The sequence below is a fragment of the Diaporthe citri genome (assembly GCF_014595645.1).
Source record: "Diaporthe citri strain NFHF-8-4 chromosome Unknown scaffold_2, whole genome shotgun sequence".
Lineage (NCBI taxonomy): Eukaryota > Fungi > Ascomycota > Sordariomycetes > Diaporthales > Diaporthaceae > Diaporthe > Diaporthe citri.
This window is the reverse complement of record NW_025064847.1, coordinates 5,099,879-5,228,256: the sequence shown is the minus strand read 5'-3', so window position 1 is coordinate 5,228,256 and position 128,378 is coordinate 5,099,879. Positions and strand designations below refer to the sequence as shown.

Below are 128,378 nucleotides of genomic sequence, written 5' to 3'. Positions count from 1 at the left end.
CACTCATTGCGGATTGGCTGGAAATGGGCTTCTTTGCGGCCACTTGCTTGTTTTTCTTACACAGAGGCATGTCGTTGTTGTGTCTCTCTCCCAATCCGAGGGTCTCATAGATTATTTTGCTAGGACCCCAGGAAACGAGATTTGACAGCAGCAGCCGCCGCCGCCGCCGCCGCCGCCGCCGCCTTACGAGACCATGATGGCTTTCTGACGAACCTGCACTACGGTGCAGGACCCTTTTCTTTTTGCACGACAGCAACGCATACACACACGCACACCCTAATGTTGTACTCTGTTTCTTTCCCCCCCTCCACCCAGGACTCTGCGAATACCCTGTTTCTGTGTATTGGGGCCATAGCGCAGCACAGCATATTATAGCATTAGGTTAGTGAATTAACGCTACTACTTACTACTGTGCCTAGAGACATGAGGCAACGCCGCAGGCACATACGGACATATAGCAAGCACAATACAGCTTTTTCCCTGCACGTTATTTCCTAGGTTGTCGTGCGCGTACATAAACACGATGACTGCCCCCGGCTTTCCCTTGTTCTTTGCCATAACATTGTTCGTGTAGCAGTTTGCCAGGCGGCAACTTACCTGGTACCGGATACCTAGGTGCTAACCAACTACCGGCCCTGCTGCGCGAGCGGGCAACGTGCGTACTCGGGAGAGGGAGGGAAGGAAGGGCAGTGGGGATCTGTGTCTCCGTTCCCTGGTCTGCTTGCTGCTGACTGAGGTAACAACGCCCGTGCCGTGGCCGTGTGTGTCAGAGAGAGGCAGATAGATAGACACGGCCGCCTCTTCGTGGTGGATATAAGCTCTCCGATGCGTTGGAGGAGAATGCATCTATTCGCCGGTCTCCTTGAACTGTGATTGATACCTTGGAGTTTCAAGTAACTGGGTTGGGTGTTTGTGTGCTCCCCCCCCCCTCCTTTTCGTCAAGGGGAACATCGTCCACGTTTGTTCTAGAACTAAACTTCTTACAAATATAAGTGAAGCCGAACATATGATTTCCTTCCCGGTGGGGGGCCGGCGCATGTGATGGAAGTGGAGGGCGGCGTAGATACCTAGTGCGTTTGCGACCGCGCGCTCATGAGGGCGGAACACCCACCACCCGCTGCAAGGCCGCAGGGAGACAGGGACGCAGAGAGAAGTGAAAAAAAAAAAAAAAAGGGGGGGGGGTGTCGCAGGAATTCTCCGCGAGGAAGGTTTAAGTTGTGATTAAACTCGATATGCTAAACCGGCAAGCATACATACATGTATACATACATGCATGCATACATGCGCAGGCACACAAACGCGCCCTTTTCTCTGTCTCACACACGGATACACCATAGAAGTCAAATGAAGAAGAACAAGGCCCCCGGGGGCTATTACTGGGGGAGGAGCGTGATGGCATCACCGTCCCCCTCCCCCTTTCTCTTCCTTTCCCGTTGCTCGTTACCGCGTTGCACCCATGACCGGGTTCCGTGGCATAAAATTCTGGGAGCCTCAATCGAGAGCCAGATGTTTCCGGGCCACGATTAGATCGCCCACTCATTAACCAACACATGTCCTTGCTTCCCCCTCACTCCAGGATCGGCGAAGAGGCCTCGCTCTTACCGATGTGTACCGTGGCCTCTCCCATGAGGCCCGCACGGCTGATGCGAATGCTGTAGCGACGGTAGATGAACAAAACCAAAAAAAAAGCGAATGAATGCCCATGCCTCCCTCCCTGAGCCCCAGTCAGGGGAAAGCGAACGCCGTTACACCACCGCAATGCTTGGTTTGTGGGTCTTTCATATATATCCTTGTCGTCATATTGTTGATTTTCTCTTTTCGTCGTCGCAGTCCTGACCGACCGACCGCCCGACAAATCTCCCGACCATCATTCAACGATGTTCTATGAAGTTCGTGGTAAGCCCACGTTCTCTTCCCTGTGGGCCAGCACCACATACCAACCAAACGCCAGTCCCGTGCGGAAAAGTACAACACATATTTCGTGGGCTGAGCCCAATGAAGGCCGTATAGCGAAGGTATGAGATTAAAAGGCTGGCGGGATTATTAATGCAGGATGGGGATTGAAGTGAAGCAAGGCGGCGAATATGAAGGTGGAAACCAGCCTTCTCATTTCTTCACGGGGGAGCCGTTCGCCTTGACGGTACCCTCAGCATTGCCGTTCAGGGCGTGGCCGTTGGATTCACCGTTGGCCAGTAGGGGCGCCTTCTCGTTCTCTTCCAGCGTCTTTGGCTCATCTTCCTCGTCTTCGCTGCGATCGTCGGCAATAATATCGAGAAAGACGACTCGATAGGCGATACGGATGATGAAGAAGAGCCAGAAAAGGTTGAGGGCCTGGAGTGCCGCGAGCAGGCTGAAGCTGATGTACTGGCTGATCCAGCACTTGTACTGTTCGTCGGCCCAGTCCAGTTCGAAGGGGCCAACGGTTTGGAACTCGGTAAATATGGACCACAGAATGCGCAGGTTGAGGTAGTGCCGCAGATAGATCCACGCGACCATGAAGAGCCCAAAGTATGGCGCCACGAGGGGGTGGTCAATGTAGTTCAGGGACTTGGAGGTCTACAGCGGAACATGTCCGAGTCAGCATGTCTTTGGACGGAAGCTGCAGGGTTGTCGGGGACGCGGATCAACTTACCGCCAGGAAAAAGTCGCTGATATCATGGGTGATGTACACCGCCAGTCCCATGTAGGTGAAGTGGAAGCGGTAGCTGAGGCCGATGAGCGCCAGGCTGACAATGTGGTGGCCCACGAGCTCCTTGAAGTCCTTGCGCGGCTTCTCCATGCCCAGCATGAGGACAATGGCCTGCTGGGCCCAGTAGGCGGCCTGGAACAGGTAGTAGAACTTGAAGATGGCCTCGTGTGTCTTGTGCGGGAAGTTGGCGTACATGCCAGCAGTGTTGAAATACCACACGGGGGTGCGGCTCATGACATACATGCCCCACGGGCCGGTGAAGGCGAAGTAGACGGCGGTGTACATCTGCTCCATGAAGCGTGCCTGCTTTCCCTTGTTCTTGATGCCCCCGTACCGGGCCAGGGGCCGCAGGAGCTCCTGCATGATAAACTCGCGGGTGAAGGACAGGACGATGGTGTAGAAGGAGACAAAGGCAAAATCCCAAGGCCCCTTGCCATACTGCGCGACGGTGTCCGGGTCGGCGTCGGGCGCAACGGGCAGCTTGTAGCTGAGGAAGATGAAGTGGTGGATAGGGTTGGACTCGGAGGGATTGATGGCGTAGAGGCTGAGGAAGATGGCGATAAGCACGGCAGGCAGGACGCAGGTGTGCTTGATGGCATAGTTGGTCGCCCTCTGCGCCAAGCTACGTGCCTTGCGTCGCTTGGACTGGCGTTTCGAGGTGCCGCCCATGCCGTCTCTAGAGTCGGATTTCTGTACAGCGGAGGAGGCCGAGTTAGCGAGCTGCGAAGCATACTTTTCCAAGCAGGATTGTCCGGAGCAGTCGTGCTCGCCGAGCCCTGCTCTGAAGGCGCTTGCTTACCCTGATCTGCTGCCCACTGGCAGCGTTCATGTGAGCGAAGGAGGTGCCCAGGGACGGAGCGCCGTTGTCGCCGCGAAGTTCGCCCCCAAGCCCACTAGACTTTCTCCGGCGGCGTGCGGCACTTCCATTGGCGTCTCGTGAAGACGAGTGCTGGTCGTTGGCGGTATTGAGAAGAGGGAATGGTTCGGAGCCCGCCATGTTGGGCAGGTGGGATAGATGCGCCAGTGGTGTTTCGACGTCGTGTGCGGCGCCTGAGGCAGTCAAGGCAGTGTTGGAGTGATGGGGGTGACGGAAAGCTTGTCGTCTGGAGACACAGCAGTTGTGTGTGTGTGTGTGTGTGTTTGTGTGTCGTGTGGTCAACCAGGAAGGCGATCTTGTCGGGGACAGACTGGCGGTAGAAAAAGAGTTGGGGGTAGGAGTCGAGAATCGGGAATCGTGGGTCGAGTAGCCAGCCGATGGTCGATGGCCCAGGGCCGACAGGGACGGCGGGATGGGTGGATTAAAATTTGCGGGTGGTAATTTGGGAGGTGACCAGGGCCCTGCTCCCTGCGCGGGAGACCGGGCTGCTGGCAGTAGACTGCTTTATGCTGGCGGGTGCTGAGGAATCGGGATCGACTACTCAAATTGGGGCCCAAGAGACTGTCGCCTACTCTGTCACGCTGGTGTTGTTGTGCGGCCTGGCATGGAATTCATGCGCCCCTTTCCGTGCGCCGTCTGCCTCTTTTTTTTTTTTTTTTTTTTTTTTTTTTTTTTTTTTGCTGCCATCTCTTACGGTAGATATGCAGCAGGAACGGCCACTTCAGGTAATATGCCGGCCGTCTCGGGCCTTTTGGGCCTCTCAAATTCTGGTGCGTGCAAGCTCACGTCACACATATGCTCGCTTGCTGGTAGTCTGCACCGGTAGGTGGTATACACCAGAGAAGGTGCATCGTCTTCACATGCTTGCCTGCCAGCCTGCCTGCTTGCTTACATGCCTCTATTGCTGAGCAAACATGGGCACCCAGGAGTGACCAGTCATTCCTCCCTATCGATCGATCGCATCGCAACGGCAGCCGATTCATGTGCTGACATGCTGCAGCCTCATCTTGTCCTTCATGTACACATGTAGACCACCGTACCTATTGCACGTCAAGTGAATCCATCTCCATCAGAATCAACCGAAGGAAGTGCCCCTGGAAATGGTGGGAATCCACAAAACCTGTCCCAAGGGTGCCGCGGCTCGCGCATGTGGGGCTCTTTGTTGTTGTTGTTGACTTGCTGTCCATTTTTCTTGATTTTCTTGTTGACTTGATAGGGGTCCAACGAAATAGTCGGACGCATAAGTGAGGCGGCTCGCAAGACATCGTCAGATCCACGCTCAACCACGTCTCCCCTCCCACTATTGCCAGCATCAATAATACAGAATCGAGAAGGAAAGCCGTCCTCAGTGACCCAAGGTCAACAATGTGCTTGACTCAAAGTGCCAATTGTCAACTGTCCGCGCCGGCGGTGACGTCGACGGGCACCCACTCGGACGGCCCGGAGCTCGCCAACGCATCTCGCGCCCCGACGCCGTCAATGGATTGCCCCTGATGATCCGGCTCTGCTGGCCGTGCCCAGATTTTCGCCCATGTCACCTAGTGCGCCCTACCACACACGTATTGGGACGACTGACTACCTAGTTGCAACCAACTCCCACCACCAGGTCCAGGCATTGCTGCACCATCCAATAACGACGGGTCATGTGCGTCTCGTGCCCAGGGACGTGTTCGCGAACCTGTCTCGGGTGCTCTTGGACAGTAGCTGTGCAACCACATCACTCGCTTCTTGTGACCGCAGCCCATCGGCTCCGTGCCCTCACCACAAGCTGCAGCCTTTTTTGGGCGTTGCAGATGGCGACCGGCAGCCATGGTGTGCAAATATTCCAGCCGTGGCACAACCCGTCGTCAAGCAGGCGCATATGTATGGTTATGCAATCCAAAGCAGGGCGACGCTAAAGAACAAGCACGCATTGCCATGCGGTCTGCCCATGAATCCCACTAGCCAGAGCTTATAATGCTCCTGCGCGGAATGATCAGCACCAACACGCTGCTGTCTCGAGGTGATCCCGGCCAGTATGGTAAGCGTTGGCTCAAGATTGACGACACGGCACATGGGAAACCATTCTAAGGATACCGAGACAGGACGGACCATTGCCACCTGAAACAGCGCCCTTCCATCATCACCAACAGCCTTCTTTGCGTGCATCCTACTCAGGCGAGCTGATTGATTGGCTGTGGGCATCGCGGCTATGTGAGCATCTATTCCAAAGAGCTAGCCTCGTCACGGGGTTTCCCTTACCTTTTCTCTCTGCCCCCCGAGCATGGCAATATCTCCACCGTCAGTCCTGGGTCCTGGGCCACTACAGCAAGCCTCGCTAGCCGATATATCGACGACACAGCACCGACACGTTCGGCATCCAAATCATCGATGACAACACGGCCGAGAAGCCAGTGGCCGGAATGTGGTTGTTGCCTGCAGTGTACGCTACAGTCGAGAAGCACAACAACGGTCGTCCCACATAATACTCCAAGTGCAGTAAATCTGTCGAAGGGGCTTGAGAGCAGTCATGGAAACGGGTAATCCAGTCCAGATGGCCTTCAGAAGCAGGCGCAGAATTGGCCTCTCCGCTCAATGCAATGACAGCAGCGTCCGGCAATTGTTGAGGCTCTGGCTCAGAAGGAGGCAGGATTCCAACGCGCCCCTCCACGCTCGTCTGTCGTTGAATTATTCTACTCATTCGCAAAATAGCGGATTCGTGCTTGGCGCCCCTTCCATATCCTCATGGGTCTGCTGAGTAGCTGTAGCAGCATGGGGGTGATCCGTGGTTGAGCCGGGGAGGGTGCGAACATGTTCCCCATGGTGCCGCACGCTTCTCGATCAGCATCGTTGGTGCGCTGCTCTGGTCTCACGGAGATGTCACGCCGAAAGGGAAACCAGCAGTGCCCAGGCTGTGTCTTGATCGTTTGTAGGATGTGTGATGCCATGTGGCCGGGAATCTCCAGCTAAGTACTGAGTTCCCTAAGCCATTAGTGCTCTCACCACGTGGACACTTTGTAGGTAGCGTCCTCAAGGTACTACCTACGTGTGCTGTCATCGACACCACCCAGCTAACGAATACAACACAGTCTCATGCCATCTACACAATACATAGCAGGGACACACCGGAACCGTGGGTCGTGACATTGCCTTGATCGGGGCGACTGTACAAACAATTCGCTGGCATCCATCGATTTGCCTGGTGGTCACAAGGTTACAAGAGAACCCATCTAGGCGTGAGATTTATCTCATAATGCCTTACGGAGCTATTCTATATTATGCCCAAGGTTATCTCCAGAAACAGCATGTCGGTCAAGTCGCATATCTGGATCCCTGCGAACTATATTCAAACGCTTAACCTAGGAGCGAGCTATTCTCTCGTTGCCCAGTTCCACGATATGAAGTCGGATGCTGCTTTGTCGCTCCCGAGGGCTAGGGTGTGCTATGTGCACGCAAACATGCATGGTTTACATACCGTACTGCATGGGTTTAAATAGAGACACAATATACATTGAACTGGCGAGCGTCTCAAGACATCCCAACAATAAACCGCTCGAAACTCAGGGCAGGTCAAGAAACAAAAAGAGAGACCCCAAGGCTGAAGATGGCGCCATGTTCCCAAGCAGTTCCTGAGCACCTGACGAACAAGACCCAACTTTATCCCAAACCACCGGGCCAAGATCGAGATGTGAGCACTATCAATAGACACACCGACGGGCCAGACTGGATGAGAAAGACGCTCAGGCCAGGCCAGTGTTGCCCGTCTGACCAAGGGCGGTCTAGGACGCCCCGTCAGGCGTATCCCGGCCAGGAAAACCGTCTCGTGCCTGGCGCAGCCTTCGGCCGTCAATGCGCGGGTCTGGGTGTCGACGAGCCGGAGGGGGAAGGCGGGTACTGTCGTGACTAGTTCAACAAGGAGCAAGCAACCACAGCTAACGTGTGGATCGTTCCAGGAAGCTGGGGGCCGGATTTTGCTTGCGTACGTGCTGGAGGGGCGGGAGTGAGATGCAGACTGCAGGTACGCCAACCACGATGTGTGGTTGACAGATTTGTGTGTGTTGCTTTCTACACAGTTTGTGCCATACGATGCGGGCGCTGTGGTGTCGCGTGACTATAGGTACGGCTAGAAGGGCAGGAATTACCACTGCGAAGGAGTGTAGAAGAAAGAAGCAAGTGACTATATATATTGTTTCGGAACGGCAGACCGTGGTGTAAAGACGACAGGCGAAGCCCGACGTGCAGGCTTCGGGAGGGAGTCGCGGTGACCTAGACAACCACCGTAATCAGAGTACACAGACATGCGTGCCATGGGCTTGCTCAATGAGGGGAACTGCTTTTATCACAGCGTCCAAATATGAGGATATTTTGAGCAGAAGTGCCATGAAGTGCACAAACCGGTCACGTTCGAAATAGTGTACTTCAAGTCACGGGATGATAACATCACGAAAGGATAGCAGAGTCATGTGTTTCTTTAGCGACAAGATGGCGCAAACGTATCACTTCGTAATCATTCATCTATATACACAGCTAGATCACCACTAGGCTGATTGATCCTCAGGCACCTGTAGTATGAACAGACCTTTTCCCCCGCCCCACTAGATATTTACCATTCCCAACCATGTGCGCCTCAGTTTGTCCTCAGTTATGTTAAAAACAAACATCAGCTTACCGCCTCGGCATCCAGAGTGTCCGGTATGCCGCCCAACCATTTTGTTTTGGTGGAATCCAAAAAAATAAAAACCAAAGATGCCCCATGCCCATTGATCGCTTGCGGAAATGCACGTTCCCCAACACCATGCGCTAACAATTCCAGAACCGATGTTCAAAACCCTAAAAAGAACCCGCTCCAGATGACGTGAGCTCGCTCATGGGTGATTCGGACCAGCAGCAGGTCTCTTGCCCGCGGCTATTGGAGACAGTGGCTCGCTCGGTGGTGGCCCACTTGCCTCATCCGCTGTCAGAGGCGACACCACAGCAGCAGACGCGCCGCTGTTGCTCCTCCACAGCCGCGGTGATACTGGTCCCGAGTCCGGCGGCGACGTCCTCTGGGTGACGTTGCTGCTCGACGTCTGGATCTGCAGCGCAGGCGGTGCTAATCGTGGTTGGCTTTCATGTGATTGCTCCTCCCTCAACTGCTGCAGTCCGGTGCCTCGCCGTGGCGGTGCCGGAATGACCGTCACGGGCAAGCTCTCCGTGTCCATATTGGGCCGGATGCGGTCCCGCAGCCTGTCCGCTTGGGAAACAGCGAAGTCCTCAAAGCGCGACCTAAAATCCCAGCGACTGCTGTTGCTAGCCTCCTGCGGACTCGGCTGGCTGACTTTGTGGGACCCTTCGGTCGACATGTTCGACTTCGACGGCTTTCGGAAGAGCTGACTAGCCTGGCTAAGAGCCCGCACGCGGTAGTTGTTCGAGCTGCTGGGAGCTTGACTGGTAGGAGGGTTCGAAGCCTGATTCGCACGTCCGGCGACTTGGCTGGCAGATTGGCTGGGCGTCACCGAAGGCTCAGGTGTAGCGGCTGATATCCTGTCAACGTCTGCTCCGCGATGTTCAGGCCGACTCTCTGGATCCTCCGTACGAATGCTAGGCTCGTGAATCTCGGGCACGACTGGTGGCAAAGGCGTTGAGTAGGTTTCGGGAAATGGTTCGGTATTCGTTCCAGATGTCTCAGACATAGGGTGGTAGCGGACAGCGTATACGGTGCTGTCCGCGCTTGCTGTATCGGTCCGGGAAATTGGAGTGACAGCAGGCGGCGGTCGGGACGGCCACAAGGGTGGCTGCAGGAAGCGGATGTTCGGAGCACGTGTGCTGTTTCCGTTTTCGCGCGAATCCTCACCGGATTTTGACCTCGACTTCTGTCGGTATCGACTCGCAAGCGACGTCACTATCGGCCACGGGTTACTACTCGAGGCGGCAGTTGGCTGGTTATCGCGTGCCTGCATTTGCCCACTCTCGCCACCGTCGGGGGCATCGTCGTCGTCGTCATCGCGTTTCGTATTCCTCCTCTTTCGGGGCCATCCGAATTCCGAGGCTGACAGTCCCACCATCTCGTCTCCATCGAAGACCTCTCGTCCCAATATTCCGTCCTTCTTCTCTTCTCTCTCCAATGCCTCTATCCGCTCCACCCATTCCCACACAATTACACTGGCTGCGGCAGCGCCAACCCAGCGGACATAGTCACCCCAGCCAGTGAAGTCTGGTTTCCTAATGTCGAGAATGAAAAAGACGACGGGAACAAGGACAGCCAGCACTGAAAGCAGAGCTACCAGGCACATGTTGCGCATCTGTGGGTGATAATACGCATAGTGCTTCTTCATGATGGAATAATAAATCACCCAAGCAGCATACAGAACTCCAAGAGACAGCTGGAATAGATAGCTGAGGGCGGGAATGGCATCGGTGAAGGACCGAGGTCGGAGAGATCCTTGGTTGGTGTACAGGAAGCTGTTGAGCGAGTCGAAGATGACGCCCAGGGCGATCAGTGCGAAGGCGGTCCACTTAATGATGATCTTTTCTCGCCGGCGAGGGAAGAGCCTGATGAGCGTCTGGGCCTGGGCAAGCCAAAGGAAGGCCTCAGATATTATCCGGATGACCTTGAGTTCTGTGCCTCCCAAGACTTCCTGCTGCAGAACTTCGGCATTCTGGATCCCTTGCGAGTACTGTTGTTCGGCAACGCGAAACGTGTCGACGGTGGCGATGGTCAAGGAGATGGCGACGAACAAGGCTGCCACCTTCTGGAGCCAGGGACGACCTCCGATGTTGGTGCCTCCAGTGCCACCGTCCGTGAAGCTCCTCCTCCCCAGCACGACCACACCGCCATCGAGGAACGACCTTGGTGTGATGAACAGCATAATGACCAACGTATATGCGATGACGGTCGTCGCGGCGAGGGCATAACATTGCGGGAAGGTGGAGGCGTAGAAGGGATCCCGGAAGTCTGAATATGCTATATTAGTGATGTCGGAAGACCCGGCAGTCTCTTCCATCGTGACGCCTGGGTTGGCGATGATGATGGGCGATGTGGTTTGGTCACACATTGGCCGGTACGCGGCGTCCGCGGTGAGTGTGATAGGGTCCTGGCCCGGAATGTTGATGACGCCTCCTTCGGGCAGGTTGAAGGAAGTGCATCCTGAGTTCAGGGAGCCGGAGCCCGCCTTGGAAGGCGAGCTGGGTGCGATAAGTTGTCGCACCTCCATGATGGCTGGCTACGAAACCTGGTCGAGTCGCGGCCAGCCGCTGGCAGTGTTGCTGTGGGTAGGAACACCTCCTCAATTGAGTCCTACCGGCCACACGCCATTCGATCAACAAAGGACGGATTCCACGCGTCACCAGAGGCGTCGGTATTCGGTTTCCAATTCTATCTCGATGTTCCCGCCCGAGTGTCGAGGGCTTTCGTCGGTTGACGTCGTCGTCAGCGTCGTCGGGGTCGCTGAAATCAGGACCCGGTGGTTTTCCTTTTGACGGCACAGCGAGCGCGTTGTTTTTACCGCCACGGCGTGGGTGGAACTTTGTGATTTGTAGCACGGAACACAGATGTCTTCTCTTGATGATCCACACAATTGGGTCAAGTGGTTGGCAAAACGAAGTCAGGTTGTTGGATATGTCAAAAGTGGTCAAACGTGGGGGAGGAACGGCGAAGTCTGGGCGCCGAGAGAGCTTGAGCATGAGGCGAGAGATGTAAGACGCAGGAAGGCGAAGAGTTCCGGGGGCCTCGAGATAGCACAACAGTACAGTAGCAGCAGCGGCTGGACTGGGCTGCTGGGCGCCCGGGGGGTGGGAGACAGAAGCCGAGACGGGAGGAACAGGGGGACGATGTTTGGGCTCTCGCTAGCCGCAACTGAGCAGGCGGCTCGATTGGAGGAAGACCAGGGCCAGTTGCCGTTGATCCCGGAGCAAGTGACACTTCTGTGGTGGTCGGGCGGGAGAATGCTTGACTCGAGGGGAGATTATTTGAGAGAGTCTGGCGTCCTTTGCCCGGATCTGTCTCGAAAGTGTTTGAACTTTGACGCATTGGGGACAACAGGCGGGGGTGGCACGACGGGACGACGAGGGAGTGAGGGATATGCAGTCGACAGGATTCGAAAATGGACTGGGACTGGGGACTGGGAACTGCAGGACTGCAACCAAATCAGACAGGGACCAGGACTGGGGCAGGAGCGAGTCTGGGACTGGGACTGGGACTGGGACTGGGACTGGGGTAGGGGCGGCAGACGGGTAGAGGTGAACGGTAACGGTGGACTCGGAGGGGACAGAATCAAGATGTGGGCGATCCCGACCACAAGACAAGAAAAGTGACAGAACTAACAAGAGACAGGAGACACAACAGACACAAGACCAGCGACAGACTCGACAGACAGCCCACAGTGATGTAGCCCCTGGTAGCCCATGTGCTGCGGTGGACTGTCATTCCAGGTCATACTGGGCAGATATGGGAAACCCTATGTTGTGCGATGTGTACATACGTCTGCACAGCTCTCTGACGAAACGCCCCTTGTTTAGACCGTATTGTCAGGAGCGAGGACTGTGCAATGTGTTCCCCCAGCCATTCAGCCGTCCACCAGCCCCTCCCTCCCGCTATGCGAGGGCGCCCGTCTTGCTCTCTTCCGGAAGGTCAGCCGAAACCAGCCAGAGGCCAGCCCACAGCTACGCTCGTCCAGGATTACCCTCCACCGTCCTGTGTGCTTACATATGCTTGTTCTCTGGCTAGACATCGTGTGCCAGGCTAAGGAAGCGGCGGGCAGCGAATCAGGAAGGGCCTGGGGGGGGGCCCATCGTCTTCCTGGATCTGCATGGTGTCGGCTAAGGACTGGGGTTCTCTGTCTCTTGACGCCAGCCAGCTGACCGGGTCGGGGAACGCAAGACGGGGACGGAGACACTCAAACTCGATGGGCCGGTTCGCCAGTGCGCCCACTTCGGTGACGCTTGCTTGGCTTGCTAGATGCTAACTGGGCCCATTCCGAGGCACGAGCACAACTAACGCCAAAATGACGGCGTCCGTTGTGGGTTACCACGCTCCTGGGATGGGCGACGGGGCGACGGAAAGACCAGGAGGGGAACAAGTGGGAGCCCGATAAGCGAGCAGAATTGAGGTACTCCAACACAACGGGCGCTCATGACCACCGACGCTGGACTGCAGCGGCGCACAGTTAGTCCTGGGTCGGTTCACACGGACGCTGCATTCCTTCTCGGAACGACGGATATTGCACCGGGGCACTCGACAAATGATGAGAAAGGAAGGTCCTCCTCATCCTCCTCTTGTCATCCACCGGTCGTTTGCACCCAAGATGGAACAATTGGAAATTCGAGCACAGCCATGGTCACAGAGCTGATGCTGACTCGAGGCAGAAACCCTTCGAGGCGTTCTTTTTTCAGGGGCCGCCGGCGATACGGGCTACCAGATTGATTCATCTCGGGGACGGGCACCAAAACAACCGCGTGTGAGCCGGCGAGCAGAAACACGTACGCTACGACGCGGGTTGTGGGTGAGTAGGCAAGACTTGAAAACCCCCTAAAATGGCCAGAGTCTAGAACCCCCCAACGTTCTATTTCCAACTGAGGGACAGCGCTATTTGAGCCATCCGTCGTTTGGGTAATGACTCTATTCCTGCTGACACGACGGAACAAAGTAATGAAACCAGCGCCTCCAGCCGCCTGACCTGGATGGCCTTGCGCTATGGCAACACTCTGGCAATGCGCCTCATTAGTTTTTTTTCGCGCGTCTCCTGTTCTCCTCTCCGCTACCCTCACGTCGCCTGCTGACCTGGGAACACTCGCACTGGAAATCAGACCAGCTGGGACAGAGGTCGGTGCGGGGAACAACCTGTTCGTGAGCGAGAGAAGGTGGGTGGTGGCAATCTGAATCTGGACGGAAGTTCAGGAACCAGTCAGCATCCTGACTGCTTGCTGCGCCTCACACACCTCCGTGGCCTCCATATTCAGAACCTGCCAGTCAGCCAGTCGGCGATTTCTGGGAAAGACTGCACTGTACTGCGTCCCCTTCCATCATCCTCCGTCGGTCCGCGTGCTGTACAGTGCGCGTGTGTGCGTGCTGGGGAAAATCCTGGAGTTGGCCCTGTGTGTGGTGCTGGTATGGGTGTGATGCAACAGCACTTTGCACTCACAAACACTATTTTTCCCTTCTCGCTCCGGCATCGACACCCCCCTCCCTTTCCTGGACTGCCTGCGATCCGGTGGTCCCCTTTTAACTTTGCGTTGGTGTGCGTGCGCTGCTATGCTGCTGCATGACACCTTCGATTGTTCTTCACGGCTCGATGCGCACTGTTAGCGATTCCAAGCCTTATCAATCCCATCGCCCAACTGCTGAAGAAAGGCACTTGTGCACGCCAGCAGACACGAGCCCCTTGGTCGCTTGGTCGGTCCCTGCAGCACGCCCGAGCGGGCACATCACCCGCGCTGATGGGCAGGTGTGAGCTTGGGACACACTCGTCCCCATCGTTTGGTCCCTCGTGGGTAGCCCTGTGTCTGGGCGCTTGGCAAAGCTTAGGGGCCTGCGGTCCGTCTGCTGCCCTGGGGAAACGTTCTTGGCGGCGTTTCTTGTGTCTCCGTCAAGCTTCACTCGGCAAGAAAAAGGTTCTATGCTTTCGAGGTGCTTCTCTAGGATCAATCCTCGAGTGGATTGCGCAATGGCTGGCTGATCGTTCTTCTCGCTGTCCTGCAAGCCAGTGATGGTTCCACGGTGAGAGTGCCATGCTCTCAATCAAGCCTCAGACATGATGGTACGTCGGCAATAGACTTTGTCGGGTCTCAAGTGAGACATCAAGATGCGGCCTTGGCCCTGGAAAGCGACTGGTTTTACGTGGCCGGCAGAAGGGCGGGTTGAATGCGGATTGATTGGTACTATGAGGCCGTTGGCTCCGCTCAAGTGAGCAGTGCCGGTTGCGACGCTGTGGATTGAATTATTCCAGGTTCGGAATATACAATTCATATGAGGACGCACTGCGTGCTGTTCCAAGTGGTCAAGATGGTGATTCTGAGCGCAAATGAGCCAGCTGGCGTACGAGGACATCTAGAACCCCGCTACGACTACGGCATTGGTGTGCTCTCATGGCAGGTATTGGCACCGCGCTTTTGTGCGCGGCGTGCAGCTGCGTCTGGCAGGTCTACTGGGCACGGCGCACGTATGCCCACTGGGCGACTGCAGGATCTAGAAACGGTCCCCGAAAACTCGCAGCTGAAGCCACAGAATCTTGCTGCATCGCGACCCGGGTTGCAATGGGCTTGCAGCGGGTGTGGTATTGGACACATCCGGCTGCCGATCAGGAATATCGAGACTTCTCGAAGCCTCCACGACAACGAACCCCCGAGTTCTTCATCGCGGCCGCTGCTGCCAGCGTCACACAGCCGGCAGAGTCGTGCAGGAGACCTCCGGCGGCAGTGGTCACGCCTCCCACTGCCGTGCAGGGCCCGGGGACAGATCTGCCTCCGCGACAACCACCCACGCTGGTTCACGACTCCAGCGCCGTTCAAGTCGTCTGCTAATCGACATATTCCCAAAATATCAAAATTGCGCTATAATTGGCATGCGCATGATAGCTAACGTTGCATGCTCGGTGAGAGGCAGAGCGGCCTGAAGCCACCCAATAACTCCCTATACTGGGCGATGCCCAACGGCACACGGGCCTGCGTGCTGGAAGTTGAAAAAGCTTACACAGGACAGTCACTCAGACTTGTTACGCGTCAAGCAGACGTCGCTTTCGCTTTTACCGTACGGAATCGAGATCGTCCTCAGCGGTGCTCAGATCGATCTGCCGCATGCGTCGCCCAGGAAAGTCTATCTTGGACGATAACCCCCGAGGGCCGTCTGGTTAGGCCCGCACGGCGAGTCGATCATCACTTGGTAGGTTGGTCATGGGCTTGTGTGCCCCAAAGCTGCCACACGGATGCTTGGAGCCTTTGATCCTCATCATTCAGCCTCACACATTCGAATACGGCGTCTATCTATAGCTCGATTTCCGTTCGAGACGGACCGTTGAGGCTGGCGACTTGATCTGCGTGGCTTTACGGTGCGAGCTGAGTCTTGTCGAGAGGCTTCGCGGCCTTGGGATGGCTGTGCTGGTCTAGTCCCGAGGCAAAAACGAGAGCGGCGGCGCTTCGCTTGCACGATAGTTCGTGAGCGGCAGTGCCGGCCCTGATGGCTCGGAGGTGCTTGCGCAGAGAGGCTTCGTGGTCACGGTATAGCGTTTGCTTCCCCCTCATCGACGTTCGCGCACCCATTTTCCCCGTGGGCAGGAGAACGGGGCATGGTGCTTCTCGTCACGCCTGCCAGCCCCTGAGTCGTATCCAGTCCTCCTTGCCGCCGACGAAGTGCCGATGATATCTGGTTCGAATCGTGTTTGTGCAGCTATGCGTTTGTGTATTGCATGATTCGCGGCGTGGAAGCGGCCGGAGAGTCATCCGTGGCCACCAGGGGCAGTGGTCATGAGGATACTCGTGGTACTTCATCGAGTCTGACCAACGCTGCGCGATACATGGTGTGGAATACCGCACACCCGGGGAACAGCAGACCCATCAAGGATTGAGGCCATCTCCAGCGGAGAAGCCACTGTTCACGGATAGTCACCCGACTGGCTGCTCTTCTTTACTGAGGCCCTTACGATGCAGGAGCCGCAAAGCACATTCCCTGTGACGGGAGTGTGCAGTGGGAGCTGCAGGAGATAACTGATCGTAGTAGCCATAATCAAGTTGCCATATACGGATGACCTTGAGGGCTTGTCATCAACTCGACCCTTTTTGAGATAATCACCGTTTGTCTCTGTCGCCAGGTCGCATGTGTGCTTCCTTAGTATACCACGTATGTTCTTCTGGATGTCTGTCCGATACCAGCGTAGAGTAATCTCGACTGCGATCCTACCATCATGTCCGACGCCCTGATGAGACTTCAAGGAGAATGGACCACACACTCTTGCTGTACTGTATATGTATGTCCGCATTTGATGTCTTATTCCATTATTACCTATGATTGACCCCCTTACCCTGGTGGTGAATGATCGTGTCGTTCATCGAGGTCAGATGGACCATGATCAGTACGATCACAGTACCACTTATCGTTCACTTTCTGTCTATACTCCGGTCTCACGAGCTCACAGAGAATTCGATGGGCACTGGCAATACTGAATACAAATCGTATAAGCTTGGGAAGTCATCTCAACTGGGTTGGCAAAGGGCGTCGATTGTCCCAACTGACTCACTCCAGTGGCCTCCCGAATGAGAACTCGACAGCATCAACAACAGAAGCCCAGGATGGAGTCTACGCAAGTGTGATGATACTGAGCCTTCGGGTAAGCAGACATGATCTTTGAGTTTGCCCTTATCTTCCCTTGTCCTCCTCCTGCTGTACTGAATGGAAACATGAATGAAATGCCACCCTGGGAGCATCATATCTACACGAACCTTGCACACCGCAGAATCCGAAGCCAACGAGTCCCATATAGGAGATGTCAAGGTGAAAGAATCCATGGCTGATTTTTCGATATGTCTCACGAGTGAGAATGACCCACATACAATCCGTGGAGGCTCTGCCACGGACCTTGATCCGCAATTACCAGAGGTCTGATTCTGCCTCGGTATATTCCAACGGTCGTGTAATCGCCAGACAGGGACAACACTTTGAGGCCCACAACCACGACCACGACCGCGATCCCCCCCCCTTTTTCGGTTGGATGACAAGGCCATAAGGCCACCAATGTGGCGGGAGACGCTGTCCTCCGCCAGCATCACCCACCAAGTCTCCCGCTCTGTGCGTCTATATGTCCTCCGCTCGAGCACGGCACTTTCCAAATCGGCTCAACGAAGTCATTCCTGGAAGGAGCTTCGCGTTGTGGAGGGAGAACAGGCCTGAGCTGGTGATGTAAGAAGCAGTCGTCCCCGTACAAGGCCGTGAAACCGTGTCGGGAGTGCGGACCTGCCAGGGGCGGCAGCTGGGTTATTTGTGTACACCAAGTATCCGACCCATGCCGGCCCCAGATGCCTTCTAGGCTCGCCGTTATATGGTGTTAGCGTACTTGCTCCTGGAAGAGAGGGTGTCTTCGACAGACTGTCCTGCAGGGAAGTATGCCAGCGGCTGGATTGACAGCCAGCTCCTTGAACATAACACTAGCATCTTGGGGCCATGGCAGCGAAGGCGATGTCCTCATTTGTGAACAGATGGAAACCCCCCCGCCTCCCAATCCACCTGGCTGGCGTGACAGCTGCCTAGACACTCACAGCTCCGGGTGGCAAGTCGCCCCGGCTACCATTGAAGATGTGCGTGTGCTGTGAGAGCAGAGTATTCAGACGCGAGCACTCTGAGAAGGTAAATTGGGCCGTCCGCACGTATTGCTTGAGCACGCTTTCCAGGAACACAATTAACTGTGAAGGAAGAGAGGACACAACGGAGGCTGCGGACGCATGAGAGAGTCTAATATCGGCTCGATCCCAGCTGGGCATTGGTAGGCCGGTTTTCGTTCCATTCGGGAAAGACGATAAAGGCATGCTTACGGTTTACATGAAGTATCCGTATGCTCAGACTTTCCAAAGTCTCGCCGAGTCTGTTGCTCGTATGGACAGATTCCTGGGTTCCGCACGGGTCATTGACGCCTTAGTAAGAGAACCAGGTAGACCGTAATACTTGAAAGACTGTCTTACTGTCTACACGATGTTATCAAAAGAGCTCATCTCAAGGCAGAGTATACCACTGTTCAGAATACACCCGGATATCTAGGAATTATATGAGCCATACTGCAGATTCTCATGGAGGACTGGACAGGAGAGGTCAGGCGGCTTGAAGCCATGGCCTGGTCATCCACACCTCCTCCATCGTGTCCAGTGAGCCTCTTGGATCGCGATACGATCAGTACGCAAGCGGTGGTAACGTCTTGTCACCCCTTCGATGGTCACAACAGCCTTCACGCCTGCAGTCGTGCAGGAACAAGCGCACAGCGCAGTCTACGCGAGTGACGTGCCACCGTTCGGCACAAATTCCCTATGCCCCGCCGGCGAGAGTGCACCTCATCGCCCCTGCCCCATTTCGAGAAGAGGCCAATCCAGACCACGTAGCGGGCGCCCTGGAGAGCCGCCAGTGACGGCGTGATGGGAACCCGGAGCCAACGGGGGCGGACAGACCGTGTGTCGGAGTGTCCCACAGCACCGGGATCAGAAATCTACGGAAGGCTAAGGAATTCCCTAGCGCTGATGCCATTTTAGGGCGACCAAGACCCCGGGAGGCGGGAGGCGGGAGGGCGAGAAGCCCAGGGGTTTGGCTTCGAGAAAGAAAGTGTGCCGCATCCAGTTACCGGCAGATGGCTGGCTGATTTGAGGCCATGATCGTCCCTTTGCCAAGCCAAGTTGGGAAGGTCAGCCACATTGCCCGCCGGCCGGACCAGTGGTCTTTGTTCGACCCCTCTACCCCTTTGACGTCTGTCGCCCGTGGATGGTGCGCTGGCGCAGGCGCCGACGTTCAACAAGATTCACGTGCCCCGTGCTGATCCCGCGATGGTGGTCCCGGACCGCGGGGCTTGAAAGGGGAGGGTGCCTATGGCCGGAAGTGGTTTTAGTCGTCGATGGCGGGCACAGAACAGTGTCAGTGGGCATGCGGGCAACGGCAATCGAAGCAAGGGAAGCCTCGTGCGCCGTGGCCGCCGTGGCTCCCTGGGCTCTCAGGCGAAGATCCTGCAGCTTGGGCCAGACATTTGTCATTGCTGTCATCAAGTGTCCCGGCTTGCGAAAGGCCGTGCCAGCGCTGTACGTACGCTGTATGCACGCTGTGCTGCATGTAGCACTGCTGTTTTGATGGCAAAAGGGGGGTGCAGTATATTGCTGCTTGCTTGTTCATATCACCGGCGTTAATGCGAGCGCGACGGCAATCTGCGCGCGGGACCAGGGCGCGCGACAGGACGGCAAGAAAAAAAGTTGGATGGATTATGTCTGGGGTTTTATTGCTCTGGCGTGCTACCAGAGGACGCAATTGGGACACAGGCGGCAGGGGTGGAAAGATTGGGTGGGTAAGGGCTTCATGCGAGGCCCCACCTGCTGCCACATGTGTACCGAGAAACAACATTTGATTGTTTCAAGTCTGGGAAGACCCCCAGAGAAAAGAGGAGCCGCGGAAGGGGACAAAAGCATACCGGCTCCCTCCGCGAGGACGAGGCCCCGTTGCCAAATTGGCCCGCTTTGGCATTTGCGGGCGGGAACGTCAATCTTTCGCGCCCAAAAGGAATGACCCTTCGACCCTCGGCGCTCGAAAAAGAATGGTCCTCGCCCTCGTAATCAGGCATGCACGTGCCGTTTCCTTGGTGGGCTCGGAGATACAGGGAGCCAAGGGTCCAGGTGAGCCAGATTCAGCAGTGGGCGATCGTCGAGGGCACAGACGAGGACTCGGAAGCAGGTTGCAGCAGGTCTGAGACCAGATCAACAGTAACACCAAGCAGCGGGCCACTCACTGGCACTCACTCACTGCCTGAAGGGTTGCTTGCAGAGCCCTGTGTGTCACAGCCGTACAGCCCGTAATATGACCGAGGCCGGTCGGTTTGTGCCTCTGCCAGACACTTCTTCAGCTCCAGCTCAGCTCCAGCTCAGACCTGTGGCCCTGAGCAGCTGTTGTTGAAGCAGATACCTGGTAGTTAGCAGAGTATCTAGATGCTGTGTGTTCTTTGTTTGCCTACTCCTGCTCGCATCGTGACGCACGTGCCCCGAGTGGCCCTCTTCCAAGCTCCCACACATGCCTAGGTAACTCTCGTACCTGCGTGTCTATGTACCTGCACTCACACAGGATGGATAGTGGGCCTTGCTGCAGGTCGAATTGGCCCTGACCCACGGCCACGGGCATCCCCATCCACATCCACATCGCCCCCGATCAGCTGCAAGCAGGGCTCCAGCGGCCCTCCGTCGTCATCATAGTTGCGCGACCGAGTCCCAGTCCTGGTGCAGAAATCCCAGCCTTAGGTAGCCCGGTCCCGCGTCACTCGCTGTGAGGGTCGAGATCAGACCCTTGGGGGAGACGGTCGAGGAACAATAACCCGTGGTCGAGACCACACTTCGTTCGCTCTTCTGTCTTTTTGTTTTTGTCCTGTCAATCGAGGCTATAGTCGACGGCCGGCGCTGCGACGGCCAAATTCTAGCCTGGAGCCGAGAACGTTGGATCTCCAGCCCCAAACCCGCCAATCGACCACTCCTGGCCTCCGTCCCGTCTCTGTCACGCAAGCCTGGCTTTCCAGCCCAGTCTCAGCGCTCCGCAGCCCGCCCAACATAAACCCCTGAGCCTTGTTCCATGTCCTCCCGCCCCTTGTCCAGCCAGCGCCCGCCAGCACCAGCAGCAGCAATACCACCACCACCAACACAAGCATCAGGATCCAGGATCAGCATCAGCAGCCCACGCTGAGAAGCACTACCAACCAAGTGAACTAGGCTGAAATCTGGGACGTCTGGCTGTCTGGTCTTGTCTCTGCCTTGCTGTCGGCCCGCACATCAGTCACATCAATTAACTGATCCTTCTCCCAATCCATCCATCAACTCGTCAATCCGTCAATCAATCAGTTACAATCTCTTGGTTGATTCAGCCACCCCCGGCAATCATAACAATACGATCGTCGGACGCATTGCAGTCTCCATACCGCCTGCGCTGTTAATGCTGTCGCTGTCGCTGTCGCGGCAGATCCTACCCGTTCAATATGACAAGACCCGAAATTATTCGTGCTGGTATGTGGCATGTGCTTTGCGCGAGCATGACTCTCTCAGCCTCCCAAGCCTCCCCATCCCTCCCATCGCCTCTGCCACACTGCCGCTGCTTGGGCCATCTGGGGAGTTTGCCCGTCTCAAGGAGCCCACACCCTGTCAACAACAGTGCCCACGCCCCCTGCGCACCTCCCGACCAAAACAATGCTGACTCTCTCGCTTCAACCTCCCTTCAGACTCGATTGATCTCCAAGATCGCGAAGCACCCTCCGCAAAGAACCATACTGCCCGACCCAGTCCCCTCAACACCTCCCAGTCTGCCTCCAGCGGAACTGGCACCGCGCCGCACCAGGCCGAGACCCTGCGAGAGGTCGCAGCAGGACAAGCAGAGGAGGAACTTCGAAGCCCCCGAGTCTCCTGGACCAACGGCGGCGAAGCTGGCGACCTACAACAATACGCCGAAGACTTGGCCGCCGGAGTCACCAGTTCCCTCACCGGCCAGAACGCCGCCAACATGGCCGCACGCCAGCAAGATGACCTCGCTGTCGCACAAAACGGTGGCTTGGAAACAGAGGACGCCGACTTGGACGGCGACGATGGCGACCTGGATGACGACGACATGATGGACAAGATCTCGAGTTCGCCCTCTATCGATGATGGTGGGTCTCCAACCTGTCACCTTCCACCTCTCCAATCTTTACACCATTGCGCGTCGCCGTGTAGTTCTCCGGCTTCGGCATGCTTCAGCGAGGCGAGGCCTTCCTCCCCATACCTCGACCAACCTGACTACTTACCTCTCCAGCTTGCGCATCCGGAGGCAGACAAGTCGTCTGCTGCGCTTCCCCGCCGTCGTCATCATCATCTTCCTGGTTCATCCCCTGGGCACCCTGACGCACAGGCTGGCGATGCGGATACAGCGCCAGAGGACAATGGACAAGAGAGCCTCAGGAGCAGTGGTCTCCCAGTTGGCCCACATGGAATCGGCCGCAGTCTACCAGATACAGACGATGGTATCCGAAATGCCCTGGACGACCTGCTCGACGGAATACAAGCATTGCAGAAAGACTTTGAGGCCGAGCAGGCGGGTGTTGACGAGGCCATTGGAATGGAAGATGAGGTCTCCAGCACCGACGATTTGATTGTCACATACGAGGGCTCCACCGACGAAGATGATGATGACGACAATTTCCTTGAGTCCAATGATCCCCGGTTCATCGATTCTGGTTGGGGCGGTGAGTGCTTACACGATACAGAGGACATCGATTTCGAGCTCGTCTATGCCCTACACACATTCATAGCGACCGTCGAAGGACAAGCGAACGCGACCAAGGGAGATGCCATGGTTTTGTTAGACGACAGCAACAGTTATTGGTGGCTGGTTCGCGTGGTCAAGGATAGCAGTATTGGTATGCTAAGCCCCGGAGGCGTTTTGCTCACTCGCCGGGGCTGAACATGGCTGACGCGCTCAATCAAGGTTACCTACCGGCTGAGCATATCGAGACACCGACCGAGAGGCTTGCACGTTTGAATAAGCACCGGAACATCGATGTAGGTTGGAAAAGCACAGCACCCCTGAAATCCGAACTAACGTGTGTAGTTGTCGGCAACCATGCTGGGTGATCAATCCGACAAGACCAAAAATCCAATCAAGACGGCGATGCGCCGGAGGAAGAAGAACGTTTCTTTCGCTGCTCCGACATACGTAGACTACTCCGACTTCGATTACGACACAGAAGAGGAGGAGGAAGCCGAGGCCGAATTCTATGCCCAACAGCAGCAGCAGCAACAACAGGCACAGCAGCAGTCCCAACAACAAACGGCTGCTACCAAGCAGACTACTGCGGACGAAACCGCCGCCAGTCAAGAGGCGGCACAAGTAGCGCCGCTTAGGCCGCGGGCGCAAAAGTCTGTACAGATCGTGGACCCTGCCAACTCAGACTCGAAAGAGGAATCACCCACTTCGGGCAAGGGCAATCGAACCAGCGAGGAGATATTCGAGACGAATGGCGTGGAAGGTCCGAAGAGGAAGGCCGACGGCACGGTCAGGGATTCTTTCTTCAAGGACGACACGGTGGAGACTAAGAAGATCACACTCACGCCTAATTTACTGCGAGACGACGGAACTGTCAGAGCATCAACGGACTCAGACAAGGGTGTAAATAAGCGCCCGAGCTTCGACAAACTTGACAAGGAGATCAGGGAAGAGAAGAAGGGCAAAGACAAGAAAGAGAAGGAGAAGAAGGGCGGTTTCCGGAGCTTATTCTCGCGTAAGGATAAGAAGCAGAAGGGTGGTGACGATGACGATTCTCTCGGGAAACGATCCATGGACGCGGTTTCGGAGGCGCCGGAGAGAGAATCTGAGGACTTCAATGACGACCAGGACAAGGCAGGTGCCTCACCACAGCGCAACCCGAGCAAATTGCACAAGCAACAACCGCGGGTGGAACCTTCGCTAGCGAACAAGTCCGGTACTGTTCAGAGGGACGCTAATGGTATGGATCTTTCAACGTTCCTGAATGAAGGGAAGTTGAAGAATGTCGCCAACGTGCCACCCGCGTCCATGCGACTGGTCGAGCCAGAAACCCAGGACGCGCAGGACAATGCGCAGGATCAGCGGGGATCCGAAGCTGTGCGGTCGAGCCAGGTGGACGACTCCAAGCCGGCCGCGTCTAGATCAGCGGCTAGCCGGTCGGAGAGTGTTGATGACAGTCCACCTCAGGCTACGACAGCGAAGTCACGCATGCAGATCGAGGACTCGGATTCGGGCGAAGATGATTACAACGAGACACTCAGGCAGATGTCAGCCTCGGGCAAGAAGACTCAAGAAAAGCCGCAGCAAGAGTCCCCCCAGCAGGACAGGACCCAGCAGGAGAAGCCGCAGCAGGAGAGCACACAGCAGGAAGAGCCCCAGCAGCAGAAGCCGTTCCGGCCCACGCTGCCGGGGGCCTTCCCAGACAGCTACATGAGTACGCAGTCTGCTCAGTCCAACTCGACCATCACGCCAGAACGAGCCGCGGAGGCTACTCAGCGACAGGACCGGTTGTCAGAATCGCCAATCGAGGTGTCACCGATCACTCCGAGTGGGGACAAGCCCCCAGCCCTGGTCGGCGACACGTCAAGCCAAGAAGATCACTCGTCACCGGTGTCGTCGCCGTCACCCGAACTGATCGACAGAGAAGAGGCGGGTGGGACACACCGGAACCAGGATTCTATTACCACGTCCACCTCGACAACGACTGTATCAAACTGGAATGACACGAGCCTGCGGGAATTCTTCGACTCAGGCACTGACATCCGGGATCTCCTTGTTGTGGTCTATGACAAGACCGACGTTGAGCCAGTGGGGCCCGAACACCCAGTCGCCGGCACGCTGTTCAAAGAACAGAACGCCAAGCTGGCGGAGATCACAACTGTAAGTCTAGGCTCAAAATGTTTGGAGCAAGCGAACCTTTCCACTGACCATGGGTGAACAGCAACTTGACCACATGCTTGGCGACTGGCTTGCGCGAAAGCAGCGGCTGCGAGGAACCGTGTAGTGGTCCAGATACCCCTTCTTTTCAGCATTTAACGAACCACTACCATCCTGACCATCTGAACTGCGTTGACGAATTACCCCTCCGCCTGTACAATTTTTTTTGTTCACTCTATGATGCATCTATGACTGTCTCAAAAAGCTTCAGGTTGCAGGGGCCCCTGCTTCCAATGGCCTTTGCTACATAATTCAAAGGTCCGGCGTTCTTGGTGAGGGCTCGAAAGAAGAGCAGGAAGGCTTCACGAAAACTGTAATACCAACGGAGACTGGGCATATACCTCTATTGTTTTCTTTTCATTTGTACAACGTTGCACGGCAGATGGAGGACGACGAAAGGCAGCCTGACAGTACTGTACGTTCCTCACTCGAAGCCTGCGCGTCAATTTGGAAGTTAGGACTCGCATTCCCTGTGGAGTGAGCTGGGGGAGGGGGAGAAGAGGAGGTTTTGTGATGTGGCGCGCCGATGACAGGCCCTTATGGCCGGAAATCGAAGGCCCATTGACTGTTAATTCTTTATGACTGAATGACCCATGACGGCCCTGGTTCTTGATCTGACTTGATTGCCGCCGTGTACAAAATTCCTTGTGGCTCTCTGGGGAAACCCTGCAGCGTCGAAAGAAACCCATCAAAAGGGAAGGAAAAACCGGCCGGGCACAGAGGCTGTGGAGACGTTGCCCGAAGCCGAGCTCCAGGCTTCCAGAATTCCAGAATTGCATCCAGCCTTGCGTTGTTGCTGAGGCGCGTTTTGACTCTGCTCCCTTCATGACGACATTCCGCATTCACTCCCTCGTCGACTTACTCGCCAATCTCTTTGAAGACTGTCTCTCCTGACACCAAGTGCGCCTGTACCAATTCATCCAATCAAGGAAGCGACAGCTCTCGTATGCTTTGTCTCGCCCTTTCCCGACTACTGCATCTTCTCAGGGAGCAGCAGGACCAGCCGCAACAGCAGCAGGACAAGCCTCTGTCTGGCAACCGGTTAACGAGCAAGCCAGCTTGCAGGCGGTGGGCCGCGCCTGAGCGACAGGTATAACACCGGCCAGAGTGCAGCACGGCACACACGGGGTACCAGGCAGAACGGAGCAAACGGAACAAAACACCATCCATTGCTGCAAGAGCACAGCAGTCCTGACGAGCGGCGCGCAACCTGGAGACGAGTTGGAGAAAGCTCCTGCCTGTCTGCATCTCCAGCACCTGCTGCCCTTGGACGCGCTAGCCACGAGCTACCCTGGAGCTTTGTGCCCGCCGCCGTCGCACCCATTCTCACCCGCGCGGGCGTCCGTCTGTTGCGGCAGGAACCACCTCCCCTCGCACACCTTAAAAAAGGCCAGCCCAGCGCCGTGCTCCCCTCCCTGCACACCCATCACGGCTGCCCAGCTCGCCTACTATGTCACAAAACTCCCTGCGACCACCACCCACTAAACTCAAGATACCGAGGGCGGCAGCTACATACACACCAGCCACAATGGATCCCGATCTGCGCTCCCAGCTCAACATGCTGCTGATCAATGGCGGCCACGACAAGAAGTGAGTGTGCGCCTCCTTGCCCATCTGCCTGTCTATCAGGGCCTGCGTCTTGGCCGGCCGGACCAGACCAGCAACTAGACCAGACCACCCATCCCACAAGGCACTCACTAACCACTCCGGCTCTTCCCCCGCGACCAGGCTCCAAGAACAACTCCTCTACACCCTCAACGCACACTCGAACAACTGGCCAACACAAGTACAAAATCGCGCCCTCGCCCTCCTCCGCAGCGGCGAGGTGACCACGTTCCCCGTCCTCCTGAAACAGATCCTCGACGAGGTGCGCAAGGAAACAGCCGCAGGACCCGCCCCCAAGACATCTTCGTCATCATCAGCAAACGGCAACGGCCCAGCAGAGTCAGGCGCAGGCGGCAGCAGCACCAACAACGGCGCGGGGGCCACGGTGCAGGTGAACGGCTCCAAGAAGCACGCAGGGCCCGGGCCCGGCGAGGCGTCGAACCTCAACAGGGAGACGACAACATCACTAGCCGTGCCTGCCACCGTCGTCGAGGAGGCCCTCAAGGTCACGAGAGACGTGCTGAAGGAGGTCGCCGAGTTCGAGGAGGAGTCCAACGGTGCCACCTGAAGGCGCACGGCTGGCTGGCCGGGGCCGGTTTCCTCAGCGTCGTCTTTTGGTTGCGAGCTCGCTCTTCCGCTACGGCGAGCTTTAAAGAAGAGAAGAAAGAGAGGGGAAGAGAGAGAAAAGAAGACACACACTACACACATGCGCAAAAACCCCGTGCTGCTTGCGGTGCCGTTGCCCCGGAGTTCTGCGGTTATGTGCTCCTGCAGAGTGGCCACGAGGGGCAGAAGTCGAGGGGCTTTGGGGAATATAGGACTTAGGGCGTGCTGAGCGCCTGCCTTGTCGAGAGCAGCCACGCACGAGATGACGAGCCCGACCGGCGAGCTGGGCCTCGACAAGCAGTCGCCAAATTGCTGATTGCTACAAATAATGCTGCCCACGGTGGTGCGGTTTCGAGCAGGGGCTGGCTGGACGACGCGGCCAGATCCCATTCCTGAGCAATTCTCATCCACCATGTCGTCCCTCCACAACGGGCAACGAGGTGTGTTCTGGTACCGTACATACTGGGCCATCGCTGCATAAACCATACGTACATACATGGCCGATGTCAGGACAGGCCCAGGGGCGCATCATCATGATTATCATCGTCACCACCACCATCATCATCCAAGAAAAGGGCCGGGCAAGAGGCGTTGCTAGATGTTAAAAGAACTTTAATGCACTTGACCCTGTTTCTGGGCTCCAAGCAGGACCACCACCACACTTTCTTCCGTCCCTCCTTTTTTCCCCCTCGTGATCGCTCGCGAGTACTTCCAGGGGATGAGCGGCAGCCCAAAGAGCTTCTTTTGGTGCCCATCCCCCCAAAGGTAGACACGGCCGCTCGTCCACCCACCCACCTACCTACTAGCCCGCCCGATTCCTTGTCGTCACCCGCAAGACCAACAAGCTTTGGACCCGGCGCCACCAGAGGCCGTCCAGTCCATCTGGTATCTCTGCCCTAGAATCCCTCTCTGCTCCTAGCACCTGTGTGAAAGGGCCTTCCCGTGACCTTTCCTAACCGCCGTTCCGACTGAGTTCTCTATTTCAATCTCGGGGTAGACATCGCCCTCGTTTCCGTCTAATCTCGCCAAATGCCTCACAGCTAAACGCAGGGGCGGTAACAGGACTCAGTTGTCCTCGCTTGTTGGTCCGTCTTCGTGGCAGCGCCCACCACCCATGTACCCACTCAACAGCCACAAACTCAGGACTGGCATTCATCTGCATGCAGTCCGGTCCCTGACTCTACGTAGAACGGAGTTCTTCAGGGAACGGGAAAGAGGAAGGTGTGCCCTCCGGCGCAGCCAGCAGCGTTCCGCATGCATGAAGTCGTGCCTGCACTGATGATGGCCCGTGTCCCAGCCGTGGAGATACTTCACGAGGCTGTTGATGAGATGCCTTGTCTGCTCACCTTCCTTGTCATAAAAGTTTTCTAGCGAGCGCCCGTGAAGAGAGAAGCTGCCGGAACAAGAGCAGGGAGGCGTGCAGGGACACTCACCAAGTTCACCGTGCGGCAGACCGTTGCGGATGATGTACGAGAGATGGACCGCGACAGGGGTGTTGAGGCAATCACGGGTCAGAAGGCGTGTCTAGAGTCCAAATTCATTCATAAAAGCTAGTTTCTCATTAAGGAAATCTATCATAATCCAGATCGCCTGTGCCAAGGCAGCCAGAAAACTCCAAGATCGCAGTCTATGTGTGGAGCCATCGGCTTCACAGCAGTGGCCGCTATCAACGAAGATGTCGTGTCCACCCCCATGTAGCTTGCCTGACCCAGATGATCCTGCAAAGAGGATGATTCTCCATCTAACCGCTTGTATCGACCTGCCAGACGGACGACTCGTCTTGAGTGCCTTGAACCAAGCAGTAGCCCCAAAGCTCATCTGCGACTGCACCAACCAAAGAAACTAAAGTACAGACGGTGAAGATGCCATACTCTGCATTTAGTCATACAGACCATCATCGTTGCCAGCATCGCCGAAGGAATCCGCCGCGTTGTTGGCGGCGGAGTCGGCCTCAGGGAACTTGAAGTACGCACCAGGGCCGGCGTTCTTCATCTGCTGAGCAAAAGCCTCGTACCGGCGGATCTCGACGTCTGTGACGGAACGGCGGGCCATCTGCATAGCCTCCTCGAAGTGACGCTTCTCGAGCTCAGGGACGGGATCCTCGGCATCATCCTCCATCTCAACATCCTCGCCAGCAGCCTCACGGGCCTTGGTGCGCTCGATATCGAGAGCGATGGACTCCTTGATGGCCAACTTGACGGCACGCTGCGTGATGAAGCCCAGATCGGCACCGGAGAAGCCGTGAGTCTTGGAGGCGATGAAAGCAATGTCGATGTTGGATGACACTGGTGTCTTCCGGAGCTGAGCCTGAAGAATACCAAGACGACCGGCCTCATCGGGGAGAGGCACGTAGATGAGGGAGTCCAGACGGCCAGGACGGCACAGGGCAGGGTCGAGCTGCTCTGGTCGGTTGGTGGCACCAATGACGAAAACGTTCTTCTTTGAAGTCATGCCATCCATCTCAGTCAGAAGTTGGTTGACAACTCGGTCCGAGGCACCACCGGCGTCACCCACTGACCCACCACGAGCCTTGGCGATGGAGTCCAGCTCATCCAAGAAGACAATGCACGGCGCGGCGGCACGAGCCTTGTCAAAGATGTCTCGGATGTTGCTCTCGGACTCACCGAACCACATACTTAGCAGCTCGGGGCCCTTGACGGAAATAAAGTTGGCCGAGCACTCGTTGGCGACGGCCTTGGCCAACATAGTCTTACCCGTACCTGGGGGACCATAGAAGAGCACACCGCGAGAAGGAGACATGCCAAACTTGAGGAATTTCTCGGGGTGGTCCACAGGGTATTGCACCTGCTCCTTGAGCTCCTGCTTGACGCCCTCCAAGCCACCAATGTCTTCCCAGCGGACGTTGGGCACCTCGACAACGGCGACCTCGCGCAGGGCAGATGGGTTGGATACACCAAGAGCAAATCGGAAGTTCTCCATGGTGACTCCAAGAGAGTCAAGAACTTCAGCATCGATGGTGTCCTCGTCGAGGTCAATCAGATCCATCTTCTCACGGATCTGCTGCATAGCGGCTTCCGAGCAGAGGGCAGCAACATCAGACCCGACGTAACCGTGGGTCTCAGCAGCGATTTGCTCCAAGTCCACGTCGTCTCCGAGCTTCATGTTCTTGGTGTGGATCTGCAGGATCTCGAGACGGCCAGTTGGGTCGGGGATACCGATGTCGACCTCACGGTCGAAACGACCGAAACGACGGAGAGCTGGGTCGATGGAGTTGGGTCGGTTGGTGGCCGCCATGACAACGACGTTGGACCGAGCCTTCATGCCGTCCATGAGGGTCAAAAGCTGGGAAACAACACGACGCTCGACTTCGCCGTTTGTCTTCTCACGCTTGGGAGCGATCGAGTCGATCTCGTCGATAAAGATGATAGCCGGCGAGTTCTTCTCAGCCTCCTCGAAGGCCTTTCGCAGGTTCGACTCTGATTCACCGGCCATCTTTGACATGATTTCAGGGCCGTTGATCAGGAAGAAGAAAGCTCCAGTTTCGTTGGCGACAGCTCGAGCCATCAGTGTCTTACCGGTACCCGGGGGGCCGAATAAAAGCACACCACGAGGGGGCTTGATGCCGATGGACTTGAACAGCTGTGGGTGTCGCAAGGGAAGCTCAACCATCTCACGAATCTGTGCCATCTGCTTTCGGCATCCACCGATGTCATCGTAGCCCACTTCGTTGAGGTTGTTCTCCTCCTCATCCCGCTGGATGGGCTCGCCCTCACAGTGAATAACTGTGTCCTGGGCAACAATACCGTACTCTGGGGGATCGACCTCGACGACCTTGAACTCGACCTGTCTCATGCCTCCACGGGCAATGAAAAGATCACCTTGACGGACTGGCCGGTAAGCCTCTCGGAAATATGGGGCAAGGAAAACGTCGAACAGAGAACCGGTGAGACCCTCGACGGTGTCGGCGATCGGCAGGACGGCGATTCTCTTGGCCTAATTTGAGGTGTAGATACCAACCTAGTATGGATGCTGGACCATAGACTCACGTATTTGATGTCGGGGCAGGCGTGGATGGTGATAATGTCACCGTGCTTCACACGCAGGTTGTGTCGCACCACACGGTTCAGACGACAGCTGCCATCATCGAGGTCATCATCACCAAGGACAACAAGTACGGTGTCCTTTCTCTTCTTGCCCCGGACGAGGACGGTGTCGCCACGGAACAGCTGGAGAGTGTCCATGGTGTTGTTCGAGAGGGCGATGATGGAGTTGTCATCGTTGACGGCATCAGTAACCCTGTATGTTGTCAGAATGTCCTTCTACAAAGAAGAAACTCATTGGGAGGTCATACATCAGCTGGTTGGGCTTCTTCTTCTTCTTGAGGATGGCGGTCGCCGTGTCATCCTCGTCCTTGCGCTCCGCGCCAGAAGCGTCCCTGCGAGAGTTAGTCAGTTGGCAGTCACGGAAGCGGGGACGGCCGGGACGGTGGGGTGTCTTGTGCCTACATCAGATGGGTCTTCTTCTCTGTGTGATCTGGGTTAGGTTCGGGAGCCATTTTGACTGTTTGCTTCGCAGAGAGATGCAGGTGTGCAAACGAGAGTGCGGTTTGTTAGGTGCTCGGAGGATGTGCTGGCCCTTTGCTGGAAGACGTCGGGAGCTGAAGGTCAAACGACAGTCCTGGAGGAGATGGAGATGTGTTGAGGAGATCAAAGATGCAAGATCTCGTTGATCTGGGAGGATGGAATATGGGAGAGGGTAGATGGAGATGAAAGGAAACCTGAGGGCCGTGTTGCAGTCCAGAGGTTTGGAGTTGTGTGTAGGTGTGTTGTCTTGACGTTAAGGCGATGGCTGCGAAAGCTAGGTTGGACAGGCCCCGGCCGCCCTGCCCACTAGGCAGCTTCATGACGACAATTGCCAGCCGGGGTGGCTAGACCCACCTGAGCACAGAGAGGCCCGAGCTTGAGTCTCAATAGACCCTGAGCAGTTGGAACCTTCTAGTTTTGAGCCCTTGCTGACTGTAACAGGATGGCAATCTGCACTCACAGCCAGAAAAGCCTTTTGCCTTTAGGCCTACCGTAGCATTGTAGCTCACCATGCTCTGGAGGCGAATTTGTCCATGTCGATTTCTCAGCAGGCACAGTTTGCTAGCCAGGGGCGAACCGAACAATGCTGCCTTGGCAATTCCAAACACCACTGGCGACTTCTACAACCGACCCGACGTCCACGCAAAAGGGACATGAGAAACGGATGATCTTCTGCGACTCCCCTCAGGTTCTCCTGGTGGATTGCAGCTCCTAGAGATCCCAAACGCCACGGGTGTAACTGGGATCGCCTCCAGCTGGATAGGTAGCTAACCGCAGGATGCTCACCTGGACAGGATTAGCTTCATCGCCTCGTAGGATAATCCGCCCGTGCCTGGTCTACTCTTGGGATCCCTGCGAGTTACAGCACCGAAAGCTGCAAGGCAATGGGCTATCTTTTGAACAGTTTCCTGCATCTGCAGAGATGATTCACCGGTCTTGTGCCTATGCCGAAGCGGTCAGGTTCCGGAACGAGCTCTTGCTCAGTGCTAAACACTCAAACGCTGGGTTCAAACTCGCATGGCCTGGCAAGGTCATAATCGAATGCACACGGTGGCACGAATATTGATTCTTTCCCGGTTTACTTGAGCGCATCTCACAAGTCCCATATCTCCGAATGCCAGCCATATCCAATTGCGAGTCCCCTGGTCCAGTCTGCCGAGTTACCGATTCCAGCTGTCTCCATGCAACGCTAGCGATTCCGTCGAAAGCCTCAATTATCCGCCGATCACGCATTGAAGTCCTTGACCTTCAGCGCATCCTTCTTTGACAACGGCCACGTCGCGACCTTGACCCTGTATCCGAGGTGGTGGCCGGCCCCGTCACGGACAGGCGCGAAGTCTGCGACGCCAGTGACGTTCGGGGAAAGGTTGATATGGTGGTCTAGGAGGCTCTGCCCGATCACCCCGACACCCAACCTGGGACTCGCCGTCGCGATGCGCTCGTAGGGAACAGACTTGGACAGCCAGTGCTGTGTCAGCCAGGTAATCGGTGGGAAACGCTTCCCTGGAGGTTCGCGGCAGACACGTTTCGGGGGTGGGCCTCTGGGTGAATCATCAGCACAAGCTTTGTCTTTTTCAAGATTGCTGACTTACTGGTCGTGAGACACAGAAGAGCTCGCTTCGGAGGAGGATACGTCAGGAGCCAATGATGAAGAGGTATTGACCATATTGCCCTTGTAGATGAGCTGCTTGTGTACTGGAGGCGGCTTTCGACGAGATCCAAGTGTTTGTGTTCGCTGTGCGTTCTTGAGCTACTTCGCGGTTGGTATCGCAAAGTCCGCCTGAGATGCGCGCTGCATGATTAGCCTCGCCAGAAGCTACGGGACCTATATACTTTTCGTCTGTTGCGAAACCCCGCGGCTGCCTCTTCCTTCGAAGCGCGGCAGTCACAACTCGAGCAGCATGATCTCATAGCTGTTGAAGCAAAATGAACATTATCGGGTCCGCAGCATCGACAAGCCATAATCACGTCGAGAGTTGGGGTCGAACTTGACACCTTGGGTGGCTATGGGGTTGGGTGTAAGCAATAGCGCAGCTGCTCCGCCCCTCGCTTGACGAGAGTGGTGGTCTGCGTTTGGTCATGACAGGTCGGTCTGGACGACGACTTTTGGCATGACTTCCGTATAACCAACCCACCGCGTCAATGACGAGATAATCCATTTGCTGGGCTTCAGCAAAGCTCGGTCGGAATGGTGGGCCTCTCGACCTCATTGGCTTCTGACACGCCTGGTTGCTTGATGCGGACAGTCAAGTGTGACACCGAGCATTGGCACATGGTTGTACAAGCCCTGGGGAGACAGTGCTACCCGGCATCCAACTTCATGGCCATTCCTTTGTTGAGGTTGCCCTCACAGGCGAGCCTGTGGGCGCTTCATGGTCCTGTGGGTTTGACCAAAAGAAATCGGACACACGAGAACGCAACGCAGGTCAATTTAGAAACCGTCCGCGTTGACAGGCACGGTAACACAAGCGACTTATTTCCACGTGTGTAGGCAATGCTGTGCGCAGCACTTGACCTGCTCATCGCGCTCGATAGGCCTTGCATGTTGTCCGCTCTGCTTTCGCGCATCTTGGAATCTGCCAGTATTCCCGGGTCGACCACGGGTCGACGGCAGCTGGTGCACATCCACCTTCCTGGCCTCATCCGAGATTCTGTGTGTGCCTCGGGGGCCCGCTCGGGGGCCGCTCGCTGCATAGCCAACGTCGACCTGCAGTGTAATTCATGCACGCCTGGGGCCGACGGCTGATCTCACACGGCATCTGTGGCCCGACGACGTTATAGCTGCCTTGTGTGCAAAGCTGTGGAACTGCATCAAGGTGACTGCGTAGCATTGACAGCCGTGGACCAGAACCTATCTCTGCGGTGCTACGCCGTGGGTTTGCCGATGATTTAGCTCCGGCGTCATTCATGTCCGGATTGTCTCTGGACAAATTGCAGATACGAAAGCCGATCAAGCCTCGTGCTGTCGACCGCGTCTTGGACCCTCAAGTTTGGCCAGGACAAGAATCACACCCTCGTCGTCGATCCTGTGCAAGCCCTCCACACAAGCTGGCCCATCCTGCGAGCTTGACAAGCGACCCGGGCCCCATGTCACCACAAGTTCAGAGGTGCCAGCTCTGAAGATGCCGAAACGTTCCAACCCAATGGCGACGAGCAGACCGACCACGACAGTGACCAAGACGTGCATGGTCGTGAGACACGCAAGAAGACAAGCGACGACCGAGGATTCCCCTCAGGCATGTGGCAGGCCAGCAGCACGCATGGCGGTGATCCTCCAGTTGAGCCGTTGGTGAGCCCGGCCTGCTTCCGCCGCCTGCCACGGCGTACGAGGAACAGCTGCGCGGGGCAGCTACAGTACTGTTCGTACCGGAGTACTTGGTACAACTGGGGAAGATCCACGCTCGAGATCAACGGCATTGGGGGTCCTCTTCACGGGCAGCCCCACGATCCGGCAACGCTTGATCCACTCTGGCGCACATGGCAAGCCGCCTGAAGGAGCGACTGCATGGCAGCCTGTCTGCTCGGACACCCGTGGTACGTCAACGTCTCATCCAACCCGTCCCACGATGGGGTATAGGATGGTTGGCTGGCTTGGGTGGGTGACATATGACGAGGCTGCGCTCGTTTCCCTGGGCGGGCGAGAGGGAAAACTTGCTTTGGGCCTCACTGGCCGTCACCGCAGCCGATTGGAGGCCGCGGAGGTGACCTCGCAGATGCTAAAAATGGAGCATGCGGGAAGGCACCCATTGGCAGACCGGAGATCTGGGACAACCATCAAGCATGGCCAGTGGCCGACCACGCATTAACTCACCTGGCGCTGCGAATGGCTGACCCAGCATTCCCAAAGACATGCCCAGCAGGGTGAGACGATGAGGGGGGGCACGAGAGTTCGCGTAGGATCTCACGAGCCCTGTTCGCGTCTCTCCCAGCGAAACGCTCTGGGCCGCACAACCCTCACTAATCAGCCCAGTCCCTTTGCTTGGGCCGCCAGAGCGGCAGCCTGTCTGCCTTGCTTAGATGGGATGCTGCCCAGACGATGCAAGATCCAGACGGATGGGCCCTCGCGAGAAGGGGGCCGCTGACGGCTGGTTTGGGGCTGCCGCCTTTGGCTTTGACAGGAGACTCGTCTTTTGCCGGATGCAGCATTGTGCGTCATTGGCGGTCTCGACTTTCCTCTGGGCCCGTGGATGGATCCATATCCACAAGTCAATCAATTGACATGGACGGGCTAGCGAGCGAACAAACCCTTGGGACAGAATGTGACTGCACAGTAACGGTACCCAAGACAGCAAAGCTTGGAATAGTTCCCGGGACGATCCCACGTTATTGGGCTTTGTGGCGCGGCACTGCGGCAAGCTATCCCAGGTATCGTCGCCTACCAAGATGCCTCAATTTCCCCATCTGCCCACTAGTAGATAAAGGGATCTGGGACCACTGCAAAAAGCAATCACGATTCGTGGTCAGCATGTCCCCGCGGGGTCATGGAAGCGCTCACGATCGTATGATTCCGGGCTGGTCGGGCTGGCTGGCAGGCAGGGCTGGGCCATGGCACAATGCGCTTCATTCAGCAGCAGTGCGCTTCGACGGTTTCGACGGCATCGGCCGCTGTCGTCATGCCGTAATGGCAACAAATGCGGAGGGTTTTGGCCGGGGGCTTCATGCTGGAGCGCACGAGGCTCGGCCTTGCACCCTGCTCGAGTATCACTGCATCGACATGTCCCAGGGGTGAGATGGAATCTGGACCTCTTCCAACGTTCTAGGGCTAGGAGAGAAGTGGAAATAAAAACCGTCGATCTCCCCTACTGTTGGCGTGTTGTTGCTGAGGTTTTCCATCTCATCTCGCAAATCGCCATTTCATATAGCTAGCTACCCTTGGGCTCCGAGGGACGCGTCGGCCGTCGCTTGGCAACGGAATGAGGAAAGAGTCTTCCTGTTGGATGGCACGCCACAAGGTCTCGAGATACACGCTGCGCTCTGTGGTAGAATCACAAGCTCACACGCAGATTACACTGCAATGTTAGAAGAGGTGATATCCCACAGGAGGCCATCATACAGAATGTATGCTGGCTGTCAAGTCACACAATTAAATACTATGATTTGCCAGAACCCTTGTGAACTATACGGGCAGCAATTTTCAAGAGCGGTGGCTGACGAGTTTGTTCTGACGATGGACCTGTACGTAGATGGGCCTAGCTATTTAACCTAATTTTTAAGCAGCGATCCCTTGGGGACAAATGCTGGGGATCGGCAACAACGCCGTCACTGCATGCTGACAGACACTTGTAGGGGGAGAAATTAACGATGCGACAGCGCCTCGTCAGCCAGTAGTCGAGCTGGACCTCGAGCTCGAGTGAAGATTCGAGAGCCTCGAGAGCCTGGAGAACCTCGATGCTTTGCTCTCCTTTCGCCTGACAGTTACAGCCACCGCGATTCCTAAACGCTAGTGCAGGTACCTGGACGTCAAAGAAAGAACGGAAGGCCGGCAGAGGTTGTCTGTTGTTCCCTAGGACCCGTCCGGCAGGACGAGGGAGCTGCACTCGTCCTGCGAACAGAAACTCACCCTAGCAGAGGCTGGCTGTCTTTTGACCGGCCCGGGCAGAGGAGAGGCCATCGTCTCATGGGAGGTTGCAAGAGGATCCCAAGGTGGTCAAGTTGTGTGCTAACTTTCGAGGTCCCTGCGTCGTGCATGTGCATGTGTGTGTGTGTGTGTGCGCGCACACGATGCAGTGCGAGAGACTGAAGAGGCTTAGCCGGGGTGGCATTCTAATAAAAGAGAAAGCAGGGAACAGACCTCTCCAGGGCAATCCTTGGCCGGGCAGAGTCCAGACAGAGAGGATGTGCCCCATCTCGGAGTTGTACTGTATGTGTGTGTATGTGCGTATGTGTGGAAGGCTGTGCTGTCCTGTGCTGTGCTGTATTATCCTGCTTGAGTCAACTGCAGGTACATAGCTGCTGTCGTTGTTTGGGTTTGCAAACTTGCTTTCAGAGCCCTCCCCCGTCGGAAAAGGCCAGGGCCAAGCTGTGATTTCATACCTGCAGTACCAACCTCACTGCTTGAGGACGTCAAGTGTAGGTGCCAACTCGGGCAGGTAGGGGACCGGATCACCCTGTGCAGTATGCACAATGTACCTTTCTAGGCATACTGCCGAATGTACTATGGTACCCGGTAGCCACGGTACAGCACCTGTGGAGCCCCTGTGGGCCCCATCCACCAGCCCTCTGGCCTTGGTGCTTGGTGCTTGGTGCTTGGTGCTTGGTGCTTGGTGCTTGCTGGTCATCCGGACAGTCCCAGTCTCCCAGTCTGCCAGCCAGCCAGCCCGCTCCTCCCCTTCAGCGCCGGCCTGGTCTGGTCTGGTCTGGTCTGCGCCTAGCCCACCTGGCAGTTGGGCGGCCCAGAAAAACACAGGGGTATCCAAGTACCCCAGGCCCAGAGCACCCATGGACGTCACTCATCACTGCTCCAGCCTCCAGCCTGCCTGGGTCCTCCCAAGCCCAGCAAGCAGCACCAGCAAGCAACGGCGAAGCGAAGCGCAGCAGAGCACAGCAAAGCCCAGCCCAGCCCGGCAGTCTCCCAGTCCAACTGAACTAAACGTCGTTTCGCCCATTTCCCTCCACAACACGACTTGCACTTGCACTCGGTCGCTCATCTTTCGTGACCACAATCCACTCCTTTCAGCCCAGCCCGCTGCTTGCACCCCACGCTACCAGATCCAAAGCTTTCGTCCTGACTGCACACACCACATCGAGAACCTGCCTCTGATTCAATCCTGGCTTCAACGCTGCGACCGGCTTGCCTGTGTCCCTGTGCTGATCTACAGCGCTGTCAGCACGGTCGTCCTTGCGCGCCGTCACCTTCACGATGACGTCCGCCGCAAACCCTCCAAACCCCCCCAATATTCACCCTCCGACCGCTGCAGCTACTGCAAACCACGGCGGAGGGCCAACAACCCAGCCCCCCACAACTGCCTCTCACGCGTCGCCTCCCAGCAAACGAGATCTCAAGTCGTGGTGGAAAAATTTCAAGCTCTCCAAGCATGACGAGTCACATGGTGAAGATCCCTCCACTCCTTGCGCTGCTCTTCTAGAACAATGGGTTTCTCTTCCGGGGGCCTGGCACAGCGACGGCTCTGATCAAGTGCTGTCCCTGGAACATGTCTCGCAGCAACGCGCTCATCCAGGCGGCCCTGTCGCACCTCTGCTGCTCAGGCCCGCCCGCAGCTTCATCTCCAGCCCTGGCTGGCTGGGCAGGGCCTCCCAGAGGCGCAAGACGCGAGCGCGCACCTCCCTCAGCGCCTGCTCGGACGAGAGCTTACGGGCTTGCCCTTCTCTTGATCTTTGCACCATTGCTCCTCCGGATACGGCCCCGCTGACTTATGCAGAAACGAAAGCACCCGGTATCTTCGGCGTGCCGTTGCGACAGAGCATCGTCTACGCGAACGTCGCCATATCGCTAGTCGACGACCATGGCAAAAGTTACATCTACGGATACGTCCCGATCGTGGTCGCGAAGTGTGGGGTTTTCCTGAAAGAGAAGGGTACGTACATGTGAAGTCGCCTTCCAAAACTACGGGACACCGTACTGATGCGGAATTACAGCAACAAACGTCGAGGGAATTTTCCGGCTGAATGGGTCCGAGAAGCGCATCAAGGAGCTCAAACAGGTCTTTGACTCCCCGGACCGCTACGGTAAGGGCCTCAGTTGGGATGGTTACACGGTCCACGACGCAGCAAACGTGCTTCGGCGGTACCTCAACGATCTCCCAGAGCCGGTCGTGCCACTTGAGCTGTATGAGAACTTCCGGGGCCCGCTAAAAGGCGCGACCAAGTCGGCTGTTGGCGATGCCGACGGGCCCCAGTTCATCGACGAGTTCGACGTCGAGGCCGCCATTATCAAGTACCAGCGTCTCATCACACAGCTCCCTCCTCTGAACCGACAGCTTCTGCTCTACATCCTCGATCTCCTGGCGGTCTTTGCAGCCAAGGCAGACGAGAACCGCATGAACTCGCAGAACCTAGCAGCCATCTTCCAGCCTGGCATGCTCTCGCACCCCAGGCACGCCATGGCCCCGGAGGAGTATCGCCTTAATCAATGTGTCCTCATATTCCTGATCGAGAACCAGGACCATTTCCTGATCGGGATGCAAGGCACTGCTGCAGATGAGAAGACGGTCCAGGAGGTCCAGAAAGGCACCCCGGTCATCAACGCACCTGCGACGCCCAGCTCATCTCGCAAGTCCGGTGTCCATAGATCTGCGTCAAACGCCAGCGCGGCTGCAGAAAGCATATCTCGGGAAGGCATGATTCGACGTAACAAATCAACCAGCTCGAGACACTCGCGCGCCTCCAACGGCGCCCCAAGCCCTGGCAGTCCTGCCCTTGCATCAACACCGTCTAGCGGGCTCGGCAGGAGCAACACGGTTCCGTCCAAGAGATCACCGGCAATACAGTCTGGGAGGTTTGCGCACATGAGGAACGAGGGTGCCGCAGCGCCTGTGTCACCATTGACGCCTGTGGTTCCATCGTCCGGGAACATACCAGCTCCTCCCACAGTCGAAGAGGTGGCAACGCCAGAAGCCAGCGAGCACGCAGATCCACTAGCCGGCAGGAAAGGTGGCTTGACACCTGGATACGCGCCGGAACGAAGCCAGGAGCGCCTGCTGGAGCCCAAGCCAGCTCCCGAGGCCGCGACCACCCCGACCAAGGAGCGGAACCTGAGCAGCCTGTTCCAGCGCTCACCGACGGAAAACAGCGAGAAGAAGCCACCCAACAAGCTTCGGAAAAAGCGCGTGCCGAGCACAAACCCCAGTGCAGCAAGCTCTGCCGCCTCTCTTGCTCATTCCAGCGCGGTGTCGCCAACTGCCGAGACGTTCAATCCGATCGAGAAAATGACAGAGTACCCGCGCCAAGAAGCCGAAGAGGCAGCGCAGGACTTGTCGAGGCCGGAGGCTATAGATACGCCCTCTGAACCGACACCACGAGCCTCGCAGATGCCGTCAAGCGGGAACCTACCCACCGAAAATGCAGAACACGGGCTGAGAACCCATCAGTCGCCACCAACATCACTGCACAGCTCGTTTAATGAGGGTTCTGATGTCGATCGCGTGGAAGAGCCAATACCGTCCATCGAGCAGGTCGAGCATGGCGAACAGCAGGACAGGAAGCGACGATGGCGACTGTCTCGCAAGAAGGAAGACTTGGCCGAGGCCCATGAGCCTTCCGTGACATCACCTCGCAGGATTGGGTTTAACAGGACAGCCGAGACCAGCAATAGCTCAGTTGGTACCGATCTGAACAAGCCTCGGCACAGTTTTACGGGTGAGTCCTCCGAGCCGACCTTGGAGGCTCACTCCAGCCTCGACTCGGGCAGCCGAGACGCGAGGGATAACAGGGAGGAACCGAGAGGCTTCTCGGGGTGGATCAAGAACAAGATGCGGGAGGCCAAAGAGAACGCCGGACGGACCAAGTCGCCACCTGGTGATCGCGGATCCATCAGCTCGGCCCTTCCCGTGCGTGGAAAGAGCCTCGACATCAAGCGGCCGACCGAGGCAGAAAAGGATGCCCCTCAGAAGGCGCAAGAAGCCAATGCATCTCAGCACTGACGCTCGGGCTCCTTGTCACACACACCAATCTGGCCATGAACAGGATATGAGCGTCAGCTGTGGATGTACAACTACGATGTACGATTTTAATGCCCCTCTTTGGTTCCCAACTACACCCGGAATTACAATCATGGACCCGATTTTATTAATGTTTTCAATCTTCACTTTACGGCGGTTGGTTCGGGAATCGCCAGGCCAAGGCAGGGAATTATGCAAGAGATCAAGACAGCCATTTTGAAAGAGCAAAAGACCACAGCAAGAGGTACCAGGAAAAGGGCGGCTAGCTTATCGCTGGAGTGACGGAACACGCAGAGATGAGGAGAGGGATCAACTTTTGTTCGAACCATTTGGCCCAAGCTTTCACAATGTCATCCGGTCAGGAAGGCTTTTTGAGAGAAAGCGAGGGTGTTGCCACTATGCTGGCGACGGCACATGTTGATATTACCTGTTACTACTGCTGCTGCTGCTGCTGTTTGAGGATACCCTGGTTTAGTTACCTGCCCCATACGCAGTTTGGGAATGAGAAGGACGAGTTTTACGGACCACAACCGCCGGGTGATGCTTTTTTTCCCACTGCTCCCATTTTTACTGAACCTCAACTTGCTGCTGCTGCTGCTGCTGCTGATGATGATGATGACTGACTGGCTGGCTGGCTGGTCCGAATCGCCCAGCTGCAGCCATTCTCGGACAGCCACGTGTGCATCCATTCCCTGCGAGAGACGGGGTGCCACGCGAGTTCCTGGCCATCAGCAGCCGCGTGGCCGGGTCGGGGCATGATGGGACGCAATCTCGCCCGCGTCGCACAGAATCCTGGAACCGGGAAGAGGAGAAAAAGAAACGTCTCAGAGATTAATTGTTCCTGCGGCCTTGATTACGGTGGCCGTGTGACGGCCGGAACTTCTGCTGGCGTTTTTTTCCTCTCTTATTATTTTTCTTCGTGTTCTTGACCTCTTGGGATTCCCGGCCATTGTCGACGATGACAGCTATTACCATCTCCAATGCGGTTGTAAGTAAAGTCACGCGTGGCCACGTGTGAATGCTCATCTGTCACATCTGGAGGATGTGATGATCTCCCGTTGACGACGGCCAGATGGGGCAGAGATTTGCTGTCTCGATCGATGCTGCCACAGACATCACATCTATATGATGACCCAGGCAATTGTTGCCCCGTGGGCGAAGTACCGGGCTCGCCTCGGACCACTAGGAGCCTGGGGGGGTCTCTGGGGTTCAAGGTGCAGTAGCGCGGCCGCTTCCCCACAGGGGCTAAGGCTGTTTAAGGTTGAACCTATGGGGAATTTCCCCAGGTCCCTGGCATATCTGGGAGCGAACTCGGCGTGTTCTTCTCCCTGTGTTTTTTCAATCTTGTTACAAATGTGGGAGGGCATGCCGGTCCTGACTGTGCCTCGGTTATGAGGGCGAAAGGAGTCCTTCCAGAATGAGTCAAAGTGTCTCTCCCTTCTCAAATATGGAATCAGAACCAATGGGCGAGAGGGGGCCCACGGACATGGAATCATAGCGTGGCGGCCGCCCCAGGGCAACGTTGACATCACCCATCATAGTACAAGCACAGATAACTAGGACAAAACGAGCCCCTCCCAGCAGTGGCTGCTGAACCCCGCCGGCAACCATCATCCAGCCAGATTACTGTGTAGAACTAACCCCTCGGGGGACGCAAGTGAGATTTTAGACCGCCATGCCCAGGCGAGTCGCCGGCCCACGGCAACACGAAGCAGTGGCCCGGGATGATCTGGACGAGTGGGTAGGAAGGTATGTCTTCTTCTATCACCGACGGGCAGGGCAGGGCAGGGCAGGGCAGGGCAGGGCAGGGCAGGGCAGGGCAGGGCAGGGCAGGGACGGCAGCCGCTGCTGTCTCACTTTGAGAAATATGTGTGCCACGGAATCCCGATGTTCTAGCGGTGTTCCCTCGTCCCGCCCACCACACGGTGGCACAGCGGCGCACGAGGCGGAGACATACCACGAGATGGAGCTGCACCCGCCCGTCTTGGCTCGGACGGGGGACGGGATGGGCGGAATTTTTTTCTTCTTTTTTTGCCTGGTGGGCGAGGTCATTAACTCGACTGGTGCCAGCGGGACGGCCGAGGAAACCCTGGGAAATGTGCGCGTTCCTTGGTGATGTTAAGAGCGCAAATACCAGGGAAACTGCAATTCAATGTTGAGAGTATTCATCGTGAACGCTTCTGAAATATTTCACCAGATATTACAACATACCCAGAGGTAAGTGACATCGTAGCTGTGGGGAGGGCCAAACTCGATTTGGCATGGCGCTGGGGTAAGTAGGAGCGCGGGCTGGGCGAGTGACTCCGAGGACGGGGTCGCCTCTCACTGCGTGTGGACCAGGCTGACCAGGAAGTGAAGCAAGGTAGGTCGATTCGAAGGGACCTACATGCAAGGTACCTCTTCTAAGCTACCTAACCTAGGTATTTATTTGCTTCTGCCATCCTCCCCGTCGCACACCTCTTCCTCCATCATCTCTCCCGCCCCTTCCGTAGCAGCGAGTATTGTGAGCCTCGCCTGAGCCTTCTTGACCTCGACGTCGCACCTGAAGCCAAGGCCCTGCGACCATGTTCACCAAGAAGTCCCGTAAGTGCCGAGCTCACCTTCTCTGGTTTTGGTGCGATCATGACGATGCGGGATGGGGAAAGCTGCGAATGGCCCAACACTGCCTGGCGATATATTTCGATTTGTCGACTTACACTCGTTCTGAGGGATAACCTCCTGGGATACATAGCCCAACGCAGACAAACCTGCATTGAACACGGCTGACCAAGAGTCACAGCTCCAGCCCCGGCCGAGGACGGCGGCATCGACGTCCGCAGCGATGGGGTCGGGGCCAAGGAGGGCGGATCCCCCACCGGCCTCTACGCCGGGGACAGGGAGGCCGGCTACTCGGACGACTACGACGAGCTGGGCGTCGCCTGCCCGCCTCACACGACCGAGAGGAAGCTCATGGCCCGCATCGACCTGCGCCTCCTCCCCTTCATCAGCATCCTGTACCTGCTCGCCTTCCTGGACCGCGTCAACATCGCCAACGCCCGCTCCTTCCACCTGGCCGAGGACCTGCACCTCGGCGGCACAGAGTACAACACCGTCCTCGTCATCTTCTTCGTCCCCTATGTCTTCTTTGAGATCCCCTCCAACATCCTGCTCAAGAAGCTCTCCCCGAGGGTCTGGCTTTCGTTTTGCGGGATAGCGTTTGGCTTGGTCACCGTATTCCAGGGCCTGACGCAGAACTACTCCGGAATTCTCGCCACGAGGTTCTTCTTGGGCATCTTTGAATGCGGCATGTTCCCGTGAGCAAAATCCCATGTCCCTTCTGACCGTACTGAAATTTGATCTCACATTTTACCAGCGGCTGCTTTTATCTGCTGGGGATGTGGTATAAGAGAAGCGAAGCACAGAAGCGCTTCACCTTTTTCTTTGCCTCGACCAGCCTCGCTGGTGCGTTCGGCGGGTTGTTGGCCTCCGCGATTGGCAAGAGTGAGTTGACCCGATCCATGAAGTACGTCCTTATTTAGCAAAACTACTAAACACATGTCCTCGCTTCAGTGGACGGCCTCAGAGGCTACCATGGCTGGCGCTGGATCTTCATCATCGAGGGCGCCATCACAGTGCTCGTGTGCATAGTCTTCCTCTTCACCTTCCCGGCCTTCCCGGAGCAGGCCAAGTGGCTCACCGAGCCGGAGCGCGACTACGTCAAGGCTCGCCTGCAGGCTGATCTGGGCCACAACGCCGCCGAGCGCAAGGTCACCCTCAGCGACGTGCTCACCGTACTGCGGGACCCCAAGGTCATCGTCGGCGGTTTCATGTACTTCGGTCTGATCGTCCCGGCGTACGGATATGCCTACTTCGCGCCGTCAATCATTCAGGCCTACGGCTACAGCCCCATCCAGACGCAGCTGCACAGTGTTCCGCCCTGGGCTGTCGCCTTCGGCTTCAGCATGCTCGTCGCCTTCGCCTCGGACCTCGCCCGCCACCGGTTCCTCTTCACCGTCATACCCATCCTCATCGCCATCAGTGGCTTCGCCATCCTGCTGACAGTCCACGACCGCACCAGCGTCAAGTACGGCGCGCTGTTTCTCGTCGTCATGGGTACCTATTCGGCCATGCCGGTCATCGTGTGCTGGTTCAACATGAACCTCGGCGGCCACCACCGCCGCGCCATCGGTTCCGCGTGGCAGATCGGGTTCGGCAACATCGGCGGCATCATCTCCACGTACGCCTTCCTCGCCAAGGACGCGCCCTTCTACAAACCGGGTTACAGCATCTGCATCGGCTTCATCTGCCTGAGCTTCGTGAGCTGCTGCGTCTACGCCGCGCTCATCACGTGGGAGAACCGCAAGAGGGAGAGGACGGTGCGCGCGAACCTGACTGACTATGAGAAGACGGAGCTGGGCGATTTGAACCCCGAGTTCAGATATATGCTCTGATTCAGCGGGTGGAGGGGATGTGTTCTCGACTTGCCGCCATTTCGTCCTTGGTATACTAGATTTGCGTTTATAGTATGCAGACAAATGCTCTCAGTATATGAGATGTATGCCGTTTGAAAGGAGGCAAATGCTCGGCTGACTGAGAGCTATATAAACATACTGTCCTTACACAACTTGATTACTCACAAGTGAATGTTAGACTATTGACTAGCACATTAGGATGACTCTCATTGATCTCATACATGATGAGTCTGCGGCATCACGATAGAATCGCTCCACGAAAGACCTAGACTAGTCTCTATATACTCCGGTATCCCAGACAGCCAGATACCCTTCTTTTCTGTCATCATCGCTGAATAGTCCGTTCCATCCTCGCCAGACCCGCTTCAAATTCACCCCCATGTCTGCGCTGTCGAAAAAGCCCGTCAAGGCCATCTCCATGCTCTCAAACCCAACGATGTACCGCGGCACCTCGCCAACGCGATTTACAACTCCAGCTTGGGCCTCGCTACGTTCCAGCGGCCACATCTCCCCCGCCAGGAAGTCGACACCCCATAGATCGCTGGAATCGAACCCGTGAAAGAACCTCTTGGTCTCGTCCATGTAGGTCTCACGCTCCACGCTGCCTGGCGCAGTGTGCAGAGGAGGCTCACACGTCAACGCGCGCGCGCGGAGAGACGGGTACACGAGGTGTGAGCGCCAGGGCGTGGCGTGGCACGGGGTCAGGAACAGAGCGAAGAGTTCGTCGGTCTCGTTGCCGAAGTTTGGTGCTGCTGATTGCGCAAGGCTATGATAGTGGCTGAGGACGGGTTGCTCAGGGTGAAGGCCGAGACGGTCGGGATGAACCCGTTCGTACTCGTGTCGAAGGAAGTGCATGACGGATATGGGCGCTGCGACGTGGAAGAGGGAGAGGTACGTTGCTATGACCAGATTGACGGAGATGAGGCCGGCGAGGAGGGCGGTCCTGCTCTGGGAAGGCTGCTGGCCTGGAGCGGCCGAGAAGAAGGAGGCGAAGGACGGGGCTGCGAGAATATGCAGAGTTGGCAGAAGGGGAAAAATGAAGCGGACCTCCTTATGCGAGACCACAGAAAGCACCGCAATGGTGCTGATGACCGTGTAGGCCAGCGTTCTGAGGGTATTCGATTGCGTCGCCGTGGCACCCGGAGTCGACGATACCGCAAACGTATACAAGCCCACGAGCGCAAACGGCAGGAAGGTCATGGTGAGCTGGGTGATGCCCTGAGATAGGTAATAATGCCATACCATCTCTCCATAGAAGACAGCGAGGTCTTGTGTCAGGTTGAAGTGAAGCCAATGGTACGGTGGGAACGTCCATTCGCCAAAGTAAAGACGGTCAGACACAGCGGACAAGGCCAGGCCAGCACTCCCACACAGGACAGCCTCCCTGAAGAGGACTAGGGCGACCCTCAAAGTGATGGGGCTTTTCCCACGGAGCGTCAAGCGTGTGAACGCTACCATGACTACAGTGCCCCAGATGAAGACGTTGGTCGGCCTTAGGAGAACCGCAATCGCGGCAAGAAAAAGAGACGCCCGGAGGCTGGCAAGACGCTCCCTTCTCGCTGGGGAGCCACCATGAGTCTCTGAGGCGTCGCCCAGTAAGTCCCAGGGCCAGTAGTTCAAGGCTGCTATGGTAAGAGTCATCTCGAGGGAATTCGAGAAGGTCCTCGCGGAGCAGTACCATTGCCACGGGTTGAGCACGGTCACGCACAAGGCGGACCAGGCGGACCTGCTGCCCTGGCCATAGACCTTCTCGGCGAGCTTCCAGGTGTACAGGTCAGCCAGCACAGCGAGGCACGCCTGAACCAGCTTGGGCAATACGACCAGCACTGAGGCCTTGAAGGCAGGCAGGCATGGCAGCACGTGCATGGCCTTGTCTGCGGCCGCATACGCAAGAGCGAACAGGGCTGGGTGGAGTGAGGACCGCAGGTGATATTCCCATTCCTACAACTATCATCAGTCACGGAGTTCAAATACGGCCTTAAGCCCTGAGCAATACGTATGAGTAGACGCACCCACGTCAACCAGGCGCCGCTATGGGGCCCAAAGGCGAGGTTCCATGCCGGCTCGAGGGCTTGGAAGTATTCATCTGGTTGGAAAAAGGTGCGCCCAGTACACAATGCGTTCAGGGTGCGCAACAGGGTCAGGCCTGTCACGACGAAGAGTGGCGGTATGGAAAGCCCATGGTGAGAATGAAGCTGGCGGGCCTCATGAGTGGACATCATCAAGGGGCTTGGTAGATCATGGACGCTTACTCCTGGCTGTGTGCACTCAGATAGTCTAGTTCAATGTTGAGGAAGACATGCAGCCCCTTTCCTAACCCTGAATCCGAGGGTTTGAGGGGGGTGCTGCCGGTTGTTGTCAAATTGACCGACGTTGATTGGCAGCGACATGTTCAGTCGCACTTGCACCTGTCCCTGCAGCCGGAGCCGCAGCCCAGCGTGGGGGAGATTGCGACCCCTCCATCCCGCTATCGGGCCCAGCAGCGCCGTCCAGATTAGCCTGCTGCATCATTTGCCCGGGGTCTGTCCATCTATACTGTGCAGGCTGGCCAAAAAAAAAAGGGCATCAATTGGGAGGACGAAGGGCATTTCTGGACGAGGCTGGTGGTCAATTGATCAATTGAGAAACGCAGACGTCTGACCCGGCTTGAATCATTTGGCAGCACATGCAAGCGCATCTCATTATTCATAGCGGCGGCTTGTCTCGGCTCCTCCGCAGTGCGCTGCCTATCTTGTGACCGCAGAATGACAAGTCGTGTGTAATACCAAAACCAACCTCGCGGTTATACTTGCACTTAGGGGTCTAGTGTGCCACTCTTCAACAATCCTGTCACCGCACAGTCAACAGGATCTGGGACGGGGCTGCCAGGCCTGCTGGGAAACCTGGCCTCATCAGTCTTGCGACTATTTTAGTCCTGCCGCCCCCTCGGCCCCCTTCCTCGACCATCTCGTCTGCTTTGTTCTTCTCTTCTCAACTTACACTTCTTAGCACCACCACGATAACCCCCGAGATCGAAGGGGACAAACAGCCTTACTGACACTGCACACCGCCCGGTCACACACACGTTCGATCCCAATCTCTCGTCGTGCCGTCCCAAAACCCACGGCAGGAACACACAAACCTCGAACCCAAGTCAATATGGCGCCCCACGCAGACAAGGACGTCTCTGCCACCAACGGCGCAAGCAACGGCGCCTCGGGCTACCATGCCACCTCCACCAAGTCCGCCATTGCTGCCGAGAACCAGTTCGCCGCGCACAACTACCACCCCCTGCCCGTCGTCTTTGCGAAGGCCCAGGGCGTCAACGTCTGGGACCCCGAGGGCAAGCACTACCTCGACTTCCTGTCGGCCTACAGCGCCGTCAACCAGGGTCACTGCCACCCAGAGCTGATCAAGGCGCTGACTGAGCAGGCCGGCCGGCTCACCCTGAGCTCTCGCGCCTTCCACAACGACGTCTTCCCCGTCTGGGCCGAGAAGGTGCGCTCCGTCTTCGGCTATGACATGGTGCTGCCCATGAACACGGGCGCCGAGGCTGTGGAGACGGCCATCAAGATCGCGAGGAAGTGGGCGTACAAGGTCAAGGGAGTTCCTGAGAACAAGGCCCTGGTGTTTTCCGCCACCGAGAACTTTCACGGACGGACGGTGAGTGCTGCTTGCGGCTGGGCAGCGTGGCTACAGTCTTATGTATATGAAAATGGAGGCACCGGGATCTAATCACACCACCTATAGATGACGGCAATCTCGCTGTCTGTTGACCCAGAGTCACGGGACAACTACGGCCCCTTCGTGCCCAACATTGGAGCTTTCTGTCCTACCACCGGCGACCCCATCCGCTTCAACAATGTGGCGGACCTGGAGGCCGTCCTCGAGCGACACGGCAAGGAGACCGCAGCCTTCATCGTCGAGCCCATCCAGGGTGAGGCTGGTGTCGTGGTGCCGGACGACGACTACCTCAGCAACGTTTCCGCCCTGTGCAAGAAGCACAACGTCCTCTTCATCTGCGACGAGATCCAGACGGGCATCGGCCGCACCGGCAAGATGCTCTGCCACCAGTGGGCCGACATCAAGCCCGACCTGGTCACCCTCGGCAAGGCCATCTCCGGCGGCATGTACCCGGTGTCGTGTGTTCTTGGAGACAAGGACGTCATGCTCGTGGTCGAGCCGGGTACCCACGGCTCCACTTACGGTGGAAACCCGCTGGGCTGCGCCGTCTCCGTGCGCGCTCTGGAGCTCATCGAGGAGGAGGACATGGTCGGCAAGGCCGAGAAGCTTGGCAACATCTTCCGTGAGGGTGTGGCCGCCTTCAAGTCGCCGCTTGTCTCCAAGGTGCGCGGCAAGGGTCTGCTCAACGCCGTTGTCATCGACGAGTCTGCCACCAATGGACGATCTGCGTAAGTTGAACCCCTAGATCCACAGGAGAGGAGTATTTGCCGGGTATTGGACCCTCCAGAGTTTCAAGATGCGCGCATCTGGTTCTCCCTACGTTCCCATCTCTGTAAGGAGACGGCTAACGGTGAACAGCTGGGATCTTTGCATTCTCCTGAAATCCAAGGGTGTTCTGGTAAGTCATTTCCCAATGTCCACCGATGGTCCAGCTGTCGTGTGCTCTCATGACCGCCTGTCTCCCTCACCGCCTATCCCGCATGGGCCGCTGCAACGTACAAAGCAGACTGCAAAAAGCAGCAGAGGGCTAACGCGACGCAGGCCAAACCGACTCACGGTAACATTATCCGGTTCGCTCCTCCGCTCGTAATTAGCGAAGCGGAGCTGCGCAAGGCCCTTGACATAATTGGCGAGGCCCTGAAGGAGCTCCCTAACGCACAGAAGGCCGAGCATTGAGTGGAGACAGCTGGAATCCGGGGGATGCGATGGAGCCTTGGTCCGTGTGACACTGGACCCCGGCTCAGTTGGCCAGACGACGGACGTCATCCAGCCAACACACAAGACATCAATCCCTACGGGCACCGTTTACCGCCCTGCTAGCTGATGGGAAGGACTTGTTAAGAGGAGGGAATTTACCGGGCGAAAAGAACGTCTTTCTCAGCGGTGGGGTTCAGGAAACGGTATGGCGTCGTCAGCACCTGCGGCTCTGCCTGGGGTTCTCCACAGACCCCCTGGTACAGCTCAGCAGGCAGCCGGCGGCTCCCTTGAGCATGATGACGCGGGTTCGATCGGACTCGTGGTTGTTATAGGCAACTGGAACAGGGAGGCTGGTGCGTGGTACACCAGGACGGTTTTGGAACGGACCAGAGTGTAGCATGCGCCGTCTTCGTTACTAGTGGTGGTGAGCCCCTAGGGCAGGACAGATAGACTTCGGAAGAATTCTAGATGACCATCTCACCGAAGCATATGGTTCAGCATGGTGACATCGTAACTGAATGAGCAGCCACGCTTGGGTCTCTCCCCAACTCAATAGGAGTGAGAGATCCGCTCTGATTGGTGTGAGACTCAGATACACGACGATGCGATTCCCATAAGGTTGATCTGAGCGCCTGGGTCGCTTGAAAGGCCTCTCACAGAGCCATGGATTTTTTTCACGAAGTGAAAGGCGGCTCATCTGATTGCCCTTCAGTATGCGGCGCCCAATAGTCGAATTTCAACAAGTGTCGATAGGGACTTGCTTAAGTCGAATCACCCCTGCTGGACAATCCCTGGCGCACGACTTCAATTATGGAGGTGTGGTACCTAGAGAATGACTGCGACTGCGTTCGGGGAATTTGCTATTCTTTTATGGAGCAATACCTATTTATGCATTCCCCCTGCCTCGCGCATAACGTCAACAAGATACTGCTCCCAGGATTCTGTTGCACGCACATCCCTAACCCTGGTTTATAACTACTTTCTAGAATGCTTAAATAGCCAGATTTCTTTTATTTCCTCCTTTTAAACTACTTTTAAGAAATAAACGCTTTTATAATTATGCTTTTAAACCCCTTACAATACTTATAGCCTTTTATAATTATAAGCTTAGTTTACATAAAATAATCTTTCCTTTTTATAAGCTATAAATAAGTTATATAAAGCATATCTTAATTACATTTATTTTATATTATTTATTTCCTTTTATTTTTAAGTATGTATTTATATAATAGTTATAAATGCTTTTTTAAACCTTATTAATTAAGTAATTTATTTAAATACCTATTCCTTTCTTACTTAGTTTGCTATATTATAATTTTATTATTAAATTAAGAGGTGCTAAAAATTTATAAACCCTAATCCATTAAACGCAGCCCTTATTAAGCTATTAAATATAATCTTAAAATTAAATTCTTAATTTATATAGTATAAAAAGAAAAGAAAAGATATTTAAAAGGCTTTATATAATAAGTATTAAGAGCGTTTAAGCAATAATAAGCTTTTAAAAAACGAAATAATACTTACTTTATTTTCTCCCTTATTCTTTAGCAAATTAAAAAAGGAATATAATTAATATCTTTAATAATAAGTTGCTTTAGCTCTTAATAAGGCAATTAAATTTAGCAAAAGATAAAAAATTTAAAAATAAATATAAAAAACGGTATTAGCTTAATTCTTTCCCTATATTTAATTAAAATAATAAATATAAAATAATTCTCCATTTAATAAGTAATTTAAAATATTAAAAATAATCTTATACTTTTTAAGTTAAGCATAATAAATACCTTTTAAACTTAATATTAATAATACTTAAAAAAAGCAAAGAAATTAAGTATTAAACCATAATAATAATACTAAAACTTTATAAACTTATATTTATAGGCTTGCATTTATAAATTACCTAAAATTAAGGAATTTACTAATTTAAATAACTTCTTATAAGTAATTACAATATATATTACCCTTAATTAAGTAATTCCTAAGCGTTAAAAACTTATTAAATAAAATGCATTAAGAAAACCCATTTATTTCTTAAAAATCTTATTTAAAGAATTAGCGGCATTTTTATATTATAATAAGCTTATATTAGCCTTTAAAAATATCATAATATTTATTATATTAAAATTAAAAGTACCTTTTAAAATAAAAAGTAATTAAATAAGGACGCAATTAAGGAATGAAAATACGTTATTTTAATTGCATTAATAAAATAAAATATATAAGTACTTTTACCGGAAAACTAATTAATAAAAGGAATATACTTAACCTTTTGCTAATTACCGCTGCTTTTATTTCACGCTTTTAAGGAAATAAATCTTAAAGTTAAAAATATTTTTAAAGAAACCTAAATATAATAAGATTAAAATATAATTATAAGAAAATCATTATAAAAACTTAATTTAAAAGCTTACTTAAAAAAACTTTTTACTTAAAGATTAAACATAAAGCTTATTAAGAATATTAAAAACCCTCTTAAGTGCATTTTTAGGAGCTATTAAGGGATAATATCTTAATTTCTTCCTTTTATTTTATTTTTCCTTATAAAGCAAACTTATGCTTTTTTAAACCTTAATTTTAAAAAATTAATTAATTAATAATACCTTTATTATATTTTTATTAATTCTTTATTAATTTATTTATATTTTAATTAATTTATTATAACTATTAATTATAATTAATTCCCTAAGAATATATATAACCTTAAATTCTATATTATATCCTTTATTTTTAAGCATAATCTTAAATAATTACAGCGCTATTTACCTTATTAACTTTATTAATTATTTAATTTTAAGCATTTTTAAAAAAGCTATTAAGATGAATATTATTAAAGCAAGGACTTTATTTTTAAAGGTTTTAGGCTATAGGATAAGGCGCTTTAAAAATATATTATATAAAGTTAATAGAAAAAGGATTAAGGATTTAATCTTGGAAAATATAATAATTATAAATAAATTTTATATTAATATAATATTAAAAGCACTTTTATAAAAATTAGGCATTTAGTATTATAGAATTAATTTAATATTATGCTTTAAATTACTTAAATAAAGCATTATTCTTCTTAAATTTATTTAATAATATAATTTAATCTTTTTTAAATATATATTATTATAATTTCCTTATTTTTATTTTTTATTATAAATACTTATAAGCGTTATAGGTATATATAAGCTTGCAATTTTTTAATAAACTTAATAAAACCTTTTAAACTTTTTTAGCACTTAAATAAGGATTAAGAGGACTTAATAACCCTTTGGCATTTTTAATTTAAATACTTAAGGGCTAACGCTCTTAAATTGCTAGTTTAATATACCTAAAGCGTAAAATTTAAGGAAATTAAATAAATTAATTATAAGAATTATTTTAAAGCCTTTGCTAAAAAGATAGTTTAATATAGGCTATTAAAAAGCAAGAACTTAAGACCCTTTTTCTAAATTTTATAAAACCTCTTTTATTATTTATAAGCATTAAATAAGTTAAATTATAAGCTTATAATAATAAATAAGTTCTTAAGATTTATTTATATCTTCCCTTTTATATTAAAGACTTAAAAATAAGTATTTAGCATTTTTTAAGCTTATAAGAGCTAAATAAAATAATAATATAATTTAAATATTTATAAAATTAAATAAGATGCTAAGGCTATAATAATTAACTAATTTATAAATATTAAATATATTAAATAAGCAAAATAAAAGGGTATTAATTTAAAACTTACTCCCCTTTAAACCTTAAAAGCAAACGGCGCTGTAAAAAGGGCTGGCAAAGCAATAATTAAATATGCTTTAGCTATATTATTAAGGGCTAATTTACTTTTTAACCTTTAGCTAGAGGCAATATAAGCTATAGCTTAATTGCATAATATATTACTTGCTTTAAGGAAAAAGAAACGCATTCTAAATACTCTTTTATATGCATAGTTTTCTTATTATTTTTAATGATTTAAACCGGCATAAATTTACTATTTTATAGCTTATTTATTGCCCTATTGAAGTAGTATTTATGCTTATAAATATAAAGCATATATGCTTAAAAAGGAACGCAAAAATAATATAAAGAAATGCTTTATAAAGGGGGAATTAAGGGCTTATATTAAGTATTTAATTAATTATATAGCGTTTAATATCTTTTAAATTTAAATTCCTTTACTTAAGTAAATAATTTTTATAAGGAATGTATAATTTAATAAGGATATGTTTTATAAATTAGTAATAAATAAAGTAAAAAACGGCCTTTTAACTTTTAAAGTAAAATTGCTAAATATTAAGATTATTAATGCTAAGGAGATTTAAGACTGCATTTATATTAAACCCTTAATACCCTATGCAAAAGATAACTTAATTAATTTAAATAATAAATTTAACACCTATTTTATATTAAGAAAGAATAAAACTAATACTTTTAATTAAAATTTAAGGGTAAGGACTTTTAAATTTAAAAGGTAAAGTTTGCTATATACTACTTTTTTAAAAAACTTAGAAAATTAAAAATAAAAACTTTTAATCCTTAAGAAAACCCTAAATATATTAAAATAAGGCTTTTATAAAAGGAAATATACTTTTATTAATAAAGCAAGGGTTAATAAACCTAAACCTTCCTTTTAAGAATTATATATACTTAAAGCTATAAGAAATTAAGAATCCTTTTAATTAATATAAATAAGGAAAATATAAGAATAAATTTAAGGGTTTAAACTTATAAAAAGATCTTTTTAAATATATAATTAAGATAAATGCCCTTAGGAATCTTTTAATTAACCATTATATTTAATAAACGTAATTATGTTTTACCTTAATATAACCTTTTAAAATAACTTTATAATTATTTTTTTACTTAATTAGCTTAAAAGATAAAAATAAAAAATACTTAAGAACTTATATTTTTTAACCTTAAATAATGTAATAATAGCTATTATTTAAGCCTTTAAGATTAAGTTTAAGCCTTACTTATAATAGCGATATTATAAAAATCTCCCTTTAAAATTAATTATATAGAGAAAAGCTTAAAAAAGCTCTTTTTAGGATAAATGGCTTAAGGTAATGCATTAAGAAATGCAAAGCCTTATTAAGCTTAGTATTTAAAGAATTATTAAGTGCTAAAAAACAGAATTAATGCTGCTATCTTTAAAATAAGTATATAAATATAAGCTTAATAAAGATAAAATGATTAAATCTTTTAAGGTATGAATTTATATTTAAGGAAACTTATAACTTTATTTTATTATAAAAAGCATATATGCTATAACCCTAACCATAAAATTATTTTACATAATAATAATAATTACTATACACTTTAATTTAAAAATTTAATAATTTAATATTATAATTATATTCTTAAATGCTAATTAAGAAGGGTTAAATTAAATTTATTATAAACTACTTAATAAATTTAAGGAATTAAGGAAATATAAAGTGCTTTTAAGAGTACTTTATAAACTTAAAAACTCTTTATTTCTTTAATATAAGGATTTTAGCTATATATTATAAAATTTAAGCTTAAAACCCTTATTAAAAAAGCTATGCCTTTTTATTAGCTTAACTTATAAAATAATAATCCTTTTTTATATAAATAATATTTTAATTATATATCTTAAGAATAAATGCAAATCCTTTATAAGAATTAAAAATAGGATTAAGTTTGCATATAAAATAAAAAATTAAGGAAAGGCTTAGTAATTCTTAAATATATAAATTCTTAAAGATTAAGAAAAGCATATTATAATGCTTTTTTATAACTTATATATTGAAAAAATAGTAAATAAATATAACTTATTAAGGAGTAAAAACTTTTTATTATTTATTTTAATGCTTAAAGAAGAGTTTAAGCTTTTTTTTAAATAAGCCTTAAAATAAGAGATTTAAAAGTTCTAGGAAAAAGTTAGTTTTATTCTTTATATAATAATTATAATATGCCTAAATATAGCATTCCCTTGCTTTATATTATTAAGATTCCTTATAAATTTAAGTTTAAGTTATCTTAAGGTAGTAAATTACGTAATTTAATATTTATACGCCATTTAATTTCTTAAATTATAATTTAAAGAAAATTAAAAAGCTTAAGCGCTTTTAATAGCTGGAGATGCTTTATTTACTAATAATAAGGAGGATTAAAGATCTTCCTAAGAGTATATAATAACCCTTTTTAAGGGCCTTATATATTGAAAAGCATGTAAATAAGCAATTATTTTTACTTTAACTATTAAGGCTAAATTATTAGCTTTAAAGCTTATAATTAAAGAAATAATAGCTTTAAAATACTTATTTAAAGATATAACCTTAAATTTAAGCAAACCTTAAATTATTTATTATAATAATTAAATAATAATATACTTAATTATTAATAAGCATAAATAGCTAAAAATAAGGCTTAAATATATAAATATTTAATAAATATAATTAAAATAAGAATTTAAAAGAAGTACCTTTAATATTATATACTTAGAAATTAAGAAAATACCTATAAATAAACTTACTAAAGTTTTATTATATGCTTAGTTTAAATATTTTAAAGCTTTCTTAAATCTTTAAAATATAAGGGAAGTAATAAAAGGAAATTAATTTATTTATTAATTATTTTTATTATTAAGTTTTTATTAAAAATCTTAAAAACTATACTTTTTAAAAATTATAATACAACCTTTATATAAAAACTATTTTGCAATTAAAAACTACCTTTTAATCTTTATAATAATATATTAATTAATTTAAAACCCTCTTTTAATTATTATAATAACCTTTTAACTTTTTTAAAAAACTTTTTTAACTTTTAATTAAATTCTTAATTATAATTTTAAACCAAGATTTAATAATATTTATTCCTTAATATTACCCTTAAAATTAAAATGCTTAATTACAATAATAATGCAATCCTTATACTTTTTTATAATTTTTATATTATTAATAACCTAATTTTAAAGCTTTTAAGCCTTTATATTAACCTTATTATATTATTTTAAAGCAATTATAATTTAAGCTTTAAGGCGCTTTATTATATCTTTATGCCTACTCTTTATAACCTTTATAAGCTATTACTATAAGGTAAAGATCTTTTAAGTATTAAAAGGGATTATGGAAATGCAATTAATGCAAGTAAGATTAAACTCCTTATGCTTATATATATTTAAGGCCTTTTTTTAAACATGCTAAGACTTCTTAAATGCTAAGAAATCGCTAAATTAAGCATAATAAAAATAAAATATAAATAGTAAAAGGGCTATTAAAAGCAGCTTATAAGAATTGCCTTAAGTATAATAATAATAATAATTACCTTTATTATTATAATTTATATAAAAATTATTATTATAATTATATGCAAGACTTTTAATATAGGAAAGATAAGAAATGTAATGCTTATTAATTTTCTTAAGCTCCTTTATATCCTCCTTTTTTTCCTTATACTTTATTTTAGCTTTTTCCTTAAAAAGGAATTTTATCTTAAGCTTTAGGCTATTTATATATACTTAAAGGTTCTTTAAAACTATATTAGGAATTAATATGCGCTTTAAAATTAATTTTTAAATTAATTAAAAAACTTACTTTTAAATATATTATTTAACAGCATTTTAATAAGAGTATTAAAGCTTTTATTATTCTTATTAATAAGCTTTTTATTAATTTAAGCGCGCTTATATTTCTTTTTTTAAACCTTAAGAATATAAAAAAATAAAATAACTTAAGGCTTAAAAGCTTATTTTCTATTATTTTTAGCTATTTTTAATATAATTAAAAAAATGCTTAAAATTAATAAAAGTAAATATTTTTAAATGTAAATTTAATTAAAAAGTTTAAAAAAGAGGTTTAATTATTAATTATAAGCTATGTTATAAGGCTATAAGCGGTTAAAGTTTAAGTAATAAAGTATATATATTATAGGAAAAGTTAAATAATTAACTACTTAGCGAGCTATAGCTAATGTTTTTAAGTGTAAATTAGCTGCTTAAAAAAGTAAGGTAATTAATAAGGTAAAAATCGCCTTTTAACTAAGAGATATATTATATGCATATTCCTAACTCTAGTTTATAACCACTTTTTAAAATGCTTAAATAGCCAAATTTCTTTTATTTCCTTCTTTTAAACTACTCTTAGGAAATAAACGTTTTTACAATCATGCTTTTAAACCCCTTACGACACTTTTAGCCTTCCACAGATTCCTCAAGCAAGAACATATGCAAGTAGACACCACCGCAGAGTAGAATATATAGTCTTGCCTGCCAAAAGAATTCACGCATAGCTTGAGGGATGACCATCCGTTTGAAGCCTAGAAAAATACAATTACTATCACCAAGACCGCTTCGCAATGTCAACTATCCCCAGCGCGTCATGACCCCACACTTCCTTTGTGTTTGGACAGACGTTGCTAGTCATGGATTGGTGGAAAGTCACTTTTGCAAGTGGTAGAAAAATCCGTGAGGTCAATTCTACGGCTAGTCACTACGTGATTGCGGGCCATAACATGGGAATACCGGCTCCTTAGGATCCCGTACGTATGTCGTGGTAGTCCGACACTGACCAGCATCGTTGTCTGTGACAAGGCCAACGTCTTGATCATGGAAGAACTGGAATAGGAGAAAACCACTCACACAATCACCAACTAACTGAGTAGATACGCTTCTTCATCGTTTTGAACTTGCTGAGCTAGATTGCCTCAAAGTGATTCATGCTCTTCATCCGGGTATATCAATCGTCCACGTCTACACCCTCTTGCCCTCGAATAGTTCTTCTCTATCAAAATCAACGAGGAAGACCGCCCAAAAAGCCCAATCGAACAACAGTTAAATTTTCAAGAACGCACGAGATACCAAGCCAGGGCCTGCTGAGCACATCAGAAGCTCGTGAAGTCAGCAGAAGCAAACCGCACAAGGACAGTTACGAAGCGTTACAACTTTCAGCACACCGGAACTACACTCCAAACGGGCCATTTTCTGTAAACATCACCAGTAGCCTCGCCACTGAGATGTCTCAGCCTCATGGCACCCCGACGTGCGGCAATTGTGGAGAGCCACACATGACAAGAGGCTGCGCCGCCCCTCCGAAATTGTAATGGCCGAGCAACTAAGTCCAAGTGACCGACCTGAAGTACGCTCCCCAGCCCCTGGACCTTTTACCTAGGTTGCCGGCTGAGCTTGTTGGGTAAGGAAAGCTGACGTGGCTGGGCGGGTAGGCCGCCTCCTGGCACTTTCGCGAATGGTCTCTGTTGCACGGCCCACTCCTGCAGGAGAGAACAACAGGCTGCATCTATGCTATCAAGGGTTGGTGTTGTGAAGGGTGAATGGACTGCTCTGGTCAGGAAGCTTACAAAAGGATGTGCTTCAGGAGAAACTCCTTGAAGAAGATTTGATAATACTCACAGGGAAATCGAGGTCTCTCTGTCGAGCACCTTACATTGTGAGAACCTCGTGCCGTGGCGTTTTGAGGATGACCAATATCCCTTCATGTGATTTGCCAGTGATACAAATCGAAGGGCAAACAAATAGTCACGAAATATCTCGTGAAGCCCTCGACATATGGAAAGACCAATTGGCCAATTGAATTGTTGCCGTACCCAACTAGGCTTCGAACTAAAGACGGTAATGGGTCCTAAAAAGGCCGGGCAAGCTGACAGTCTCCAGGAATTGATCATCTTGTCTTTTCCCAAGGATCCTTCGGGCCCTCCGTCTCCGGTCTTCTAGCCCTACGGGCAAGTATTCTAAAGTGAAGAGAAAGAAAGGCGCTCCTATCCACTTGCAGCTTACCTAAGAACGATAGGCATTCATTATCGAGCTTTCAAAAAGGTTGGTATTTCGCCCAACGAGTAGTCTGATTGGAAAGTCCATCCGTGTGAGGCTCTGGCCTCAAACAAATACAGAGCGAAATATTGAAAATTATCAACAATGCATACAATCCTCTTGTACGTTGACAGATGCCTGCGGGTAACGAACTCTCGTTGCAACCATTCTGGTGCTGCGGCACCATCTATTAGCAGGCTAGAAAGAGTTAGGAGGATCCCGATAAGCAAGGTTACACCAGAGCACAAGTCAGCACACCATCGCCGTAATTGTCCCTTGGTGCAACACGTCCAACTGTGACCAGCAGCCGTGAACAGTAAAGAGCGATGCCCCAAGGCAGAGCCGGTCCTTCACCGGAATACCCATTCGGGCACACTCCCGGTCGCCGCTTTCACAAGCCAGGCAGGCAGGTAGGCAGCAGGCGGGCCCAAGCTCCACCCTGGAAGTGGAATAAATCCCCTCTGCCTGTTAGAACCGATCTTCAAGGGTTCTCTTTCTGAATATGGGCAAACACGGTGGTGTGTGAAACGACTCGTCACATTAGTCTAGCTGCATATCACAGGTACTGCATGTACAAGCCCGCACACACACATGTGTGCGGCAGGCGGCAGGCTGCTGCTCAGCCTGTTAACGTTAACGTTGACGACGGGATGGCTGGGGGCTGGCTGGGTGGCCGAACCTCTGTGGGCCCCCCATCCACCGGCGTTTGACATTGCTGCAATGCATTTCGTGCATGCAGATACGTGCTGTGCTCCTTCAGACCAGTAACGGAGTCCGGGGAACGGTAGCTCGCCTCGCTAACAACGACAGCGCTGGGGGGAGGGTGTGCGTACATGTGCCCTTGTGGTGCGCTTGTGTGTGCTATGGAATGGTTTCGGTGGGATGGCTCGCATTAGGACAATAATAAGACTTCCACACACGGCGGAAGCTGGGAGCAGGAACCTCGAACACAGTAAGCCATTCCTTGTTTACACCACGTTGGCTTCCAGGTCTTGCAGGCTAGGTGGCTCCTGGTTGGCCGTGCTTGTTGCCGTGAGTCTTGCTAGGCGGCTTGACAGTTCGCCAAGCTGGCCAGTACCTGTATGGCCCGTCGTAAAAGTATGGCACGTCGACGGTCTGCACGCCTAGGTGCCTGCACGGAGGGGCCGTGGAGGGTGCGCCGTCGAGCAATGGAGAACGAACACATATTCAGGGTGCAATGGGGTGCAATAAATATATGCGGCATGGGCATGTAGCGAACCTGACGCTCTGCCAGCGGCAGCAAACTCTCGTACTAGCGGAGCTCTTTCACCTGATGTTGGGGACCCACCAATGTCAACCCGTCGATCATCACAGCAACCCGGCCTGTTCTTCAGGAGGCGAGAACTTCAGAGCACATCAGAATTCGGGAATGACTCGCAAGTTGTGTAAGCTGGCTGGTCTTGTAGGTTCCTGATGTGAAAACCTTGATGCACTGGCCGCATTCAACTCTGACTCGAAGGCGGAACAGAACTTGGCTAGTCCTGCCGAAATGTTCTCGAAGCTTAGATAAACTTGGTGGCCGTGGCTTACTCCTTGCTTGCGTGCCTGAGAGTGTCCGCGCTCAACTGGAATCTCTAAGGGTGGCTGTCTCAATACGCTTGGTGGACTTGGGGGCGCTTCAATAAAATACAAGAAGATTAGGAGTGATTATGGCGTCTGAGGGATGCTGTTGCAATATTCACTGAAGGATGCTGGCACGGGGGACTTTAACCCTCCGACGGTCGATTCTGGCCGTTTTGGTGTCAAGGATGGGGTTGGACCTGATGCTGGTTGACTGCGGATCGGTGCAGAAGACCAGCAGGAACCACAAAAGCAACTGAGACATTGAAACACCCACTTCTGCAGGACCCCAGGGGCACCCGTGCCGGTGAGGCGAGGTGGGCCTCGACCTGGAAAGAAGTAGAGACAGTTGTCTTAAGAATCTAGGGCAGCTCAGGCCAATAGCGCGAGAGACGTCCCGGGATCCCATCAGGTGGTCAGGCCCACAGTAGGTATGACGACAGGAAGCAACAACACTTGAGGCCAAACTTGTAGGTGATGCTGGACGCTGGCCGTGCTCGCTCGTGGATCAGGCCTCTGCTGATATGATGAGAGAGCACACTCTCCATCGGGCATGCTTGCTTCTTGGGCGGTCAGCTAGGGAGAGTCATGATGTGCCCGTTGTTATCATAGATGATTAGACCGTTGACGCTTGGCAGAGCTACTGGAAAGATGCGCGGCGCCTAAATGCCGGATCGCCGTGGTGGTGGTGTACTATGCAGTACAAAGCGGTAATGCTAGTGCTCTGTGTCATCGAAAGGGATCTGCAGATGTTGTGGGTTGTCAGGTTGTACTGCAGCCTGCCTAGTCTGCTACCAACAAGCATGTAGACATTGAATAAGCGATCCACGACACTAGGCATCCGTTGAAGCGATGCTTGCTTGATAGGCACCTCGGCACCTCTGTGGACACGACGGGGTCTGCTGCTCGCGCTGGCAGCTAGCTGCTGGCTGCATGAGAGAGGCGCGACAACATCAACAGCCCAGCCCGGCCAGACATGGCAGGGACGGCAGTCTCCTTGACAGTCGATCCTGGGGCCGGCGTTGCGGTGAAGACAGCTTCGCTTCGTATACGGCGGCTCCCGGTCTGGCACAGTTGACTGAGCCGGTGCGCCCGACATCAGAAAACCGGGGGTTGAGGTGATACGGGTGGTGGAAGCTGGACACAACAGGTGCGATCTCGCTACCCCAGGTGCTGCCAGTGACTGCGGTGGCCGTGTCACCGGGCGCAGGACATGGTGCTCTGGCCTGGTAGGAGGACAGCCCGCGGAGTGCAGCAACGCTGTGTCCCCCTGTACAGCACTGTGGCATATGACAAGGCTTCGGAGGATTCATGGGCGAGGACATCAAGGTGACTGAGGTTGCATGGGAGCCAAGGGGAGGAAGAGCTCCGTTATCGCTGCAACCGTGTTGCGCCTGTTGCTTTGCTGGGCATCCAGGGTCCCGGGCTGTAGTGTGGGGCTACCGTTTGCCTGGTTGCCCCCAGATCACCCAAGGCGTGACGGAATCAGCCCAGCCGGCCTCATTACATCCAAGTTCTAGCGTGGTGAGCGTCGGCCGTGGGCCGAAAGCATAATAGAACAACCGTGGGATTAATGGGAATGACTTTGAACAATGGATGTGTAGCCTCGACCGGAAGAATGGCACAGTACAGTCAGTTGGTCGAGCGGAGGAGGAGAGGCCAGGCCCACCGTCTGGAACAGCCAGGAGCAGACCCTTGGGCAGAAGCCGTCAAGGTTTGAGAGCATTAATGAAATGAATGGTGTGTGAGAAACACTCGAGTCGAAACCGAGCTGAGAGGGCTGATACTGGTGCTTGTTGATGAACAAGCTCGAGAGTTGTCGGCCGGCAGTGGCACTGTGTGTTGCTGTTGCTACAGTGGTTGCAGGACGCGCCAGCTTATCGTGACATGCAGGGTGGGGGAGCTGGCTTATCGGCCCCAGCTGCCCAGCCGATGACTCCCCCCGTCCGTCGTGGGCCCCTGCAACTTGGAGGCTCCTCGATCTGGACTGGTCCGCCTGCCCGCCTGTCTGTCTGTCTAGCCGTCTGGACTGTTTGAACTGTCTGACTGTCTGACTTTCTGGAGGAGGCATCCTCTGATCAGGCCAAGTTAGGCCGGGTCGCCTGAGACCAGGCGGCTTAGCGCCCGTCTCATGTTTGATCAGCCAACAGAACCACATGTGTCTGTTATCTCCATCTCCTTGACTGCAACAGCACAGATTATCACTCTGCCCGTAGTCTACTGCCAACGGTACTTCTGAACTCTACAAGGGGAGGCACGGGAGCAAAGGTGCAGCAGAGACCCCCCTCCCCCCTGCCCACGCCCCCCTGCCCACTTGCGCCCACCCCCCGGCCAGTGCCAAACCAGGGAGTCAGTCACCTCTGCGCAGGTGGATGCAAGGATGGCATTGGCCACCGTCTCCCATCGTTCGCATCACGAGGTTCCGGGTCACCTTCACCTGCCTCGCTCACCCGCCGCAGAGCTCAGCGCGGTTGTTTCTAATGAGTCCTGGGGCGGGATGGGGCATCTATCTAAGCTTCTTCAGGTGCTGTTGCGCCGCTGGGCTAATTTCTGATTAATGCCTTGATTAGATAGATTATCATGCCCTCAAACTAGATCTGGGCAAACACCTGGTACCCTCACCCGAGGCTATTGTGTGCTGTGTACTGCGCGTGTAGATAGATAGATGTATGACTCCTCAAGGCACGCCTTTCCAGCCCAGCCAGCACAGTACATACTTAGACCTATAGTATTCCATTTGTGCGACCTAGTCTACCTACGACATCCTCAGGACTCACTCCCTAACAGTTCCACCCACCCATCATCCATCAATCAGTCATTCCGCCAGCCAGCCGGTCGGTCAGTTGATCAATCGAGCCTCTCCCGTCTAGCTCCCTCCTGCTTCTTCTCCTCAACCCGCCGCGATTCTTCCTCCCATCAACTCACCAGCTGCACGTCCTTCACTGCTGGCCGCCCAGCGTGTCATCTGTTTCGCATCATTCCTCCAGGGCAATCGCCTCTCTCTCTCTGAGTCATTCGTTTGTATTCGGAGATCTGCCTAGCACCAAACGTCTGTTTCCCAATTGATTTGCAGGTAGGATGTGCCATCTCTGCGCCATGTCGCGACATCCTGACGTCTTCCCCCAGCACTGTTCCGTTTATTGCCGTCCACACCGTCGCTAACTGTAGACCCCCCTCCCACCTCTGCAGGCCTACAGACAGTCACAGGACGCTGTCACAGCTTCGACCGGATTCCCTTTGTCGAGGCCCCGTTTTCGACTCTCAACTCCCGCCACTTGATCCCCACGCTCTCGTCTCGACCGGCTGTGTCTCGAGGACACAAAAGACAGACCGCGTGCCTTGGCAATCGCCTTCACCGTCTCGCGCGCCTACCAGCCTGGCCAGCCTACCCAGGCTGCCTTATCCGGCAAGGCCCTGACGCTTCAGCCCAAGGGCCCCTAGGCCCCCTGTCTGCTAGTCTGCACCTCTCAACTCCACATAGGACTTAGGTACCTGCTGTTGTCTCGCTGCACGCACGTCCTGCCCTGCCCTGCGCCAACAAGACAGCTCCACCTCACCCCCAGTGCGTGCCCACCCCCATCGCCTCTCCGTCGGAAGCATTGCATTGCATCGCATCGAATCGGATCCTTGCCTGCCGCCGTCGCTCTACCCATCGACCTCGCAGCAGCATCATCCAAACGCTCTGCTTTGCCTCGCCTTGCCTTGCCCTGCCTCGCCTTTCCTTTCTCTTTTCTTTTTCGTCTTTTTCTCATCCATCCTTTTTCTTCGAACTAACGCCCGTCTTGGGTCTTCTTCCCAGACAGGAACCAGCACTTCCTATCCACACCTATACCACCAACACACACCCTGCATGTGTACATGACGACAACCACAGCTACCCTCGAGTCCCTACCCCTTTAGGCCCACGGGCTACCCAACACAGCTGTCTTCCTGTCTCGTCAACTTTCCAGGAAGATATGGCTTCTCAACCCTCCGCTTCTGGGCGCTCGCGGCCCCAATCCGATGCCATGAGCCAGTGGACCGTCGGTTCCAAGATCGGGAAGGGCAGCTTCGCCTCTGTCTACGTTGGTACCCGCAAGGTCAGCGCCTCGCGTCTGTTGTCGCTTGCGTCCCTGTCCGTCCGTCGGGAGTGGCAGCGCTTCTTGTTTTGGTCGTAGCTGGGTTCTGGGTCACTGTCTTGCCCTTCGCGCGGTCCCCATCGCTCGCCGAGGCTGTAGGGCGATCCGAGACTGACTTTCTGTGTTCCTCTTAGAGTTCCGGCGCCGCTGTCGCTATCAAATCCGTCGAACTGGGGAAGCTCAAGGGCAAGGTGAAGGATAACCTCTATTCCGAGATCAAAATTCTCGAGAAACTGCGTCATCCTCATATCGTTGCCCTCCACGAATGCGTCGAAACGCCAACCCACATCAACCTGATGATGGAATACTGCCTTCTCGGCGATCTGTCGCTTTTCATCAAGAAGAGGGATATGCTCTCGACAAATCCGGCTACCCACGATATGGCGCGGAAATATCCGAACACACCCAACGCTGGCCTGAACGAGGTCATTATCCGTCATTTCCTCAAGCAACTGTCGAGTGCACTCGAGTTCCTGAGGAGGCTGAACCTGATCCATCGCGACGTGAAACCTCAGAACCTGCTCCTACTCCCCTCCATCGACTTCCGAGAGAACAACAGGGAAGTGCCACAGATCCTCAGTGCAAGCCAGGACAGCCTCATCCCTGCAGTTGGGCTGCGTTCTCTGCCCATGCTGAAGCTCGCCGACTTCGGGTTCGCCCGCGTGTTACCCTCCACATCGCTCGCCGAAACGCTCTGCGGTTCACCGCTCTACATGGCTCCCGAGATTTTGCGTTACGAACGTTACGGTCCCAGCGCTGATCTATGGTCCGTCGGGACGGTTCTATATGAGATGGCGGCGGGCCGGCCACCCTTCCGTGCAAGCAACCATGTCGAGCTACTACGCAAGATAGAGGCTTCAAACGACTCGATCAAATTTCCAAGGGAAAGTAATCTTTCATCCGATTTGAAGCTTCTGATTCGCGCTCTCCTCAAGAGGAGTCCCGATGAGCGCATCACCTTTGAAAACTTCTTCGCACATCCTGTCGTCGTAGGTCAAATACCGGGGCTTGTCGAGGATGACATACCAAAGCCAGCCGAGCCGAAAAGGCCGCAAGGTGCCAGATCTGCTGTCAAGTCCGATGAGCCTGTCGCATCTCCTCGACGGCTGTCATTACGGCGGCCTGGCACAGATCAAGACCAAGGGAGGGCCGAAGCCGTTTCGTCTCCCATCGAAAAGCCGTACAGACGTTCACCACTCGGCACGCCCACCGAGGCTGAAGACAAATTCGGTCCTGCTTCTCCTCGACTTGGCTACTCACCCCGCCAGGAGACTGGAGAGGGTCTTGGCATACGGCGACCCCAACCTGTGCCGTCATCTTCAGCTCCAACAAGGCCGGCCGTCTACGAAGCACGTCGCCGGGCCCTATCTAACGCATCGGCAACAAAACTCGCCCGTGATGCCCCGCCTGCAGGAGGTGCGAGGGAACTTCCGCGAAGTCGAGGAAAGGGCCCATCGGACGAGCAAGAGAAGGCGCGGCAGGAGATTGCGTTCGAGCGTGATTATGTGCTCGTTGACAAGAATCAGGTCGCAGTAAATGCCCTAGCCGATGAACTGGCCGCCAACGGACGTATGGTGCATGCACAGGGCTCGTCACCCAAGGCGGGACAGATGGTGCGGCGGACGACAACGCAGGGTGCCCCAGACTCCACGACCGGTGCGGTGGCGCCATCGCCATCTCGAGCAATGCAAATCGCCCAGGGAAGGCAGCGGCCAAATACCCATGAGCGGCAGTCTTCTCTTAGTGCGAGCCCCGGCTCTACCACGTCTTTTATATCCAAGGCCATACAAGACGCCAGTCTGCGACTCCTTGGTATCAAATACCCACCGGGACTTGGCAAAGGCGCCTCCCCGCCTCAACTGTATAGTGCGTTCCCTGCCTATCCCACGCCGTCAGCTCCCGTAGGCTTGATTGGTGATGGGAAGCAAAGTACACCTTACGATGAGGACTCGAGGGTCGCTCAGTGCATCGAGGACTATGCCACACGGAGTGATGTTGTCTACGGCTTTGCTGAGGTGAAATACAAGCAGCTTGTGCCCCTTACGCCGTCGACGAACCATGGTCTTGGTGGTTTGCCAGCGGACCAGGCCTCTTCCGACGATGATGACGGGCTTACTGTCGATGCAGTAGTCGCACTTTCAGAGGAAGCCCTGGTGCTGTACGTCAAGGCTCTGTCTCTCCTTGCCAAGTCAATGGACATCGCCAGCCTGTGGTGGTCAAGGAGGACACGAGCGGAATCGTCAAGTGGGCCAGCATCCGCTCGAGATCCCAGCAACATCCAAGTCGTGATTACCAGAATCAATTCGGCTGTGCAGTGGGTCCGGTCGCGATTCAACGAAGTATTGGAGAAAGCCGAGATCGTGCGATTGAAGCTCATCGATGCGCAGAAAGCATTGCCAGAAGACCACCCCGGCCACCCCAGCAATCATCCAGTGGACCCCGCGTCAACGAGCGGATCAGCAGTCGACGGGGTGGTCATCACGCCTGGGATAAGCGCTGAGAAACTCATGTACGACCGTGCCGTCGAGATGAGCCGCAAGGCAGCGATTGACGAAATTTCCAACGAGGACCTTGCTGGCTGCGAGATATCCTATGTCACAGCGGTACGTATGCTAGAGGCCGTGATAGACAACGACGAAGACCTTCCTAAGAGGCGGATCTCTGGGCCTACTAAGGAGGAGCGTGCGTCGAAGGAGGAGCTTGCCTCGGACATCAACACGGATGACCAGCAAGCCGTCCAAAAACGTAAGTGTTGTTGTCGAGCCTACCGCTACGCACCCGCTGACAGAGACACAGTGATCACCATGATCACAGGCCGGCTTAGTTCTGTGCGTAAGAAGATGCGGATGATTGCGAGTGCAACAAAGCTCCAGCAACAGCAGCAGCAGCAAGATCTCGTCCGACGTCGCAGTGGTGATGTGACACCTAGGAGCGTGCCTTCCCACGCCTCATAAGACAAACAGCTACAGGACTTACGACTGACGAAACTGCATCGACGCATACCATGAGACCCCTTCCTGGCCCGTCATCGGCCTGCCGCATTGCTATTTGGTCTCGGAGTTCATCGGTTGAACACGCGATTGGCCTCTTTACTTGGCCTATTTTCTTTCGAAGTCACCTTCCCGAATGGTGCCACGCAATATGCTGCGCTTCGATGTTATGTTTGATTGTAATTATTTTATCTTATTCAGTACGGGGTTTTTCCTTTGTCAGCACAGTGTACTTCAGGAGTCCTCGGCGTGGGATCGGTAGGTTGGGCATCTGGACTTTTCAAGCAGTAGAGAAGCTTGTTCCTCATCTTTTTCCCTGGTCACAAGACCAAATTTTCGTTCTATGGTCATTCTCGAGATTGGAATAGGGGGCACAGGGTTGCGTTGCAAGGATCTTTTCTGCGGGACGGGGACGGACAAGGGAATCAAGGGCATACGGAACCGTTGGATTCACCGCGGGACAGCAGACCAGAGATTGAGATCGATCGGGTGCCAGCCTGGTGACGCAACCAAAGGGTGTTGGCCTTCGCGCCCATCGTTAAGGCACAGTCCTCCCAAGGTGTGTGTTAAATTAGACTGTCTACCCACAGGGTTACCACGTTTGGCTGGCGTGATGGGAAGGGACTCTTGACGCCGCTCCTGGATAGCATTATTTGCCCAAGCGATTGGGTCAGGTATGCCCGAGAAGCTCGGCATATGAGCATCAAATACATCGTCACTAAGACGACCATCATGATCACGCTCTCTGGGCGCTTTCTTCCTGGCTTGGAAGTGACAGCTTTGAGGCTGCACACATGTTTGCCGTGACTGCCCTCAGGCACTGGTAGTAACTCACAAGTCCTTAACTGTGGTGCCCGGAGACTTTCTGATTTGATTTCCAGGCGAGCCCCAGTACGAGGCTCAGTCATCGTTAATCATACACCCTTCGAGAAGGCTTGGCCTCCCATCGCCTTGTCGAACTCGGAGTACTTGGTCAAGCCACAGACTTCGAAACATTCCCTGACGCCACCTAGCAGCTCCCCCTTCTCGTTCCTCCTCTCCTTGTTCATGCCCAACTCTTTGAGCTCCTTCGCAGCCTCCCTGTACGCCAGCAGCGCGGCGGTCATTGAGAAAACAGGCCATATCACGATCCTGTACCCCATCCTCCTCGCCTCCTCGCTGTCCACCAGGGGGGTTACACCGCCCACGACCATATTCAGGAAACAAGGCGTCGGCGCCATAGCCTTTACGCACTCGACCATGTGTTCCTTGCTGGTCATGCCCTCCAGGAACGCGACGTCCGCCCCAGCCTCGACGGCCGCCTTCAGCCGCGCGATGGCCTCGTCGAACCCGAGCGACTGCAGCGCGTCGGTGCGCGCGATGATGACGATGTCCTCGCCGAGAGCTTCGCGCGCCGCCGCCGCGGCCCTGATCCGCGCCACGTACTCGGGCACCCCCGCGAGCTCCTTGCCCAGGAGGTGGCCGCACCGCTTCGCCGCGACCTGGTCCTCGATGTGCAGCGCCGCCACCCCCGCCGCGGCGTACTTCTCGACCGTGCGGGCGACCATCAGGGGCCCGCCGAAGCCCGTGTCCGCGTCGGCGATGACGGGGACGGAGCGGTCCAGGCTGGCGACCATGCCTGCGTTGCGGGCCATGTCGTCTAGGGTTGTCATGCCTAGGTCGGGCATGCCTAGGACGCTCATTGCTGTGCCTGCGCCGGTCTGACCAGGTAAGGGGGCTCAGTCAGTCTCGCAGGTCTGGTGTGCGGGATCTGAGGTCCGAAGGGGCTCACCATGTAGAGGTTCTTGAAGCCCTCATCGAGGCACACGCGCGCCGACAGGCCATCTTGCACCCCCGGGCAGACGATGATGCTGTCTTTGTCTGCGAGCTGTGCTCGGAGCTTGGCTGCTGCTCTGTTGACCATTTTTGGAAGGCTCGGTGAAGTTCTTGAATGCTGATAATGGTAACTGAGAGCAATGAGCTGGAATTGGTCAACACATGAACTGTTTGTGAGTTGCTGCTCTTATTTCATAAAGATGTCTGTCAAGGCGTGGCAAACACAGGCCTACGTATGTAAAGATATCCACACAAGTCTTGTACGTAATTCTGAGGTCAGGATCAACCGCAAATTGATCGACCACGATGGACAAAGATGAAGCCAGAATCACTCGACAGCGTTTAGTACGCCAGAAGGACGAGACACATTTAACTCGGGTGCAGCAGACGCTCCCATTTTAACTGGGAAAGCTTCAACGTCGCGGCTAGTTTATGAACCTCAGCTCCCAAGTGAGCCAGGCGGCGAGGAAGACTAGACTGGCCCCAAAGAGACTACGCGCGAGTGCCGAGGTCGGCACATCTCTCCCCAAAAGCCACCCCGTTGATATCTCGACAAGGATGAACCTGATCGACGTCCACTGACAAGCCTCCCGAGCCGCAACCGGGTGTCTCGGGGGCTCCACGCGGCGGCCGCCCCGCAAAAGGGTGCCCCATGCCGATGCGGACCCAAGCAGAGCGATGGGCTCCTACGTCCGTCTTATTGCCGTGCTCTCGTGGGTTCCTCTGGCCCTAGCGGGAGGACTGATGCACCGGAATTCCTTACTTGATGTTATCTCATGGGGTGTGCTCTCCATACTCGGACGATCGGGATTGCTGCGACTTTGTAATCGGCATGTCTACTTTCGTTCGCCATGCGAAGGAACGTATCTTCGGTGTTGTCATGTATAGACGGCCGTGTGCAAGTTGGATGAATGTGGAAGCTCCGTTCTTGCCTGGTAATCGGACTCGTGCTGAATCCAGTAGGCTGCTATTCCCTGAGTCTCACTTTACATGCTCATTACAGCTTTGTAAAGGAGTGAAAATATGTGGTCTTGGGATAAGAACTGTACTGACGAATAGCCCGAGCTTTGCAAACGCAGAGAGAGAGGAGCCGGGCTAGAATTGTTTCTTACATGTCTTGATAATTTCGGATTCTTCAATGCTACTATGAAGATGTCCTGAACTGTTTGAATGCTTTCCAAAAGTCCCAGGGATTCATTCCTCCACGAACAATAGTAATCTTCGTCGGGGCTTTAACCGATCTGTCTTCTTGACCTTACACTCACAGTAACATTCGGATCTTATTATTCCTTGTGTAATGATTCGATACTCAGCCTGAGGTTGCCAAAGTCACAGCTCACCTGCCGATTCCTGCCGGTACCGTTCTAGACAGGTGGTCTCGAGGGTCCCAAAGTCCCAGATGTGTACAGACATTGGAGGCCTAGCGGACAGCTTGTTGGCCTTGGGATATGCCTCCAGCGGGCTGGCGGGCATGCATTCTTAATTGACTGATTTAGAATCCAATGGACAGTCAGTGAATGTTCTCATATATCTGGCACCAAAGGCAATATGTTCTAGCTGAGGTCAAGAGACAAAATACTACTAGTACTGTCAACGATGAGCCCAGGTATTTCCTGCGCCAAAAAAGGTTTTAAACGGGATGAAAGCAGTGGACCAGGTAGGTTGGCAGTCTTTCCCAGGCTTCAGAGAGTAGCAACTAACTTTCCCACCAAGTTTCTGACAAGTGTGACTCCGACGGTCTATTTAATTTTACTTGTTGAGGTGAACCCAAGGAGCTCTCTCGAGCCGCGATTGGCCCCAGGCCGCTGTGAATGCAAAACCGAAGCGCTGTTCCTAAATAATAAAATCTTTCAAACACCACAAGTGACGAGGATGCTATAGTAGTAACGTATTTTAGGAGCAGCTCTGTCCCTCTATAAATCACTCGCAGCACTGGGAGTGGGATGGGTAGGCTGGGGCTCGAGCAACCTCTTCGTCGCATATTCCATCTCTCACACATGTTAGATCATGACCCAATCAGACCAGCTGGATCGGGAATTGCTGCACAGTTTCTCCCTGCCAGACTAAGCAGCAATGAGAAAAGAAGTAGGATGATGCAAAATTGCAAAAAGTGATTTCGGCCGGGATCGAACCGGCGACCTTGACGGACCGCTACGAACAAGTCGCAGGAGTTTTAATCCACACAATGTGAACGTCACGTGATAACCACTACACCACGAAACCAATTATTACTATATTGTCAAGAAAAATGTTATATAAAGGCCAGACTACACTGACAGGTTCTGTCGTGCAACAGTACGTTCTGTTTTGAGTATACACTTCCAGAAGTTGACCAGATCCTGTCCCTCTGAAGGTAGCTGTGCTGTGAATTTAAGGCGTTCGACGTGAAGAACGCAGTTGCGGGGTAACAGCTTTGCTTCTAATGTAAATGTTTTCTACTCTACCTATCTCTATACCTATGTAAATACCCCCTGGGTGAGAACACACCCCAGTGTGGAACAGGTGCAGGCGCTGAGTTCTAATCAGGGAGGGGAGAATGTGTAAATGGGAGAATCACTGGGGTCCACGTTCCTCAGTTAAAACCTGCCCACAACTCCCCTCTCGTAGTTTTGTACGAAAAGAAAGACAATAAAAACATTGGGCACATAAACTCATGCAAGCTCGGCTAGGAAAGAGCACCACCATCACTACACACACATACACCAAAGTAGTTGACTTGGTTTATCCTCCTGCTTCCAACGAAACTTGGAACAGCCAGGCCGAGTTTAAAAGTACAGATACTCGGGAGGCACGGTAGGGAAGGCATCTACGCCATCCTGGATGGCCACGGACATGCCACCGTCGAAGTGCGAGATGTGACAATGCAGGAGCCACGCGCCCGGGTCGTTGCTGTAGTACCTGACCGCCAGCCAGGCCGATTGGTTGGTCGTGGCGGCCGTGGCGAACGTGTCCCTCCTGGGAGGTGTGGCGAAGTTGAAGCTCCCCGGCACGGCCTGCATCGCCTCGGCCACGGTCGCCCATGGGAAGGGCCCGGTGCCCTGCCCGATCAGATACATCTTGCCCCCGTGCTTGTGCATTGGGTGCTGTGGCTGGGGCCACGTCGCGGTGACGAATACGAGGTCGACCCAGGTGTTGTTCAGCGTGGAGATGGTGACGTTGTTGCTGATGAAAGGCTGTGGGTTGAAAAGAACAGGCGTGTCCATCTGGTGTGTCAGGGGATAAATTGTGTTGTTCAGAGCCCAGAGGTACGTCTGTCCAGCCACGATCATGCTGAGAACGAAAGTCTGCTGGGCGGTTTGGGGAATCGTTACAGCCGGGAACGCTCGCATCTGTCTCTGCGAGAAGACCCTGACATTCGCTGTGACATTGGCTCCGTTGTCGTTGATGTATTGTATGGATGGCGTGTTTGGGGCTGGCTGGCCGGCCTCGTGGTAGGAAAGAGTGGCGTAGTTGCCGAGGGATTGCGACGCCCCGATGGAGGACACCCTGATGTTGAAGTTGCCCAAATCTTGCAGCCTGATCAGAACGGAAAATCGCGCCCCGTTCTGGATCGGGATGGACTCCACGGGTATCGGCTCGACAAACGAGCCGTCGACGGCGTAAATCCACATTGGGTGGCTGTCGATTGAGAATTGAATGGCCAGCACGCCAAATGTAGCAATGAGATCCAGCGCCAGCCACTGCTCGCCATCTCCGGATTTGACCACATCGATGACCTCCCGAGAACCTGTTGTAGGAATACAGACATCGTACACATCGCTTGGTAAGGCTGAGTAGTCTTTCACTACTCGGGGTGCCAGGAGAGCGATAGCTCTCGCAGGAAGACATCTATAACACGTGTGTCAGATCACTGATTGATGCAGAGCACATTTCCAATGGGGAGGGTACCCTTTCGCAGTGAGGCCCGTCGCGTTGACGAGCGACAATCCGGGTCTCTGTGCCGGAGTAGTGACGGCTTGTAACTCAGCAGGGGTGTAACAGCGGACGTTTCCTTTCCCGTTGAATAACAACGAGTCGTAGCACAGGTCAACGATTCCGGACTTCGTGGTGAAAGCAACCCGTTGCGGGCCAGTATACTTGCTCCAGTCAGATAGCAAGAGGGGGCGCACGTTATCAACGGCCTTTTGGATGGCACTCAGCGTATTAGGGTCGCTCGATATCAGGCTAAACGGTGTCGGCTTATCTTTGGAAGGGTGTATCACGATGGGGCCGAAGAAGCCATCATCAATTTGGCTCGTTTGGTGTGAATGATACCAGTAGGAACCGTATTGGGTTGCTCTCCATCTGTAAGTGAACATCTCTCCAGGCCGAACACCTCGCTGGGAGATCCCGGGTACGCCGTCGGACCAGGGGGTACGGAGTTGTTCGATTCCTGCAAGAAACAGTCAGCCTGTACCACTGCCACTGACTGACAGGATAGTGTCAGAAACCCACCATGGAAATGAATGGTCGTATTGAAAGGAGACTGGTTTAGCAAGTGTATCTCGACGTCATCACCCTGATTTATCTCAAGTTTCGGACCTGGGAATTGACCATTGATCACGAATATTTCTCGAGCGTTTCCATCTGGTGCACGTGTCTCCCAGGTCACTGTCAAATAGAAGACACGACGACCCGGAGTGCCTGATGGGCCAAGTGGGCCACCCGAGGTAGTAGCTGTTGGTGCAGTGGGCGGACGGGTAGAACTGGGGTTGCCATTATAACCAGGGTTGCCATCATAACCAGGGTTGCCGTTTGACCACGGGCCTGGGTCCCAGTATGGACCTGTGTCGCCAAAGCAAGGCAGGCCATCAGGCCCGAAGCCATAGCCGCCGGCTCCTGAAGTCAAATCGGCCGGGTTTGTTGTAGGGCAGCCCCAGCATTTCTCGATCCCAGCTGGCCATTCACACACCGGCTCCGCGAATGCAATACTGGCCTTCCAGAACAGAGGAAGGCATAGAAATGTTCTATACAAACAGGGTGAGTGCCTACTGACCATATTGGCCAGAATTATTGTGAAGAGGGGGAGACCAGTAAGTGACCGAAGGCAACACAGCTCGCTCGGTGAAAGACACTACACGGAGCAAGCAGGACGAGGCAGAACCAGCATTCCATGAGACAACCCACAGTTGGGATTGGAACAATATATACCCTCTATAAATACCAGTAATAACGAAGACGCGTGAAGGGAGGGGGAGGACTTAAGACTACATCTCATGAGATCGGCGTCCTTCATGTCATGATTCGGATTCAGATCATTCTCGACGAGCAGACTAAGATCCAAACACACGGCAATCTCCCCTACCATTGGAAGCTAGAGTGCTAGACTCGAATTGAAATTATCATCTCAGAAGATCATAGGATAAAAGCGCAAGTCGCGAATGCAACTAGAACCGTCTGCAGAGTAGTCAGACAGGCTTTAGCTAGTTGTGGGTTCGTTGTAGAGGATCTTGGTGTGATGTCTCAGAACAGGAACGCGCCAACCGTTGCCGCTCAGTCGTGTCGTGTTCGCCACAATCCGCGTTCCTAACATGCGCCCTGCGACGCTACACTATGGCGTAGAACACCAATAGGTCAGAATTGTCCAGAACGCTCTGGGCAATACAGTGTAGCATATATAGCTGTGCCGTCACACAAGCCCAACTGTACTTCTAAACATCGTCGAAAGATGATGTAGGTACATGAATACACGTTCTTTCCACAATGGATTCCGTCGTCTCAGAACTCAATGACATAGTGCCCGCTAATTACATGACAGCAGTAATCTTTTTCTAGTGAGGGATCGCTTGCTGAAAACCACCCAGCCTTCTTGACTTGGAATCAGCTGGTGGCACGCAGAGTTCAGTAGAATTCAATTTCCCTAGCACATGCGGACTTTCCCATTCTTCTTGAGAATCACAAGCTATTAAAAACCCGTACCACAATGTAATTGACCGATCTGATTACCAAAGCAACTCCATCAGTCCAAGAGATCGCATTCGATGTAGCCACCCCCATCTGAGCCGCCTTTCCTGACGATACTATGAGGCTGTTGAGGTAGAAATTGCCACTTGGCTTCTTGAAATATGTCATTGAATGCAAAATGACACGCTTGCGTATTACCGCCGACATGAATCCCGCAGTCTAAACATGCACATAAGTGGATCCAGACGAAAACGACACCCACGGTGAAGCTTGTGATGTGCAGATTGTTTCCGAGAGCAAGGTCTGAATCAAAGGCTTGGCACTAAATACAATGTCAAATAAATTGAACAGAAGCAGTGTGCATTCAATTTCTGCATTTCAGCCTCAGCGGAGGTCGAGTGATGAGATACACTAAAAGGTGGCTTAAGGTGGCTTTAGATCGCTTGGACGCCATGGCCAAATTGGGAAACTTCCATAATCAGCTGCTGCCATCCCCCACGTGCCAAGAATCTGTTAGGTGCTCCTTCAAAAGTGCATCTTCGGCAACGCGGCTATGTTGCGAGCATTTTCACCGCTTCAGCGTCAGAAGTCAGGCTTGGGCTAGACCCCAGGCAGGTGAACTTGGATCTGGTGAGGCCAGGCTGGCACATTCTTGCTGCTCTGAGAGGAGCATCCCTTCTCCTCCAAGGTAGCTTTTAACCGAGACCAGCCATCGTCTGGTCATTCACCATGTCGGGTTCAGAGACGTTATGAATAACACGCCCGGGCCGCTCGAACCTGGATCTTGCGAGCCAGACAGCCTGCGGCAGGAACAACCTTAACGACAAAATCACGAGCTAGCAGTGCTGGGATTGGTAGAGGATCTTACGGGGAACAGATTCAATTGTCGTGGTAGCAACGTGAGTGCAAAAGGCTTTCTTCGGAATACATAGGTAGACGGAGGCAAGACTTGCCACCTCAAAGTTCTCATGAGATGGACTTTTAAATCGTGGACAGCCATGTATTCAACATATGTGTAACCTTTTATTGTAAACCTGAGATCTCAACAATTTCAAATGTCACCTTTCATGCTTCTAGCTTCTTTCTTCTGAGCTGCCTGTACTCCACCGGCTCCCGAGCAGGCCAACTTTTTCCAACAGCTTCTAGTAAGTCAAACACTGCTGGCTGAGCCCATGTTTACAACTCATGCGCAGTGAAATATAGATTCACAGTGCTGCAGTCTGGCGCAAATATACACCGGTATCCCAAGACGGCTAGCTTGTGGCCCCTATCATCTCACCTGCATAACTCTAAACTGAACTAAACCACTTGTCGCAAGAGCGCCTCAGAGGAACTGAACGTACCATCTTATACATTAGGTACTAGCTTCTAGACAAAATCTTTTGCTCCCACACATCGGCTCTATAGTGGCATCTGGTCGAGGTGAAGACTGTAGCTGATTGAGGATCCAGGAGACGGGCGGCCCGGAGGCTTACAGATACAAGATGATCACCCCATCGGCTGAGGAACTTCCGAAGATCCTATACATTTACACAAGTAGTTATTCAAGCGGAAAGTGCCTAGGTACAGGGTACATGTGTGGAGGAAGTCACTTCCGATTGAAGCATGTCAACGGCATCGACAAACTGCAGGTGCAACCGTAGTATAACTTCCGATTCCTTACAGGCAGTTGTCACCAACCATCTGCCTCGCCTCGGGCACATGAGTCTTGGCTGTTGTTATCTAACATTTCCTGCTTGCTCAACAAGCTCCTCTACACCCTCACTCTTCGATAATCACCATATCGCTAATTCTGAGTCGTTTTTGTTCACCGTCGCCACCCGTGACAGCTATGGCTACCAACGTCGAAGACTTCGCAGCCGTTTCCTTGGAACCACACGACTACGTCCTCGAGGAAAGCGTCAATCAGAAGATTTTCGACCAACTCATTGTCCAAGAGGAGCTCGCGCACCTCAAGGATGTCGGTCATTTGACGGACGGAGTCCAGCCTATTGTCATCTTTGTCGTGGGGCAGACAGGAGCCGGCAAGACTCGTCTCGCTGCTGACCTGTTTGGTGCAATACAAGGACGTCAACCAGCACATGTAATCGCCGACGTCTACAAGACCTATCGTGAGTTCTCTAGACACCTGATCATCACATGAGGCCGCCCTCTCGGGGTCAGTGGTTGTCAATACGCTCATCGCTGAAACAGATCCTGAATACGCCACCATCCTCAAGATTGCTCCCCATCTGGCGTCCCCTGCCACGAGCACAGATGCCCGAAAATGGCTCGACCTGGCAAGCAAGTGGGCCATCCAGCGCAAGGTCGATGTACTCCTCGAGTCTGCGTGCCGCCACCCGGAAGACTTCACCTCTCTGATCTCCGAGTTCCACACTGCAGGCTATCGCGTGCTGGTCGCGCTCATGGCCGTCCCCGAATGCCTGAGTCTCTTGGGCACCATGGTGCGGTACTACAAGAGACTGCCCGAGGCCCAGTCTGCGAACATCCCACTGAGAATGACGCCTCGGAAGGTTCATTACGAGACCTATGCAAGTACCCAACGCCCTTCGAGGCAATAGATAAATGACTGACAGTCGTTGTGCGTGCAGGATGGGATACTGGCCGCAGCTGATTTCATCGACAACTCCACCGCCGCCACAAACGTCGTGGTCGTGCGCCGCAACAACCTCGTCGCCTACCAGAACTACCGCGGGCCCGACGGTCTCTGGGTCCGCCCCGCGTCGGCCCTCGCGTCCGTCGACCTAGAGCGCAGCCGGCCCCTTCCCACCGCGGAGCACGGGAGCTTCCTCGCGGACTGCCACTACGTAGAGGAGCAGGAGAGCAGGAGCGGTGTGGCGGAGGCGACGCTCGGCGATGTGGAGGCCTCGCTGGCGGGGCTGATGTCGATGGGTGGTCGCTTGAGTGCTTCGTTCCCTGCGTTGAAGCCTCTTGACGTTGATGAGTGGGTGCTTGGAACGTAGGACGTCAACAAGGCCAAATCTGAGGCTCCAGAGGAGAGGGAGGTGGTGGTTGCCCGAAACAGCATCCTGCAAGAGACTGCAAGGGTCGAGCACTAAGGTTGTGCTAATCATATGCCTAGCATAAATGCGTCTCAGAACTAGACCAATCATCCTATAGCCGAAATGCAGCTGAACTACTCTAACAGCCAAGTACACTCATTGTCTTCAATCCTAACTTGAGCGTTGTGAGTCAAGTCGGCCGTCATCTTCTAAGTTGAGGTTCAAGGGGCTGCACAAGAGATGAGTGGAGTCGAGCACCTCGAACTATGCAACGTTTGCCCGAGTCACAGGACATCCTTGCGAGAAGATCAGCTTTAAACCCGTTCACTATCGAATGCGGTTCTTGCCCAGGTGGGGATAAGTGTCATGAACCTGGTATATGCAAGGCAATATGCCGCGTAACGATGTTTGTGCTTTGCTGATAACTTCCTGCTCCCTGATGATCAACATAGATCCTTGTCCTCTCAGTCAAGTGACACAATTTCCGATTACATCCTATAATACCATGGCTTGATTCGCTGTTAGTTGGTATGGTTTGCAGATCCGTCCACGCTTACATAGATATAAGTGTGACGGACACCTGGAGTGTACCGCTCAGGACCTGGTGTGCTTTGTAGATGAAACGCTACCCTTCTGTATATGCTATCCTGATACTTTTGTTGATGCGAATGACATTAGAGTGTAGACTCCAGGGCTCTGAACAAGTATATCCCAGTCATCTACTGTTCGAATCGAATAGTTCTCCTTTGTGGCCTGAGGCTAATTGTTTGCCATATCATACTGACTTAGTATAACGTGCTTTGCAAAGATTCAGATTCAATTCTTATATTACATTCCACGTCTGGTAGACCTGGAATTGCTGCATACTTGTGTCACTTTTGTATAAGCCTAGTTAGATCCTTGGGTACCTTACAGCTTACTGAATGTCTAACATCACCGTACCCCCAATTTAGCCTGAACTCTTCTATTGCATTGCTACAACCCACTTAGATGTATATTCAACCTTATCATAGATTTAATTAAATTTGACGTGCCGATCATGTCCCTAATCTCATAGAATTTGAGATCGGCCCAGGGGCCGCACACATTGCAAAGCCCAGGCACAGAATATCCGCAACTCCACAAAACTCGACAATTCCACTCGCTGTCTCAAGCCCCCGGGTTGCTGGCAACAACAAATTCACATCGGCGTTGTCTCGGTGTTTGCTACTCTAAAGAAGACCGGGGTGGCAGACCGTCCGGAACGAGGAATGCAAGAAAGAGCAGTTCTCCCTGGCCAAGAAGAGGAGATGATGACCGCAGCTGCCACCGGTTCCAATAGAGACGCAGGTAATGCTCTTCTGATCCCCACAAAGTGACCAACGTAAGCCACGCTGGCATCCTCTGAGGGGCGCATACTCATGGTTCAAGGATATTTGATACCAACCCTCAACCCGGGCACGGTCGCCGGTGCCCCTTGGAAAGAATTCCTCGTCATCTCATGACCTGGCAGCCAGAGTAGCAGCGGCAGCGCTATGACGCCTGAATCAAGGTCACGCCCCCCGTCTGGCCTGCCGTCAAAGGTGGCTGCTGCGGTTCCTGGTGTTGGTGCAGGGACTTTTAAACCACTGGCTGGTTGGTGGCCGTGCCCAACAGCCACGGGGCGGGAGGGTTTTAGTCACAACAAGCAACCTCGGCGAGTGGCTTGCTTGGGGGACGGTTCGGAAGTCGGTGTGCTCCTCCTGCAGAGGGTTTCCATGCCTATCCGCGGGCCCGAGTCGTTGCCGTGGGTGGCTGAACAAATGACCCAGTATGGGGGATGTGGTGCTCGAGTCAAAGGCGGAATGGAGGCGATGTCTCTCTCGAATGCTACCCAACTGACAAAAGAGGATGTCACGAGGGATGATCCCCCCCGTCATGAGTGGCTTGAAGTGATCGGCGGTCGATATGTCAGCGCCTTATTGGCAGCCTTGAGGGGGGAGGGGGAAGTTGACAGGCAGACGGGTTGGGGTAGAGGTGCTGACATGGCAAGAGTCAAGGGGGCGCACAGCATGGTTGGAGGAGGGCACGAGGGTAGTTTCCAGAACCTGTTGTGCCCTGAGTAGGGGAGGTGTTCGACGGCAGGAGACGGGGCAGGAGAGTCAAGGTCGAGCATGTTGCAGGCCGGGCTGCAGAAAAGGCCCCACATATCGGGCCATGTTAGCCGGACGAGGAGAGTGCCGTTTGCTGCAGAGCGCGGTCTACCGGCCGTGACTGGCCCGGGCGAGGCCTGGAGATGTGAGTTCGGGTGCATAAGCTTAAATGGAGTCTGGGTTCATCCTAAGTGTGTTTGTTCCGAGTGATCGACGTGTTGATGTGCAAGCTGGGGTCACCCCGTCTCCCGGGTCAGCGGTCAAGGACCAAGATGGACCAAGATGGACCAAGATTCATTTATTTTTCTGCAGAACAATCTGGAAGCGAGAACATGTGTCTTGTCCTATATGCGACGTGGGACCGGGAATACTGCAACCGAGCAGGCGGCCGGCGACCGGGAATACCAAGTGCACAGCATTTTACGCGCAGTAGTAGGAAAGCATGGCATGGCATGGCACGCACGGCACGGCAAGGGCCCCACTGCAGGTGCTTAGACTATTAGGCTTTTTTTCAAGACAACGGCCCAAATACCGGCAGGGCAGGGCGCCTTCGGGAATTTTGCAGCTTGCCAATCTTGGCGTAGGTCATCGGATGCGACGCCGGAACCAACACACTAACAACAACAACAACGACAACAACAACGACATGGCACGGCACGAGTACCCTGGACACATGGCTCTTGGGGGGGGGGGGGGAGATGGAGAGAGAGGGGCCCGGCGACAGGGCAGTCACCTGGGCGGCCCCCACGGCATCTCAGCGTCGCATCGGGCCCTCTGACGCATCGCGCACAGGATGCGAGGGACGGCAAGGTCCAAGGTGGGCAGGGCCTGTGTTGTGTGGGCAGGCTTGCGGGCAGAAGTACGACGCATGGCACGGCCTGTGATTCGACGTGCCGAAAAGCGATCCGACAAGTCATGGCCTGCCATGTGCCTGTGCCCTCCCGCGCCCACTCATCGGGAGAGGCGCCCTTGTGCGTCCTGTCACCACGCCGGACCTCGTCTAGTCGCCGGACTGGGCAGGAGGCTTGATTCTGCGGACGTCCACCCCGTCATCGCCCAGACTCAGCCGAGAGCCCAGTGCCCATTGCCGGATGCCTTGGGGGGAAAGGAATCCCAATCCTGCGCGTGTCAGCTCTGCAGTCGACCTCTGCAAGGCAGTCAGATTTTGAGTCCACAGCATGAGGAGGTGGGCGTCAAAGTCTACCAGCGGCGGCCGCCTGGCCGAGGACGACAGCCGCGAGTTTCGCTGGGGATCCATGACGGCAGAGCTGGGTGTGGGTTCGTTTTTCCTCGGCAGCCCGGTGTACAAAGTACATACATCCATCGCTCAGATCCAACGCAGCTACACTACTCAGCCCTGCGAATCCTACTCTAGCGAGTCCTGAATTTGCGGAGAGCCACGAGACTAGCAGATCTTCTGCCACGCGACTATGCGAGCCAAAAGTAGTCCTGCAGTCTCTGCGGACGCATGCCGAGTAACGAAGCAACCTACCTGCCTCTCGCACCTGAGGGCAAGCCCGGCTTCCTTGGGTGCCGACCCACCGCCAGGCCGCTTCGTCCACGCCTGCGAGCCACGCTACAGTCTTTTTCCCTCAAGGCCATGGCCGCCTCATTGGCCGCATTGCCCTTGTCGTCGACGGCAGTCGCACCGGGCCACGCGCACATCCGGCCAAGTGCGCTTGGAGGGGACGTTGGTCCAGTGGACTGGGGCGATGCCATCACTACCACCTCCTGCAGGCTGACTGACAAGAGTCGGATCGGCAGTGGAGGGCGGGCTGGCTGGCTTTCTGCCTTTTCCCAAGCCTGCCGTCATTGAACAAGTAACCACATGCCTCACGAGACCAAGTCTGGCTGCGAGAATAGGCGATGGCGCTGTGCTACAAAAGGCGCCGTGTCGTCCTCATCTGGCATCCTCAGACGGGGTGTCTAGATCCTCGAGACATGACCAGAACGTCTTAGTTGAATAGGCTCGCTTTCCACATATCACACAAACCATAGTTTGTGCACCCCCGTCTCATACGGTCTCACTTATCCCATTACTGTTGTTGCACTTCTGCTTCGGCAGCCATCACTCCCCTTGCCATGCAGTCCTTCCGCGGCCTCGCAGCCTTGGGCCTCCTGGCCTCACTGCTGCACCATGTCACTGCCTCTCCTATATTGCCCCAAGGCAGGTTCCACAACAAGAGGGCCATAAGTGCAGCCTTTAATGGAGCAACTTATGACTTCCCTGACCCTTCGCTAGAACAAGTGAGTGTGACTGCCCCCTCGTGTGCCAAACATATTCATCTAACGTTATTATAAAGGCATGGCCGTCAGATGGCGGCAAGTGGTATGCATTTGCAACCAATGGTAACGGATTCAACATCCAAGTGGCTGTGGCCGACACACCAGATGGGCCGTGGACTGTCATCAACCATGATGCCCTGCCCAACAGCGGCTCTTGGACCACGGGCGCCAACAACTGGGCGCCTGACGTCAAGCGGATGCCCCCAGAGGAAAACCACAGGTACATCATGACCTACTCTGGGGCACTCAAGGGCAATGAGCCCTTCCACTGTGTTGGTATTGCCACGTCCAACAAGATCGAGGGCCCCTACACGCCACAGGACGGCCCTGCGATCTGCCCCGACATCGCAAGCACTGGTGGGGCTATCGACTCCTCGTCGTTCTACGACCAGGTGAACAACAAGCGTTACATCGTCTATAAGGAGTAAGTTCCAAGCAAGGCTGAACATTTATCCATGATGTACATGGCTGATTGTTGGCAGGGACGGTAATAGTGTTGGTAATGGCGGTGATTGCAACAACGGGGTTGCACCCCTGCACGGCACGCCCATCATGCTGCAGGAGATGAACGTCAACGACTGGACGACAACGGTCGGCGGCCCCGTGCAGATCCTGGACCGGGTCGACGAGGACGGCCCGCTGGTCGAGGCGCCGCAGATCATCGGCACCCCGGACGGCCCCTACGTGCTCTTCTACAGCAGCCACTGCTTCACGGACCCAAAGTACGACGTCAAGTACGCCACGTCTAACAGCATCGCCGGCCCCTACACGCGGAGGGGCCAGCTCCTCGCCTCGGGCGCGTTTGGCCTCCAGTCCCCCGGCGGGGCCACGGCCACGCCGCAGGGGGACACCCTGCTCTTCCATGCCAACTGTCCGAACTCGAACCTGAGATGCCTGCACACGATTGACATGAGCATCTCTGGTGGCACTGTTACCTTGCATGGCTGATGACACCACGATAGCCTCTTTGCTGAGGTCATTGTTGTTTCCTTGATAACTTTTCCCAACGTTGATGACGATGCTATGTGGTGGTAAAGCATGTTGGACACGGTCGCTGCTGGCCTGAGCCTTGATTTTTTCTGTTGCTTTCAAAGATACCCCAAACTCTCGCTTGTGTCATAACCAAGTATCTACGTATATATTTTGAATTTGGGAGTTACGTTACCCGCTCAGTATCAAAATCGTTGACGTGTGATGGGAGTCCGCCGGCGATGTGCTAGTTGCGGCACTGCTGGGAGAACGAGGCTGATTAATACCACTCCGGGCTGATGCCAACATGAACTGCTGTGCAATTTGGGTTCCAAACGATAGTTCCTTCACCACCGTACTGGATCCGTTCAAGATCCCAGTTCAGATATCCCTGAGCGAGGATATACGCACCAAACACCACTCCTGCCAGAGCAAAAAAGAACGTAAAAATCAGCTGGAATGACGCGATCCGTTCGCCAGTCTTGCTTCTTTTCGGCAGCCATCCACTTCTCACGGGTCGCTGGATGATTTGTGGCGCCCACCGGTGTAAGGATAACAAAAACACCAAGGCAACTATAGCTACTGCGAAGAATATAAGACTCGCAGCCGCGGGGGCGCTGTACGTAACCAGCAGGACTAACATCGCCCGATGGGAATGAAAGTCCGGGCTGGTGAAGAATGCGCTTTCGGCACATAGCGACTCGGCGGAGCAGGAGGACGTGCCAGGGGCAGAGCTTAACTGGTCCTCGAGACAGTCGTACTTGTTGATATTGTACTTCCTGACGCGGCCAGTGTCGGGCGCGCCCGTGAAATCGTAGAATTCCCAGTATACTCGGAGTGCGTATACAGTTGCTGCCCAATGGGAGAGGACTACAACGTTTAGCATCCAGAACAAGGTCTTTTTTATTCTGGGGTGGCGAACAAATACAGACCAGCATGACCAGGGATGGCAGCGAAGGTCGATCCACAGATTGCAGATCGAGAGCCACGCAACGATCGAGACTGGCGCCGCGGAGGAGATGTCGCCTAGCAAAGACGCGAAGCCCCCGACCCAGAAGCCGAGGGTGATGGCATCCTTGATGAGGAAGAACCAGTCCCAGAACCCTGGACCGGTACACTTGTTGGGGGGTGACAGGGTCTTGTAGAGCTCCCAGAGGATGGATAGGGCGGTGAAGCAGAGCTGTGCCCAGATCAAAAGAGTGGTCAGGCTAAAGGCGCTGTGCCGTGGCGTCGACGGCACCACCTTCCACGCGTTGAAGCAGCTAGCAGCGTCGCACCAGTTGCCAGGAGGGCCGTGTATCACAGCACGACCGTGGTTCCACAAGGAATAGTGTGCTCCGTCTGGGGGTTGCGTCCAGTCGTCTGTAAAGATGCTACAGTTGAAGTGCGGGGATGGCGTGGCCCTACAAGCCTCGAAGCGAGTGTTTTTGTAAAGGTTGTAATGTGACTCGCTGCGGTCTGGGAGTCTGTTTGCTTTCCAGAGGATTGCGACGACGTAGGCAAGTATGAGGCATAGGTAGGCAGCAATAACGACGAGAAGGGCAAATGTGACTCCTAACAGAGCCATTCGCCATGGTTTAGAGAGTTTTGACATGAATCTGAGTCGTTTCTTGCAGCCGCCGTTGGTAGTAGGTTGGGCCTCTGCCTCCGTGAGTTCGTAATACTGTGTCTCGACCATGCTGGATGGGTATCAAGGTTCTGGAATAGGACCAAAAGTAAAAAAAGAAATACATTAAGCCACAACTCGAGACGCTCACTAGATATTTCAGAACAAAATGAAAGAAAAGACTGGGGAGAGAGCATAGCAATAGCATGTGAGCCAAACCTGAGCCCGGCAGCTCTGCTCTGAGGGAGCCCAGCTAATAAGTTTGAAAAACCCCAACTGTCGCGCTCGACCCTTCTGACTCTTCCTAAACCGAGAGTATGTATTAGAAGCTAAAAATAGGATGTCAGGCTTAGAAGGGCCGTGCCGGAATGCCCGCGTAGAGCCTCAACGCAATGCTGGTAAGCAACTTGCGTGGTGGCGTCTTTACAAGAGTCTTTTGCAACCATTCTGCCGTTCTCGATGCCGAATAAGTATGGGTCGAGTCGTCCCTTCTGACACAGCCGCTGCATCTGAATCCTCCAGCAGTATCTCAAAGTTTGGTTGGGGGCGGCTGGTAAGCTTGATATTGGTTATATTCCGAGGATTTCGTCCTGGATGCCTCCTGACGGCTTGGCCTGGTGCCACGGCGCTTCGAAGGACGAGGCTCTACTGTAACTTGTCGGCTTGTCAACTTTTGTGCCGGCATGTACATCAGTAAGCCACCACGTACATGCCTTGGCATCTTTGACTGGAGCAGGGCAGTACCATTTGAGCTGCACCTAACCCGTTTAATCTCTCTACTTCCAATTCAGAATTGTGAGCCCTGTAGCATTAGACAGGAGGTGTCCATTTACCGACTTTCGATTGAGTAAAAGCAAGAAGTGATTGGTCTGACAGCCAGCCAGTTCAGCAAATGTTTCTGCAGCAAAGAAACCAGGAGATCCCATTAGCCATGGGATATCATTTCATATCCAAGACCTAGAATAGCCATTCATTTTGCTCACGACTATTTCGTCCAGACAAATAACTTTACTCATGAATTTCCTAGTGGATTTGAGTTTTTTTTCTGTTAGTGGCTGCGTCTGTCCGATTCACATCTACTTGGTCGATGTTGTACTGGTGGGCCTCCGGCCGGGATACCAACCGGGCAGGTGGTACAGGTTTGCTCGTCTCCAGGTCCGAATGGTTGAGGGTATCTAAGCTTTATCAACTACTCTACTGGTCGAGATATTGAGGACCAAATGTGGGAGGCCCCCTTTTCCACCTCTCGGTTGGAAGACGACTATTGAAAGAAACTCATCACAGTATAAACAGCAACCGTTTCAAGGCCTCTGTTTTGCCCCAGACTTCCGACATGAGATCTTGAAGATGAATTTGCAAAACAAAACACAGCTTATCAGAGTCTTCAGTCATGGCTAGAACCCCGCGTTTCGACCCTTACAAGAGACTCATCTACCGCTTCTACGAAGCCCATATGTCTTCTGTCCCTCTTGGGCAACATCCGCGGGCCTCATGTCGCCACCGTTTTTGACCCGTCGAGCTTGATTGCCGTACGAAGGCGCTTTCTCCAGAACCTCGCTTTCCTGTGCGACGATCTCAAAGGCGGCGACAGCACTGCTTCAATCGCTATCCAGGACTGCCCTGATTGCTACGTCTTCTGGGTTTCATCTAATAAAGGACCGTCCGAAGGGACTCTCGTGTTTTCGCGTTCCGTGCTGGAGGACGTCAAAGCCTTCGTCAGGTCCACTCAGGGTGACCGACGAGCCGTCGAACTGGACCTGACACGCAAATGCGTTCGCTTTTCTCTCAAGAGGATGCGATCTCAGGTGCATAGCCTAGTGAACTGTGCTCGGAGATGCAGAGATCATCTCCTGGCAAACCCTTTCAATAAAATGGGTGAGAATGCCCTCAGCCGGGGTGCCGCCTTCAAGTCACTTACAAGTATACAGGTACCTCTCTGGCTGAGTGGCTGCTCCAGTTCCAAAATGTCAAATTCCAGGAACAGGGTTTACACCAGGCCTGCCAGGAGGCATACCGGGTCCGAAATGACCCGGAAATGCTGGTGATGGAGAATTTCGGCCACCAATACCACAGCGCAACTCGTGCCCATGACATCTCTGTGGCGTTCTCCCGAGTCCGGCACATCATCGGGCACCTGGCAGCTCACATACGGTCAGTAAAGCAGCTGCTGGATGATGGTATTCACATGGCCGATCTCCTTGAGACGTACGAGGTATTCGAGGTCCCCGTGCCGCCCTCAGTGCCCATTCCGCCAGCCGATGCCCACACCAACCTGCGCGGTGTCATGACAAGAATTTTCCAGTCCGGAAGCAGAGACACTCGCTTCGAAAGCTCACTCGATTATCTGTACCACATGGACCAGCAGGTGCACCTCGAGGACAAGCTGTCCGACTTCCACAGCCCGGACCGGAAAGCACCCATCGTGCACGCAGAGGTACAGATGCTGCACCACTTCTACGACAACAGGCTGGCGTTCGCGGGGGCCGACCGCTACATCGCGACCAGCAAGCCTGCCTGCCTCTGCTGCAAGATCTACTTCCGCCACCACCCGGCCATGTGTGTGGAGCCTGACTCCCACCAGAGGGTGTGGCCGATTTGGGGGCCGGTCCTGCTACCTCTCGGCCAGGCGGATCCTCGCTGGGTCGAGCAACGCGAGTGTCTTACTAGCGTCTGCCGCGATATCCGCAAGGAGGTTATCATGGTTATTGAACAACGTCAGGCTATCTCCTTTTCCCATCCTGATTCTTTGACGGGTATTACTTATATGATGGACGCGAGGCTTTCTGGGTCCGAGGATGGACAGTGGGACGATGATGATGATGACGATGACGATGTGGATCCTGAGTCTGATTCCGGGATCGATGGTGGCGTTCGACTTTAATATGTTGCTCGTTTTCTTGACCAGTTCGAAAGATTTTTAGTTTCGGCTTGGTATCATTGCCTACAGAGGCAGCAGGTCAGCTCGCCTGTAGAGTAATACTTGCTGCACATGGGTAGAGGAGTAGATGGAGAAATTGTTGCTCGGAAATTCTCAATGTTTCCTTCAAGTTGTTGTATTCAATCTGAACTAACTACCACAAACAATGTTGATCTGCTGTCGATTTTCTGACCTCCAGTCAAAGTCTCAACGAAACCCATACACCTGACCTTCCACACCATGCTTGGCTTTTTGGTGCCTTGGGATATTGTCCTCGCGCGTGAACAGTTTCTCACAGTTTGGGCATTGGAATCGCGGCCGATCAGTCTGAGGCTTGTGAACCTCGAAGTGCTTCTTCATGTCCCTTTGCTCAGCTGTCCTTACCTGACACTCAGGACACAGCACTGGCTTTACGTGTTTCCGAATGTGCTTACTTGGCCTGATCAGTGATACGTTCGATTTGGAGTATTCGAGGGAGACTTACTTCCTGTCTCGTGCCGAGGGGAAGCCATTGTCGCAGCCCTTGTCATCGTCCGGATACCACTCCGACCCGGGGCAATAGAAGACGTTTCCAACAACATACTCATCCCTCCCTAACTGCGGCATAGGCAGTTCCTCAAACTTTCGTTTGGCGGAGCCGCCAGTGTCATGGGAGGCACTGGACGTGTCCCCATCAGTGCCAGGCGATTGAGTTGCAGATACGTCTGGGGAAAACGACGCTCCCTGAGTCATCAGAGTGTGCTCTTGGGCAGGTTGAATCGAGTCCAGCTTGTGATGGGCAGGTGGCTCACTCTAAAGAGTTTCAGTCGCTACCTGCGGACCATCGGCCGAGCCTAGTCCTGCAACATCCTGGGTCCGAACAGCTGGAATAGGGATGTGCATCCCCGCTCCATCATAAGAAAGCAGCTGGGGATCAACATCATCGGACTCAGAGAGACCACGAGTCGAAGGTCCATTGTTCCAGGTTTCGAGTGATCTCTCGAAGAATGCCTCATCAGCCTCGCCAGAGACATGAAGGTACGCATCAGCTTCGTAGGTGTCAAGTCCAGGAGCATCGGACAACAGTTCCCACGATGTTGTCAAGAAACTCTCAAAATCCACTTCTTCGTCCATCGTTGTAGTTCCTGGTTTGATACTTGTAAGAGGTCAGTCACGGACTATAGGTGTCTTGAAAAAGAGCTCACTTACAAAGTTCTGTCTTCCAATGCTTGCTTCCTTGTCCTCAACTTCTTTGCACTTGAGGATGGATGGGGAAATTCAATCTTTATATAACTGAGAGGGATTCAACGACTCCCACGAAAGTCCATGTCGAACAATGCGACGGATCGCTTGATCCGCATTGTCAGGGACCTAATCTAGACAGGTCTTTCGATCGACAGTAACACTGATCTGTGGTCAAGCCGAACAAATCCCTACAAACGGCACGATGTGCCAATAATGGCACACCTGCAAGAGGCCCAGCACTCTCGTTTCCGTGCCAGCGAGGCATCAAAAGCAATGCGCAGGGAATATTGCAGTGATCCGTATAACATGCTCATTCAGTGCCTATCTGATTCCCAAACTGCAGCCAAGAACCTGTCACCGACAGATCGTATGCAAGGTGATACGGACGCGCACAGTAGTGCATGGCGTTTTCGGGTGAATACAACTGCTGGTAGGGTTACAGTTCCCTCTGCATCTGACAGATGCCCTTCGTGGGCCAAGATCTGAGTCAAAGCGGCCTCACAAACGTGGGGGGACACCTTCGTCTGGGCAGTTCGAGAAGGTGTCCTCGCAGGCCACTCAATGCCACCGTCGGTTCTGCCAGTGTCCTGCATATCTGAGGGAGGTACCGGAATGAAACCGGTGGGTGACCACTCAAGATCTCAAGATGGCATTTCCTTAGCCCGCAAAATCAAGCCGCATATGGCTTGGCTGTCACCACGCCTGGCCTCGATCCCACATCTCGAACCTGGGGATGTGAGGCTGCAATCGACGCAAATCCAACACATGCGACCAAATCCACAAGAAAATATCGGATCCCGTTCGCTCTCCTGTAATCAAGCTTGTGAGAGGGCAATTAGTAGTTGGGTCGGTGACGACCAGCGAATTCTGCCTGTTGCATGTATTCTTTTGTTCCATTTTTGTTGTGATTCGTGAGTCGTGATACCCGTGGACGATTGATTGTGGTGGTTCGGGGGGCTGAAGAAACTAAGTGCTTGAAGCAGCCCGAGGGTTGGTGACAGTAGCTCCGCCGGGTTTCCAGACGGGGTCTGTTCTAAGCAAGATAGTCTGCGTAAATCGAAGAATCTCTAATCCGATGCGCGCCCAGAACTTCGAGACGCGAGACCGACTTCGACTTACCACTCGCAATTCAGCGCCAGCCCCAAGATGTCGCATGAACCTACGATCGACGATGAGGATTATGCCTCGTCTGAGGACTCAGACTTTGCGCCAGATGAGGCACCCGAGCAAGGCGACGCTTCCTCGGACGACGAAGACGAAACTGCCGGCGATGCTGCCGAACCCGCACCTGTAAAACGGAAGAGGCAACCGCAGGCTGGCGGTGGTGACGATGCAGAGGACGCGGGCTTCGAAAACTCGGGCGATGAGGCGATTATCGGGAGGGGCAAGAAAAAGCAGAAGAAAGGCCGCCAGGCGCAACGCGACGAAGATGAAGGCGGCGAGGGCGGCTTGATCAAGACGCGGAGCATGCGCGCAGTAGGGTGAGTGCCCGCCAACTTGTATTCTGTCTATTTGGACTTTGTTTTTGGACACCAGCCACACATCCAAGTACTGACTCGTCGCCCCCTACAGAAAAGCAGAACGCAAGATCCAAGCAGCGAGCGGGCCCGTGACCGTCGACGTCGACGCACTATGGGCTTCGATGACAGCCGCGCCGGTCGTCCCTACGAAACAACAGCCTCAAACGACCTCACAGGGCGAGAACGGCGATGGTTCAACAGCCCCAGGGGACACCGGCTCGTCGAATGCCCAGGGAGCAACTGGCAAGGACGGCGATCCCAGCGAGATGATCAAGATCAAGCGGACGTACAACTTCGCCGGCAAGGTCCACACCGAGGAGAAGCTCGTGCAGCGCGACTCCGCCGAGGCAAGGCTATACCTGGCCTCGCAGGGCGAGAACGCGAACGCCGACGCCGACGCCCAGGACGACCAGTCGGACAAGCGCATGCCGCGCAAGGCCTTCCGCTCGGCCTTCGAGCCCATCGTTAACGCCGCGGAGCAGGGCCAGCGGGCGGACCTAAACCTGGGTATGGCGGTGAGGCTGCAGGCGAGGCAGGAGAAGGCGAAGAAGCTCAACACGGTCGAGAAGTCGCGCATGGACTGGGCCGGGTTCGTGGACAAGGAGGGTATCAAGGACGAGCTGGCGCTCGCGGGCAGGGCCAAGGGGGCGTTCGCCGACAGGCAGGACTTCCTTGCGCGGAGCGAGGCGAGGAGGGAGGAGGAGGCGAGGCGGGTCAGGATTGCTTCCAAGGTGTGAGAGGTGGTGCCTGGTATCACTGGCTCTGGACGATGTGCACAGCAACGGTTTGGGAATGGTATTGGTTGTCAGGGATTGTAAGCGGCGCAGGACATTGTCAAATGTTAGAGATACCCCAATTTGCAAATAGAAGAATTGCTTGATTATTGCTACATGGCCAACCCGACCATCCTTGCTACAGCTTGGACTTGGCCCCTGGCGGCAAGAGGGCGATGTCCTGATGAGGCAGACCCAGGTACTTGTATATGAAATGGAACCTGTTTTGCAGGGAGTCAGGTGGGACGCTTGACGGAAAACCACAGCATAAGCGGCAGAGGAGCACATACCTGTCGCTACCAAAGAAGGGCTCAGCCTCCCCTCTGTCGTTCCTCACCCACAGCCAAGGCGCACCGAACGCTCCCTTGTCGAGGGCCGACTGCGTGGCCTTGGTGAGCGCGTTCTTGGCCTCCTGCGACTTGGCCGCGGCCAAAATTTGCTCGCATTCCTCGGGTGAGAACTCCTTGAACTCGGAGAGGACCCCGGCCAAGACGTCAACCTTGGTGAGGTTGAGGTTCGGAGGCGTCCAGAACTTCTGGAACAGATGAGCCCAGGTGGTATGGTACACCTCACGAGGATAATTGGCTTTGATATAGTGTAGAGCTCGCATTGGCTATGAGACTGGTTAGATTATGTGTTCTCCATGATCAGGAGCCGTCACTTCGAGGCTTACGAGAACAGTATGGCTCATGGGCATGAGATCCTCGGGGAACTGTATTTCTGGTTTCCCTGCGCGGGCTGTTGCTCTCCTGCCCTCGAAGACCCCATACTTCGCCTTTGTTTGGTTGAACCAGGGTGGATTATTGCCTTAAAGAGGAACGGGAGTCAGCTTCAGGGATGGCAATACACATATTCCTTGTCTGTCATACCCGACCCAGCCATAATGCCGCCGAGCAAGACGGGGTGGAACCTAAACGAGAGCGTGATGAGCTACGCATTCATATGGCCGGGTATCGGTCGACCTACTCTACTTGGACGCCATGAGACTCAAGAGTTCTCAGGTTCTCGACCAGGTATACGAAACCGAGGTAGCTGTAAAAGGACGCTGCGAGACGCCATGTCGTCAGTCAGTCACAGACCGCGTGGTGTACGGAGCGGAGTATTTTGTAATCAGCTCCAGAATACTTGGCTCTTACCAATGTCAATATAGCAATCGATCCGGCCTCCCATGGTGCTTGAAAGGTACTTCGGATTTGTCAGACCTGTCTATCATTAGGGTTGAGTTGCGTGATTGATATTTTGACAAGCAGTTGCGGAGGGAATGCATGTTAGCCCAAGTATACCAGGATGACGAGCCTCGGCTGTTCATGGGGGACGGTGGACACCTGCCCAGCTCCCCAAGCGCAACCCCACGGCTCCCCAAGGTGATCAGTAATCGATCACCATACCGAGGGCCTCTTTGACTTTCAACAATGTCTATCATTCACATGCCTCTGGAGTGCGAGCCATCTTGTTTATCGTAGACTATGTGGCTCAAATCTCGAACTTGAATGATGAGATAAATTAGTCCTCTCAAGCTGGACCACTTCCATCCACGACATCCATCACCATGTCCAAGGCGAAACCTGTAGCACTTGTGATTGGTGCCTCGAGGGGAATTGGAAGGCAGATCGCCATTGATTTGGCAAGACGTGAATATTCTGGTAAGGACTGAGAGTTCAAAAAAGTATGGATATCAAAAATCAAGAACTAACACCTCTCTTCCTCTTTCAACTGCAGTCGTCGTAGCCGCCAAGTCCACATCTGATGCCTACTCTTCCAAGACTGCCTTTCCACCAGGTCCTAATTCGCCTCAGTCCACCATCAGTACAGTAGAACGAGAAATCAAGGAGGCCGGCGGCGAGGCGGCCGCTTTTGCAGTTGATGTCCGGGACTTCGCCAGCTTACAAGAGTTGGTCGACAAGACCATTAAGGTCTGCTTGAATCGCCCGCCCCTAGATCTCCAGGATAAAGTAGCTGACACGCGAAAACCCAGCGATATGGCCGCCTTGATGTGCTCATATACAATCCCGGGGCAATATGGTGGGCCTCAGTCGAAGACAGCCCCATGAAGCGATTCCAACTGATGCAGCGCGTCAACCCGGAAGGGCTCTACGGCGCGGTACAGGCCTCCCTGCCTCACCTAAAGAAGAGCTCCGTAGGGGGCAGGATCGTCATCGTCAGCCCTCCCATCTACAGCCGTTTCTTCAGGGGCAAGACGGCGTACGCCATGGGCAAGGTGGGCATGAGCGTGCTGACCAAGGGCCTCGCGATGGACTTTGAGAGGCAGGGGCTGGTGAGGGACGGGGAGGGCGGCATGGCCGTCACGAGCATCTGGCCGGCCGTGTCGATCGAGTCTGCCGCCACGGCGCAGTTCACGCGGGGCAACGCCGACGAGGAGAGGGACCTGCGCAGGCCCACCATCTTCTCCGATGCCATACTGGCCATGCTCGGGGCGCCGGCGCCCGTCGTGAATGGGCAGCTCCTGCTTGACGAGGACTTCCTCAGGGCGCATGCGGGCGTGTCTGACTTCTCCAAGTACTCGGTCGTGCCGGGAAGCACTCCGAGGAGGATCATGCCGATGGAGTTGCCGGATTTGACTGTCAAGGAGCAGGATGACGAGGGGAAGAGGGTCGATAGTGCCAAGTCAAGAAAGGCAAAGTTGTGATAGCAGACAGAATATAAATGCATCAGTTAAATTAAAGAATTGGCTTTTTGTTGGTGGTATCTTGAGCAAAGTTCGAACGTGGAATGTCCACACCTCACACATCAAAAGATGCAGCTAACCCTTCCGGCCCTTGTTGTTCTTCCGAGCCATCCTCTTCCGCCCGATGATCCTCTGCCTCTGCGCCAACTTCTCCTTGGCATCCTTCTTCTTGCCCTCACCCTCACTATCTTCAACACCAGCCGACGCCTGGGGTGCCTTGCCCGGCTTGCCCTTGACGTCTTTGCGTCCTTGCTTCTTGTCTTGCCCCCCCTTGTCCTGTGCCTCAGCCCGCTTGGTCCTCGCCCTCACCTCATTTGCCTTCCTCCTGCTCACCACCTGTGCATTCTCGATCGCGAACTCCACAATCAGTCGCACCGTCCTGCCTGCCTCGTTTTTGAGTGCGTGGCCGTTGAGCCAACGGAGACCCATGAGCGCCCACCTATGGCTGGAGTATTCGATGAATCCATAGCCCCTGCTGAGACCTGCACCGGTGGACTCGTCCACCTTCTTGCCATCCCTCGTCTCAAAGACGACCTTTGCCTGCTTGACGACGCCGACGCCCTTTTCCTTGCGACGGTGCTCGGCTTCCCGGTCCTCAGCTCCTCCTCGCGAAAGCTCCTCTTTGGAAAGCGGAGCGCGCTTGCCTGCCTTGAGATCTGCAGAGAAGCCAACAATGGCTTGCCGGGCGAGTTGCTTTAATTCCTTGGAGGACATGTTCCTGGGCAGGTTGCGGATTGCCAGTCTCGTCATACTTAAATGCAGACTGGGGTTGCTTTGCACTTGCTTCTTCCGCTGCTGTAAGCTCTGCTCACGCAGCTTGACCTCTGTCGGGGAGAGCAGCTTGTAAAGAGGGGAGCCGCTGGGGATGGTGCCTTCGGGGAGAAGGTATAGGCGCCGCTTGTCCTTTTCTTGTCCCTTGCGGGCCGCAGGACCCGCCTCGGTGAATCGAGCCGACTCTTCTTTGCTCACTGCATGAGCCACCGATAGGACACGTCCGTCGAGGGTGTAGCGACCATCTGTGTCGACAGTCTCATCCTGGAGTACCGAGTGCCTAGAAGTCTTGACGGGTTGTCGTTGTCGTGGAGCGTTCTTCAAGCAGGCCTTGAAGTCGTCCTCGTTGACGAAACAAACGAAGCCAGTGCCAGCGGGCCGCTCAGTTGCCCTGTCCTTGACAATCCTGGCGTACCTGATGTGGCCGAATTTCTCGAAGTGCTCCTTCAGCGACTCGTCCGTAGCCGTGAAGGGAAGGTTGCGTATAAAGACTGTCGTGGAGTTATCCGTGAGACGCTTGGGTTTCTCCTCCACGATTTCTTCTCCCGAGTCGCTTGAGAGATCCTCGTCCTCGTCCTCATCTTCGTCCTCTTCGTCGTCGTCTTCGTCCTCGGAGTCGAAGTCTTCCATCTTCTTCATGAAAATGGCAAGGTCGCGGTCCTCCTCGTTCATGTCCTTCATCTCCTCGTCCTCATCATCGTCTACGTCGGCTTTTTCCTTCTTGGACTTCTTGGACTTGGGTTTCGGTTCATCCTTTTCCTCGTCCTCCTGCTCCAGACCCTGTTGCTGTTGCCACTCATCCTTCGAAACCGCCCAGTCCACGGCAATGGTCCTCCCATCGACGTCTTTGCCGTTCATCTCCTCCATTGCCCGCTCCGCATGCTTCTTTGAACGGAAGGTCACAAAACCGAAGCCCTTGAGCTTTCCCTTGTTGTTTGGTAGGTCGGCGAACTTGATCTTGCCATATTTGGAGAAGGTCTTGGTGAGCTGTTCCGAGCTCTTGATGCTCCAGGGCAGGTTTCGAACAATCAGCTTCGGGGCCTTCTTGGCCTCTGCCATTTCCTCCTCTCGCTTCTTCTTCTCTTCTGCGATGTGAGACTTGGCAGCACTGTCACCGCCTGCACGGTGTCGCGGCTCGGCAACCTCCAGTTTCATACGGCGGCCACCAAGCAGCTCGTTGTTGAGCTTCTGCTTAGCCTCGACAGCATCGTCGGCATCGGTAAAAGTAACGAACCCATAGCCACGGGATTCCTTGGTCCTAGGATCGATAACGACAGTGGCATGTTTTACAGGGTAATGTTGCGAAAAGAAGTCGGTCAGGGATTCGGCCGTTGCTGTGGTCGGGAGAGACCTTACGAAGAGGGACCGTCGCTCCTCGACACGGCTCTTCTTGGACGGCGGGCCGTCCTGAGTCTTCGTTGCGGTGCTCTGCTGTTCGAGATCGGCCTCGGCTTCCCTACGCCTCTTTTGGCCTGTTGATTTGGCCATTTTGGGGGTCGTTTGGACCTCTCGTGTGGTTTATGTCGAAAATGGTGGCTCAACTGCAAGAGGGGAGGGAAAAGCTTGGGCGAGGCCCAGAAACTTTTCCCGATAAGAACCTGCGCTAGCTTATCGGGAGTGAGACTTGCCGGGGTAACCCGCGCCCGCATTCTCTATGTTGACACAACAAGAACGAGCAGATCTCGACCGCGACTCCGAGCCAGAGAGACCGAGGAGAAAAGAAGGGTGTGTCGAATCCGTTCCAGGCCGCCCTGCTTACGTGCGCCTCCTCATCCGACCAACTCAAATGTGCTACCGTCCAGTACTTAGTCAATTTACCAGTCTAGCGACCATCCTATCCGCGGCAGACTGAATGCCCACTCCACTCCTGCATAGCTTCACTTCATCGATTTGAGTCCAACAGCCATGCCCCCTCGCACGTCAACACGATCGGCGCGCGCGTCGACGAGGAACTCGGCCGCCAACTCGACCGCACGCACATCCACCGCTGCATCGCGTGCATCATCCGCCGCCTTCGACGTCCCTGAGGAAACCCCAGACAATGAACTCCGAACCCAGGTAGCCGCTGTTTTTCGCGAGGCTCAGAGGAATACCGCGACACACAGGAAATCGGCCGTCACGCTGCGCAAGCTGCAGGAGGCATGCTGCTACGAACCAACCAGTGCCAAGAAGGCCACCGCGGGCGACTTTGACGAAGATGACTTCAACACAGAGTTCATTCGGTGTGTTTTGCGCGTCATGCCCGTCAGGAAGAGCGAGGCCGTCGGCGAGAGGACAATCCGCTTCGTCGGTGTGTTTATGCGGCACTCCATCGACAAGGACAATGAACTCGCGGGCAACGTCGATGAGGATGCAAGCACCATGCCCGAGACACCGAGTACGAGGTTGACCTCCCGGCTCATGGACGCCATCCTGCCCCTGATGATGGCCAAGGACAAGTTTGTCAGATATCGGTCGACCCAGCTCATCGCTCACATTGTGAACTCTCTCGACGCCATCGATGACGACCTTTTCCAGAAACTTCGATATGGATTACTCAAGAGAATTCGCGACAAGGAGGCCATGATCCGCGCCCAGGCAGTCCTTGGTCTCGGCCGTTTGGCAGGGAACCAGATCGAGGCTGAGGCCAACTCCGACAGCGACGGGGACGAAGCGAGCGGCTTGCTGGAGAAGCTCCTTGAAGTGCTTCAAAATGATCCTAGTGCAGATGTCCGGAGGTCTCTGCTTGTCAACCTACCGATATTGCCGAACACGTTGCCATTCTTGCTGGAGAGAGCGCGAGACCAGGACGCCATGACACGTCGTGCTGTATACTCCCGTCTTCTTCCCGCCCTTGGAGACTTCAGGCATCTGTCACTCTCCATGCGAGAAAAGCTCTTGCGCTGGGGTCTTAGGGATCGAGATGAGACAGTCCGCAAGGCGGCAGGTAAACTTTTCCGTGAGCGGTGGATCGAGGACTGCGCGGGCGCGCCGCCATTGAACGACGATGGACAGCCCACTGAGCTACCTGCGCCAAGCTTCGAAGGCCTGCTTGAGCTTCTTGAGCGTATCGACGTAGTCAACTCCGGTGTCGAGAATGGTGTTGGCCTGGAGGCTATGAGGGGCTTCTGGGAAGGACGGCCAGATTACCGCGAGGCAGTCACGTTGGATGACAACTTCTGGGATACTCTTTCCGCCGAGTCTGTGTTCATGGCCCGGAGTTTCAACGAGTTCTGCAGAAATGAGGGGAATGGCAAATATGAAGACTTGATCGAAGAAAAGCTGCCTGAGGTCACCAAGCTGGGATTCTACCTCGAACGATATGTCAAGGTCCTCACGGATGCTTTGAAGAGAATAGAGCAGCGAGAGGAGCCCGAGGATGAAGAGGACGAGGAGGATACCGTGGAGCAAGAGTTTATCGTGGAACAACTTCTGCACATTGCACTGACTCTCGACTATTCCGACGAAGTTGGCCGCAGGAAGATGTTCTCATTGCTCAGGCAAACACTATCGATCCCCGAACTCCCGGACGAGGTTACGAAACTCACCGTCAACGTCCTCCGGGACATTTGTGCACCCGACAATGCGGGTGAGCGCGAGTTCTGCAGCGTCGTTCTCGAAGCCGTGGCAGACGTGCATGATACAATCCTGGACGAACCCAACGATGACGAGAGCTTCCACTCTGCCCAATCCGAGGTTGATGAAGACGAAGAATCTGCTAAGAGCGGAAAGCACGACAAAGACAATGACTTAACAGAAGAGGAAGCTCATGCTAAGGCAGTCAAGGAGATCGTCATCAACATGAAGTGTCTTCATATTGTGCAGTGCATGCTGACCAACGTGGCCGGTAGCCTGCAGGAGAATGACCACTTGGTGTCTATGCTGAACAACTTGGTCGTTCCAGCCGTCCGCAGCCACGAAGCGCCTGTGCGTGAGCGTGGTCTGTTATGCTTGGGTCTCTGCTCCTTGCTCGATAGGTCGCTGGCCGAGGAGAACCTGACGCTTTTCATGCACTTCTTCAGCAAGGGCCACACCGCCCTCCAGATCACAGCGTTGCACATCCTCACAGATATACTCAACGTCCATGGGTCGCAGCTTCTGTCGAACAACCCGAATCTCCTCAAAGTCTACGTCAAGGCTCTGAGATCAGGCGCGAAATCGCCTGAAGTGCAGGCTGTCGCCACCATCGCAGCATCGAAACTTCTTCTCGGCCGTGTCGTCACAGACATCGATGCATCCGCTGAACTGCTCAAGACCCTTGTTATTGCCTACTTCGAGCCAGCGAGCTCGCAGAACCAAAGCGTCCGACAGGCCCTCAACTACTTCCTGCCAGTCTTCTGTTACTCGCGCCCTGAGAATCAAGATCTCATGCGATCAGTGGCACTCGATGCCTTGCATGCGCTGTACAATGTTAGGGAGGGCTTAGAGGACGATGATGCGGATGTCGACGACGAGATGGTCAGCTTATCGACAATTGGAGCTTGCTTGGTCGATTGGACGGATCCACGGAAATGTTTCTCTCCTGATGTGGGTACCGACGCGGAAAAGAAGACGAATGTCAACGGTGACGTCCACCTTGAGTTTGCGAGGAATGTGTTGGAGAGATTGGACTCCAACTGCAGCAGTAAGTGCCCCAAGTGCATGACACATGCCCAGATCATCTTCAGAAGACCGCTGACACCGTTACCATCAGAGGACGAGAAGAAAGTGGTTGCCGCCCTCCTTGGCAAGCTGTACATCTCGCCCGCTTCCACCGAGGAAAAGCTGCGCGACCTTTACGCCGAGGTCTCTGATGCCGTGGAAACAAACCTCATCTCAGACACCACAGGCCGCAACGCCTTGTACAAGATCCACGTCAGCCTCGGCAAGATCGTCAACAGCCTCGACCAGCAGAAGGAGGCCGGCTTCCGAAGGTCCACTGCCAGCCGTAGCGTGTCACTGGCGCCAGAGCCGGCGGCCGAGGACCGGACGATGGTTGGCCAGGAACCGCAGATCAAGGAGGAGGAGGAGGAGGAGGAAGATAACGAGTCGAGGCTGGAGGCCGACGATAGCAACGACACGGTCAAGCCAAAGTCCGAGGACGTCACGGAAGCTGGCGACGGAGACGGAGACTCTTTGGTGAGCGAGCTGCTAGACGACGATGGCGACACTATTATGAGCTGAAGTAGTCTGGGCGAGCTCGCGTTACGGTCCTTATGAATTTTCTTGGTTCGATTTGTATACCTGCCTACGGGTGTCTGGATCACGGATTGGTTGTGGCTGTACTTGGTTCAGGGCGGAGGTCGGATCCTTTACTGTGTTGATGAGAAACGCAAATTGAATTTATGAGCACATTAAACATCTATGGTCTTCCGCAAATAAAGGAATCTAAGAGCCAGGTGTCTATACTGATCTGATCTGACTTGGATCTCTGGCCCAAGATTCATGTCCTCTATGTCGCGATTATGGCTTGGGTCTTCATGTTATAGGAAATTACTGCCTCGAGCCCAACCAGTACAAGAGACCGCCCAGCCCAATATTGACAACCAGATGCTGCCCCAGACTCCATGCCATGCAATAAAGGTATTTGGGCGAGAACACTGTCCAGATGAACAAATGGGTCCTCAGCGCCGTACACGCCGCCATGACGGAGCCGACGCTCGCAGCCGCGAACACAGTCAACAGCGTCACATGGCGTCTATACACGCCCCTCTCGAAACCAGCCTTCCTCTTCCGCACCAGCAGCACGTTGGTGGCGGATACCCAGTACAGAGGGCCGGCCCAGTTGCTGATAAAGGTGAGCAGGCCGACGGTGAAGACGTCAAAGTCACGGACGCCATTGTACGCGCTGGACAGGTCGACGCTGGAGATGGCGTTCGTGCCGCCGAGGGAGAAGAAGGACATGTACTGGAGCAGGAGGGAGGTGACCGACAGCTCGGCGAGGGAGAGGTTCTGCGCCGCGAGGAATTTGTACTGGACGTCGAAGAGGAGGAACAGCGGGATGTTGGTCGCGCGGGACTGCGTCATGGCGAGCAGCGTGTAGAGATGGTGCAGCGTCTCGACGGCAGAGGAGCGCCTCGACACCTTCCTCCCTGCGGCGACGAAGTACACCACGCACGCGGCGCCGAGACCTAGCCCGACGAAGACCGCCTGGGCGCGGGAGGCGAGCGAGATGCCTTCCGTGACGCCCACAAGGGACCAGGCGAAGCCGGTGACGAGCTCGGGTGCGTCTTCGTTGGTGAAGGCGAGCTTGAACGTGAAGCCGGCGAGGACGACGGTTGTGCTCCCGAAGATGGCGAGGGAGGCGGGCAGGCCGTCGAAGCCCTGGAGAAGTGCGCGGTGGATCCAGAGGTAGGTGATGCTGATGAGAGCCCAAAGACGCACCGGCTCGGTGATGATGAAGGACTTGACAATGTCAGGCTCTCCGGCGAACTTCTGGCCTGTCTGGTTCCAGGCCCTGATGATTCGGGTGATCGTAGCGACGGTAGCGACTGCCACTGCTTGCCCTACTGCAGACTTTGAGGCTCCATAGAAGCCTTTACTGCTGATGAATGCGAGCCAAGCTGTTGTTGCGTAGTACCAGAAATGATGCTCCTCTTCCACGTAGCTACTGGCAAACATCATCACACCATATGCAGTAGTGATGACCGTCAAGGGCAGAGCTCTTGCTGATAGCCTGCCAGCGTTTAAGTACGCCGCGTATGCGGCCAGTAGTGTAGCTGAAATGGCAGCTGCTTGGCCCAGGGTGAGCCTCGTCATATCGTAATTACTGGCCATGCTGCTTAAGAGGCCTTGAGCATCTCTCAGCCACTCTGACATTGTAGAAATCCATACATCGTCTACATCGGCCGTGCCTTTCATGGTTCGAGCTGACTCGACGACTCGGCGCCATCCACATGCCAGCTTTTGGACTTCGGTGTCCTGCTGGAGGCAAGGGTCAACACTGCCCTTGGCGTCAAACAGATCCCCTCCGAAAGTGGTCGTGATGATGGCCAGGATCTGCTCAGCGTTGCGCATGAGAATCTGTATCTGGTCGCCCTTGCCGGACCAGAACGGTAGAAAGTCCACAATGAATGCACCAAGATTGTTCTTTGGCACCGGGAAGCCGAGCAAAGCCCCAAGGGTCGGTGCGAGATCAGATTGTTCCACAACAGAGTAGTATTGGAAGTCTTCCTGAACATCCAGTGGCACTTCAAATGTGGCCTTGAGTGACTTCATCTTGGGGGACATGAACACCAATGCAGGAGAGGTCTCGCCAGGGGCTGAGCCACCATGATTTCCGGCGTCATTCATACCGTGGTCTCCGAGTAGCACGAAGAGGGTTGATCGGAGATGGGGCTGCGATTCGATTGCGGTGTAGATCTGTTCGACTATACCATCCATCTCGACCTGCTTTGGAAACATGTTCGAGCTGCGTGGCCCCCCTTTGTGGCCTATATGATCCAATCCGAGGTAATGCAGCACCATTGTATTCCAGTCGTCGTTCTGGAGTTCGCCCGCAACATGCCTTGTGACATTGTTGTCCACCTCGGTGAAATCAGCGACGAAGAAGCTCGACGTCCCATCCGCACGGTCAAAGACGTTGGGAAACAGCTTCAGCCAGGTGTCGTCCCCGTACATGATCAGCTTTCCGGTGTCTTTTTCCTTCATCTGCGCGAGCCATGTATCCTGAGAAGCGAGAGACGACGATTCGTCACCCTCGTCGATGTTCAGTATGACGTCCAGGAAGGAGGGGATCGAGCCCGTCGTGATGGCCTTGATGCGCGGCATCGTGACCGTGGGCGAAGTCGCATGGGCGGTGAAGGGAATCGCGCAGCCATCGCGAATCAGGGACTGGGTATATCGAAAGCCCGAGCTGGGGGAGTAGACGAAGTCACTGCGCAGGGCGTCTACAACCATGAAAACGACCCGGTCAAAGGGCGCAGTTGGTGGCGGCCCATGCTCGTTATTATCGTAGCCCGCGAGACCTGGGAGCAATGGCTTGTAAGGGAAGAATCCTGTCGCAAAGATTATAATCGCAGCCGGGATCAGAACGTTCGCTGCGACGAGCAGGATTGTCAAGAGAGCCGTCGAGCCATTTCGAAGGCCCTGCATCTCAGGCGCGAACCGGGACAGATCAGCTGCAGGCAAGGAGAGAAACCGAGGGAATTATTACAAAGAGGTGGCACTAAGCAGGTTCGGAAAGATGCTCCATTGCAAGCAGGAGGGGTTTGAGAGATAATTGCGCAAGGTTGTGTATTGACTGGCTCATATTATCATGGAGAGCTGTGATCCTTTGCAGCTAGGCGAGGCCAGCTGGACTGTGGACAGTTTGGTTGAATTGGCGATCCTTCATCAGCCTTGCATGCGGACTGCTGCCCCCAAGCCCACCTGTACCCCTGTCAGTGTGGGGGTGGCCAAGCCCCTAGCGGGCGCTATCCGAACGCCCCTAGCTTTGCAAACCGCCTGCCGTCTTTTTGACTGGCAAAATGTTCACAGGAACCCAAGCGGTAAGTACCCGAATCTTTGAAAGAAAGGACCTGGTCTGGTGCCCAATAACGCCTATAGATTGTCCCATGGGCTTGCTAGGCTATTCCACAGCTGGCAACTCCATAGGAGTCAGAAGATCAAAATGAGTATCGTAGTCGACCTCTTCAATCCACGTGCCACGGCTTGGAATCCCTTCGCTCGGGAGGTGTGCGGTAGACTTCGCGCTCCTCAGTCGCGCTGCCCTTTACGACGACCACGAAGCAATCTGGCTTGGTTTGACGAAGTACTTGGCTGAATCGAGTGGAACGCCTATGCCTTGGTATCAATGTCGCCCGTTCCCCTCACCTCTTCTTCTTGTTTCGGTCTCCGAATTTGGGGAAGACAATGTTGGATTTTCGGCCTCGTCTCTTCACAATCTTGCCCTTCTTTGACTTGGTGGACTTTGACGGCTGGTCGACTTCCATGGCTGCTGGGGTAGAATATAACGTTAGTTCAATGATCAAGGCGGACGGGGCATATGCGCCTGATCGAACTCACTGTCTTCTGGCTTTGTCTTAGCAGCAGCCTTAGTCTCCTCTGATTCAGCTATTGTAGAAAAAAGGGTCAGCCTGGAGGCCCGTCTCCTCACAAATGAGTGGGAACTTAGAGGTACTCCATACCCTGCTCGGTTGTATCCTTCATTTCCTCCTCAGGTACAGGTTTGGGCTGCGAGGCGATCTCGAGAAGGCGCGCCGACAGGCGCTGTTGCCTTGCCGCCTCTACTGGGCCAAAAACATTCTTCTTGAGCCGCTGGTTGTTGGCCTTCGTGACGCTCGATCGTTGGGACTTGGCCATTTTCGCTTTGTGACCGGAGTGATTGGAGTTGTTTGATCCCGTTTCACTCTTTGCGGGAGGTGTTTGTCTATGCAGGCTCTCAAATTCGGGTCCAAGATGCCGGGAAATTTCTCGAGGCTGATTTCGGGACTATGCTGATAAGCCGCCTTATCTTTTTGGCTGCCTTGACCGCCTTCTAAGCTCGGATGGACTTTCGACGTCCAGGAGAGTGAAGTCCAAAAGCATGCTCACTCTCCAGCGCCTGGGTCGAGGCTTGACCGGAGAGTTTCCATGCTAGATACCCCGAAGTTTTCCTCTGTACTCTTTTGTGTCCCTTGCCTTCCAGCTTGGTGATGGCCGTCGGCGGTCCATCCATTATTGTAGCGCTTTAATGCCCTCTGCGCCGGTGAACGCTCTTTCCTTCCAGGCACCGCGAACGCTTTCTCCCCGAGGCCAACATGGATTCGAACACTTCGCTGCCTCCGCCTGACCAATACCGTACCCTGGTAAAGCGTCTCCAGAGCAGTAACTATCTCCTGAACAAACAACTACAGCACATCTGTCTTGTAAACGGACTAAGGACTTCGGGAGTCAAGGCCGAGCTGCAGAGGCGCATCCTCGACGGTAAGCTCGCCTGTCCATTCACGCTGTCCCAATACGAAACAACTGCCAGTCTCGGCTGGGTGCCATTCATAAACTTGGGCATCGCATCGTTCTGCGACGAGGTAGCAAGGGGAGATGGGTTGTCGATCTTCCAGACTCGAAGCTGACTCGGCCCCTCGTACAGCACTCGAAAAGGCCTACACGCAAGGCGATCCACGGGCATACCGCGACATCGAGCAAAGCATACTTCGCGAGAAAGCCGGCGGTCTCCCTGCACCACATGAAGCCCTTCCATCACCCCTGCCCGTTTCCAATAACGCGCAAAGCCTGTCTCCAAACATGAATTACGGCGGCTACCAGAATGGCTACCCTGGCTACGGAGGCGTCAACGGTCAGCGGTCGCATCAGATACCTCCACAGGGTATGTTCAACTCATCTGGGCCCTCTGCGCTTCGACCTGATCGCGTGCTGAGCGTCCAAGGATTTCATTTTCGCTCCAGCCCTTTCTACCACGTCGTGGGCAGGATAGGACCGGTCCAAACCTGCGAAGGTAAGCCCCAAGCTCCTTTACGCATGCTTCGGAGCTGACGGCCACCGCAGTCATGCAAAACCACAGGAACTGCACCAACATCCAGATCAAGGCTCAAGACAACCCACTTCTCGCCAGATGTGTCGCTGAGAAGGACATGAGAGTGTTGGTGTTTTGCGCTGGAGGCAACACAGGCCCGCAAGATATCGCATTCCCCCATCAGTCTGAACTGAAGGTGAATGGTGGGGATGTCAAGGCCAATTTGAGGGGCCTCAAGAACAAGCCAGGCTCTACAAGGCCTGTGGATATCACGGATCTACTTCGTCTCAAGATCCCCAATTATGCCAACAATATCGAGTTTACCTACGCGTTGACGCAGAAGGCAGGTGACAAGGCCTCTCAGAGTAACGGTCAAGTCAGGCGAACCCGTCTTCGCCCTGCTTTGGCGTCTTTATGTCAAGGTCCTGGTGGTACATACTAACACGTGTCTGTCAACCTATAGAGATTCTATCTTGTGGTCAATGTCTGCAAGACGACCCCTGTCGAAAGCCTCGTACAGACCATCTCTAGGAAAAGGATCTCAAAGGCCTCCGTCTTGCACGAACGTAAGCACAGTGTGGTCTCCCAGCTTTAGTTCACTGGTCTCTGACTGACGTTTCTTTGCAGTTACGAGGAAAGCACATGACGCCGAGATTGAGATGTCTTCCCAGGTCCTTTCCCTGAAGTGTCCTCTTTCGTACATGAGACTGGTCACGCCCTGCCGCGCGACCACATGCACCCATGTACAGTGTTTTGATGCAACCTCGTACCTTCAGCTGCAGCAGCAAGGCCCGCAATGGCTGTGTCCCGTTTGCAGCAAGAGTGCACCTTACGACAGGCTTGCAATTGATGAGTAAGTCGTGTGTGTTTGAATGGTGCATCAAGACGCAACTGACTTTTGCTCAGGTATGTGAGGGACATCTTGGACAGGACTTCTCGAAGCGTGGAACAAGTCGACATCGAGCCCAATGGACAGTGGAAGGCCCATGGCAGCGTTGAGGAGGAAGCAGAGCCGGAGCCAGAACACGAAGCTCTTGCCATCGATGACGACGACTTGGTCATTTCGGAGATCAGTTACGTCGGCAACCGCGGGACAAATACACCAAACACACTGGCCCCCACCACGAGCACTCCAACTCCAGTCACTGCGGCCTCTCGAGAAGGCTCTTTTATGCCGAGATCGGGAGGCAACAAACGTTCTCATGCGGAAGTCATCGATTTGACGCTGTCAGAGGATGAAGAACCTCCGGAGCCGCCACGGAAGAAGGTACAGCCGTATGGTGCCGGGTCTGCCTATTCGTCGTATCTAGGCTAGGACGGTTGCTGGGCAGGAAGACGAGCCTGCAGTCCGTGTGCAAACGGGATCGGCGTAATTTATTGAATTTTGAGACCCATGGTAGATTCACTATGGGCTTAACCTATCGGAGAGGAAAGGGATACTTCACTCTGGCATTGCATGGCGTTGGTGGACAGGACGAAAATACCAAATATCATGTGGCTGAAATGAGCTGGATTGGACAGCCCGAGAGAGGCACCATGGAGTTTAGATGCGTCAGAAGCACGGTAGTCAAAGGGACAGCAGAGTGTACAAGGTCGGAGGTCGAGTCGTGGCAGTAATCGTTTTGCTTTTGAGGAAAATTCATAGGCACTCGTGATGCCGGCTTCTATGAGATGATGATACGCTGTTCACTCACTGCTTTGCGGGTCTGTAATGAAGGCTTGACCGACCTCCTACTTACCTACCTAGTAGGCACGGTTGGTATACTCTCGTACTTCGGAGATGCACGACCAGGGTTATTTCGGCGGAAGCAGCGGGAGCCATGTCACCATCTCGAGAGACCCGCTACAGCTGGACCCGCAGAGCAGGATGGGGCGTGGGGAACGGACAACGGCGAACCGCAGCGCAGCAAACCCCAGCATGGAAGCCGCAGCGAATCTGCAAGGGCAAGAAGGATGCGATGCAAGCGAAGTCGATCACAGGTGGGCAAGTCCGCGAACGACGAAAGCACACACCGTCGTAGTGAGCTTGACGTGTTTTTACTTCTCTTTTTTTTCTTCTCCGCCACTGGGCACGGGAGCTAAGGGTGCAATCATGCATATTTTAAGTCTACACGCTTGCATGTAATTCAGTTGTACAGAAAAGGGCTGGCTGGGCCGAGCAGTCTCTTAACGCGCGGCAGTCAGGACTGTCACCCTGGAAAATGCCGGGGGGAGGGAAAACACGGGAGCAACAGTCTACCTATCTACCAGTGTACTTGCTGCTTAGGTTTACCACTTATCAAGAAGCGCCTCGTCACACGACGCCTACCCGGGGAGGGCCTGGAGTATATCAGAGTTGCGAGGCGGTCGCGGGTCGCAGGCAACTCCAGACAATCTTGTGGCACAGTGGAGAGGACCTAAGCAGCCAGGATGTAACCCGAGTGTAGCAGCCAGAGGGCCCAGTACGGGTTCGGGCCATTGGGAAACGCAACACCGAGCCTGTTTCTCTCATCTCTTGTCAGGTCATGGTTACGCCACCGACGGGAGCACCCACAATGCTTATCATCATTATATGAGGATGAGTCGCAGGGCCCGGGTGGTCGTGTGTCTATTTAGGTTGCGAGTGGACGGGACCGGATGGGCAGCTAGGCGTGGATCCCGCGGCTGGCGTGGAGTGATTGACAGGCCCGGACGAGAGGATTTCAAAGTCTCCGAAACGTCTCAAGAATGCGACAGAGACTGCACAGTGAGAGAGTGAGAGGTAGACAATGAGCGAGCGAGGGAGAGGAGAAGGCGCGGGAGAATGTCGGAACAAAAGCACAACTCTAAATCCTGCCTCTGGCGGCCGGTCGGTGAACGAATGAGTTTCAACGGGCGAGGCGAGAGCCAGCACCTGCGCGACGCTCGATGCACCGACGCACGACACACGACGCAACCTCGCCAATGCGGTTTCCGAATCTGTCAGGCTGTTTGGCCGTCACCTGTCCGGATTCCCTCTGGCCGCAAGATTGGACGGGTGGCGCCTAGTGCCTCCGGGGAGGGGGAGGGTGATGAAACTGGCCAGACGAGGACAAACCTTCAAAGAGCTGTGTCCCAGGCACTGCCCGGCGTTGATGGAGCTCTCCCGTCCATCGACCTTGCAGCTCAGTCGTCGGGGTGGCCCCGCTGCGAGAAAGTGGAAAGTGGGGTGGGGTGCAGCTGGAGACGGCCTAACATGACGGTAGCAATTTTGAGATTAGACGAGGTCGCTCCTGGGCGGGCCTGGCGGGGATGACAGATGACCAGAAAGCCTGAGGAGAGGGACCCAAGAGAGCAAGGTACTACCGCACTTACTAGCAGCACAGTACGCGTGCGCTCTGACCATGCAGGACTGTCTCGCGCCCCCAAATCAGGCCCGTCCGTCTCCTCTTTCGCATGCTGTGTAGGACGGGTCGATGGATGGATGGATGGGTGGATGAAGGCACGTACTGTGTGGGAATGGATGGACTGGGCCATGGCGTGGATACGACCTCGCCTCGTAGAATTCATTGCGTGCAATTTGCACAACTCGATCTCAGTCGGGGGTCTTCGGAGATGCTCATTGCCAGAAAGAAGGTGGCCTTTCCTGGGACCCCCAGGCAGACAGCCCATCTGGGTACAGTGTGCGGTGCAGGTAGGGGAAACCGGACAGGGTGCCTTGCCTAGTGTCTAAAGAGGTACCTAGCCTACTGTGGTCGTCTTCCAGGGCAACCACCACGGCAATATGTCCATGATCCAGATGCGCTCGCAAATGTCTGCCTGCGTAATTACTCAAGCAGGCCCGATCGGCTGTGAGCCAATTGACCGCAGGTTCGGTCATCAGCCACGGATACTTGGCCTGTCTGTAGACCACAGTCCGGGGGAACTGTTACTGACCTGAGTTGACAGTAGTCATGCTTGGCTGCCGCACCCGGGAAGGGTTCGAAAAGCTTCCCATGCCCAGCTCCCTCTCTCTCTGGCCAGCTCCCTGTCCATGTGTGGGTGGGTTTTGGGGGGAGGGGACGTACCTATGTGAGAGTGTGAGTGTGTGCGCGACGGCCGACCAGGCCCAATCTCGTTGGTCATGGCAGCGAACACACCATCCCCCCCAGTCAGTCGTTGCAAGAGGGAACCTCGCTCCTCCCCCAGCTTCCGCAAATCAAGGGCAGCTTTGTAATTTGGCTTCACCACCCCTGTCCGCCCCTTCCCGCCCTGAAAATCCAATCACCCTTCCTCACATCCCACAGCCCTGCTCCTTACCCGTTGCCTGTCTGCCGGGCTCGTCGACTGATCTGCTCTTCTCACTGCCCCAAGGTTCACTTGTCGTCTTGTCTTCCGTCAGCTTCGTCTACGGCTTACCAAAATCAATTCACGGGTCTGGTCCAGTTCTGGTCGGCTCTGTCCTGTTCTGTCCTGTAATCCATTCCTCTGGGTTCTATCCCGGTGCAAGTCTGCCTTTTGAAAGTCTTGGCTCTCTCTGTCTCTCCCTCTCCTCTCTCTCTCCTCCAACAGCCCCCCCCCCTTCTGACTGACTGCCTGACCCTGCCTGTCCGTCCTTCATTGCCTCCGTTTCCCAATTACCAATCCCTCGTCTCATCCTTGGAAATACCAGCCCTCGCCCGCACTCTGCCCAGCTCTCTGCTCTCTACTCTGCTGCATCTTCCGCCGCCGCAGTTCCCAACGTCGCCTGGATTCGACCGAATTGTACGAGCCAACCAGCGACTGGAGCCACGAGAGAGGAGTCCCATTTCGGTCAACTTTCCAAGTTCTCGGATCGTCGCCGGGGTCGAATTGCGTTGCAAATTGGGACCGTCTCTGAGGCCTCTCCACATCCACCCAGCCCCGGCTACCCTATCACCCAGCCGTCGCAACCAGCAATAATACCTCCTCCTAAGGGGCCCGTCTAGCCCAATCTGACTGGTCCGTCCTGCCCTGCTGCCCTCTGGTAGCGGTCTAACCCCTGGAAATCAACCGGTAGCTTTTGGTTGCTGCTGCTCTGCCGCTGCTGCTGCTGCTGCTGCTACTGCCTGCTGCTGTTCTGCTCTGTGCATTTTCTCCCACAACATCCCAGCCCATTCAATCGGCCACTTCTCCATCTCCATCCTGATTAACCAGCCAACGCCAACAACCCTCGATTGATTTACCCGACCGCTCTATCGGCCTCCCATTCCCTCGCCTCTACGGGCATCTACCATCGCCTTCAACTCCATCAACTCGATCGATTCATTGGCCGCCTCTCAATTCCCGCGGCTGAGCGAGCGACGGCAAGATGGACTCGCAACGACCGAACGATGTGTCGCCCGAGGCGATGCAGGCGCGGATCCAACAAGCGCGTCGCGAGGCAGAGACACTCAAGGACCGTATCAAGAGGAAGAAGGATGAGCTCGCCGACACTACCCGTAAGATTCCCTTCTATCTCACCCGTATCTCGCAATTGATAAGGGGGAATGCAATTGCCTCTCCATGCCCAGCCCCTGCTGACACAATCCCCGACAGTCCGCCAGGTTGCTGCGCAAGCTCACGAGGCGATCCCCAAGAACCAGTTGATGAAGACGAAAAGGACACTTAAGGGACACTTGGCCAAGATCTATGCTATGCACTGGTCGACAGACCGAAGACATCTAGTGTCGGCTTCACAGGACGGCAAACTGATTATCTGGGATGCATACACAACCAACAAGGTCCACGCCATTCCTCTAAGGTCCTCATGGGTCATGACATGTGCCTACGCACCCAGCGGTAACTACGTCGCCTGCGGTGGCCTCGACAACATCTGCTCCATCTACAACCTCAACCAAAATCGAGACGGGCCGACGCGCGTGGCACGCGAACTCTCCGGCCACGCTGGCTACCTATCCTGCTGCCGCTTCATTAATGACCGGAGCATACTGACCTCTTCTGGTGACATGACCTGCATGAAATGGGACATCGAAACTGGGACGAAGCAAATCGAGTTCGCCGACCACCTCGGCGATGTCATGAGCATCAGCCTCAACCCAACGAACCAGAACACATTCATCTCGGGCGCTTGCGACGCTTTCGCCAAACTCTGGGATATCCGAGCTGGCAAGGCTGTGCAGACTTTTGCGGGTCACGAGTCCGACATCAACGCGATCCAATTCTTCCCGGACGGCCACTCCTTCGTCACCGGATCGGACGACGCAACCTGCCGCCTATTCGATATCCGTGCGGATAGGGAACTGAACGTCTACGGCGTAAGTCCAGCTGATGCCGAAAGAACCTGAGAAATACAGTTACTGACATGTTGAAATGCCAGTCCGAGTCCATTCTGTGCGGCATCACCTCTGTCGCCACGTCCGTTTCGGGTCGTCTCCTGTTTGCAGGCTACGATGATTTTGAGTGCAAGGTACGTACGAGTTCACCGCAGACGTGTTCGAGGCTGGGCTAACGAATACCTGACAGGTCTGGGATGTCACTCGAGGCGAGAAGGTCGGTTCTCTCGTCGGCCACGAGAACCGCGTCAGCTGCTTGGGCGTCAGCAACGATGGCATAAGTTTGTGCACAGGCTCCTGGGACTCATTGGTAAGCCCCCTCCCTCCTCGATGACAATAATGTTGGCATCAGGAGACACCAGGTGTGCATTCTCGCTAACACATGAGCAGCTCAAAATCTGGGCATACTAGGGCCTGCCAATTCGATGACTACACGACTGTCGTCTGGGCACAAACCGATTCACGCCGCTTCGCGTTCTCGCTTGCTTTTATATGGCTCTTAATTCACATGTGTACGCATTTTAATTCGAGCGCGATGCCGGCGCATTACAGGACGAAGTCACGAACTTTCCCGAAAACATACCTCCCGAGCCCGAGAACCCCGGATTGCAGATGCTGATACTGGTCTGGTGGGCCGACTGTTATCTGGCTTTCTCGACGCCGCGGGCTAAGACCGGGCTTTTAATGGAGCCCTCCTCGTCTCTATCATGCGCTTCTCCTATTTTACGACGGCCCCACTCGATTGGCGACTTTCCTTTCTTCCATCCTTCGAACCGCACCTCGAAATACCCAGCGCCATTTCCACCAACGACGACCTGCCTTTTCTCGGGGGACTGCAGGGGGTGCCAAGGAAATCTTGAGTGCTTTCCGGATATACAATAGAGGTATCCACGTCGATTCGAGCCGAGCCTGCCGAACCGTACATTCGAGTGCGCTTGTGACTCCAAGGAGCTGGGCTGGCCACAGTCTTTGCTCGGATTTCCGCACACAAAAAGTTGCAGCCAGCAATGAACGCCATTAGGGTCGGCCCCTTATTTCCTTTTTATCTGTGGGGGATGCGAGCTCGGAGGAGTAGCCCGTGTTCGAAAGGTGGTGGATGGCTGTCTTGAAGCTGGTAGTGGGAGTTGGGCTAATTTCTCACTACCTCTGTCGATATTACAAAAACTCTGGTTGGGACGCAGAGGAACGGTGTCAAAGTGATATGTTTCCCTTTTTTATGTGTCTTATAGGATGCGCGCGTTCTTGGAAAGAACGGAACAGCGGAGGAGACTGGGTTGTGTGGGATGTCTCCTTTCCCAGGGTATGTCATGACCCTGACGGTCTCGGACCGGTGCCCTGCTTTCTCTCTCGTTCCATGTCTTTCGGCGGCAGACACGAACCGAGAGGGAGTGAGAAGCTGATAATACCACGAGGCTGCGAATGAATTCGAGGCTGGGGGCAGGGGGCGGCGCGGGCGCAGAGAGAAGAGTGCGTGAAGGGGCTTAGTTGTGTGGTGATAACGATGGGGTGCCACTTGAGATACCTCAACCATAGCCTGTTCAACTGTTTTGTGTACTATATTCGGCTACTACTTGGATTTTCCCGTCCCGTGCTTACATGTCCGGTTACTGACATCGCGTTTTTCAATCTTGTTGCTTCATCTTCGCGAGACAAGCAACTACTAAGTAAGTTTCTACAAGGGCTCGTGCCTGGACAGCCTCGTTCAGGTGCCTTGTCTTTACGTTTGTCGTGGCCGTCCACCAGGATGCTCCCCGGAGTGCTCCCATTTCAACTCATCGGGCGACTCCGGAATACATTTTCTCGACCGAGTAGGCCCAAAATGCGTATATCTGATATATCCGGGTCTATGGCCGGCGCGAGACTGCGATCCTAGCTCCCACTCTCGCCGTCGCCGGGAGAATTTGGGCACGGGCTGCCCTGACGGAGACGGCCGAAAGACTTGTGTGTGGCTTTGTCGATGCCGTGACATGACTTGCAACACCAGCTTGTCCCAATATTCGACAGCTGGGGCGGTCCTGTGCGATGCTGATCTCATGAGGGAGATGGTGATCCTTGCCTGTGAAACAGGAAGAACCATCAAAATCTCTACTCCTGATACCGGCCAGATAGATATGTTTATCGATCATGGCCCGTCCACATGCAGGCAGGGACGACAACTGCGGTCCTCAATGGCCAGAGGCATGGGCGAAGATGGTACAGCCCCTGACGTGCCAGATTGGTCGACCAGTAAATGAGCCGGATAGACCAGGGGAGAGAATACGCATCTTGCCCGTTGAAGCGCGCCCGACTAGGGAGGGCCTGAATTTGACAGCTGATACCGCCGGTGACAGTCTGCAACCGTGAGGACACGGCGACTCCCTAGCCTCTCTGTGTTTTGAATACATCGGAGCTACTGCCCATTTCCAATCGGGCGAGACAAAGCAACCACGCCTTCTCCGAATTATCACCCAACAAGATCGGGCACACCGCCACGCTACCCATACGCTTCACAAAACGTCGCGCTCAGCCCTCCAGGCCGGGTCGGCACGCCCGCGTAACGACGGAACGAGCGATCAAGAGAGCGCTGCTGCGCGGTGGTCGCGGGGCGGAAGGGCGGGAGGCGAGGGGGGAGCAGGCGAGGAAACTTCACCCAGGGAACAGGGGGGAGGGGGCAAGAACGTTACACGAGGTGGCACAGGAAAGGGCCCCCAGCTTCCTTTTGCGTGGCGCGGTGTGTCTTTTTGCGGAGAAAAGAGGGCTGGGTGTGCCGCGCGGGTGTGTGTTCGTCTGTGTAACGAGCTGCCAGCCAGGACGGTACGGTGGCACTGGGCCGTGGCGTCCAGACCGGGGGAGGTGACAGGCTGTGAAAGCTGGTCACCGCTTGCCTGGGCGTTGTGGAGATGTGAGGACAGTATTGATGTCGAGATCGGATCGAAATCAAAGGTGGTAGAGTCCGTCAACCTGGCTGCCTTTGGTCTTGCTGCAGCCTTCGGTGTCCGTGACTGTCGTGTTGTCGTCGTGTGGTGGCGTGCGAAGTGATTCCTTCTTGACTGGATGTGAACCTAACTGCAACTTGCAGTCTGCAAGTGGCACATCTCGAATAAGAGAACTGAGGAATCACCTCGAGGGCATCCCAGCCTCTCACTGTCGTCCCCGATCGAGCCTCTCCTCTTGGCTCACATTAAGCATAGGCGGTAACAAAGCGGGCTAGAACTGTGAGAGCATGGCACCGCTGCTTTTGTGATATCCCACAGTACTAAGGAGGATTATCTCCAACACCGTATCCCACAGGTCAAACTATAGCAGGCTATCCCGCAGTAGATGACAGCACAGAATGTGATCTGATGTCCCCTTCGGACATTATCCTAGCGGCTGGGACTCTCCTGCAGGTTGCATATTGTCAGTTGAGATTCAACAGGTCAACATGCATATGCACTTGCACTGGCACTCGTTGAGGCCGCCTTGGTTCCAGGCAAAACATTGAGTATATCCTTCGTTTTTCGTCGCCCAGTTAGCAGCAGGTCCGAGAAACAAAAGCAAGATATTTCTTGGCCTTCCCAAGTGTGGAAAACTCCACTTCTCCGGGACTTTTGCTAATGTCCAGACCTGAGTCCACCCACGCAGCAACTGCGAGACGTCCGGCTGTGCAGAAGAGTATCCCCGTTGATATGAGGTAGCGATCAAGTTGCCAGATCTAATGATGACGATCTGCCCGCAGCCGTACTTGGACGCTCATATTAAGGAACGGACGCAACACCTTAGCGTCGTGAGTGGCTTGTCCGTGGGCGATGATCGTCCTCAGCTGAATTTCACACGACGTCCTTGACTGCCCTGCCCGAGGGAATTCCCACAGTAACGAGCCGTGGGAAGACACATCAATCTCCCGGTACGGTGATCACCAGCCCGCGCACAGGTTCGTTCGAGGAACGGACAACCCGGAAACCGTCACTTCTGCCTCGGCGTCACCTCTTGATACCTTAGTTTAGGGTTATGCAAGAAGGTGCTGAAACAGCAGATGGACAGGACCAAGCTTTGATGAAACAATGCCGGCCCTTCACAGAGATATGTTTCGACTAGCACCGCTTGGTGTGTTTTCTGACGTCGCGCTCTTTTTGCCACTTGGCTGAGAGCGGAATCAACTTGGGCTGGCATCTGCACGTCCCATGGTTGAAAGACGTCGTGGGTACGGAGAGCCGCATCCTGGTGGTTGCATATACTAGTGTGCTGCCAGAAGAGACGCGCCCAGACAGTCCTTATTCTCCGAGGCTGGGGAGAGGTGTCAAATCAGACGGGTCATCTCTTTGCTCGCTCGGCAGGAAAGGGGACCGAAGCAGGACGAAGTGTGGAAGATGACAGGACCGTCCGTTCGTCCTGTGTGCAGCGCACCGAATTCAGAAGGGGTCGAAACCCAGCCGAGGATCAACAAGCATGAAATATGGCATGACATGGCATGACATGGATCTCCATGCCCCGTGGGTTGCCGAAGACTTCGAGAAGGCCGCGTCTGGCGACAGGCGTCGCATGAGCGGGACTCTCGCCCAGGACGACAGACACCACACGTGCGTGCATTGAGTCTCATCACACACACCCCGATATAAGCCACATGGGGTTGAGATCTTGCCCCGATGGGTCCCGCCCGTCAATCGCCGAGGCCGAAGCACCACCCTTGGCCTTGATGACTCGGTCCGGGGGTTTCTGAGAGAGACATGGTGTGAGAACGACCCCCTTATCTATACTAAGACATGGAGCCCAATTCTGTTTGCTCCCGCTCGGGGTGGAACACGCTCGCAGAGGCTGTGCGGCCCACCAGATGGCAACCAGGCAATCAAACAGCCAGCCAGCCAGCGAACCAGTCAAAGTCAAATCATGGCAGATGTCCAAGGGGGAGGAGACAAGAGGTTGCCGCGTTCAGGCCTCTCGTGGCAGGGCGCTAGCGCAGACCTTGTGTGCGCGCAGTGGCCCTGTGCCAGAGCTTTTTCCTCAGCCCGAGTCCGTGAACATGATTTTGCTCTTGTCCCGGGCAGGAACCTTGTTGACCTTGGGCCGAGAGAGTTTGGTTAGGCCGGGACACCGGCCAGTTCTGGCGACCAGAGTCACCAGACCGCCGACAGTCAGACATCAGACAGCAGACAGCATCGCGGGGAAAGGAGTGCAGGAATGCTGGAAATGAGTCGACGCGTCGGCGGTGCTGAAAGCAGATGTCAAGCCCAGTAAGTCGGTCATGCGCATGGCTGGGCTGGCTGGATGGGGGCCCCGTCCGTTCTTCTATTTTTGTTGAAATGGACAGAAGAGGCCCATTTTTGAGAATTTACCCATGTTTCCCGCGCAGGAGCCAGCAGGAGGCAGGCGATCGTTCCACAGATTGCTCGGACCGGGGTAGATCCTTGGGTCCTTGTATGTCTTTTGAGTCCCTAGGGCCCAGGGAATGGGTCTCTTGCATCCATGTCGAGCCACGCGGTGCTTGCGAGGGAGGTGGTGTGAGTCGGGTCGTGCTGCGTGTGAGATGGTGGTTGTCGACGGCCGCAACCCAATGCCGTCGAGCGGCGACGACGACGACGACGTGTGAGAGGTCAACTGACCAGACAGACTGGCGGACCGGGCAAAAAACCAAAGGGTAAAAATGGATGCAGCATGTGTTTCTTACAGTAGTGTCCTGCAGCCACATAGGGAGAGAGTGACCCAGACGGTCGGGGTCAGGATGACTGTGCAGTACATCTCGATTCCCATCCGCATCCTTCAGCCTCACAGGATTCCTGCCGCCAATCCATGGCTCCATCTGCGTAGCGACCGCCTGCTCACCTCACACCGTCTCGCTCCAGGCTAGCGTAGTAGTCTTGTCTATTGTTGTTTTGGCTCTGCAACACGTCGTGGCCTGCCTGACATGACATGCTTGCTGATGGCCGACTAAGGAAGCACTTGCGTCCGCTGCTATTACCATTTTCCACGCGAGTCGCATAAACCCCGTGATGACGGCTGATTTGCCCACACGAGTAATCACGTACTTGCCAGCACGACTGTCGCGGCCGACGCAGGCTCACGCCCGCAAAAAAAAGACACACACGCGCATGGCAGTGCCTACCGTACCACGCAGCCCCGGCAGTGGCATGCTGGCAGCACAACACGACATTCCCCCAGGGGCGTGGGTGGATCCTGAAACGCACGAACGAAGGCAGGGGGGTGGGCAGGCCTTCTTTTAGGTTTAGCGCTCTGCCGCTTCTCGAAGCCCTCTATTCTCCGCACTGCAGTTCCTTGTCCTCTCCCTTGCCTTTGCCTTCCCTGCCTTGCTTCCCTTGCCCTGCCCTGCCTTGTCCTCCCCTGGCTTGCATTGCAGCAACCAACCCAGCCCATCTCCCTCGACGACAGGACAGTACCACCACTACCGCAAATCGCAACCACACACCCACACCGCACCACACTTGCTTGCAGCCACACCAGCTCACGAACCGGCTTGGCCGATTGCTTTGCGGCGACATCCTCGTTTGATGCTGCATCGATCCCCCCAAACCATACCACCCTGCCCTACCTGCTCACGTCCCAGGCCTGCGATCTGACACCGGACCCGTCCATCAAGCCAGATCCTCCCCCTGCCCACAGACTCAGATACACGCACACTCCCATATCACACCCTCCTCACACCTCCTTGCTTGGGCTCTTGTGCCAGGTTGTGCTCTCCCTTGTGCTTACCGCTCGAGGAAAACTAGAAACGTGGGAGTCATTTGACCTTCGCCCTCGTCGGTTCCGCTCCGCTTTCCCAAAACTACGGTTCCTGGGGCATCCCGGGCCCATCCTGACTGGAAACTGAGCCCTGCGCCCCCTTGTCAGGCCTTGCCCTCTAACGCTACCACACGCAACCCGACCGCACATCGCCTTGCCTGTGACTTGCCTTTCCCTCTTCCTGTCTATTTATATTTTAGCCCGGCCGCCCGCTCCCAAGCTCGCGCCCGCCTTCCCCCTTCTGCCCATCATGTCCAAGACTGCTGCCCAAGAGGAATTCGACGACTTCATCGCAAAGAATTCAACCGGCCCTGACGATCGCATCCACCCAGAAGACAGAGCGGAAGTTGCCCGTGAGCGAGATCTCCACGTGAGGGACAACAGTGACGACGAGGAAGAAAGTTATCGCGCCGCAAAGGTCGACGCCGCCATGCGCATGTCCACATACGATACCCGGTCCACGGCGGACCTGATGCTGCCGCCCGCGAGCTTCGACTCGGGCCGTGCCACTGGCGTAAAGGGCGTCATCGCCGACGCGAGGAATTATGAGAACGCCAGGAGGAGCAAGTGGAGCGAGAAGATGAGGAACGCGAGGAGGAGCGTCATCGAGTTCGCCTCGGTGAAATCAGGCTCAGACAAGAGCGACTCGGAGCTGAGCGGTGCCGAGGACGAGGAGTCATTCCTGAAGCAATGGCGGGAATCAAGGCGGCGGGAGCTCGAGTCCGAGGACAGGTCATCAGTCCGCAACAGGAGAACGAGCCCCAGCGCGCGCATGTATGGCCGCTTCGAGGAGGTTGACGCCATGGGATACCTAGACGCCATTGAGAAGGTGTCGAGGGAAACAACTGTCGTCGTCTTCGTCTACGATCATGAGGTTTGTGATCTTGCCCCTTCCCAGCCCGTGTCTTCCACTCAAACGCTAACCCGTGTGTATAGTCGGATGTGTCTTCCACAATAGAGTCCGCCATGATGCCTTTGGTGCGCTCAAATCCAGCGATTCGGTTTGTAAAAGTACACTACGAGGAGATCGAGTTCGACCAGGCAGGCGTCCCAGCAGTATTGGCGTACAAGAACCAAGGCGATCTCTTCGCCAACCTGACTGCCCTTATCGACATGATCCCAGACGAGGAGGACTTCGACAGCGACTCGCTGAAGAAGTTATTCCAAGAACATCGCATCGTCTGAGGCGGCGGGCACACCGAACACGACGCATTCAAACAGCGGCACCGAGCAGCTCGACAGAGCTGCCCGGGGCCCACATTACCCCCTACAGCCTGGATCCCCCTGAGACCAGCGATAGCCTCTCAGGCGAGGACTGGCGGCATCACATTCCATTCCCGCCCCCGGTCCTCTCCATGGCTGCCTTTCAGCTTAACTATACTATAATGAAGCGCTCTGTATATTGTTCATTTTTCTTGTATGATTGGGATGATCTCACGGAGGCGGCTGCTTGGCCCGGGCACGTCGCATTGTTTGATGAGAGACTGCATGAAAAGGCCACGGCTCGCCTCGGCCTGGTCCCGCCATGGCTTTGATGACGGCTCGGCACGGGCTGCAGCAGGTGGCCATGCGAGACAGCATATGATTCCCCTGGGGGCTACATCGGCCGGTGTGAAGGCTACGACACGGAATGCATTGATCGAATTCAAGGAGTTACGTGCGTGCGTGCGTGCTTTTTCCAACCTGCTTGCTGCATAGGCTTCGGGGACCGGCGAAGGCGTTTCTGCGGATGGGACGCAAATGAGGCTCAGACATAAAGTCCGAAAATGGGAAGGAGCGGGTTGATCTAGGGACAGAAACTCGGACTATCAATAAGAGTGATCTTTGGCGACATCAAGACTCGAAAATGTGCATAGATAGCATTGTGAAATCAATTTGTGAAATCAATTTGGGCCAAGGGATCAAGAAAGAACTGTGCGACCTTAAGGGTCCATGATACTGAAAGTCTTATTAAACGGACTATCCTGCGATAGATGAGCAAGTGTTCTGTAGAAACGCTTCCCTTACAAGGCTACCTAGTCTTCGTCTAGGTATTTTCGAAATATCTCAAAGACAAAGAGTAGAACATTTGTTTTCTGTACTCGGACAGGTCAATCGCACCCAAGGTTGACGTTGATGTCATTTAACGAGCTGGCCATTAGGGGTGGCCCCACTCAGTATGGGGTGTAGGTGCCAGGGTGGATGCCCAAGTACACGTGTAGTCGGTCAGTCTGATACGGGAACGATAAGGCGTGGGGTAGTCTTGTTCATTGACGATGCATTGCTGGTGTGGGGATTTCTACGAGTGTTGAAGTACCCCGCCGTCCGAAGCTCACGTCTGAGCTAGACATTAACACCCGGGATGACCAGACCAAAGGAGTTTGTTGAGCGACCTAGGCAGATTACTTTGAGTCACGAGAGGACTTTAGAGGTGCGTTCGTAAGCGACTGGGGATTAACTTGGACAGGTAGACACGGACCGTTCGTTCCCATACGTGCTGCACATGCCACCCGCGAACAGACCCAGCAGCGGTCCTGCAACCACTTAAACCCACTTGTTTGAGCCGGCGGAACTCAAGCTTTGGGGTATGACACTCGACTTGCCCTGACCTTAGACCGCTGCATCTGCCATTCCTCTGCCCGCCCAACCCGAGGTACATAGACCAGATAGTCTGTCTAATCAGACCGCAGTAGCTGCCCGCACGCCTGCCTGCCAGCCTGCCTGCCAGGGAGGTAGGTACCTTTTCGGCGTCCATCCATCATCGTCTCACTGGAAGTTCAGCCAGTCTCCGACTTTCATCGCACGCTTCATCACCTCCCCTGAACTGCATACCCACGTCTACCTAGGATTCGTCTGCCATCTTACGATCCTGCGTGCCAACTCTCCCTCGTGCATCATCGCCTAGCGAGGCAGACGACCCTGCCGACAAGGCCGTAACTTACGTGTGCGCGACCTTCTTTATCCTAGCTGCTGGATGCTTTCCCCACCTCGCCCTGCCTCGACCACACCAGGCAGCACCGGCAAGGCAACAAGGGCGATTCACCCCGAAACCACCAGATCCGAGCCTCCAGGAGTGGACAAGAGCTCTCCAGTCAGTCCCCGGTTTCCTCGTCTTCCCCCGTGTCCTATTTGCACCTCATCCTTCCACTCGCACACATTCCCCTTGCGGTCTGATCGGTTACTCGCTGCGTTGGGGCCTCGTCTTGGTCCGCTACCTCCCACCTAAGCCCCTCATCCCCGCCCTCCCACCAACTACAGGTCATTGCACGACCGACTATCAGATAGCCTCTGGTCTAAACCACAAGCTTCCTAACCGCCTCACTCACTTGCCTGGTCACTTCTCTCCGTCATCAGAAAGCCTGAGTCGTGAAAGCATGACGTGAACCGTACAAGGCTAATAAATATACTCCGTTATGGAAGGGCAGGCCAGACTTGACAGCTCTCCGGACGAACCCTCTCCTGTTGCATCTGCTTCGACACAGCCCACATCTGACCCTTCGGTCTCGAGATCGGTACCGACTCTGCGATTTCCGAGGCCACAGGGCAACCAGAGACTCGCGAACTGGGTGTCGTCCAGCTCTCCTGACATCATGGCCTCGCCACATTCAGGTGACGACGACGGCAGTCTGTCCGATTCCACCTTCGAGATTATCCCCCGCGACAGCACAGACGAGGGCAGCCTGGATGGCCGGGCAGACTCCATGTCTGAGTCTTTCTCCGAGCTTGACAGATATCCCAATGCTGAAGAGGTCCAGGTCCTCCCCCCTGGGTTGGACGCCATGAGCAACAGCGTGGGAAGTGCCTTCGAGTCGGATTCTGAGCCCGAAGATGACGCATCTGCGGAAGAAGCCCCTGTTTCCGGACAGGAGGAGGGCTCTTCCCACTCATATCACGATGCAGACGAATTGCTGCGCAGCTCTTTCACCCAGGCCTCTGTTCCCAGGCCATTCCCACCAACATCAACGGGCTCCATCGAGTTTAATGAGCCAGAGGACGTCGACGTACACATCGACAAAATCTCCGTGAAGCATACTATCAGAGAGTTTACTGAGGAGGAGGCCACTGTGCTTCTCCGTAGCCTGGATTTGGAGGACGTGCCTCGTCGCCTCTGCGCAAGCATCCGGCAAACCATGTCTCAGAGATGCTTGTCGGCCCACGAGGCATTCCGGGTCCTCTATCTCGGCGATGAGGACATGAAAGGCGAGATAATACTCAAGATCTCGCGTGCAATTACTTGCTCATCCTCGGTCGACTACAATGAAAACAAAATCCTCCGCAGGAACACCGAGGGCGTCTACAACATAGTGCCTGTGACGTTCGGCGCTGTCAAAGACCGTGACGTCGAGCTGATGGAGGCGTCAGCCTTCCAGATCAAAGTCGACACCTGCGTTGACGCTGATAAAATCCCAATCGAGGGAGGCTTCTTCCGAGATGACATCATCTACTCTTTGACAGTGGATGGGGGCAACGGCGGCAAGAAGTACAAATCAGTCCCTGCCGGTGGCCCGGAGGGTGCTCAGGTCCAGCCCGCATGGAGCCTTCCTCATGTGGCTGTGATCTACTGCAGCGATGTTGACGATCCGGAGATGGTGAGCACTCAGCAGGTAACTTGGGAATTCTGCAAACGCCATGCCATTCCGTGCCTCTACATTTCAGACCACTCGGCTCTTGTAAGCCCTGCTGCGGGACGGTGGCGGAATTATACAAACGAGCACGCTGTTCACCTCTCACTCGAGTCCAGGGAGTCCCAATCGCGGGAGGCAAGCTGGTCGGAGCAGAGGTTCCCGATTGATCTGACCTCGTTCCTTAACATCGACAACCGCCAGATGAACCAGAACCTCGCCTATTTGACGGGTCTTCAAGAGCCAACCCAGGCCGCTGACGAGAAGGCGAAGGGTACTGTTTCGCTGACTGGCGGTCAAAAGGACTCGCCGGACGAGGACTCAAAGGAATGGAAGGCTTATGCTGAAAAGTTCTTGGAGCCCTATATACAGCTGATGGAGGACTCTCGCTACTTCTCCCTCCACTGCTCCATAGCTGTGGTTCTGCTGGTCGCGGTGTCCGCCTGGCTCATCAACGTCATCACCCCTACCTCGATCAACGACCCAGCTGTACATCGGGGACTGAATGTCCTTCCAGAAACCTCAGCAGGTATAATAACAGCAACTGCGACAGTCACCGTCAGCCACACCTCGACGAAGACCGTCAAGCTCGCAACTGCGGAGACCCCTGCCTTCGGCGGGCTACTCTCTGACATGGCCCACACTGTGAGCTTAGAGCCCAGCATGAAGGACAGCATCTGCACCGTCGAGATGTACAGCGGAAACGAGATCCTTCTCAAACTTCCATCTGGTACGAAGGCCTCGTGGTTGGCCAAGGGCGCAATCGAGGTTGATGTCTTCCGCGGCAACAGCCCTGTCAAGTCCAAATTGTCCAGTATCGACGAGGGTATCCTTGTTGAAATCAACGAGAAGGATGCGTACGGTGTAGTCAATGTGTCTGTTGTCACCTCGCGGAAGCCCAAGATCAACGAGACGTTTGCCATCGATTTCGGTACTTCATTCTTCATTGGAGCCTTGGAAGCAGCGAAAGGCACCTTTGAGGAAATGGCTCAGGTGTTTGTTGACAGGGCGAATGATGCGGCCAAGCTCGTCGAAGACAACTACGCCTCGTCCTTCGCTTCAACAGAGGAGAGTGTTAGGAACGAGGTAGCGTCCTGGTGGGAGGCGATCAAAGACGCCAGCCAGTCTGCACGTGCCTTTTCTTCTGAAAGGGTTGGAGAGACGTACGATCGGGTCAAGGACTCTCTCCGTCGCGAAGATATGCGCTCGTATCTCGATGGTGCTCGCCAGAGTCTCGATAGTGCTCGCCAGAGCTTGACCGAGAAGCAAGCCCGCCTCCTGGAGGACTCAGCGAAGATCCGTCATGAGGCGGACCTTGCTGTCCTCAAAGCGCAGATCACATCAAAGCTGTGGTGGCTGAAGGCGCAGGGCAAGTCCGAGGAGCATGACGAGTACGAGCGTCAGGCTCGCTTGTTCGTCAAGAACCGCCAGGAGGCACTCAAGGCCGAGCAGTCCCGGGGTGCCTGTGCCGAGTCGAGCAGATGCCCTCGAACTGGAGACAGCCCATGCCGGTGCAAGAACAAGGGACTCAGCCGGTGGAAGGTCTAGTAAACACCTACACAATTGTCTGCCTTTGCATCTTCTCTGCGGCCCCCTTTTCTTTTACTCTTAATGGTTTACTAAGACAGGCATGGAAGGGACTCGATATCACAAGATCAGTGTGTGGGCGTGGATCAAGAACACTGGCGTTTCCGGTTTGACTGGTGTTGGTTTTAGCCAGGCTGTCGGCCTATTTTGTGTTGATATCATTCCCCTCATGCAAAACATGCACATCTTTCCCCGGTTGGTCTCAATGGACAACTACAGTGGCGGTAGCGAAGCAATCGTCCGTCAGTCAGAGACATATCGCTTACGTACGGTTTTGAGATTGGAAGAGCTGCCGTCATTTTTGATACCTGCCGGCGACTGGCGAAGAGGGTGAAAGAGGCGAATGAGGGCAAGGGACGGACGGAAAGGGACGGAACGCAAGATATCTCTCTGTTTTTCTTTCTTGTGCTATGAATACACCAACTGCCCCTGAGGAATGATTCTTAAACTGCATGGTGTAAAAATATGTAGTCATGTATTTGTGGGGTTTGTGCTGCTTCGTAAGACAAACAATGGCAGGAATCTCTCGAGATTGATGCCGTAGTGCGTACCTCCCACCAGCCAGCCTGACTGGTGACTGACTGGCAGCCTAGCAGCGCCCGGGCAGGTCCTGGCAGCCTGGGCAGCAGCAACATTCGAGGTGCCTGTGGCGGCTTGACGGTGGAGCCAATCAGCTCCAGCAGATCTTCAGGCCCCTAGATTCGAGCGTAGCGCCGATTTTAGGCTGGGACCCACCGCAAGTTCTGATGGGTGAGGGGCATCCAAGCCGTGGGCAGTCAGTCATTTCCTTCGACCGCCGTCGACTTGCACCTCTTCCTGACAACAACGAAACCATCAGCGGCATCTAACAGCCTTTGTCGTTTGAGCTACCCATTTTCTGTCACAAGGTACTTTGACACACGCTTTTCCGAGGAAGGCACGAGCTCCAAGAGCGGTCTCGTCCCTAAAGTCCCTGGACAACCCCGCTAACGATTCGGGCTCTGCTTTTGTTTAGGTCCTCCAAGCTTGCAAGTCGATATCACCCAAGAAATCTGTAGCCATGTCTTCCGCCGAGAACCCCGCGAAGCCTGTCGAGGAGACCAAGGCAGAGGTCAGTCATCACACAGAAGAAGCCTTCGAGCGACATCACATGCCGGTCATACTGCCGCTATCCTGCCCGTCTGGCGCCTTTGCCTCGCAATGCCACAGGCCATCGCGGCAGCCGCGCGCATTCACAGAAAGGGCCGGATGGTGCATGGCCAGGCGCCGGAGTCACGCCCCCCCCCCAGGAACTCGACTGCATGACCATGGAGGATTACGATGCTGACGGGACGTACTTTAGGAGACGAAGACCGTCACCTCCTCTGCCGTCTTCTCCATGTTCGGAGGTGGCGCAAAGAAAGAGAAGAAGGACGACGAGGAGGACCGCGGCGATAACTCCGGCAGCAACAAGGCCCAGCGCGACGCTGCCGCTGCCGCCAAGGATGGCGAGGAAGTGAGTGATGTTGCCACCTACCCACAGCCGCCCTACCATGGCCAGTAAAATATAGGACTTTGCTGACCGGTACCCCTTGTCTCTACAGGGCGAGGATGCCCCCGAGTCCGAGGATGTCCACTTCGAGCCGGTGATCCGCCTGACCGAGAAGGTCGAGACGAAGACAAACGAGGAGGCCGAGGAGCAGCTCTTCAAGATGCGTGCGAAGCTGTTTGTCTTCAAGAAGGACGCACAGGAGTGGAAGGAGCGCGGTACTGGTGACGTCCGCCTGCTCAAGCACAAGGAGAACGGCAAGACTCGCCTGGTCATGCGACGTGACAAGACCCTTAAGGTCTGCGCCAACCACTACAGTGCGTGCACCACTTGCCGAGGATCTCTCGCGCCCTGGATTGTGTTCTGATAGAAGCTGACGCTGTTTCCAGTCGTCCCGGAGATGAAGCTGTCCCCCAACGTCGGATCTGACCGAAGCTGGGTGTGGAACGCCGCCGCCGATGTGAGTGAGGGCGAGGCCGAGGCCGTGACTCTTGCTATCCGCTTCGCCAACTCTGAGAGTGCGTTCTCCTGCCCCAAAGAACTCGTTGCAAGCAGCTGACACATTGCAGACGCCAACGCCTTCAAGGATGCCTTTATTAAAGCCCAAAAGGATAACGAGGCGCTCTTCGACGCTGACGCTCCCGCCGAGGCGGTCCAGACGAAGGATGACGAGCCCAAGGAGACCAAGGAGGCTGAGGCTGCCTAGATCATCACGGTTAGCAAATACTGCACCGGAGCAGACTCCCTGCGAGACGCCGCGAGATGAGCAAGCACACCAAGTGCTCGCCCGGAAACACCCTACGCACGCAACACGAACCACCCGTCGTCATCAACCCCACACAGCCCCATCATACCCCAGCACCAGAATTCCCATAACCCCCCTGGCGACCGTATTCATGCGGACGAAGAGCCTGCTTGATCTGCGGAGGACCCCGTGTATCATTGCGGGTACGGAGTCGTCGAGTGGCGTCTCCGTTTCTTGAACGACTCC

At 53.7% G+C, this 128,378-nt stretch overlaps 33 protein-coding genes and 1 non-coding gene across 34 annotated transcripts; 18 read left to right on the top strand and 16 right to left on the bottom strand.

The window, feature by feature from the left end:
* Nucleotides 1-2,106: 2,106 nt before the first annotated feature.
* On the bottom strand, nucleotides 2,107-3,686 carry INS49_006986 (uncharacterized protein; the record flags this gene model as incomplete). The annotated part of the gene is made up of 3 exons (XM_043167751.1): nucleotides 2,107-2,556; nucleotides 2,633-3,379; nucleotides 3,489-3,686. 3 exons carry the CDS (start codon nucleotides 3,684-3,686, stop codon nucleotides 2,107-2,109), a joined length of 1,395 nt encoding a protein of 464 aa, XP_043028895.1.
* A 4,724-nt stretch (nucleotides 3,687-8,410) lies between these two features.
* On the bottom strand, nucleotides 8,411-10,738 carry INS49_006985 (uncharacterized protein; the record flags this gene model as incomplete). Its single annotated transcript, XM_043167750.1, has 1 exon — nucleotides 8,411-10,738. One exon carries the CDS (start codon nucleotides 10,736-10,738, stop codon nucleotides 8,411-8,413), a length of 2,328 nt encoding a protein of 775 aa, XP_043028894.1.
* Nucleotides 10,739-14,606: 3,868 nt separating this feature from the next.
* Nucleotides 14,607-15,041, top strand: INS49_006984 (uncharacterized protein; the record flags this gene model as incomplete). The annotated part of the gene is made up of 1 exon (XM_043167749.1): nucleotides 14,607-15,041. One exon carries the CDS (start codon nucleotides 14,607-14,609, stop codon nucleotides 15,039-15,041), a length of 435 nt encoding a protein of 144 aa, XP_043028893.1.
* A 6,164-nt stretch (nucleotides 15,042-21,205) lies between these two features.
* On the top strand, nucleotides 21,206-24,745 carry INS49_006983 (uncharacterized protein; the record flags this gene model as incomplete). Its single annotated transcript, XM_043167748.1, has 6 exons — nucleotides 21,206-21,233; nucleotides 21,446-21,868; nucleotides 22,127-22,615; nucleotides 22,684-22,757; nucleotides 22,807-24,621; nucleotides 24,683-24,745. The coding sequence occupies 6 exons, from the start codon at nucleotides 21,206-21,208 to the stop codon at nucleotides 24,743-24,745; spliced, it is 2,892 nt and encodes a 963-aa protein (XP_043028892.1).
* A 1,461-nt stretch (nucleotides 24,746-26,206) lies between these two features.
* INS49_006982 (uncharacterized protein) lies at nucleotides 26,207-26,851 on the top strand (the record flags this gene model as incomplete). The annotated part of the gene is made up of 2 exons (XM_043167747.1): nucleotides 26,207-26,268; nucleotides 26,407-26,851. 2 exons carry the CDS (start codon nucleotides 26,207-26,209, stop codon nucleotides 26,849-26,851), a joined length of 507 nt encoding a protein of 168 aa, XP_043028891.1.
* A 1,916-nt stretch (nucleotides 26,852-28,767) lies between these two features.
* On the bottom strand, nucleotides 28,768-31,405 carry INS49_006981 (uncharacterized protein; the record flags this gene model as incomplete). Its single annotated transcript, XM_043167746.1, has 4 exons — nucleotides 28,768-30,843; nucleotides 30,897-31,146; nucleotides 31,202-31,285; nucleotides 31,356-31,405. 4 exons carry the CDS (start codon nucleotides 31,403-31,405, stop codon nucleotides 28,768-28,770), a joined length of 2,460 nt encoding a protein of 819 aa, XP_043028890.1.
* Nucleotides 31,406-32,658: 1,253 nt separating this feature from the next.
* INS49_006980 (uncharacterized protein) lies at nucleotides 32,659-33,099 on the bottom strand (the record flags this gene model as incomplete). The annotated part of the gene is made up of 2 exons (XM_043167745.1): nucleotides 32,659-32,974; nucleotides 33,026-33,099. 2 exons carry the CDS (start codon nucleotides 33,097-33,099, stop codon nucleotides 32,659-32,661), a joined length of 390 nt encoding a protein of 129 aa, XP_043028889.1.
* A 4,381-nt stretch (nucleotides 33,100-37,480) lies between these two features.
* INS49_006979 (uncharacterized protein) lies at nucleotides 37,481-37,873 on the bottom strand (the record flags this gene model as incomplete). Its single annotated transcript, XM_043167744.1, has 1 exon — nucleotides 37,481-37,873. One exon carries the CDS (start codon nucleotides 37,871-37,873, stop codon nucleotides 37,481-37,483), a length of 393 nt encoding a protein of 130 aa, XP_043028888.1.
* Nucleotides 37,874-38,292: 419 nt separating this feature from the next.
* INS49_006978 (uncharacterized protein) lies at nucleotides 38,293-41,032 on the top strand (the record flags this gene model as incomplete). Its single annotated transcript, XM_043167743.1, has 2 exons — nucleotides 38,293-38,968; nucleotides 39,030-41,032. 2 exons carry the CDS (start codon nucleotides 38,293-38,295, stop codon nucleotides 41,030-41,032), a joined length of 2,679 nt encoding a protein of 892 aa, XP_043028887.1.
* Nucleotides 41,033-43,614: 2,582 nt separating this feature from the next.
* Nucleotides 43,615-45,480, top strand: INS49_006977 (uncharacterized protein; the record flags this gene model as incomplete). The annotated part of the gene is made up of 4 exons (XM_043167742.1): nucleotides 43,615-43,633; nucleotides 43,830-44,343; nucleotides 44,403-44,530; nucleotides 44,600-45,480. 4 exons carry the CDS (start codon nucleotides 43,615-43,617, stop codon nucleotides 45,478-45,480), a joined length of 1,542 nt encoding a protein of 513 aa, XP_043028886.1.
* A 291-nt stretch (nucleotides 45,481-45,771) lies between these two features.
* Nucleotides 45,772-47,720, bottom strand: INS49_006976 (uncharacterized protein; the record flags this gene model as incomplete). Its single annotated transcript, XM_043167741.1, has 2 exons — nucleotides 45,772-47,442; nucleotides 47,514-47,720. The coding sequence occupies 2 exons, from the start codon at nucleotides 47,718-47,720 to the stop codon at nucleotides 45,772-45,774; spliced, it is 1,878 nt and encodes a 625-aa protein (XP_043028885.1).
* A 919-nt stretch (nucleotides 47,721-48,639) lies between these two features.
* INS49_006975 (uncharacterized protein) lies at nucleotides 48,640-50,340 on the top strand (the record flags this gene model as incomplete). Its single annotated transcript, XM_043167740.1, has 4 exons — nucleotides 48,640-49,143; nucleotides 49,231-49,892; nucleotides 50,023-50,062; nucleotides 50,206-50,340. The coding sequence occupies 4 exons, from the start codon at nucleotides 48,640-48,642 to the stop codon at nucleotides 50,338-50,340; spliced, it is 1,341 nt and encodes a 446-aa protein (XP_043028884.1).
* Nucleotides 50,341-65,664: 15,324 nt separating this feature from the next.
* INS49_006974 (uncharacterized protein) lies at nucleotides 65,665-68,780 on the top strand (the record flags this gene model as incomplete). The annotated part of the gene is made up of 3 exons (XM_043167739.1): nucleotides 65,665-65,787; nucleotides 65,961-68,571; nucleotides 68,623-68,780. The coding sequence occupies 3 exons, from the start codon at nucleotides 65,665-65,667 to the stop codon at nucleotides 68,778-68,780; spliced, it is 2,892 nt and encodes a 963-aa protein (XP_043028883.1).
* Nucleotides 68,781-69,730: 950 nt separating this feature from the next.
* Nucleotides 69,731-70,719, bottom strand: INS49_006973 (uncharacterized protein; the record flags this gene model as incomplete). Its single annotated transcript, XM_043167738.1, has 2 exons — nucleotides 69,731-70,516; nucleotides 70,588-70,719. 2 exons carry the CDS (start codon nucleotides 70,717-70,719, stop codon nucleotides 69,731-69,733), a joined length of 918 nt encoding a protein of 305 aa, XP_043028882.1.
* A 2,023-nt stretch (nucleotides 70,720-72,742) lies between these two features.
* On the bottom strand, nucleotides 72,743-72,854 carry INS49_006972. Its single transcript has one exon. It is a non-coding gene; the product is annotated as a tRNA-Val (tRNA).
* A 542-nt stretch (nucleotides 72,855-73,396) lies between these two features.
* INS49_006971 (uncharacterized protein) lies at nucleotides 73,397-74,242 on the bottom strand (the record flags this gene model as incomplete). The annotated part of the gene is made up of 1 exon (XM_043167737.1): nucleotides 73,397-74,242. One exon carries the CDS (start codon nucleotides 74,240-74,242, stop codon nucleotides 73,397-73,399), a length of 846 nt encoding a protein of 281 aa, XP_043028881.1.
* Nucleotides 74,243-78,345: 4,103 nt separating this feature from the next.
* INS49_006970 (uncharacterized protein) lies at nucleotides 78,346-79,477 on the top strand (the record flags this gene model as incomplete). The annotated part of the gene is made up of 3 exons (XM_043167736.1): nucleotides 78,346-78,625; nucleotides 78,678-79,027; nucleotides 79,106-79,477. The coding sequence occupies 3 exons, from the start codon at nucleotides 78,346-78,348 to the stop codon at nucleotides 79,475-79,477; spliced, it is 1,002 nt and encodes a 333-aa protein (XP_043028880.1).
* Nucleotides 79,478-82,627: 3,150 nt separating this feature from the next.
* On the bottom strand, nucleotides 82,628-82,885 carry INS49_006969 (uncharacterized protein; the record flags this gene model as incomplete). The annotated part of the gene is made up of 2 exons (XM_043167735.1): nucleotides 82,628-82,774; nucleotides 82,832-82,885. The coding sequence occupies 2 exons, from the start codon at nucleotides 82,883-82,885 to the stop codon at nucleotides 82,628-82,630; spliced, it is 201 nt and encodes a 66-aa protein (XP_043028879.1).
* An 824-nt stretch (nucleotides 82,886-83,709) lies between these two features.
* INS49_006968 (uncharacterized protein) lies at nucleotides 83,710-84,861 on the top strand (the record flags this gene model as incomplete). The annotated part of the gene is made up of 3 exons (XM_043167734.1): nucleotides 83,710-83,874; nucleotides 83,931-84,337; nucleotides 84,396-84,861. The coding sequence occupies 3 exons, from the start codon at nucleotides 83,710-83,712 to the stop codon at nucleotides 84,859-84,861; spliced, it is 1,038 nt and encodes a 345-aa protein (XP_043028878.1).
* A 301-nt stretch (nucleotides 84,862-85,162) lies between these two features.
* Nucleotides 85,163-86,560, bottom strand: INS49_006967 (uncharacterized protein; the record flags this gene model as incomplete). The annotated part of the gene is made up of 1 exon (XM_043167733.1): nucleotides 85,163-86,560. One exon carries the CDS (start codon nucleotides 86,558-86,560, stop codon nucleotides 85,163-85,165), a length of 1,398 nt encoding a protein of 465 aa, XP_043028877.1.
* A 1,799-nt stretch (nucleotides 86,561-88,359) lies between these two features.
* Nucleotides 88,360-89,369, top strand: INS49_006966 (uncharacterized protein; the record flags this gene model as incomplete). The annotated part of the gene is made up of 2 exons (XM_043167732.1): nucleotides 88,360-88,363; nucleotides 88,417-89,369. The coding sequence occupies 2 exons, from the start codon at nucleotides 88,360-88,362 to the stop codon at nucleotides 89,367-89,369; spliced, it is 957 nt and encodes a 318-aa protein (XP_043028876.1).
* A 516-nt stretch (nucleotides 89,370-89,885) lies between these two features.
* Nucleotides 89,886-90,518, bottom strand: INS49_006965 (uncharacterized protein; the record flags this gene model as incomplete). The annotated part of the gene is made up of 2 exons (XM_043167731.1): nucleotides 89,886-90,197; nucleotides 90,252-90,518. The coding sequence occupies 2 exons, from the start codon at nucleotides 90,516-90,518 to the stop codon at nucleotides 89,886-89,888; spliced, it is 579 nt and encodes a 192-aa protein (XP_043028875.1).
* A 1,257-nt stretch (nucleotides 90,519-91,775) lies between these two features.
* Nucleotides 91,776-92,886, top strand: INS49_006964 (uncharacterized protein; the record flags this gene model as incomplete). The annotated part of the gene is made up of 2 exons (XM_043167730.1): nucleotides 91,776-92,110; nucleotides 92,202-92,886. The coding sequence occupies 2 exons, from the start codon at nucleotides 91,776-91,778 to the stop codon at nucleotides 92,884-92,886; spliced, it is 1,020 nt and encodes a 339-aa protein (XP_043028874.1).
* Nucleotides 92,887-93,061: 175 nt separating this feature from the next.
* Nucleotides 93,062-94,092, bottom strand: INS49_006963 (uncharacterized protein; the record flags this gene model as incomplete). Its single annotated transcript, XM_043167729.1, has 6 exons — nucleotides 93,062-93,143; nucleotides 93,213-93,535; nucleotides 93,596-93,729; nucleotides 93,792-93,832; nucleotides 93,889-93,967; nucleotides 94,059-94,092. 6 exons carry the CDS (start codon nucleotides 94,090-94,092, stop codon nucleotides 93,062-93,064), a joined length of 693 nt encoding a protein of 230 aa, XP_043028873.1.
* Nucleotides 94,093-94,471: 379 nt separating this feature from the next.
* Nucleotides 94,472-95,569, top strand: INS49_006962 (uncharacterized protein; the record flags this gene model as incomplete). Its single annotated transcript, XM_043167728.1, has 3 exons — nucleotides 94,472-94,565; nucleotides 94,642-94,835; nucleotides 94,898-95,569. 3 exons carry the CDS (start codon nucleotides 94,472-94,474, stop codon nucleotides 95,567-95,569), a joined length of 960 nt encoding a protein of 319 aa, XP_043028872.1.
* Nucleotides 95,570-95,683: 114 nt separating this feature from the next.
* Nucleotides 95,684-97,867, bottom strand: INS49_006961 (uncharacterized protein; the record flags this gene model as incomplete). The annotated part of the gene is made up of 1 exon (XM_043167727.1): nucleotides 95,684-97,867. The coding sequence occupies one exon, from the start codon at nucleotides 97,865-97,867 to the stop codon at nucleotides 95,684-95,686; it is 2,184 nt and encodes a 727-aa protein (XP_043028871.1).
* Nucleotides 97,868-98,284: 417 nt separating this feature from the next.
* On the top strand, nucleotides 98,285-101,521 carry INS49_006960 (uncharacterized protein; the record flags this gene model as incomplete). The annotated part of the gene is made up of 2 exons (XM_043167726.1): nucleotides 98,285-100,982; nucleotides 101,052-101,521. 2 exons carry the CDS (start codon nucleotides 98,285-98,287, stop codon nucleotides 101,519-101,521), a joined length of 3,168 nt encoding a protein of 1,055 aa, XP_043028870.1.
* A 309-nt stretch (nucleotides 101,522-101,830) lies between these two features.
* Nucleotides 101,831-104,431, bottom strand: INS49_006959 (uncharacterized protein; the record flags this gene model as incomplete). The annotated part of the gene is made up of 1 exon (XM_043167725.1): nucleotides 101,831-104,431. The coding sequence occupies one exon, from the start codon at nucleotides 104,429-104,431 to the stop codon at nucleotides 101,831-101,833; it is 2,601 nt and encodes an 866-aa protein (XP_043028869.1).
* A 716-nt stretch (nucleotides 104,432-105,147) lies between these two features.
* On the bottom strand, nucleotides 105,148-105,640 carry INS49_006958 (uncharacterized protein; the record flags this gene model as incomplete). The annotated part of the gene is made up of 3 exons (XM_043167724.1): nucleotides 105,148-105,275; nucleotides 105,344-105,391; nucleotides 105,466-105,640. 3 exons carry the CDS (start codon nucleotides 105,638-105,640, stop codon nucleotides 105,148-105,150), a joined length of 351 nt encoding a protein of 116 aa, XP_043028868.1.
* Nucleotides 105,641-106,077: 437 nt separating this feature from the next.
* Nucleotides 106,078-108,105, top strand: INS49_006957 (uncharacterized protein; the record flags this gene model as incomplete). The annotated part of the gene is made up of 6 exons (XM_043167723.1): nucleotides 106,078-106,243; nucleotides 106,407-106,772; nucleotides 106,823-107,166; nucleotides 107,254-107,356; nucleotides 107,418-107,643; nucleotides 107,697-108,105. 6 exons carry the CDS (start codon nucleotides 106,078-106,080, stop codon nucleotides 108,103-108,105), a joined length of 1,614 nt encoding a protein of 537 aa, XP_043028867.1.
* A 3,930-nt stretch (nucleotides 108,106-112,035) lies between these two features.
* Nucleotides 112,036-113,410, top strand: INS49_006956 (uncharacterized protein; the record flags this gene model as incomplete). The annotated part of the gene is made up of 5 exons (XM_043167722.1): nucleotides 112,036-112,165; nucleotides 112,263-112,981; nucleotides 113,044-113,133; nucleotides 113,190-113,309; nucleotides 113,390-113,410. The coding sequence occupies 5 exons, from the start codon at nucleotides 112,036-112,038 to the stop codon at nucleotides 113,408-113,410; spliced, it is 1,080 nt and encodes a 359-aa protein (XP_043028866.1).
* Nucleotides 113,411-119,942: 6,532 nt separating this feature from the next.
* On the top strand, nucleotides 119,943-120,877 carry INS49_006955 (uncharacterized protein; the record flags this gene model as incomplete). Its single annotated transcript, XM_043167721.1, has 2 exons — nucleotides 119,943-120,566; nucleotides 120,629-120,877. 2 exons carry the CDS (start codon nucleotides 119,943-119,945, stop codon nucleotides 120,875-120,877), a joined length of 873 nt encoding a protein of 290 aa, XP_043028865.1.
* A 2,384-nt stretch (nucleotides 120,878-123,261) lies between these two features.
* Nucleotides 123,262-125,841, top strand: INS49_006954 (uncharacterized protein; the record flags this gene model as incomplete). Its single annotated transcript, XM_043167720.1, has 3 exons — nucleotides 123,262-124,260; nucleotides 124,328-124,341; nucleotides 124,413-125,841. 3 exons carry the CDS (start codon nucleotides 123,262-123,264, stop codon nucleotides 125,839-125,841), a joined length of 2,442 nt encoding a protein of 813 aa, XP_043028864.1.
* Nucleotides 125,842-126,919: 1,078 nt separating this feature from the next.
* On the top strand, nucleotides 126,920-128,093 carry INS49_006953 (uncharacterized protein; the record flags this gene model as incomplete). Its single annotated transcript, XM_043167719.1, has 5 exons — nucleotides 126,920-126,970; nucleotides 127,202-127,354; nucleotides 127,443-127,704; nucleotides 127,777-127,905; nucleotides 127,957-128,093. 5 exons carry the CDS (start codon nucleotides 126,920-126,922, stop codon nucleotides 128,091-128,093), a joined length of 732 nt encoding a protein of 243 aa, XP_043028863.1.
* Between the last annotated feature and the right edge of the window lie 285 nt (nucleotides 128,094-128,378).